The sequence below is a fragment of the Arvicola amphibius genome, chromosome 14, assembly GCF_903992535.2.
Source record: "Arvicola amphibius chromosome 14, mArvAmp1.2, whole genome shotgun sequence".
Taxonomy (NCBI): domain Eukaryota; kingdom Metazoa; phylum Chordata; class Mammalia; order Rodentia; family Cricetidae; genus Arvicola; species Arvicola amphibius.
In genome coordinates, this window is record NC_052060.1 from 6,577,154 (window position 1) to 6,720,843 (window position 143,690).

At 42.4% G+C, this 143,690-nt stretch overlaps 3 protein-coding genes across 8 annotated transcripts; all 3 read left to right on the forward strand.

The window, feature by feature from the left end:
• Positions 1-35,383: 35,383 nt before the first annotated feature.
• On the forward strand, positions 35,384-42,973 carry LOC121676997 (histone-lysine N-methyltransferase SETDB1-like). Of its 2 annotated transcripts, none has more exons than XM_042054185.1 (4): positions 35,384-35,532; positions 38,919-39,013; positions 39,711-39,836; positions 39,977-42,973. In XM_042054185.1, exons 2-4 carry the CDS (start codon positions 38,959-38,961, stop codon positions 40,396-40,398), a joined length of 603 nt encoding a protein of 200 aa, XP_041910119.1. In that variant the 5' UTR covers positions 35,384-35,532; positions 38,919-38,958; the 3' UTR covers positions 40,399-42,973. The 2 variants fall into 2 exon arrangements, with proteins under 2 accessions (XP_041910119.1, XP_041910120.1); XM_042054186.1 differs by lacking the exon at positions 35,384-35,532 and adding an exon at positions 35,775-35,816.
• A 536-nt stretch (positions 42,974-43,509) lies between these two features.
• Positions 43,510-108,714, forward strand: Arnt (aryl hydrocarbon receptor nuclear translocator). Of its 5 annotated transcripts, none has more exons than XM_038311864.1 (22): positions 43,510-43,654; positions 59,618-59,729; positions 65,042-65,086; positions 69,266-69,310; positions 75,200-75,244; positions 79,146-79,359; positions 81,249-81,462; positions 83,246-83,348; positions 85,004-85,069; positions 86,013-86,098; positions 89,666-89,742; positions 93,999-94,133; positions 96,117-96,191; positions 97,248-97,399; positions 100,803-100,913; positions 101,089-101,170; positions 101,768-101,891; positions 102,080-102,182; positions 102,549-102,696; positions 105,013-105,172; positions 105,828-105,994; positions 106,854-108,714. In XM_038311864.1, the coding sequence occupies exons 1-22, from the start codon at positions 43,630-43,632 to the stop codon at positions 106,941-106,943; spliced, it is 2,379 nt and encodes a 792-aa protein (XP_038167792.1). In that variant the 5' UTR covers positions 43,510-43,629; the 3' UTR covers positions 106,944-108,714. The 5 variants fall into 5 exon arrangements, with proteins under 5 accessions (XP_038167792.1, XP_038167793.1, XP_038167796.1 ...); XM_038311865.1 differs by having other exon boundaries at positions 101,092-101,170; XM_038311867.1 differs by lacking the exon at positions 43,510-43,654 and adding an exon at positions 43,755-44,001.
• Positions 108,715-108,863: 149 nt separating this feature from the next.
• Positions 108,864-119,800, forward strand: Ctsk (cathepsin K). The gene is made up of 8 exons (XM_038311870.1): positions 108,864-110,473; positions 111,972-112,092; positions 112,522-112,644; positions 112,739-112,897; positions 113,803-114,021; positions 117,483-117,648; positions 117,820-117,925; positions 119,327-119,800. The coding sequence occupies exons 2-8, from the start codon at positions 111,973-111,975 to the stop codon at positions 119,424-119,426; spliced, it is 993 nt and encodes a 330-aa protein (XP_038167798.1). The 5' UTR covers positions 108,864-110,473; position 111,972; the 3' UTR covers positions 119,427-119,800.
• Positions 119,801-143,690: the final 23,890 nt, after the last annotated feature.

The following is a 143,690-nucleotide window of genomic DNA, read 5'->3' on the forward strand; positions in this document are numbered from 1 at the left end:
GGGAAAATTAATACAAAGCAAAATGTTTAACTACTTGTGGGTTTCTAAGAAAAAATGTAACTTGTGATCATAATGTGATTTTTCTCTTGCGTAAAGGTTTTAAATTGCTTTTAGAAAATATGTAACTGTTAGTAGCGAAGTAATCTCTTCTTGTGTAGACATTTTTGTCTTAGATGGTATAAAAGGGATAAGAGAAAAATACAGAAGAAAGAAAAATAAAAAATTCAGTTTTGTCCCTCAGAGAAGCCTCCTGTGTGTTTAGTAGTGTCTGCTTGGTTGGAAGTGGCACCCCAGCCCCTGGCATCCATATACCCAAAGAGTATGGAATGTCTGGGTGGAAAGTTCCATCCCAAGCCCCCTCACCTTGGAGTTGCCTCAGTCCAGACTCTACCTCTGAGAAAGCCTGCCAAACCATGACCCCTCCCCAGAGATGCTCAAGACCACTCCCACAGGGCATTTAAACTGCCCCCAGAGAACAAACATGTGGTTTCCCAGTCTTCTTCCCCATCTCCTCTCTCTAGGAGACTGGAAGACGACCTGGGAACTCTAGAATTCATTAAACCTGGGCTTTTTAAAATTTGGTTTGACTTGGTCTGATTTGGATTATTGTATCAGCAGAGAGGTTTATCGGGCTGTTTTGGATATATGAGTGCCAAGGGCATTCCAACCAAACATCCCAGACTCTTTGGTTATATGAATGCCAGGGGCTGAGATGTCAGCTCCTCATGTCCTCCCAGGTTCTCTCAGCTGAAGCTGGACTTCAGCATGGGTGGCCATGTTCATTTTTTAAACATTTATTTATTTACTTACATGTATTTGTATCACTGTTTTGACTGTGTGTCTGCTTGAGGGTGTGGGGTCTCCTGGAACTGGAGTTACAGATAGCTGTGAGCTGCTGTGTGGGTACTGGGAACTGAATCCAGGCTCTCTAGAAGAGCACCCAGTGCTTTTAACTGCTGAGCCATCTCTTCAACCCAAGGTGGCCATATTTTTAATCAATCAAACATTCCAGCATTCCAAAGGCAGAGACAGGAGGACATCAGTGAGTTCTATAATGGGAGTCCCAGGACAGTGTGGGCTACAGTGTGACAGTTATTTATCTCAAGATAAAACATATAAACAAAGAAAAATCTTTTTTTTTTTTAAATACAGGATTTCCTCGTGTAGTCCTGGCTGTCCTGGAACTCACTATGTAAACTAGACTTGCCTTGTTGCCTTGACCTCACAGAAATCCACTTGCCTCTGCCTCCTGAGTACTGGGATTAAAGGAAAAAGAGAAAAGAGAGAGACTAGCAAGAGAGAGAGAGAGAGAGAGAGAGAGAGAGAGAGAGAGAGAGAGAGAGAGAGAGAGATTGCAAGAGTAGCTATGATAGAAGGGTGAGTAGCTGGGAGCGGGAGGGAGTTTAGAGCAGAGAAGAGCTAGGACACCATCATAGACTTTGAAATGTGTAACTGGTACTTGTGATACTGAAGGAGCCAGGAGGCCAGCATGGGCTTTGATATGCTGAGAGATGCCCCAGGTAGCCACGTGTCCCTTTTGCCAAAGATAAGGCAAATGTCTTCTTTTGGCAGATGGGAACCAGTTTACCATTTCCTGAGGAATGCTAGTTTGTATCTAACCCCCCAGAAATAGGTCTATAATCCAGGTTGAGCTCATTTCTGGATATTTGGACCACTTGAGGCCTAGCAAAAACAACTTTTTTTTTTCTTTTTAAAGTCAGGGTTTTGCTGTATCTTATGCTGGCTTTGAACCCACTCTATAGTCCAGGTTGGCCTCATATTTCCAGCCATCCTGTTCCAGCCTCCGGAAGGCTTGGGTTACAAGTGTGGGTTCCAACCCCAGGCAAAGGGAATTCTTCTGGGAGTGTATGCTAGCCCACACCTGTGGACCAGCCCTCGGGAAGCAGAGGCAGCAGGTTCACCTAGACTTTGGGACCGGCCTGGTCTGTATAGTCAGCCCTAGGCCAGTGGGGCTTACAGAGTGAAGCCCTGTCTCAAGAAAAAAAAGTGGGTTTTTTTTGACAGATACAGATCAAAAATGTCACAATAAAAGTTTGTTTTCTAAAGAGATCCTATTGTAGATTTCCCCCCTTTCTGTAGTTTATTGTTTCATTTGACCCAGATAGTCCTGCTCAGGACTACAGTGGGGAAAAGAAGATGAGATGTGAATCTATTGATTAATGTTAAATTTGGTCCTTTAAAATAAGAAACAGAATGGCAGCGTTTATAATCTTATACAAAGTCAGCCCCACTTCGACTTCCAGAAAGATCAGTCAGTTCTTTATCATGTGTTTTCTTCCCAAATCCCTTCAACCTTCCCATCTTCTGTTATCCTACCACTTCTGGGGAGGGAGAACCCAAACTAGAAATCCTGATGTTCTCTCCCAGGTGTAATGCAAATCTGAAGGAAGAGGCAATGGTAGAAACTGTAGCTAAGACTCTGGGTTTGTATTTTGAGATAGGGTTATACAATGTAACCCTGGCCTAGTCTAGCATCTCTGTGAAGTCCAGGCTGGCCCAAAACCTGAAACAACCCTGCTGCCTCAGCCCTTTGAGTGTGGGAATATAGGCATATAACATATTGTTCAGATAATAAAAGTTTGTTACAGCATTTCCTAAACAAAGAAGAAGCCATGCCCAAAATGATCACCCACTTCAAATGAATGTTTCAGTTGCTAAAACAAAGTTCTTTACTTCTTCTGGTGGTTTCTCCCATAGTTTTATGCTCCTAAAGTCAAAATTGAATTTTCCCCAGTAAAAAAAAATACCACCAAGAAAGTAACATGGGCAGTCACTTACTTTTGAGAGACCCATCCGAGGCCAGGCTTGTCTGTTGCTGGGGTGAGGCTGGGGCGGTCTCCTCCTGTTCACACACATCTTTTGGCAGCCTTTGCTCTTTTTTATCACCCCTCTAAGGAGAGCAGAGAGTTTGGTTAGCTCTGTCCCCTCTGACTTGCACCCTGAACGCAGAAGGTTCATGAATACTTCAACTAAAACAGAATCAAGTTTCAGACACGCTGCGAGTAGGAAATTGATCTGCTATGTTGAATCTGAGCCCTGAGAAGCAAAGAGATATTTCCAAAAACTTTGCTGGGGATGGGCACCTATGGGGGGTTGAATACGAATAGCCCCCATAGGCTCACAATTTTTCAGGATTGGTCCTCAGTTGATGAGCTCTCAGAGGAGAAAAAGGAGGTGTAATCTTGCTGGAGGTGTGTCACTGGGAGAGGGCTTTGAGGTTTTAAAAGCCCAGGCTAGGACCAGTGTCCATATCCTGTCCTGTTAAACCAGCTTTAAAGAAGAAGAAATCTAAGGGAGGTTGGCTGCTGGGATTTTCTTTTCTTTTAAACCGTATCTTTCTTATTTATTTATCATAAATTATTATGTGACTCTGGCTGACCTGGAACTCCCTGTGTAGACCAGGGTGGCCTGGAACTCACAACAATCCACCTGCCTCTGCCTCCCAAGTACAAGGGTTAAAGTTACATGCCACCACTCTTAGCCTAAAATTTATTTATTTTTTATTTATTCATTTACTTTTTTTTTGAGGCAGAGGCTCATGTAGCACAGGCTAGATTCAATGGCCTTGAACATCTGACCTTCCTACACCTCCCAAGGACAGAAGTTATAAGTGTGCACCATGACACTTGGCATCTGGGATTTTGTTTTGTTTTTGAGACAGGGTTTCTTCTCTGTGTAACAGCCCTGGCTGTTCTAAAACTCACCCTGTAGACCAGGTTGGCCTCCAACTCATAGAGATCCACCTGCTCTGCCTCTTAGGTGCTGGCTGGGATTAAAGACCACCACACCTAGCTGTCTCTCTCTCTCTCTCTCTCTCTCTCTCTCTCTCTCTCTCTCTCTCTCTCTCTCTCTCCTTCCTTCCTTCCTTTCTTCCTTCCTTCCTTCCTTTCTTCCTTCCCTCTTTCTTTCTTTGTTTAAATTTTTTAGAGACAGGGTTTCTCTGCTTAATACTGGCTGTCCTAAAACTCACTCCATAGATAAGGTTGGCCTCAAACTTATAGTGACTCACTACATGTCTCTGGCTGGCTAAAAAAAAAATTATAAGAAAGATGTCAGAGATAGACAGTGGTGGCACATGCTTTTAATCCCAGCACTTGGGAGGCAGAGGCAGGTGGATCTCTGTGAGTTGGAGGTCATCTGGTCTACAGTGTGAGTTCCAGGATAGCCAGCACTCTTATATAAGGAAACCTTGTCTTGGAAAACAAAGCAAAACAAAAATAATTTTAAATTTATTCTTTGGGCTGGAGAGATAGCTCTGTGGTTAAAAGAACTGGCTGTTCTTCCAGAGGTCCTGAGTTCAATTCCCAGCAACCACATGGTGGCTCACAACCATCTGATCTCTGGTGCCTTCTTCTGGCCTGCAGGCAGAACACTGTGTACATAATAAATAAATAGATTTAAAAAAAAACAGAAAAAGAAAACGTCTACCCACTATAAAATACAAACACATCTTTTTTTAAAAAATTTATTCGTTGACAATCATATATTTTGATAATATTCATGAACCATTTGTTATTATTTACAGCATGAGAGGGACCTTGGTGGATTCCCATAGTGGTTTGGGTACCATGCAGGAAACAGAATATGCCTTGCAGAGAGAGTTTGGGTATGGGGAGTTTATTTGGTGGGTATTGGGAGGGTATGGAAGGGCAGGGCATATGGGGGAAGAGAGAAAAAGAAAAAGAGGGAGAAATAGAGGGACAGAGAGAGGGAGGGAAAAGGCTAGAGAAGAGGAGAGAGAAGGGAAGGGGTAGAGAAACAGAAAGATGCTTCTTCAGAAGGATGGCAGGGAGAACGAGAAAGAGAAAGGGGGCTGCAGCAAGCTTGCCTCAGGAGGCCTAGAGAGACTGGGAGTGGGCAGAGCTTGTCTCTTAAAGGACAGGCTACTGACAGGGCAGCCAGCAAAACCAAAGCAGCCCATCTTCCCTCTATCACAGAAGGCGAGGAGCTGACATGGCAGGTTACGGGATGAGAGCATCAAGTTCATAAAGCTGCTTCCTGCAGATTTGTGGGTGTCAAAATCTTGGGGGACCTGAGGAAGCTGTGGTGCTGGCCACTTCCTAGGGTATCCTGTTTCTTCACTGTTCTTCAGACTCTAGAACTGTCTGGTGTCTCTTGAGCCTGGTGAAGTGCTGGCAGAGCAGAGGACAAGGTTAGGTTTAGGAAGGAAAAAAATTTCTTTAGGTCCTGGTGATTGAGGAGGAGGGTGTCAGAACCAGGGAAAGGGGGGGAAGACTTGGGATCTTAGGGTCTGGTAATTGAGGGAGGGGTGCATCTGATCTGTTTAAGGTGAACCCTCCAAGTCTGCTCCCTGGAACTTAGAAGAGTTTTTGAGTTTGTGAAAACAGAAGTTTTAGACACATACATTGTATAAACAGCAGCATATTTGTGTCAGAAATGACTATGACAGATGTTTTTGCACAATAAAATTATTTTTTAGGTAGAAAACAACCAAAGAGAATTTAAAATCTTGACCTTGCGGTGCGGTCGCGGTAGCAATCTGCCAGAGCCAGATTAAGAGTTTATCAGAATTTTATTGATTAATGTTAAGACTATGAACGAGAGAGAAATCGGATAGCTTGCGTTTGTACACTTAAAACATTTTCTTGAACCCTAAAACATTGTTAGATCCTCACATCTTGAGCTTTGCATCTGAAAACACCTTTTATTTAAACATAGTAAGAAGTTATGCTGAAATCTATTTTGTGAGGTTGTCCTTTGTAAACTGGCAAACCTCTGAGCTATCAAACTGCAAGGCGGCAGGCAGTCACATGGTCGCCCTTAGCTAAGATGGTGGTGGTCACATGATGCAAAGCATTGAGAATAACAAGAGAGAGAAAAAGGCAGAGGGGGTATTACACCCCAGACAGGCTTAGCTGCGGTGGGCGGCCCAGCTGGTCAGAGTTTAGCATAGCTGGATATATAAAAACTCAATCTGCAAGTTCACTGACAGAAATTAGAAAGCTCCCGTGTTGGGGTCTGCTGTTAGGTGGCCACTTTAGATTAAGTCCTATTTCCCATAGTAGAGGAAAAAAAAATAATAAATGAGACCCGATGGCTAACTTATCTCAAGCATCCTTGAGACAGAGCGAGGGTCGAGTGAAATGGTACAGACCCGCTGAAGGCCCGTCGGCACAGCGAGTGGGGTCCAGGGCTGAGGAGTCCGAGGGACAACAGTCCGAGACAAGAAATGAGATCTAGTCCTCCCTGGTGGGGAACTGATGGAGGTGAATGTCAACAGAACTGGCATCTTGGAGGAGGGGATCTACCAATTGTAGCCAGTGTTGCGTGTGGCGATGACGCAGTGGACAGGGAGCTGGAAAGTGGGCTGGTCCTGGTCTGAGTCCAGGAACCCCATGTGCCTCAGCCTGTCTGCCCAAATGCAGGAGGGAACACGAGAGAGCCTGGTGAGTCACACACCAGTGCTACGATTTATGGCATGAGAGAGACCTTGGTGGATCCCATAGAGGGTGGGGGGCTGTGTGGGAAACAGAGCACGCCATGCAGAGAGAGCTTGGATATGGGGAGTTTATTTAGTGGGTATTGGGAGGGTTAAGAGGGTAGGGAGTATTGGGGGAAGAGAGAAAGAAAAAAGAGAGAGAAATGAGAGAGAGAGAGAGAGAGAGAGAGAGAGAGAGAGGGGAAAGAGGAGAGAGAAGAAGGGGGGGAGGAGAGACAAAAAGCTGCCTCTTCAGAAGAAGGGGGGAGAGAAAGAAAGGGCTGAGGCAAGCTTGTCTCAGTGGGCAGAGAAGTTGGGAGTGGGCAGAGCTTGTCACTTCAAGGGACGGGATACTAACAAGGAAGGCCAGCAAAATCATAACACCATTCTACTCTCTTGTTCCTCTCCCCAACTCCCTCTGGAACCCTTCTTTCTAACATATCCCTTCCTGGTTTTGTTTTTTGAGATATGATCTTCTGTAGCCCTCGATGGGTTTGAACTCCTTCTGTAGCAAAAAGGAGCCCAAAACTCCTGAACCTCCTAATTCCACCTCCCAATGCTGAGTTTATATGATGTACTGTATTGCTCTGTTTACAGCCAACTAGTTTCTTAATTTTTAAATTATTTTTATTGTATGTGTATGTTTTGCCTGCATGTATGTTTACCTTTTGACTGTGCTCATGGAGGCCAGAAGAGGGTACTGGATCCCCTGGAACTGGAGTTGCAGAGGGTTATGAGCCGACATGTCAATTCTGAGAACTGAACCTGGGTCCTCTTGAATGGCAGCTATTAATCGGTAAGGTCTCTCTCTAGCCCTAATTTCTTAAATTTTCTCTCTGCTTGTTATATAGTAATTTCTTCAGCATAACACATCCTGAAATCTTGAAAGAAAGCTCCTTAATACATATGACGTTAGAAAGCCAAGTGTAACATTTCATCCTGTGGTGATCCTTTGCTTGTGCTCTAACAAATAAAGCTTGCCTGAAGATCAGAGGGCAGAGCTAGCAGCTAGTTAACCGTAGAGGCCAGGCAGTGGTGGCATACATCTTTAATCCCAGAACTAGGGAGGTGGAGACAGGAAGTGATCTGGCTGGGCCGAGAGAGGAATGTAAGGAAGGAGGGGACAGGAGCTCAGCCAATATCAAGCTGAGGAGTTGGCTGGGTAAATTGGCTGTGGCTTGCTCCTCTGTTTCTCTCATCTTTCAAGCTTTTAGCCTAATATCTGACTCTGGGTTTTTATTAATAAGACCAATCAGATTCATATTACACCATTCTGTAGGAAACTTCCTTAAAACTCAATGACTGAGAAGCTTCAGGAAGTCCTTGAAACTGAGCAGACGCACTTGGCCCCTCCTCCCTCACACCTAAGCAGTAAGGACTACTGTGAGCAGGTTGCAAACAAGCTGAGCTGCCTTGGACAGGTTCCCACTACTGTTCAGCTTCCCGGAAAAGGCAGAAACCAGCTGAGGGGCCTGGAGGAACCCACTCCAGCTCGTCCAGTCGACTGCAGGTTTCCAGCTTAGGTGAGCTGTCCCTGATGCCGAGGTGTCTTTGAATCATTTCTCTTCCTGTAAGTACCCCTCATTCATGGGCCTGTTAAAGATTTCAATAAAACTTTACCAAGTTGGGTTTTAGAAGTATCCTTACTTTGGTCAGTCATTGGTTCCCTATCTGGGGTGAGAAGACATTTCTTCACATCTTCCCAGAAATAGTGTTACACAATACAACAAAACTGGAAACCCTGAGCTTGTAGCGTTTTTTTGGCTACCAGGTGACTGTAAATAGTTAGAGTTGACATAAATGCACCAACATAGGCAGGCTGCTATTATCATTGCTGCTGTCATCTTGTGGAGGTAGGTGCTCACTGTCTAGCCCTTGGCTGATCTAGAACTCTGTTGGGTAAAGCTGGCCATGAGCTCACCTTCCTCTGCCTCTCCAGGGTTAGGACTAAAGGCATGAGTCTTTAAATCCCAGACAGTCTGTAGCTGAAGAGAGCTTTCTGGAGTTTGCCATATTCTAAGTGAAAGCACAGAGAGTAACTGCAAAAATGGAGTGCTTTAGCTTTTGAGAGGAAGCAGAAGTTGGGCTAAATTGCCTTAAGCGCTGCAAAATGTTTCCTCACTGTGTTGCAACACTTGGAGGTTTAATGGGTTAGTCTGGTTTTTCTTTTGATGACTAGTGAAAAAATCATGTGTTAGAAAATAAACTCTTGATGGTCAAGGCATTTATATCAATTTGGTCTTCTACAAAATCTTTTAAAAAACTATCTATAATCTATCTATCTATCTATCTATCATCTATCTACCTACCTACCTACCTATGTATTATATATATGTGGCTGAGTATATGTGTGTGCACCCCATGTGTTCAGTGTCCTATCTATCTATCTATCTATCTATCTATCTATCTATCTATCTATCTATCTATCTATCATCTACCTACCTACCTATGTATTGTATATATGTGGCTGAGTATATGTATGTGCACCACACGTGTTCAGTGTCCTTGGGGATCAGAAGACTTCAGATCTCCCGGAACTGAAGTTACAGGCAGTTGTGAGGCATCATGTGGGGGTTGGGAACAGGTCCTGGATGCTCTTAACCTCTGAATCATCTCTCTATCTCCCTCAGAGAAAATATTAATGCTCTTCTTGACAACAGAAAGCGTGGCTCTGGAACTGAAGAGATGGCTCGGAGGTTAAGGTTGCAGACTTCTGCTCTCCGGAGCTCTGAGAGGGCTTTTCTGTCCCTTTATATAACCCACCAAGGGAATTGTTGTAACCATCACAGGAAACTTATTGATAATGCTGACTACCATCATATGGACACATACATAAATATATACCTACAAAAAAACAGAACATACACACAAGAGGTTGTATACAGGTGTATGAAAACACCATGCTATTTTACATAAGAGTCTTGAGTATACATGGATTTTGTTACCCATATTTACTGAGGATAACTGTTGTCTGTAGTTGTTAGTTGGATTTATTTTCTTTTTGGGGGCCTGCCATCCAGTTCTCAGATAAATACCCAGAGACTTATTCTTACTTATGAATGCCTTGCCTTAGCTTGACTTGTTTCTAGCCAGCTTTTCTAACTTAATTTATCCTGTTTCTCTTTAACTATGTTTTACCTCTGTGCTTTTTACCTTTCTTTATTCTGTATATCTTCCATTCCTTCTTACTCTGTGGATGGCTGGTCCCTGATATCCTCCTCTCTTCTCCCTTTCTTGCTCCTCATCATCTTCCCTAGATTTCTCCTCCTATTTATTCTTTCTGCATGCCAGCCCTGCCTATCCTTTCTCCTGTCTAGCTATTGGCTGTTCAGCTCTTTATCAGACCAATCAGGTGTTTTAGGCAGGCAAAAAAAAAACCCACAGTGTTACAGAGTTAAACAAATGCAACATGAAAGAATGCAACAGGGGGCTGGAGAGATGGCTCAGTGGTTAAGAGCACTGCCTGCTCTTCCAAAGGTCCTGAGTTCAATTCCCAGCAACCACATGGTGGCTCACAACCATCTGTAATGGGGTCTGGTGCCCTCTTCGGGCCTGCAGGCACACATGCAGACAGAATACTGACAATACTATATACATAATAAATAAATAAATAAATCTTTTTTTAAAAAAGAATGCAACATATCTTTGCATCATTAAGCAAACATTCCACAGCACAAACAAATGTAATGTGACTTAATGTAATATTCCACAATAATTGTCCTTTTGTAATGATTTCACTATAGACCTGGGGACCAAACTCAGAAGTGTCCTTATCCACTAAGTCATTGCAATTGACTTTAAAGACTCATTACATTTATGTATTTAGTGTATGTGCATATGTTCCTTTACTCACTGAGCCTTCTTATTAGCTGTGGTTTCGCTTTCTGGGGTTTTTAGTTCTTTGAGGTTTCAGTAAATCATGACCCAAAACTTTTAAACGTGAAATATCAGAAATAAACAACCCATTCATCTTCAGTTGCCTGCCGCCTCCCCAGCATGTCCACTGCATGCAGACATGTTTGCAGCAGCTGTCTCACTCGCTCCGCTCACACCGTCCTTACTTTGCGCAACCCTGGCCTCAAAGCTCAAGGTTAACCAGGCTGGCAATTTGGATGTGCTAAACAAAACCACAAAGTGACTTCCTGCTCTCTTTTATTTCCTTTCTCTCAGCAAAGTTTGAGATTTTATTATAGTATTTTAATATAGACTCAAGCAGGAGGGTTAGGAGAGACACTCACTTGGAAGAAAATAAGACATGAAGAAAACTTGTCAAAGATGAGTTGTGATATTTTTTTCAGGAGGGGAGGTGTCAGGTCTTGCCTGGCTTTCAACTTAGACTCAGTTATCTTCCTGTCTTGGCTTCCCAAGTCCCGGGTCCACAGGTATGTGCCACCACACTCTGAAAGATTCAAAAGGATTTGACTGCCATGGTGTTGGTCATACTGGGAGTCAAAGACCTTCCTATCTTGAGGATAGGGAACTGTTCTATAATAGTAGTTTAAGAAGTGACAGGGCCTTTAAATGCCCTTTTGCCTTATAGTTTTGAGCTCAAACTTGTTGACAAACAAAAGAGTTCCACGATAACCCAGAATGGAATATAACAAAGGTTTATTTAGCCGGGCGGTGGTGGCGCACGCCTTTAATCCCAGCACTCGGGAGGCAAAGGCAGGCGGATCTCTGAGTTCGAGGCCAGCCTGGTCTACAAGAGCTAGTTCCAGGACAGGCTCTAGAAACTACAGGGAAACCCTGTCTTGAAAAACCAAAAAAACAAAAAAACAAAAACAAAAAAAAAACCAAAACAAAACAAAGGTTTTTTTATTTGGGAATAAACTGATAGAAAGGGTAGCGATCCGCAGTCCTCTATATGTACTGGGGCCTGGAACAGAATCCATCAGCCAAGAAGCACGTGCACACTTTGCATCTGCATTTATAGTACAAGAGACCACACCCAAAGTGGGCTGGTATCTTAAAGGTTATTGGCTGAAAGAGTTCCCATAGCCCCTCCCCCTTTTGTCTAATTAAGAGAGTTCTAAGTCTAATACAAAACTATATATAATAAGAACAAATATCAAAGCCGGGCGGTGGTGGTGCACGCCTTTAATCCCAGCACTCGGGAGGCAGAGGCAGGTGGATCTCTGTGAGTTCAAGGCCAACCTGGGCTACAAGAGCTAGTTCCGGGACAGTCTCCAAAAGCTACAGAAGAAACCTTGTCTCGAAAAAAAACCAAAAAGAAAAGAACAAATATCAAGTATTGTCCAGGGAAAATAAAAGGCAAGAACATACATAAAATTAGAATTACAGCCAGCATGAACAACATCAAACAAAAAGCATATGCTAAATGTTTCAATAGTTTTTGTAGGAGGCCATTTGTTTGTTCCCAGCTGCTCAGCCCTGAAATAACCACACAGAAACTGTATTAATTAAATCACTGCTTGGCCTATTAGCTCTAGCTTCTTATTGGCTAGCTCTTACATCTTAATTTAACCGATTTCTATTCATCTGTGTATCACCACATGCCGGTGGCTTACTGGCAAGGTTCTGTCTGGCATCTGTCTCTGGTGGAGCTACATGGCTTCTCACTGACTCTGCCTTCTTTCTCCCGGAATTCAGTTTAGTTTTCCCTGCCTAGCTCTGTTCTACCTGCTATAGGCCCAAAGTAGTTTCTTTATTGATCAATGGTAATAACAGCATACAGAAGGGAATCACACATCAAATAGTTATCCTATCCTAAGGAGTCTAAGTCTTATATTAAAAATGGCTTGCTAAGTCATGAGAGGAAAATAACTATGACTATCTAGTCTTCAATCCCATCAAAGATCTGAGAAGGAAAATAATATTACTTGAGTAAACAGGAAGTGCAATCAAGCAACTTCCAAAAGGTGAAAGAAATGACAGAGACAACTGACTACCTGGGCAATCACCCAAAGTCTCATTTGCAACATTGGTGAAGCCAACTTTGGCTAAGGCCTAAAGTATCTGACAGACCATTTTCAGAGGCAGGGAATTTTTCAAAAATATCTTACCCTGTCTTGGCAAGGTTTGGCAGTCTTTTTCCTTGTGTCCTGCTTATCTTTAGGGCCCAGGTCTACCCTTGTTCCTGGGGTTCATCTTGAGGACAGTTTCTGGTCAGCTAACTAAGCATGCTGTTTGTTCCTGTGCTCCCTCTGCTCCATCTGGTGATTAGCTGTAGGGCATTGTTTACTCCATCTTTGGTGTGGTAATTTCCCACCTGCCTCAGCAGATATCCTTATGCAGCAGCGAGGTACATAAGGATTTCCCCAACGTTGAATAAATGGCATTTGGCTGATCTCCTTTTGAATGACCCAGGTCTCTTTGTGTGTTCTTTCAGTCTCCAGGCCCTTGCCCAACTCGTGTTGGTACAGTGGCATGCGAACTGTACTGAGGGGGTAACACAGAATCGGGTGTTACACTTATCCAGTCTGGACACCATGTACTTTGTCAGTGGCTGAGGCATGGGAAGTTCCTTGCCCAAAGGCCAGTTTTGCCAAGAAGAAAACAAACTCCAAGTGGAGTGTCTTCAGTGCTCAACATTCTCTCAGAAATAGATCGGTGCTTCCTGGAGCAATTATGTCCCACATCAACAGAATCTGAAGTTATTTAAATGCCATGTTCTATAGTTCTTTGAAGTGGTTGAAGAATACCTATCTATGAAGACTACAATCTGTATGCATCTAAAGAACCTGATTTGTCTAACTATAGGTATGACAAACATGGATGACTATTGATCTGTAATTCTTAATACCTATATAGCTTAAAGACTAAGGCTTCATATTAAAAAAATTAAGCAATCTTTAAACTAATGTTCAGCAAATGAAGACAATGACCTCAAAATGTAAACAATATATAAGCATCTTGATCAGAGATAAAAATGTATAGTGCAATATAATAAATATATCCTCAAATTACATCAATATACAAAATATATTAAGCAGAGCTAGAAACATTCATGTCATACAAATATGACAAAATAACTTTGCATAGGTGCACAAATAGTAAACAGAAATAGAAGCATATAACAATAGCAATATAACAAATATAATTCAAATTTGTATCAATATACAAGAACTTATACCAATGTAAATTGTCTATAAATAATCGTTCACAAGTAAGCTCACTATTACTCACTATTATTATTAGTGTGAGATTAGTGTGAGATTACTCACACTAATCTACCTATTATCCAATCCCATCCATTCCCATTCTTTTTTCAAGAGAGATTCCTGAGCCTACTTCATTTCTACTCCCAACCCTATACCAGTTAAAACCAACCCCTAATAATGCTCCTGGCCCTGAAGACAAATTTTGTTGGGAGAGGAGATGTTTTCTAGAATTACTTCTAGCTGTCATTGTCACGGGGGTAATGTTATTTCTTTTCTTTCTTTCTGTTATTTTTGTTTTGTTTTTTGTTTGTTTGTTTTGTTTTGTTTTTTTGAGACAGTGTTTCTCTGTAGTTTTGGAACCTGCCCTGGAACTTACTCTTATAGACCAGGTTAGCCTTTAACTCACAGAGATCCACCTGCCTCTGCCTCTCGAGTGGGGGTTGTTGTTATTTCTATGGGATCCTAAAAAAACTAAAATGATGGTTAAGTTTCAAGATTACTGTCTGGTATAATTGGAGATAGTATTTCGTACATCACATTTCCAATCAATAATCTATCAATTTCTGCATTGCCTTGTGCTAGAAGACCTGGGAGACCCATATGGGATTGGATATGTGTTATGTATATGGGACAAAGCCTATTCACGATTATATCTGGAACCTGAATTCTGTATCACCTGGTATAAATTTAGTGGTTTCAATATGCAAGACAACTCTTTCTGCATATTGTGAATCAGTAACTTTATTGAGAGTTTCTTTAAACTCCCCTAGTACAGTGAGAATAGCATATAATTCTGACTTTTTGACAGAATCATAAGGGCATTGCTCCACTTTACTTAACTCTTCTTCCTTTCCTGATTTCTTTGCATCAGTATAAAATGTACAGGTTCCAGGTATTGGTGTGTCATGTACAATGCAAGGAAGGCTCCAGTCCTGGAACTAGCTCTTGTAGACCAGGCTGATCTTGAACTCACAGAGACAATTAGCTCTCTTTATAAGGTTAATTCTATTGCATTTGGGATAGTTGTTATTATTCTCTCCCAAAAAATTAGTATAAGCTCTTTGCAAGAGTTCATTGTCTTCTCATAATTTTCTAATTTTATCATTATTAAAAGGTATTATTGTAATGGGTTTGCCGTGAGTCCCCGTCAGTGGGCAGTGGGAGCAGCCAGTCCTAGGCAGGGACTGCACACGAGACCACATGGCAGGAAGGTGGCTGGCTGATCAGTGAGCGGGATCCTGGTGGTGGCACACAGTGGGTCCTGGGATGGTGCAAGTCCCCTGCAGTGGGCAGTTCTAGGCAAGGACGGCACACGAGACCACACGGTAGGTCTCCAGGTCTCCATGTGACAGCGGTGGGCGAGAGAGATGGATAGGCACACCATACAGAGTGGAGTTGGACATTTATTTAGTGGTTATGGAAGGGAAGAAAAAAGGGGAGAATGGGGGGGGGAGAGATAGAGAAGGAGGGAGGAAGGGGAGAAGTGGAGAGAGAGGCAGAAGCTGCCTCTCCAAGAGGAAGACAGAAAAGAGAGCTCAGGGCAGAAGCTGAAGATCAGCCTTCCACAGCGGATGGGGGAGGGAGTGGGTGTGGCTTATCTCTTAAAGAGACAGAACAATCATTACATTTATAATTTCTGCTGGTCTATTCCTGCTAATTGATGAAGTCTCACTTTTTCTTTTTAAATTAATTCGGAGACCTTTTCCACATAAAATTTGAAATTTTTACTTTGTTTATATAGTTAAAAAGATCCATTTGAAGATAATATCTCCTCTCTGTATTAAAATTATGATAGAGGAATATTTGGAGGGTTATATGACCAGAATGTAGTTAAGATTAAGATCTACACGATCCACATGTTACTCTGTAATTTCCCTTCAATTAAAGTCAATTCTTTCTCAACTTTAGCTGTTAATTCCCTGGGACTATTTAAGTCTTTGTCATCATCTAAGGATTTGTTTAAATGAGTTATTTTATCAGGTTTTATTTCAGAAGTGGGCCATATATTGGAAATGTCTCCTAGAAATCTTTGGAAGTCATTAAGAGTCTGCAATCAATCTCTCCTAATTTGCCCTTTTTGTGCTCTATTTCTGTAAACCTATTTTATAATCTAGATAATCAATAATATCTCCTCTTTGTGTTTCTTCAGGATCAATTTGTAATTCTCAACTATGTAAAACTTTCTTTACATCTTCAAACATTCTTTCTAAAGTATCTATATTTGAATCAGATAGCAAAATGTCATCCATGAAATGGCAAACTATAGATTCTGGAAATTGCTTACGTATTATTTCCATTGGCTGACTTACAAAATATTGGCACTGAGTGGGGCTATTTAACTTTATCTACGGGAGGAGCCTCCATTGTTATTTTTTAATAGCTTGAGAATTATTGTAAATAGGCACTGTGAAGGCAATTTCTTGTCTGTATTTTTCTTGCAAAGGTATAGTGAAGAAACAATCTTTTAAATCAATAACTTTAAGAGGTCATCCTTTAGGCAATAGGGAAGGCAAAGGAATTCCAGACTGTAGAGAACCTGTTGGTTGAATCACCTTATTAATAGCTCTTTGATCTGTCACCATTCTCCATTTTCCAGATTTCTTTTTAACATCAATTACAAGAGATTCTCAATTTGGTTGACTCTTCAATATGCTGAGCACCTAGTTGCTCCTATACCAGCTGTTCTAAAGCCTGCAGTTTGTTTCTCTGTTGTTAAAGGCCATTGTTTAAACCATATAGGTTTCTTAGTTAACAATTTTAAAGGTAGGGCCATTGGTACCTCTGAAGTTTTGTTAGTTGTTTTGTGTTTTGTACAGCATGAATGGTTGGTGACAGTTTTTTATAGTCCTTTATAATATCCTTCCCAGAAATATGAGCTGGTTTATGCTCTGTTTCTGAGACTGCAGGAATGTTAATCTGGGTATTCCATTGCTGCAAACAGACCATGGTCCCATAGATTCACTGCTATATTAACCACATGTAGCCTCAGCCTTCTTCTCTGTCCTTCTGGTCCTTTTTATTTAACACATCTTGTGCTTTGTTTTACTCGAGATAGGGTTCCATTCCAAAGAGGCCAGTTTGTATGCCATGATTCTGGGGTAATAATAGTCACATCTGTACCTGTGTTTAATAATCATAATCCTTCAATTACAATGTTTTTATTTGTACTCTGAGCTTTGGTCTTTGATCATTTATAGAAGTATGGCAAAATATACTTTTCCCATTTCCTGCTGGAATTTTTGATTCATCCTCCATGTTTATTCCATCATCCAGAGCAATATGGTATTTTTACACTAGGCAATGTATTTTATAAATTTCCAGTGACTGGGAGTGGCAGGACAATGTTTGACCTGGGTGCCTGTGAGAGGCCCCCAAGGAGTTTCTCAATGGTAACAGGTTTTCTTGTCTGTCTCTTGTTGATCTACATTCATTGGTTGAATGTTGGCCTTTGCTCTATCTTCTACATAGTCCAGAAGCTTGAGACCTTCTATTTTTGTCATTCCCAGAGGAGACATTATTTCTAGGAATGTCTTATCTACAATCCCTTCTCAGATGTCCTATTCTACCACAATTAAAACAATTAGTATGTTGATGTCTCGTCATACTTTTGGAAAATGCTTCTCCAACCCAAGTCTCAGTGTTACAGTCAAATGAATCAACATTGGCTGTGTGCAGAATCCATTCATCCATTGATGCTGATTTGACCTTTAAAGGCCCATGTATCTTTTTGCATTCTAAGATGGCTTTTGTTTGTTTGTTTGGTTGGTTGGTTTTGGTTTTTTGAGACAGGTTTCTCAATAGTCTTGGAGCCTGGCCTGGAACTAGCTCTTGTAGGCCAGGCTGGCCTCAAACTCACAGAGATCCGCCTGCCTCTGCCTCCTGAGAGCTGGGATAAAAATTGTGTACCACCACTGCCCAGTCTAAGCTGGCATTTTCAATAAGCCAGCAATTCAATAAGTACTTGTCTAGCTTCTGGATCTGATACCCCTATTTCTACAGCTTTAGTTAATCTTTGTAAAAAGTCACTAAAGGATTCCCTTGGTTTCTTGTATGACCTTAGTATATGATTCAATTCTACTTCCTAGTTCTGGAATCCTGTTCCAAGCATTAAAGGCTGCTGTATAGCATAGGGACAAGATTTTAAATAACTTGACTCTATGGATCAGCATAACGGCCCTCACCCGGAATTTGATATTGGGAAGCCTCAAATCTTTTGACTCTATCTTGATATTCCGGGGCTTTAGCTTTCTCTCTCTAGTAGCATTTTCTCTGTAACTGTGGTCCATCCTCTAGCACCACAGAGACTAATTGAAGCCAATCATGTGGAGTGACTCTATTGCTTGAAACCCATGTCTTTAACAACTCCCTAACAAATGGTGAATGTATGCCATATGATACCACTTCTTACTTAATTTCTTTTAGATCTTTCATACCTATAGGTTTCCATTTACATTCTGTATATCCGTTTGGGTTTTGAGCATTTGCTGGAAACTCTTGTTAAGTCTTCTCTGACTGTGAGAGGTACTGGCAATGCTAAATCCTTTGCCTGTACCTTCTCTCCTTGCTTATCAGTTCTGACAAGTTCCTCAACCGATTCACATGTTTTTAATCACTCTCTTTTGTAAATCCCAAATCTCTTGACCTGTGAATATTTCTAATGATTTCATCAAATAAATTAACTTCAGGGTCTCATTCTGTACATGTGATTACAAGGTTTTAAAATTTTTCATGAATGATATCTTTTCATCCTTAGATATTATTTGGGTGGCATGTAGATTGCCTTCCTGGAGAGATGTTCTGTCCGCTAACTTATAACTTTTTAATAGATTTTGATTGTCCATTTCAACAGTATGAATCCTTTCAGATAATATCTCAGTAGCCTTTTGTAAGGCATCATAACCCATTGACATGAATTAAATTTTGCTTGTCAAATTAATGTTATCATTTTCTGTAGTCTCAATTTTTTCAGCTGAAGACTGTATCATTCCTAAAAGTTTCTCATTCTTGACTCTGTTATCAAACCATTTCTTCAAGGATATAATATGAAGAACAAAGTTAATAGCTGCCAAGGCCACAAATATATATGTACCAGGTAAGTCACATAACTCTTATAGAATTTCATCCAAAGAAACAAAAAAGGTTGTTAAATTCCTGGATTGTGATATTGTCTGAAATTATCTTTGGGTTGGTTTACAATTTTCAAATTTATTTATTAATCAAATTAACTTACCTCCATTATAATTTTCAGTAAATTGTCGTAGGGGTAATAATCTTGATTGGCCAGCAGGTGTCGCAGTTGCAGCAGTAAGGCAGGTCCTAGATCAGTACCTGAAATACCTGAACTTAGAATTAATAACAAATTTAGATAATTACTTAAGAGCAGCACACCCACATACAGACAAGGTTTGAGTTGGGCAGGATATCAAGGAACCCAGAGGTTGCAGGCAGTTGCAAGCCGCAAGGTTCCTGGACAGATCTCGGGCCAGGCATTCACAGATCTGAACTGGGAACGCAGGCTTGTGTTCCAGGTGCGTGGTTAGAGCCCCTGCTCCAGGAGGCAGAGCTCGGCCTGATGAGAGTAGACCTGGGGAAGCCAGATAAAACGTGGAGGAGTTCTGGTAGAAATCCACAGGCGGTGGTGACTGCCGCTTAGTAGGTGGGACCAAGTCACGCTGACACGGCTGGCAAGTATTGCCATGTTGCTGTGGTGGGCCAGTCGAACCAAACCGTGCACAGCAGCACAGGGGTGTTTCAGCTGCTTGGGGTGTGAGAAGGTCACAGGCGGGGCTCTGGGCAGGACTCGGCAATGCTGTGGACTCAGGCCGCATGTGCGACAACTTGTCGGCATACTAAAGAGTCTACAATAGCCCAGAATGGAGTATAACAGAGTCAGAAAAGGTAACGATCCATAGTTCTCTGCATGCGCTGGGAACTGGAACTGAATCCAGCAGTCAAGAGGCTTGTGCACGCTTTTTATCTGCATGTATAGCGCACGAGACCACGCCCAAAGTGGTCTGTGGTCTTCAAGGCTGTGGGCTGAAGGAGTTCCCACAGTACAAACTCAGGAATTTTCACACATGCAAGTCAAATGTTTACCATTGAGCTACATCCCCAGCAGTAAGAAGTGCTTTCTGTAAGCGCAGAGGCAAAAATTCTCCACTAATAAGGAAAGGGGTTGGAGAGATGGCTCTGTTGTAAGGAGTGTTTGCTTAGAGGACCGGGGTTCAGTTCCCAACATCAACATGGCAGCTCACCTCCTAGTCCTCCCAAACTGTGATAACTAGGGACCAAGCATCCCAATGTATGAGTTAATGGGGGCCATTCTGAATCAAACTGCTACACGTGGCTTCAGGGATGCAAGCTCCGGTCTTCATTGAGGAACAGTGCTTTCACCCACTGACCCATTTCCCTAGCCTATGACATTTTAAAAAAAATTATTTAATTTTTAAGTGAAAGTATCCCTGCCTCTGCACCCCCTGCCTCCCCTTCCCATGTGTTATGTTTTCCTGCAGGCACCACCATACTGTTTGAATATGAAGCATAGGAACGGAACAAAGTATTCCTATGTACTGGGCAAGCACTTTGCCAGCTGAGTTAGATCTCCAGTTGTTCATGTCGGTAGGAAATGTATCCTTGGGGGATTTTTTTATGTGTACATGTACGTATTTGTGTGAATGTACATTCAGGCACACAGGTGTGTGTGTGTGTGTGTGTGTGTGTGTGTGTGTGTGTGTGCAGTACAGTGTAGGCCAGAAGACAACCTCTGGTGTTATTCTCAGAACACTGCCTACCTCCTTTAAGGGAGAGCTTCTCACCGCCTGAGCTCATTAACTAGGGTCAGATGGCTGGGCTGGCCAGCAAGCTTCAGGGATCCCCCCTGTCCCACCTTCCCCCCTGTGATTACAAAGACAAACCTGGCATTTTTTTTTTTACCTTGGGTTCTGGTACCTGAACTCAGGTTCTCACACTTGTGGGGAGATTGAGCCAGGGGCCTCTTTTTTACCCAGCAAGCACCTCCCCAACTAAATCTTAACTCCATCGCCTTTTGTTCTTTTTCTAAAAACAGATGAAAAGTATGCCATAGTTTGAGTAAGCCATGACATTACGAATTTCTGGAAACAAACCTACGTTGTTTCCAAATCTTCCCCCTTCTCTTTTTCTGTTCCTTCTCTTTGATCCTTCCCTCCCTCCCTCCCTCCCTCCCTTCCTCCCTCCCTCCCTCCCTCCCTCCCTCCCTCCCTCCCTCTCTCCCGTTCCTTGAGAGGGTCTCATGTAACTGGTCTTAAGCTTCTAATCCCTTTTCTCTCTCATCTCCAGACTGGCCTGAGTAGGGAACCAAGGCTAACACTGAACCATTTATCTTCCTGCCTCCATCTCTAAAATGCTGAAATTATATACATTGGTTATTGTGCCCTGCTTTGCTTCCTACTCATAAGTCCCACTGTCCTTTGAAGAAAGACACAACTTTGGAGCTATAAAGGTAAAGAGCACTTGCTGCTCTTGCATAGAACTTGGGTTTGGTTCCCAGAACAAACACAGCAGCTCACCACCCTCTGTAACTCCAGACACCCACCCTGGCCTCCACAACCACTGCACATGTGGTGCACAGACACGGGGTTTCCATCTGGGCGCCGGTGTCTGTCATCTCTGCATGTGGCCTGTGTGAGGCCAGGATAAGGAGGGGAGAGCTTGTTTGAATTTCGCCATCGGCAAGACTGTTGTTTTGCAATACCCAATGTTAAAACAGGAGAAAGAAACTGACCAATTCTGTACTGGAAGTGTTTGCCTTCAAAGATGAGTAGGCAGAGAAGGAAGAAGAAGGAAGCGAGAGAAACACACACAGGTGAGATCTCTGAACCAAACCTTGAGGAAAAGCCAAAGCCTGAGCAAAACCAGAGAAGGAAAAACTACAAGAGGGGAAAAAAAATCAAAAGAAACTTTTAAAAAAATATTTATTTATTTATTTATTATGTGTACAGCATTCCTTCCATGTGTGCTGCAAGCCAGAAGGGGGCACCAGGTCTCATTATAGATTGCTGTGAGCCACCATGTGGTTGCTGGGAATTGAACTCAGGACCTCTGGAAGAGCAGTCAGTGCTCTTAACCTCTGAGCCATCTCTCCAGCCCAAAAGAAACTTTTTTTTTCTTATGGTTTATTTTTTTTTATATTTAAAAATTTCCATCTCCTTCCCTCCTCCTCCCCCCTCCCCAAAAGAAACTTTTAAGGAAATGCTGATTCGAGATCTTCAGGGTCTCAAAGACAACACACAAAACGTGCATTAAACAATGAGGCTATGGCGAGGGAAGAGTATGAAAAATGACATAGGGAGCATGAGAAACACACAGTGATTCCTTGTAAGGCTAAATAATGGAGTTTGCCTTGATTTGTGTTTTATCTAAGATTACCATGGCACTATAGCTGTCTAAATTAATATTTTCTTCACATACTTTAACCTCTCTTCCTACTTTGAAACTGTTGCTCTAAATGGTTTTACATGTATTTCTTCTTATCTTGTTGCTTTTTTAAAATTATATTTGGAATCAATCTCCAGGTCTCTGGCTTTTCATAAGACAGCATTACATCACTGATTTACAAAGCATGTGCTTCTGATGGGATATTTTTTGAAAGGTTTCCTGATGCAATAAATCAGATTAGGACTAATTAAAAGTCCAGGTTTAATGAGCAAAGCAACTCCCGGGTGATCTTGGGTGGGGGAAGAGAAATCATGTGGCAGGTGAGGGGGACTACATCCTAAACAGCCTGTAGGAGTGGTCTTGAGGATCTCGAGGGAGGAGGATCTTGGTGAATTTTCTCAGGTCCAGAAAGGGAAGAGTGAGACCAGGTGGTGTTTCCATCTAAACATCCCAGACTCCTTGGCTATATGGATGTAGGTTCAAGTCTGGCTACTTCCTGCAGGCATGGGATGATGTGGGATGGGAGATCTTGGAGTCGGTGGGCCCACACTTAGTTTAGAGGTATGGATGAAGAAGCATTTGGTTAGCTGCTATCCTGGAGACCTCAGGCATCTGCTCCATGAGGAGGCTAAGAAGGCAGGTTGCTAGGAGAAAAAATAGGTTAATATTACCAGCCCTATGAATGGGGTTAGCCATAGGAAGAGGAGAGACTGCCAGAGGGAATGGAATGGAGGAACGCCCTGTACAAGAGAGACAAGGGCGAATGAGTGAGACACAAGAGCAGATATGCCCTTCACTAGGATAGCTTGGAAAACCAGGTCCTAGTTGCTGGATAGGTGCCCTCTTGAGCCAGGAGAGGTGGTACCAGCACTGAGGTACAAGGAATGTCAGAGTCCCAGACCATAAATTATTTCTCTGAACCAGACTCCAACATAAACTATCTCTCTGGACCGGCATGGAGACACAGGAATAAAGACACAACTCACATGGCTTTATTGGGAGGCAGATTCTCAGTGGTCCCTCATGAAGTCCTGAGTTCACATCCTGAAAAATTCCTCTTGCTTTATTCTCCAAACAGCTTTTACACCAAAACGTAAATGAGGGGTAAATACATTAGCATTCTGTCTCCGAGGTAACTGTAGTGAGGAGCTGCAGGCAGGCCTGCTTTTCATCCCGCCCGGCTCCCGGCCACCAGCCAGCTTATACCCCAAAATAACAACAAACAAACTGTATTCATTTAAACTCTGCCTGGCCCATTAGTTTCAGCCTCTTACATCTTGATTAATCCATATCTAATAATCTGTGTAGCACCACGAATTGGTGCCTTACGGGGAATATTCTAGCATACGTCCATCTTGGGCCGGAGCTTCATCGCGTCTGGCTCAGAGAGGAGAGGTATGGCATCTGTCTGAGCCATCTACCTCACTTCCTTCTTCCTGTTCTGTCTACTCCACCCACCTAAGGGCTGGCCTATTAAATGGGCCAAGGCAGTTTCTTTATTAACAAATGAAATCAACACAAACAGAAGACTCTCCCACATCATTTCCCCTTTTTCTGTTTAAACAAAAAAAGAAGGCTTTAACTTTAACATAGCAAAATTACATATAACAAAACAGTTATGAAGCAAGAATTACAGTTACACTATATCTATCTATTTTACCTTTTATCATAACAATGGAAAACTATAACTATCTATCCATTCTTCAACTCCATCAAAGACTCCAGAAAGATATAATATTATCTAAGTAAACAAGAAATAAACAACTTCCAAACTCTAGAAATGACAGAGACATCTCGCTGTCTGGACAGCCATCCAAAGTTCCTCTGTACCATTGGGCATCCATCTTCGGCTATAGGCCCATAGTATCCAGCAGACATTTCCATGAAGCAGGAAATTTCAAAGGCAGTTCAGTCAGTATTTGCTGTGTCCTACAGAATGTCTCGCAGACTCTTTCATGAATCAGGAACCCTGAAAGATCATCTCACCTTTAGGCAAGTTCAGCAGTCCTCTCTCTGCGGGTTCTTCATATCCAGTTTATGCAATAGTCCAGGCAAGAGCAGTTTCTTGCCCAAATGGCTATCAAACTCCATAAGGAGCCTCTTCGATGCCCATCTTCCTCTTGAAGTAGATTGGTGCTGCCAGGAGCAGACGTGTCTCATTGTCATGAAAAGCCTATAGTTATTAAAAACATTAAATGCCATATTCTGTAGTCTTTGACAGATATGAAGAATGCCTATCTGAAATATATCTATGTACATCTAGAAAATCTAACATGATTACAAATTTGACTATTATAGATGATTATCTATTAACCTATATTTCCTAATTATACATTACATTTTAAAAATGAACCATACAATCACAATACCTTAATCAAGATCAGAAATACATACACATATAACAAAATTGACCTTAAATATCTATCAATAAAGCAAAATCTATACCAATGCAAATTATTCATATCTATATCCTATCCCCCTTTAAATGTAAAAGAACATTTATAAACAATATTTGGGAACATGGGCGCAGTTACTTCTCTCCAAACTGCTTCCTGCTGAATGGGGGCGCTGTTATTTAGCTCTTTCATGGTAAAACCTGTGTGCCAGGTTCATCTCAGTCAGCAGTTGAGCGAAGTACTTTTTTGAGGGTATTCATAGCAACCTTTCAGGAGGGCATGGTCTAGCATACCATATTGGGATAGAAGCAAACCATAGGGTCTCATTTTCTGTAAAAACAAAAGAAGGACTTTTCCAAATCATCATAACCTTGGATCCAAATTTTGAAGTCAAGGTATTTTCAAAATATCTATGTTAAATTAGTTCAGCAGCATTTATAAACAAATATCTTTTAGCATCTGTTGCTCCTTCCTCAGCATTCAAACAATTCAAAGAGAGCATTCATAATAGCATACAGTATCAAGATTCTCTGTGTATTTTCCATCTTTGTGCAGCTTTGTTTTAACCTCTATTTCTTTTATTTTTACTTTTACTTTTTGAGACAGATTCTCTGTATATCTTTGTCCTGGAATAACTCTGTAGACCAGGCTGTCCTTGAACTCAGAGACCCTCCTGTCTTTGCCTCCCAGGCATTGGGATTAAAGGTGTGTGCTACCACACCTTCAAGTCACAGGGGTCAATCTACCTCTACCTCCCAAATGTTGGGATTAAAGGTGTGTACTACCACACCCAACTACTTCCTTTTTTCTTTTTTACTTTTAAGAACTTTAAACTTTAGCCTGCATATATTTTTAACACACTGTAAACCATTTAGACTTTTTCTTCGACTTTGAATCTTTCTTTTACTGTATATCTCTCTTTTTGTGACCACATGAGTCTTTAATTTACCAAACAATATCGGTAGGACTAAAGCCGTGACTTTGACAGCTAGATCCAGCCCGTTCCTTAGCTTTCAGCCTGATGTCAGAGGTACCGGCTGTAGCCATGTTTATCACCACAACTCTGTAGCGGTTCAAGGTCCCTGCCAGCAAGCAAGCTGCAACAGTGTCAAACAACAATCAAAAGCTCCATAGTCAGGACCACCCGCTCCCAGCCCACCACTCCCAATCACTACAGGTAACCAGGTGAATGGCTTTTAGTCACGTCCACAACTACCTGTGTGTTCTGTATGCTAGCTGTCACATAGGTTTGAATTGGCATTTCTTTTCAGGCATCCTCCAGATTACAAAGAAAGGAGCAAAACAACATCCTGACCTTTTGTTAGGTTAGTGACAGCCTGTCTGGAAGGTTATGTGACTTCTCTGGATGCTAGCCATGGCCCGAGAACTTGGCTATCATACCATGTAGAAATATGGGCCTACAATCCATTCTCTCTTATTAATTTTAATAAAGCCTATGATTCTGCAACAGGACAGACAGATCATGCCTGGCTTGGGCAAAGACCTCTTCATTTACCCAAATTTCCCCTTCTTTGGAACAGGCATTCGTATATGTGAGCTCCTGTCTTAGGCATCTGAAGAAGCTTCAAACCTGTCATTGACTGCTTATGTCTGAGAAGAAAAGAGATTAGTGGAGAGAGATACTTTTGGGCCCTGTGTCTTGGAGCCATCCTTTCTTGTCAGGATAAATTATAATGCTTTATGGATAATCATGCTCCCAAAGGCTATAGTCTCCTATTTAAAGGAGAAGAGAATCACCTGAGTTGAGAATGCTTCTTCAGCTAGTTTCGTGCAGCTCTTAAATCTTTTACATTGTATCAAAATCTAAAATTCTTAACTTATGCATTAAGCCCAAACATTTGCAGGGTGTTGGTGTGGGACCAGGGTCTGTATTCTATCAAGTATATTTTAAATAAATGCTGATTGGCCAATAGCCAGGCAGGAAGTATGGGGGGGGGGAGACAACCAGACAGGAAGTAGAGAAAGTAGGAAGAGAGTAGAGGAAGTAGGGTCAAGGAGAACAGGAGAATTCTGGGAAGGAGAAAGCCTTTTTCTCTGCAGTCCTGCACAGGCACAGAAGAAGGAAGATGTGACTGTCTCACTGAAAAAGGTACCGAGCCATGTGGCTAACATAGATAAGAATAATGGGTTAATATAAGTTATTAATAAGCTAATAAGAAGCCTGAGCTAATGGGCCAATCAGTTTATGATTAATATAGACCTCTGTGTGATTTCTTTGGGACTTAATGATTACAGGAACTGGGCAGGACAGAAAACCCCGACAACAGGGTGTGTCAAACTTTTCTCAGCAGTTGACAGGGCAATATCATAATTCTTAGTATTGTTGGTCAATACCAACTTTTCCAAGTCTCTTTAGGTCAGTACCTTGATCCTCAGCATTATTGGTCAATACCAACTTTTCCCAGCATCTTTTATGCAGTTATAAATATCATCATTATTAGGTCAATACCATAACAGTGAATCCACAATTAAACATATCATAATTTTCTAAATTCACATTAACCAAAAGACAAGAAAAGCTTTTCTGATGGGCAAGAATACAATTATATTGCTGTTATCAAATACTAGTTCCAGTCTCTGAACAGCAGTTATACCGTTAGCGTGCCCCCTTCTTAAGTGAAGAGGGGTCAGTCATTTATTATTTTGAGTCTTTCTTTCCCTAAGGGGAAAGCTTAGTTCTTAGTCCTCAGGTTTAATATTTAATCAAAATGAGTTCTGTCTCAAAGATTAAAACAGTCAAATGTTCAGTCTGTATCTCAGCTCCAAAGCAAACAAGATTTAAACTGCAGAAAATTGTAGTCACCGTGGTTAGGTTATCTCAGAAGGGCCTCTGGGTCTGTGTGTGTCCCAAGTGTGGAAGCAGCTCAGCATCTGTCCCTCGGTGCAGCATGGCACCCTGCAGTGTAGAGTGGTGGTATTAGGTATGTGGTGGCCTCTATCTATTCTGCAAATGTGCCAACAAGAGTTAGGAGATAATGGAGTATTTTATGAGTGGACATGTGGGTGAAGTTAACCTGCCAGGTGAGGTTGGTGTCATCAAAGCTGGTACAGGGGCTGGTGTATCTGGAGGGTCCCCTGTGGGTTAGGCTTTGCACTCTTTTCCCAGGGACATTCAGGTACCTGTAAAACAGCTAGAGTAGATTTTTCACCTTGGTGTCATAGCAAAAGGCTTTGACTCTGGATTAAAAGGCATGAACATTTTTTTCTAAGGCCTGGTTTCATCCTGATGAAACACACCTTTAAGTCTAAATTTGCTGAATAGAAGAAATTAAGCAAGTGGAGCAGGAGTGAGTTGGACATGCCTTCTGTGTTCCATGCCCTTTCTAAAGTTAACCTGATCTGGGATGCCCCTCGGTATTCTATGAATATGTTTTATTACCATTGGTTAATAAAGAAGCTGCTTTGATTTATGGCAGGGCAGAATAGAGCAGGATGAAAAAGCCAGGCAAAGATAGGGTGAGAAAGAAGTCAGAGTTAGGAGAGATGCCAGCAGTCACCAAAGAAATAAGATACCAGAGCATTACCTGTAAATCCTGGTGATAGGAAGATTACTAAAAAGGGGTAAATTTATATATAGAATTAGCAAGTAAGCATCCTGAGCCATGTGCCAATCAGTTTGTAATTAATATTAAGCCTCAGAGTGATGCGGGCAGGAGAGTGATGGAGGAGGGTCATCTGTCTATGTGTTACTTTCATTGGTTAATAAAGAAACTGCCTTGGCCCTTTAATAGGGCAGAAAATTAGGTAGGCAGAGAAGACAGAACAGAATTGTGGGAGAAAGAAAGGGAGTCAGGCAGACGCCTCAGGCAGATGCCATAGCTCTCCTCTCCAAGATGGACGCAGGCTAAGATCCTTCCTGGTAAGACACTACCTCATGGTGCTACACGGATTACTAAATATGGGTTAAAACAAGATATGAGAATTAGCCAATAAGAGGCTAAAACTAATGGGCCAGGCAGTGTTTAAAAGAATACAGTTTCCATGTAATTATTTCAGGACATAAGCTAGCCAGGCAGCTGGGAATGTGGCGGCGGGAACACAGCCCACTGCTCCTTCTACAGGAAAGAAACTTCCAGTGACATTAACCTGTCTCTAAAAGCTGGGACCAGTAAAATTCACAGAAATTTAAGGACTCCTGAAAATGTTTGTAGTAGGTGCTCTATTAGTTTATCAAAATTGCATCTATCAATGCTAAAACTCTGAGCCTCTGCAGTTACATCTGACACTTGTTTATCCTGGGCCATGAAGCCTGGGAAGGAGAGAGGCACACCTGTCTGTACTTTTCACAGGAAACTTAACCAGTGATCCAATGAGCAGCAAGATGCTTGTTGCCCTGGGAGATCCGTGGAGAGCTGTTAAACTGATTAATCTATCAGTACCCTAGTCATCAAAGTCATATCTGAGGTGGATAAGAGAATGAGCAGAAGACAGATTTCCAGTTACCTAGGCAATCCCAGGTTTCTCTGTGGTCATTGGGGGTCAAAGTCCTAGAAGCAGTAACTGTCTTCAGCTGCCAAACCCAAAAGATTTGGCAGACTTCAGACGACCCGTTTAAAAATCTTGTAATAAGAGCTTATTGTGTAAAGAATGAGCTGCAGGACTGAAGGTGGGGACGGAGACAAGGCAAGGTGAGAGACAGTCAGGACAGAGGAGAAGACAAGGGAGGCATCCAACCGGCTAGAGCCCAAGTCGTGGGTCTCCCAGGCTGCAGGGAGAGGAGAGTGATTAGGAGAAACCTTGTGGGTGCAGTGCAGTAGGCTGCAGGGGCCAGAGGAGCACACAGGTGAGCCATTGAGGGAGAACAGAAACACAAGCATGAAACACCTGTGCAGCTCAGTGTGGGAGAGCAGGTGGAACAAATTCGTTGCAGGGAGAATCCCAGCATGACCAGGTCACATGCCATGAATAAGAGAGGCACACAGACAAAAATAACTGGAAAGGTGTGTGGGGGGGTGCAGAGCCCAGGAATGCTGGGTAAAGGGGCTCAGATGATCTAGCCCCAATTTGGATAACTTATAAATTTCGCAGTGACTGGTTACTGAATTTAGAGTTGGTATTTCCCCAATTCCCAACCTGTGCAAGACCAAAAACTAAGGCACAGAGCGTCCTCTGTGATAGAGTGGTGTGTGTCTGGGGTGTCTCTGGATACTGTTGGAGCCCACGGTGTTGAATTCATTCATCTTAACTCAAAGTCAGAGAGTTCAAACCTATTCTTACTCCTCAAGGACAAATAACAGGATGTTTGGCCAAAGGCGTGGCTGCTGGACATAGCGAGCAGGATGCTCGACTTGGGGTACTGTAGGCGGAGACAGCTCGTACGTTCCCAGTTGCCCAGGCCCAAATCATCACACAGAAACTGTGTTAATTACAACAGTGTTTGGCTGATGTCTCGGGCGTATTTCTAGCTATCTCTTACATCTTAAATTAACCCATTTATATTATTTTGTAATTTACCATGAGGCTCGTGGTTTGTTACCTCTCGCTTCTTGGGCAGCTACATGGCGTCTCCCTGACTCTGCCTACTCTCTCTATCTCTTCCAGCCTGGCTATATTCTGCCCTGCCACAGGCCAAAGAAGCTCTATTCATCAGCCAATAAAAGACATATACAGAAGGACATCCCACATCAGGGCATGGTTACTGGGTGTTTCGAGATATAAGGAGGCAATTACACTTGTTTTTTCCTTGTATTATTGGGAGGGAAGTCTTTTGCCTTCCCCTTTTGGGGTATCTAAAGACTATGAGTAATAAACTTGAGGTTGTTACAATATTCACTGGAAGCCCTCCCAACTCTATCTTCTGTCTCTTCTCTATTTTTTTCTCAATCCTTACTCTCCTTTTCAGGAACTGGGTTGCCTTGGTGCAGTTGCATCCTAATGACAGAAGACTGGGGGGTGTCTTAGACCTGGGAAGAGGCAGCTGGTACATCTATTTATTTATTTATTTATTTATTCATCTATTTTTCTATTTATATTTTATGTGTACATTGGTCTGTGTGAGGATGTCGGATTCCTTGGAACTGGGATTATAGACAGTGTGAGCTGTCATGAGGGTGTTGGGGGATTGAATCTGGGTCCTCTGGAAGAGCAACCAGTGCTCTTAACCACTGAGTCATCTCTCTAGCCCTTAGCTAGTACTTCTTTAAGGCAGTGGCTGGGAATGGGTCTCACCAAAATCAGTATCTTCTGGCAGAGAGGTGGGGCAGGGAGGAGAGAGAGAAAGAGAGAGAATGGCTTCCCACAAACACACCATGTGGTTATGGAAAGACTCAACTTACTTCTGCCAAACACACCAGATGAAAGGTTTTTGTACCCAATGTTAAGTCTCTCTACTAATGCAATAAATCAGATCAGGCCAAACTGAAAGTCTAGATTTAATGGGCAAAGCAACTCCCAGGTGTCCCGGGGAGGGAGAGGAGAAAACCATGTGGCAGGTGTGTGTGCAGGGGTGGGGAACCTGCATCTTAAACAGCCTATAGGCATGGTCTTAAGCATCTCAGGGGGAGGAGCTGACTCTTGCTGGGCTTTCTCAGGGACAGGGGCTGGAATGGGAGAAATGAGGCTGGGTGGCCTTCCACCTAAACACTTAATGAAATAGGTAACAAAGTAGGATAAAATATTTGCATAAACCGGGTGTTGGTGGCACACACCTTTAATCCCAGCACTTGGAAGGAAGAGGCAGGTGAATCTGAGGTCAGCCTGGTTTACAGAGTGAGTTCTAGGACAGTTAGGGCTGTTACACAGAGAAACCCCCCCAAAACCCCCAAGCCCCAAAAACAAAAAGTATATTTGTGGAAGACAAGGGTCCATTTCTATATTACATAGATGTCTAGATAAACTAGTTAAAGACTGCACAATCTCAGCAGTAGAATTATGAATTATTTTGTTTTATAATTAGGGTTGGAGAGATGACTCTGTGGCCATAAGTCCTTGCTGCTCTTGCAGAGGGCCTGAGTTCAGGTCCCATACCCATTTGATGGCTCACAACATCTATGAATCTAGTTTCTGGTAATCCAATGCCCCTTCTGACTTCTGTGGGCATGAGGGTAGCATGTAGTGTGCCGACACATATGTAGGGGCTTGATCCCACCGACAGAGAATAAAGACGATTACCCAAATTCTTAGGTTAAATTAAACAACCTTTATTTTCTGTCTGACAAGGCTATCTTCCTAATTCTGGGGTTTGAGAAAATAGCATTAAACACAGGAGAAGTTGGGATTTTATAGCCCCTAAAAGATTAGGGATTTTTCAAGGGTTGTGGGATTTCCATAGGAATTTTGGTTATGTGGGACCTCATTGAACATCTTTAAAGTATTTGGAAGATCATCTTGTCTTATCAGGGAAGAGGTTAGGATCAAATTCCAGAAAATGGGTCAAGACCTGGTCAAATCCAAGTTTTACAGAAAACAGGAATGAATGTATTTTGACCTTGTAACAAGATGATGTTATGCCCACATGATGGTTTAGATATGGAAGGAATAGGAAGGGGGAGAGAGAGACAGACAGACAGACATAGAGACACAGAGAGAAATGGGGGAGGGGAGAAGAGGCCGCAGCCACCTCTTCCAAAGAGAGATGGGGCAGAGAGAGCACAGGCTGGAAACTGAAGGAAGATCTGCTTGCCTCAGCAGAAGGGGAAGAGTGGGTGGGGCTTGTCTCTTAAAGGGACAGGACAGACCATTACATTCCCACCTTTTTTTTTTTTTATAATAAAAATGTGGGAGGTTAGGCACAACAGGTTAAAGAAATTGGGACAGTGGATTCTCAAGACTGCTTCCTGATTATTTGTGGGTTTCATCTTTGGGAGGGGGAACCTGAGAAAACTGGGTGCTGGTCACATCCTGGGGTAGCTGGTCTCTTTGCTCCTGTCCAGGGTTTGTGGTAAGGAAATATCTGGTGTCTTTTACACCTGTTTAAGTTATTGGCAGAACAGAGGACAAAGTTAAGCTTAAGAAGAAAAAAACTTTTAGGACCAGGGAATTGAGAGGGGGTATATTTGACCTGTTTAAGGTGGATCCTTTAATTCGGCTCCCTGGAACTCACAAGAATTTTTTTAGGTTTATGAAAACATAAGAATGACTGTGACAGATATTTTTGCATGATGAAAAGTGTCTTTAAGACCATGAAAGGCAGCGTGAGAGAGAATTTTGTTAACTTGTTTGGTGAGGTTGTCCTTTTAAATGACAAACCTCTCAGCTGTCAAACTGCATCAGAGATCTTTGAGAAGGATAAAATTTTACTTGAGTTATTGATTAAAATATGACAGAGAACTTCACCTTGGTTGGCACCACAGCTACTCCTCAGGGTCCTCCATGGTTGCTGAGGGTTGTATTTGCCTTTTCCTGTTTAGTGCAGGGCCTGCCAGGCTCCAGAAGATCCTGTGGGCTAAGAAATCTGTAGGAAGACAAGCTACCTTGACCTGAGCAGGTAGGCTGTCGATTCCAGTGAGTCTGTCCACTGACTGGTGATTTTTAGTTGAGATGAAAGGCAGTTTTTCCCAATGGTCAGTGCTTGCAGTTGAAGCGAATTGCAGATGGATGTTGTTCTGTGCCCATTTGTCTTCTGTCGTCTTTGGAGGAAATAGAGTGCTGCTGCTAGGAGCCAACCTGTCCCTTTTTGTTATGAAAAGTCTTTTAATAACTAAGCATTTAAATGCCATATCCCCTAGATCTCTGAGCAGTTGAGGGCTATTTATCAGGTATCGATGAGTTATAACTACAGTATAGAATCTGCCTGGAGAGCTGAGTCCAAGCTTGACTGTACTGACTCTCAATTTAACAGGTGATATTTGTACTTGTGAAAGACAAAGTTTAACAGTGAGGTGCAGATCCCCGAGGGTGGGCAGCAGTGGGCCACCAGGGTACCACCTGAGGCCTCTGTGGGTCCCAGGCGGGTGGGAGACAGTGGGTGAGAGACCTTGGCAGGTTGGTGGGTCAGCCGGTCCCACAAGGAGCCACGGCAGGTGAGAGACAGAGACAGATAGGAATGGCGTGGAGAGAGAGAGGGTGTGGATTTAGTTTATTCAATGGGTTATAGAAGGAAAGGGAAGGGGGTGGGAGGGAGGGAAGGAGAGAGAGAGAGAGAGAGAGAGAGAGAGAGAGAGAGAGAGAGAGAGAGAGAGAGAGAGAGAGCAGGCTGGAAGCAGAAGGAAGGTCCCCTTGCCTTGGGGGAGAGGATGGGGCTTGCCTCTTAAATGAACAGGACAGACCATTACAGGCCAGAGCACAGAGTCTCCCCAAAACCAACTAGGAGACTGAGTCCTGTATATAAAAGCAAAGAGCCTTTGTTCTTACTCAAGTTTGCAAACTTTGACTCTCTGTGTGTCTAACATATTGGAGTGATGGGAGAGCCCTGAGCTCCGTTGGGGTTGGGTTTTTACAGTAGTAAAGGTGGGAGTGAGGGATTTCTAAGGTTCAGGATCCCTGATTGACCCACATTTGTCTAGGGGTGTCCTGGTGAAAAGTGGTGGGTGTGTGCTGGCAGGTGATCCCATCTACAATGGTGGGAACATTAGGAATTTCCTTTGGATGTGTTCCTGGGTGGCCTGGGTAGTCTCAGTTTGTGGTCTTTCTCAGAACCAGGTATTGCCTTAGGGTAAACTCCTGAGACTCAGTGCTGGGGCAAAGTCCTATATTTGGTTACAGTCATCTTAGCTCACAAAGTTAAGTAAGCTATTTACCTCTGTAGGGCAAGCTCCAGGCCCAGGAAATAACCCAGTATCTTCCTGTCTCTCCCTGTGAGTTAAGAGTGACTACAGCCTTGCAGGCCCAGGACCCAGAAGTAATTAGCATTTCCCCCATTAGTAAACATTTGTAGACCCCCAGCATCCCCTTATCTCTTCCTATCAGCTAGGGATGTCTCCAGACCTGACATTCCAGCATCCTACCCTCCCCTGTCTTTCTGCTATGTAATGCTCCTGAGGAAAAAAAATAAAACTGACAGCTTGATCAGAATGCAGACTTGCTGTCTGTTTCTCGTGTCTCTTGTCCCTCCCATTCCTCTCCTTCAGGGTTTGTGCTCCAGATTCGTATCCTGCTGGTTGGGACAACTCAGGTCTCTATTGAGCTTGTCATAGCTGGGTCCTACAATGGTTTTCAATCTTAAAATGGAGTCAGGTTGGTCCGTCATAGGTAAAACACACATAGATATAAAATTAAAAAATAATATATATAAATAAAATTTATAAAACATATATATACCGTTGTGTATATATACATACACACACACACACACACACACAAAACAGACAGTCTCACTGCATAGATGTGGCTGTTCTAGAACTCACTATGTACCAGGCTGGCCTTGAGCTAACAGATATCTACTTGTCCCTCCTTCCCAATGGCTAGCTTTAAAAAATATATATACATACATATATTTACATATTTATATGTGCATAGATATATGTAAACATGTATGCATATGTGTACACGCACATGTGCAGCAATACATGTATAGGGCATACATGTGCGGGCATGCATACTTGTATGCACATACATACATGCACACTTGTATGCATATGCATGCATGTACATATTTACATATGTCTAATATATGTAAACATATATTTACATGTTTTTTTCAGTGACACACACACATACAGAGAAAGGGAAAGGGAGAGAGACATAGGGGCGCCAATAGTGGTGCCAAGTGCCTTTAATCCCAGCACTTGGGAATCAGAGGCAGGTGGGCTACAGGTGGACAGCCAGGACTACACAGAGAAACCCTGTCTCTAAAAACCAAAACCAACTAAACAAAAACATTAAAAAAATCTGAACAATAATAAATGGACCACTAGGGCGGAGAGCCTTCATAAAATAGACCTGTCAAAGCCCACTTTGTCCAACCAGCTCCTCCTCTGGCAGTGCCCTGCTTGACGCCTGTATAATCTCTTTATTCCCACCGTCCCATGACGGCAGACTGTGAAATTTGACCCCTTCGGCATACCGTAGCCGGAAGTGCGCTCGACATTGCTTCCTGGCCTTCCCTTTGCTTTTCTCTCCCTCGTCTCCCTCACGCTGTCTCCCCACCCCCGCTGTCGCTCGCAGCGGTTTTTGTGTTCGTCGGCGAAGCCGAGCCCTGGCGTCGAAATCTGGGGTCCGTGTGGAGAGACGCAGCCCTGTGGTGAGGAGCGGCGTTGTGGGGAGGACGGACTGAGGGAGGCTGAGGCGGGCCCGGGCTGCGTGAGGAGACTCGGCGGAGGGCGGAGAAGGCCGGGGGCGGGGCCGAGCGGGCGGCGGGTGTGAGGCCGGGGCTGCGGGCGCTGCACCCGGGCCGCCGCCGCTGCACCGGAGCCGCCGCCGCTGCTGCTGCCGCTGCACCGGGGCCGCCGCCGCTGCTGCTGCCGCTAGGATCCCGTCGCCGCCCCGGCCGCCGAGCCCCGTGCGCGCGGTTCCTGGAGCGTGGGTGTGAGTGGTCGCCTTCGCTGCAGGCTTTGCTCTGTTCGCGCAGGGAGACCTTGTCTGTCTTCCTTTGCTTTCTGCTGGGCATGGAATTCGGGGCCTGGTGCCGCTGAGAACCCCTTCCCCAACGCAGCCATCCCCCTGCCTGGTCGTAGGAGCTACTTTCCACAGGGAAGCCAAGTAACGTGAGAGAGAGGAGTAAAAGAACCCAAGATGGAATTAGTTAATTACGACCCGCTGTCTGCAGGTGGCCGAGGCACTTAGGTTAGACGCAGTGTAGAGACAGATAGATTCGTCCTATTACTTTTAATAAACACGTGATGAATACCCTAAGTGTTGTAGACTACCACCCGTCTCAGTACTTCATCTAGAGGTGAGCATTGGCAGGCGCTTACTTTTTTTTTTTAAACTCCAGATTTCTTTCAATACTTTCTGTCCCCTATACTGGGACTTGAACCTAGGGACTCATATATGTTACCAATAAATGTTATTGCACCGACCTTATACTTGTTTGTTTGTCTTGTTTTGGAGTTTAAGAGTTGGCTTTGCTCTTTTAAAGATTTATATCATTTAAAAAAAATTTTAATTGTTTCTTTTCGTTTGTTTGTTTGTTTGTTTGTTCATGAGATAGGGTTTCTCTTTTAGTCCTGAAACTCTCTCCGTAGAGCAGACTGGCCTTGAACTCAGAGATCACTTGCTTCTGCCTCCTGAGTGCTGGTATTAAAGGCATGAGCCACTACTACCCATCTTGGTTTGAAGCCTTTAGTCAGTGGTTATTAGCAGGTACTGCTTTTCCAGAAGACTTGAGATCAGTTTCAAGTCTCCAGGTGTGGCAGATTTCAGCTCTCTGTAGCTTCAACGCCAGGTCACCAGAATCTCTCTTCTGGGCTCTGCAGGCACCTGGATAGAGAGTCCTGTCTTGTACACAGATATAAATATATCATAAAGTAGTCTTTAAAAAGCATTACAGTATTATATATATATATATACCTACACATAAATATTCATCTACATATGAATTTGAGGGACTGCAGAAGTTTCTCATTAGATAGAGTCCTTGCCTAGTGTGCAGGAAACCCTGGGTTCAATTCCAGCAATGTGCCAGCAACCTGGGTGATGCATGCTTACAGTCTCAGCACTCAGATGAATGGTCATCTGCAGGCCAATATTAAGTTCGAAGCCAACCTGCATTATGTATGACCTTTTCTTTAAGAAATTAACATGAATTTGAAAATGGCAGTATGTTTTGACCTGGTCCTACCTTCAGTTTAACCATCTATGTATTCCTCATACAGTAAGCTCTGTGAGTCACAGTCTTCTCATAGGCATTGCCAGAATGCAGAAAAAGTAGGAAGGAGCTGAGGAGATGATGGCTCATGCCTGGTTTTGAAGAGTGAGGGACCCGAGTTTGAATCCCTTGGACTCACATAAAAAATTAGCTGAACAAGGCAGTGTATGTAATCCTAGCACTTGTGGGATAGGAGTGGATTCCCCAGGATCTCAGGGTCAACTAGTGCAATGCAAACTTCTGGCTCAGTGATAGACCCTGTCTGAAGGTCTGGGCGAGCAATGCAGGATGATACCTGGTGTCGCTTTTAGCCTCTGCGTGCTTGGGGTTCTCATGCCTACTGCTTGCTGCACTACATACATAGTACATATCAGAAACACAAAGAATGCAAAAGAAAAGTTACCAAGGGCTGTATACACTGTTTCATGATAATAAGATCAGCTGAGTTCATGCCAGGGAGATAAGAAATGCCACCTCAGAATGACTTCTGTGTCAGGTTAGTAAGAAACAGTATCTTGACAAAGTAACTACAAGCTCCCAAAACCTTTTTGTTTGGTTTTTGTTTTTGAGTCAGGGTCTTGTAGGCAGAGTTTTTCATTGGAACTGCTAGCTCCCAAATAACCACAGAGAGACTTATTAATTATAAATGCTCAGCAGATAGCCTAGGCTTGTCTCCAGCCAGCTCCTACAACTTAAACTAACCCATTCTGTTCATCTGTGTGCTCCACTGAGGCTCTTCTACCTCATCTCTGAACTTCCAGTGTTTCTTCTACACCGGACTTGCCCTTCCTCTGACTCCGCCCTCCTCCCCAGCTTTCTCTTTACCCTGAAATTCCTGCTTTACATTGGCCAGTCAGCCTTCTGTTAACAACGAGAGCAACACATCTGCACGGTGTATAAAAGGCCTGGAATTCCCGGGTGGATACCTGCCTCCGCCACCACTGCCCGGTTCTGAAATACTTTATTTGTTTTTTAAGTGTGTGATTTGTGTGTGATCTGTGTCTGTGTATAAATGTGCCTGTGCACTTTCCTCTACCTTATTCTCTTGACACAGTATCCTCTAGAATCTGAAGCCTATTGTTTCAGCTGTGTTGCTAGTTCTGGGGAATACCCAATAGCACTGGTCTTCTAGGCACTTAAGTCTTTGGCTGACTGTCATAGTCACTGTTCTGTTGCTGTGTCGAGACACCGTGACCAAGGCAACACATAAAATAAAGCATTTAATTGTTGTCTTGCTTCCAGTTTTAGAGGCTTAATTTATTACCATCATGCTGGAGAGCATGTTGTTGCTCATGACACTGTAACAGTAGCTCAGAGCTACATCCCGATCCCCAGACTGAGTGAGAGATAGACACAGGACCTGGCATGGACCTTTGGAACCTCAAAGCCCACCCCTCCCCCTCAGTGACATGCTTCCTTCAACAATCCATTCCAACAGTTCCCCTCCCAGGTAACTAAGCCTTCAAATATATGAGCCTGTGGGGGTTGTTCTCGTGTAAACCACACTGGTTTTTTTTAACATGTATGCTGGAGATTTGAAGTAGGATAATCTTGCTTGCACAGCAAGCTCTCCTACCCACTGAGCTCTCTCCCAGCCCTTCAGATATAGTTGAATCTCTTTTGGTTGTTGAAGATAGTTCTTAACAGGTAGTATCCCTTTTCCTGCTTGATTTATTTATTTGTTTATTTTGCAGCACTAGGGATGTGAAGCAGGGGTCCCTGTACATGTTAGGCATGTTCTGTCTCACTAAGTCCCTGGCTTTCTCATTGTGTCTTAACTCCTGATAACTGCATCCGTGAACCCTTTTCTTTTCCTACAGCTCCGTGAAGCTATGGCTGCCTTAAGAAAATCAGCTCAAGATGTCCAAAAGTTCATGGATGCTGTCAACAAGAAAAGCAGTTCCCAGGAACAAAGGTTAGTGTTGAGGAGTAGCTACAGAGATCAGAGATAAGGTCTTTCTAAAATGTTACTGACAGCTTTGCATCTCAAAATCCTGTTCTACTTGTCAGTTTCTCTTAATATTATTTTTATGTCCACAGTCGGTCTGAGCTTGTTTGATGTGGTGGCTCAGGCTGGTAACTGTTGTTACTGTTGCTGTTAGTAAGGAGTTAGGAGTAACCGGCTGTGGTGTCACGTGCTGGTCGGGTATACTGAAGGATACCTTTAGGTATGAACGTGGGCGTGTTCTGTATTCAATGTTCTGTTTCTCCTGTTAGCGTAAACAATTGAGTTGTCTTGTGTTTCTGCCTTTGTCCAAGGGTTCAGCAAAAGTGTCTAATGGTCGCAGAATACCTTAGTTTCCTTTATTTCCTTTACTACGTTCTTTGTGATAATGTCTTCTGTATCCTAGGCTAGACTTGAGCTTCATATTTTGCTGAGGATGACCTTAAACTTCTAATTCTCCTACCTTCCCTACCTGAATACTTGGGATTTTAGGCATGAAATACTATGTTGGGTATATGTCATAGTTAGATTGAAATTCAGGGCTTTGTGCATGCCAGGTAAGCACTCCACCAGCTGAGCTGCATCCCCACCCCACATACTGCACTCTTGACCTTCCCTTTCTCTAACCTATGACGTCACTCTTTATAACTACTCCGTGTGTCCGTAGGAACCTTGGGTCAGATGTCTGGAGAACTGAGCAAAGATGGGGACCTGATAGTCAACATGCGAATTCTGGGCAAGAAGAGGACCAAGACATGGCACAAAGGCACCCTTATTGCCATCCAGACTGTTGGTATGCTCAGGCTAGAGGAAGGACTAAGGGAAGGTCTCCTGTAGGTCTCCATTGCTGATTCTCCCCCAAGCCTTTCCTTTCCTCTCCTGCATTGCACCCAGGACTTAGAGTTGTGTTGTTGTCGTTTGTCTTCCACCCAGGGCTAGGAAAGAAATACAAAGTGAAGTTTGACAACAAAGGAAAGAGTCTGCTGTCTGGCAACCACATCGCCTACGATTACCACCCTCCTGCCGACAAGCTGTTCGTGGGCAGTCGAGTGGTGGCCAAATACAAAGATGGAAATCAGGTCTGGCTTTATGCTGGCATTGTAGCTGAGACCCCCAACGTCAAGAACAAGCTCAGGTACCTGGGCGGGTTTGTAGATTGTAGGGGACCTGGGAGCACAGCACCCCACTGTTCATACAATGGGCAAGATTTCACTGCCAGCTTTTGTGTTCTCATCCTTTGTAATCAGAAACCCTTTCTCTCTCTTCCCATGTCATTTCTTTTCTTCTTACAGACAGCATCTCTATGTGTAGTTCAGGCTACTGTCATATTTTTGTTTGTTTGTTTTTTGAGATAGGGTTTCTCTGTGTAGTCCTGGCCATCCTGGAACTTGGTCTGTAGGCCATGATGGCTCAGAACTCAGAGAGCTACCTGCCTTTGCCTCTGGAGTGCTGGGATTAAAGATGTGTACCACCATGCCCGGCTTTCTGCCTGCTCATTTTAATATAGTGTAGGATTACCTGCTTAAGGTTGCACCCTCTGCAGTGTGCTGCACTATCCCACAAGAAAATGTCCTACAGATTTGTCTACTAGCCAGTGTAATAGAAGGATTTTCTCCTTCCTTTTCAATTTTTTTTAATTTTTATCTATCTATCTATCTATCTATCTATCTATCTACCTACTTACCTACCTACCTACCTATCTATTTATTTATTTTGGTGACAGAATCTTGTAACTTTGGGTAGCCTAGAAGTCAATATATAGTTCGTCCTCTCCTAAAGCTCACAGGCCACCTGCCTTGGTCTCCCAAGCATTGGCAGTAAAGGTTGCGTCATGCTGCCAGATTAGAGGTATCGTCTTAATTGACATTTCCTCTTCCCAAATGATCTTAGACTTGTGTTATATTTGCAAAATAAATAGCACACTTGAATTTATAAAATTGTAGTTTAGCCATGTATGGAGGCGAATGCCTTTAAGGAGGCAGAGGCAGAGGGCTCTCTGAGTTGGAGATCAGCGTGGTCTACAAAGGCAGTTCCAGGACAGTCTGGGCTGTTGTACAGACAAACCTTGTGTCAAAAAACCAAAATAAAATACATAATTTGCAATTTAAAAAATTTGCTGTGTGACTTGCAGGGTGACTCAAACCTATAATCTTGTCAGAAAGCTGTGACACAAGGATCACTTCAAATTTGAGGATAGCCTGGGCTACATGGTGTGGTCCAGTGTAGCCTAAGTGACACTGTGAGATCTTGTCTCATGAAACTATCAGTTGTTAGCTGGGTGTGGTTCCAGTTGCTTATAATCCAGCACTTGGGAACTGGGAGAAGAGGTTCTCAGTAGTTCAAGGTCAGCAGCCTTGCCGTACTGAGACCCTATTTCAACAAAGGGGCTAAAGACTTGTGTATGGGAGTACTTGCTGCTCCTCTAAATGACCTGAGTTAAGTTTCCAGCAGCCATATCTGATGTTCACAACTATCTGTAATTCTCACTCCATGGGATCTGACATCTCTGCCTATTCAAGTGCCTGCACTTAGGTACACAAACTTAAATGACGGCACAGATACATATAATTAAGAATAATAAAATTCACCCAGAGTTATACAGAGAAACCTTGTGTTGAAAAACCAAACCAAAACAAAGCAAAATCAAAACAAAACAAAAAGCAAAGAAAAATTTAAAACTATTCAAAGCCTCTAAAACAAACCACCCATTCAACCAAAACCAAAGGCAACCAACAAACCAATTAAGAAGCCAACATGATATGTATTCTCTCACTATATGTTCTTTTAGTGGATGATTTATTAAACTTTTGTTTGTTTATAGTTATTTTTGTGTGTGTGAGTGTATGTATTTTGTATATATGGAGGCCAGAGAACAATAGTGAAGTTAGTTCTCTCCTTCCATCTCTGTGTGCCTTTGGAGGATCCAGCTTCAAGTACCTTTAGCTCTTGATCCATTTTGCCTGCTCTACTTACTTAATTTTTAAATGTTTTTTAACATAGTGTGTGTGTGTGTGTGTGTGTGTGTACACATGTGTGAAAAAGTGCAGACAATTTGTAGGAGTTGGTTCTCTTTCATTCTGTACGTGCAGAGTATTGGAACTTGGGTTGCTAGGCTTGTCTGTGTGTGCCTTTACCAGTGGAGTCATCTTGATGGCAAATTCTTAAATATTTGGTGAATTAGACTGTAAGACAACAAGACAAGGGTAGTGCCATATGCTGGTCTTCCCAACATTGGAAGAAGAGCCAGTAGAAGCAGGAATTCAAGGCTATTCTTATCTACATTGTAAATTTGAAGCCAGTATTGGCTACATGAGACCTTTCAAATGGCAAAATTAAACAAAACAACCCTCCCTCCACGTTTACATGGGAATGAATGTAATAGGGTTTGAGTGTTAGTTTCAGTTTGCTTCTCACTCCTGGATTAATTAACAAGGTGTCATTTGCGTTATGTCTGTATTTTATTTATTTATTTATTTATTTATTTATTTATTTATTTATTTATTTATTTGAGACAGGGTCTCTCTACATAGTCCTGGCTATTTTGGAACTCACTCTGTAGACCAGGCTGGCCTTGAACTCACAGAGATCCACCTGCCTCTGGCTCTGAGTGCTGGGTTAAAGGTGTTCACTACTATGCACTGCTTCGATTGTATATCTTGATCTGTAAAATTGTAGAATTTCTCTCATGGTGTTGTGCATATACAGTGTCTGTCCTGAATGGCCCTTGTAATTAGATAATATTTTATAATTAGACAATATCCTTATAACTAGACAATAATTCTGTGTGGTTATCGCCTTACCATTTGTTAAAAACTTGTCACTTTCTACTTATTGACGTAGGAGAACTAGTTTCATTTTGTAGTACAGGCTGGACTCTGCCTTCTGAGTGCTGGTATACATGTTTTAATAAAAATATATTCATTGCTCCCAGTTTTGCGTGTTGACATCTTTGGCACCACATGTTGATTTTTAATCACCCAGCTTCTTTTATCCTACCAGGTTCAAAACAGGCTTTAAAAAATTAGTTTTTTACCGGGACAAAGGTCCTTAAAGGAAAACAGTCTAGAAAGGATTAGAGATCACTACGTGAAGTTGACATATTAGAACACATAAAGAAGATTACATAACAAACCACCTGTAGGGAGCATATGCGGACGAGTCGAATAGGAAAGTAAACTTTTTAGTAAAATACTCGCTTTTATTGCCTTTCACTGACGTCAGCTTGGTCCTGAATCTCTGACGCAAAGAAGGCAGGATTAGGGAAACAGCTGGTCGGCTTCCTAGCTCTCGGGTCACTGGGGCTCACAGGCTTAGTCCTCAGCCCGGCCCTCTGTGGACTTAGTGTTCCTATTGGTCAGTTTTCCCCAGGAGGCCGGCCGCCGCCTGGCCGCGCCCACCGCGCGGGGCGTGTCCCGGGGCGTGTCTTCTCCCGCAGGATGGGGGGGGTGGGCGTCCGCCATCTTGGATTCCGTGGTAGCGGTGGCGGCGGTAAGGTGTCGCTTGTGTGGAGTGGCTCTCCCCTCCCCCAGCTCGGTGGCGGCGGCCCCTCCCACTGAGGGTGGCGCAGGGACCGTGCCATCTGGACCATGGCGGCGACTACGGCTAACCCAGGTGAGGAGACGGGAGGGACTGACAAGTGCGGAGAAGTCGGCTGAGCACCCGGGCCGTGGCGGACGGGCGGTGGGGGAGGGGTGTGGGAGGCGCCTTGCCCGGAGGAGCTGGGGAGCGGGTGAGGGCGTTTGGGGGCTCCGGCCCAGGCTCGGAGTAGCGGAGGTGCCGGGTCGGGCCGCTTCCACTCTGCGGGCGGCGTTCGGGAGTGGCGTGGTCTCAGCCCTCTGCCCGCTGACGTCCCGACGCAGAGTGGCGTGGTTTACTGAGAGTAGTCTGGGCTGTAAACATGGGACCACACTGATGCTTCCCAGGTCTGGATCTCACAGTTGGAAAGTTTACATTTACAGGTATAACTTCGTTCTTTAAGTATCTGCTCAGATTCTTGTCGTTTGTAACTCCCACCCGCCACCCTCCCCCTCGGGCTAGACTTTGAAAGTTGGGGTTTCTGTTTTTCAGTGTAGTTATTGCCTGCTGCTGAAGGCGGAGATTTGGGCAATAGTTAAATTTCATGACAGGTCTTTATCCAGAATTCAGGTTTAATCTTGTTAGGTCGAGATAGAACAATTCCTGTTCTTTCAGAAAAATGTCCTTGCATTTGTCTGTGGACGCCCTTTTTCCCCTTTCTATTTTATTTTGAGACACAGGCTCACTTTATTCCCAGGTTGGTCTCGAACTGCTGCAGTTTTGCATCTCAGCTTTCCCGCTGCTGGAATTACCAGGCATGACCCATCTCACCCGATTGCCCAGTTCTCTTTCTACTACATTACAGTTATTTCTTATGAACTATTCCATTTTAGTGGGCCTCGTTTATCTTGACATTGTCCGACAAAGTAAATCCCCAATTTCCCAGAAATTTGTATCTTAACAACCTTTTAGAAAGTAAGGGTTTGGAGAGAGGAGTGTGTGAAATGTTGGTTTCTGCTGTCTAACATTAAAATTTAAAACAGTATCGTATTGCAATAGCAGGTTTGTATACGATAGTGAATCAAATCACTGCTTTTCCATTACATCAGGAAACAATTTTTTTTTTTTTTGAGGGACTCTCTACATAGCCCAGGCTGCCCTAGAACTCACTGTGTAGGAGGCCAGGTTGGCCTCAAACTCATGGAAATCATATGTCAATGTCAGTTTTTAAAAAGTGATTTTTTTTAAGTTTTAAAAATTATGTAAGTGGGAATGTTTACACCTAAGTGCAGGTGTGGAGGAATCCAGAATGAGGTGTTACAAATAAGAGTTGTAAAGCCACATGATGTGGATGCTGCAGACCCACCTAAGGTCCTACAAGAACACATACTGCTGACCACTGAACCTTCTCTTCAACGCCTAAATTATCAGTTTCTTAATCATAAATTATTTTTTACATGAAAAAAGATGAAATAAATCTTCAAGATTCTATTGGAGTAATTGTGGAATCATAGAATGGAAGTACACAACTGGAAAATGTTAGGGGAAGCCAACCTGTAGTAAGTAGCTCAGGTCTGATTTAGAGAGTAAACAAGATTTCAAACTGATCACACATTGCAAAACCCTTATATAACTCTTCCAAGTGCAGCGTGATACTCTTGTTGAGAAGTACACAGATTTTGGTGTGTAAGTCAGGCGCTTTTCCAGTTGTGGGGGTGGAGCTGCTGTCTGCGTTCTGTTTTTAAACAAGCCACCAGAATGACAGTTTCTGGATCAGACTTTACTTTCCTGATCAATGGTAGGCTAAGTCTCTAAGCAGTTGGGATAGTTGGGAGGCTGTCCTGGAGCTTTCTGTGTAGATGAGGCTCGCCTTAAACTTGCCATGGTCCTCTTCTGTCTTCAGGTGCTGGCATTACAGCATATACAGTATATAAACTTGCAGAACCTTTGCTATGGTGAAGAAACTCTTTTAATGAAACAGTATATTTTTTGTTTTGTTTTGGAGTTTTGAGGCAGGGGTTTCTCTGTAGTCCTGGCTGTTCCGGAGTTGCTCAGCTGATGAGGTGGACCTTGTACACAGAGATCCTCCTGCCTCTGCTCCCTAGGGCTGGGATTAAAAGGTTTGTGCCACCAACACTTGATTTTGTTTATTTTCATTTGGTTGCTTTCTTCTTCAATTTTGAGATTGCATTTTATTTTAATTAATTTATATTTTGGAGACAGCATCTCTCTAATGCAGGATAGGAAGATAGATAATTCTGGGGCCATGGGAAGGGAAAGAAGTCTTTTCACAGTCTGACTGAAGACATTACTACATTTGCTACAGCCTTTCTCCTCTTCCTGCTGGAAAACTTCAGTTTTGTAGAAGTCTCACCAAAATTTGCCTTTGTAATCCAAGGGCACGTTCTGAACCCCTAATGGAACCTCCTGGCTCCTGGTGTTGAGTCATCCTGTAATTGTACTCACTAAAGGAAGAAGGAGGACTTATGAACTCCTTTAATCTTTGCAAAGGCACAAGCATATCTGAGTTCAAGGCCATCTTGGTCTAAATAGTGATTTCCGGGCTACACAGTGAGACCTTGTCAAAAAAAAAAAAAAAAAAAAAAAAAAAAAAGCAAATCAATACAAAGGGGAGGAGTGGGTTCTTAGCAACCCTTTGAGGTGGAACCTGTGAATCACGAGTCCTGTAAGTCGTTTAAGTGCTAGGCTCGCTTAGTCAGCCCATACTCTTCTCTTTCCTGAGAGCCTTTTCTTTTTATTTTTAAACCCGTGTGCTTGAAATCTGTATTGTAATTGCTTTTAATAAACTTTAATTTTACATCATACTTGCTTATCTTGAAATTCTTCTCTGAGTAAACTCAGGACTCCTAGGTTTGCCTGAGTGCAGCTCCCTAAAGGGAAAGGAAGCTCTCCAGACTGCTGTCAGTGAAAGCCTAGAGCTCAGGCTCTGTTCCTGCTGTAGCTGACATCCCTACGTAACCGAGGCTAGCTCAGCTCTGGAGTGCTGGGTCATAGGCATGAGCATAGGAAGGACCACACGCCCGGTGAGATTGACCCTCCGCTGTTTTTGTGTATCATCTGTCCGTCCTTCCTTTCTCTGGGGCTACGTTCCCAGCCTAGGGTTTCCATCTCTTCTAACTTACTGATTCCTGTTTCGGTAACATGTAGTAACGAAGTTAGAACATAATGCCCTTTTGCTATTGTTTCCCCCTGTCATTTGTGTGTCAAATAGAGGATGTGTTGTGGACTTTTTAGTCACCGGTTGAACTTTGGAAAATGAGATCCATGACTGAAGGGGCATACTATGGGAAATGTACTGTGTTCAATGAAAAGAAAGGAAATGGTTCTTATGCTAAATTTTCTGCCTTCTTGAAACCAGGCTAGCCTGGAACACACTATGTTGTCCAGGCTGTCCTCAAACTTACCTTGATCCTTCTGCCTTTGCCTCCTTAATGCTAAGATTATAGATTTGACACTCAGCCATTAGGGAATTATCATGCTTATTTCCTTAGATCAGTTTTAGAGACCAGGGACATCATTTCTTTGATTTTTTTTTTTTCCTTTTTCTCTTTTTTTTTTCTCCAGGACAGGGTTTCCCTGTGTAGCCCTTGCTGTCCTGGATCTCACTCTGTAGAACAAGCTGGCCTCTAATTAATTAGAATCCCACCTGCCCCTGCCTCCCAAGTGCTGGGAATAAAGGTGTGCACCATCACTGCCTGGCTCTTTGAAATTTTTCAATTTTATTTTTGCTTAAGTGAGTTCTGAATATATTTCTTTGCAATTGTTAGTTTTTAAATGCCTGAAAAAAATTTCTTTTAAGTACTGTTGTAGGGCTGGAGAGATGGCTCAGCGGTTAAGAGTACTGGCTGCTTCTTCCAGAGGACCTGGGTTCAATTCTCAATACCCATATGGCAGCTCTGTCTGTAACTCCAGTTCCAGAGGATCCAAGACTCTCACACAGACATACATTCAGGCAAAATACCAATGCACATTAAATAAATAATTTTAAAAAGTTATGTGTGTATCTGTTTGTGTATGTTGCTCATGGTTTGCAGTGTGTAATTCAGATATAAACTCTCCAGAATTGATTTCCTCCTGCTCATGGCTGTAATTCTAGTCCTTGGGAGACTGAGTTATGAAGATTATCACAGGTTAAGGCCAAAGAAACAGACTTTTCATGGGCTGGAGAGATGGCTCAGAGGTTAAGAGCATTGGCTGTTCTAGGTCCTGAGTTCAATTCCCAGTCACATGGTGGCTCACAGCCATCTATAATGAGAACTCGTGACCTCTTCTGGCCTGCAGGCATACATGCAGACAGAACTCTGTATACATAATAAATAAATATACCTTTAAAAAAACCTTTCTCTCTGAGCTTCATTTAAGTTAATATTAGGGTTGGAAACATTCTTGAGCATGTTAATTTGTGTGCAAGGTGGTGCTTGAGAGATAGCTTAGTGGTTAAGAGCACTGGCTACCCTTGTAAAGGATCCAGGTTCAACTCCCAGCACCTACATGACTTCACACAACCATCTCTAACTTCAGTTCCAGGAGATCTAATGTCCTTTTCTGGCCTCTGTGGACACCAGATGTGCATGTTGTATACAGATGCACATGTGGCCAAAACATCCATATATATAAGGTCTCTGAGATGGATGGGGTTAATTATCTTCTGACAAGCCTGATGACCTGAGTTCCAATGATGGACCCGCATGGTAGCAGGAGAGAGCTGACTTCTGTAGGTCCTCTGACCTTACATGTGTGCTCTTGTGCATATACATGTAATGTAGTTTTTCCAAAGTCTACTAATGGTACTTTTCTTTTGGTGTTAGGAATTGAACTTGGGGGCCCCTCGCATGCTATGCAAGTCTCTAACACTGAGTTAATATTCCTAGTCTGTGTGTATGCGCGTGCACGAATGAGCAAACAGGCCTGTGCTTGCCACAGTGTGTGCTTAGAGGTCAAAGGACAGTCTCCAGTTTCCTCACCTTCCGCCTTGTTTGAGACAGGGTCTCTTTATTGTTTACTGTTGTGTAGAGCAGACTAACTGTAGCTTTCAGGGATGCTCTTGTCTGTTTCCACCTTACAGTAGGGACACTGGTTACAGATATACACTACTGTAACAGATTATACATGGATTCTGGAGATTTGAACTAGGTCTTCATACTTGGCCACAAATGCTTTATCCCTCAGCACCTCCACTCCAACCCATTGTATTTTTTTTTTTTTTTGATCCAAAGTCTTATGTAGCTCAGGCTGATCTGGAGCTTTGCTTTGTAGATGAGAGTGACCAGGAGTTCAATCCTGTTTCTATGTCCCAGGTGCTGGAACTGCAGGTATACAGCACCGCACCAGCCTAGGAAAAAATGTAAAAGCACGCATTTATTTATATTTGTGACCATTAGGGATGTATATAACTAGCAGATATACAAGAGGATAACTTGTAAGAGTCAGTTCTCTCCTTCCAGCCTGTGGGTCCCTGAGGTTGAACTTGGATTCTCAGGCTTTTGTAGCAAATGCTGCTTCCCCCCAAGAGTTATTTATTTATTTAAAAATTTTATGTGTATGAGTGTTTTGCTTGCATGTAAGTACAATACATACATGCAGTGTCCACAGAGATGGATGAGGGCACCAGATGGAGTTATAGGTGGTTGTGAGCCACCATGACAGTGCTGGAATCAAACCTAGGTCCTCTGCAGTAACTGCCAGTGCTTTTAATTGTTGAGCCACCTTGCAAGGCCAAGATAAAAAAGGATAAGTATAACATTTATCTATATAAATTAGAGCTTTAAAAGCATCAGAAGTTTTACTTGGTACCTTTATTTACTTTTTTTTCAGATATATGGGAAAAAATCAGGCAGTGTGAAATTTAGATGTCAAGATTTTTTCCCCCTCCTTTTGGGTCCCACTGGGGTTTGAACCCATGTTCTTGTGACAGACCTTAAACTGCATCCTTATACCATTGTTTTTTGTTGATTTTTTGTGTTTGTTTTTCAGAACAGGGTTTCTCTGTATTACAGCCCTGGCTATCCTGGAACTTGATTTGTAGACCAGTCTGGTCTCGAGCTCACAGACAGCTGGGATTAAAGGAGCATGTCAGCACACCCAGCTTACAGACATTTTCTTTTTAAAAACCTTTATTGTATCTGTATGTGCTTGAGTATCTGTATACACACACCACATGCACGCAGGAGCCCAAGTCAGTCAAAGAGGGAGTCAGATAGTATGGACCTAGAGTTACAGGTAGCTGTGAGCTGCCATGTGGGTGGCTGGGAACTAAACCTGGGTCCTCTACAAGAACAATAAGCACTCTTAGCTGAACCATCTCTTCGGCTACCCAATCTTAGCTCCCAGCCTTTTATTAGTTAAGTTAAATGAATGAATTTTTTTCTTTTAATATTTAAACATGTTCTCACGCTATAGCTCAGGCTAGTTTGGAACTTGCAGTGAGCTTTCTGCCTCGACTTTTAAATGTTAGCATTACAGGTGTGAGCAATCACATCTGGTTCCCTTATGTGTGTGCTTGAATATATGTGTGCACAAATACATGTGCAGGCCAGAGGTGAGTTCCTTCCTTGGGCACTGTCGACTTTCTTTTTTGGTGTGTATGTGGTCGAGGAGGTATCTGTATAGTGTATGCACAGGTATAAGTGCTCACACATGGACAGGAAGCATTGGTGTTCACCTCTGTGACTGTCTTATTCCTTTGAGGCAGAATTTCTTCCTGAACCTGGGCATTTCTTTAATGATTTATTTATTTTTATTCTATGTGTGTTGGTGTTTTTCCTGCATGTATATATGTCTGTGTGATGGTGTCAGATCCCCTAGAACTGGAGTTACAAACAGCTGTGAGCTGCCATGTAGGTGCTGGAAATTGAACCCAGGTCCTCTGGAAGAGCAGCCAGTGCTCCTAACTGCTGAGCCATCTCTCCAACCCCTCTATTTTTAAAAACATTATTTGAATTAAATTATGTACGTTGGTATCTTAGTTACTTTTCTCTGGCCGTGAAGAGACACTATGACCAGGGCAACTTACAAAACAGTCAATTTATTGGAATTTTGCAATTACATTTTCAGAGGATGAGTCCATGACCATTGTGGTGGGAAGCATGGCAGTTCCACTGGAAGACCAGGCATTCAAATATATGAGCCTATGGGGACCATTCTCATTCAAAAGAACACAGTTACTGTGTGCCTGTGTTAGGTTGTGCATGTCAATGCTGGTGCCCCTGGACACTGGACCTGCAGTTTGCAATTACAGGCAGTTGTGAGCCATTTAATGTGGGTTCTGGGAACTGGACTTAGGTCCTCTGTAAGAGCAAGTTGTGGTCTTAACTACTGAGCCATCTCTCCAGCTCCCAAAATCTCTTTTCTTCTTTTTCTTTTTCTTTTTTTAAGTAATGAATCATTTTAGTAACTCATCAGTTAAAATATAAAAACTTTTTTTTTTTTTGAGGCAGGTCTCCCATTTAGTTCAGGATAGCCTGAATCTCCCTGTGTTACTGAAGATGACCTTGATTTTCTCATCCTGCTGCTGTCATCTGTAAAGGCACAACCATGCTTGGTTTCTGCTGTGCTAGGGATGGAGCCTATGGCTTGGTGCATGCTTAACAAGCACTCTGCCAATTGAACTACATACTCAGTGGATAGCAGTTCTGAAAAAGAACCTCAGCTGGTATATTTTATGCACTAGACTTGTACCAGTTTTGTTTTGTTTGTTTGTTTGTTTTTTTAATCTTCTCATTTTCTTAGAAATTAAGATGTAGAGACATAATGTCTGGGCATGATGGACACATCTTTAAACCCAGCACTTGGGAGGCAGAAGCAGGTGGATCTCTGTGAGTTCATGGTCTGTCTAGTCTACTTCAGGACAGCTAGGACATCATAGAGAGAACCAGTCTCAAAAGCCAGAACAACAAAAATAGTAGAGACTCTTCTGTTCTGTTCTATTTTTTTTTTTATTTGTGGCAGCATCTCTTTAGTTGAGCTAGCTGTCCTGGAACTCACTTGTAGATCAGGTTGGCCTATAACTGGGAGTGATCTGCTTGCCTCTCCCTCCTAAGTTCTGGTGTTAAAAGCATGCACTACCATGCCTAGCTGTGAGAATTTATGCATTCTTGTCATTTTGAAGTAGGAATCTCTTTGTTTAGGTTTTTTGTTTGTTTGCTATGCAGTCCTGGCTTGTTTGGAACTGGATATATGAATCAGATTCATTTCAGTACAGAGGTTTGCCTGTGTCTGCTTCCTGAGTGATGGCATTAAAAGCATGTGCCACTAGGTCTGCTACCGGGCCCAGTTTCAGCTCAGCTCTTTAGCATTAGAGTCTGTCTTAGTTAGGGTTTCTGTTGAGACACCATGACCACAGCAGCTCTGATAAAGGAAAATTTAATTATGACTGGCTTACAGTTCAGAGGTTCAGTCCATCACTGTCATGGCAGAAAACAGGGCAGCAGGCAGACATGGTGCTAGAGCTGAGAATCCTTATTACATCTTGATCCAAAGGCAACAGGAAGTGAACTGAAACACTCGGTTTGGCTTGAGCACATATGAGACCTCAAAGTCCACCTATATAGTGACACTTCCTCCAATAAGACCACCCTACTCCAACAAGGCCACATTTCCCTACTGCCTATGGGGGCCATTTTCTTTCAAACCACTACTGAGTCTTTCTCCTCACTCAAATAGTTTATCAAGGGATAAGAATAATATGCTCAACTGGTCACAGTGGTACATACCTGTGATCTCATCTCTGGGGAAGCTGGGGCAAGGGAGATTAGGATTTCAAGGCCAGCCTCAGCACTTAGTGATTTTCAGACCAGACTGAGCTACATGAGACCTTGCATCAGCAAAAAACAGGGAGCTGGAGAGTGGCTTTGCCATTAAGAGCACTGATTGGTTTTTCAGAGGACTCAGGTTTGGTTCCCAGCACCCACATGGTACCATCCACAACTGTAATCCCAGTGGATCTGTTGCCCCCTTGGCCTCCTGGGCACCAGGTATGCATGTATTGCATACATACATGCAGGCAGAACACTTTAAATACACATTTAAAAAAAAAGTCTTTTAAACACAAAACAGAAAAGTTCTCTGATGTTACAATATTATAAAAAAAACACTTGAAAAACATTCACGTTAGTGCTAAGTAGTGTTTTCCAGCTGTTGAACTATTTCATTCAGATGTCGTAATGGTAAAAGAATGTCTTTCACGCCCCTCTGAAAGTGCAGGGAGACCTCACCAGTCCCTCACCCTTAGGTGGTAAACCATGCTTGTATAATCTTCTGGTTGACTTCCTCGATTTGCTCTTTTGACAGGGTCTAGCTGTGTGCCTTAGTCTCCCCAGTGCTGAGGAGATGAACAAGGGAGAATCAGGGAGGAGGACATGGCCAGTCTCAGCTAATCTGGGCTACATGAGGCTGCCTCAACTTCCTCAGTATTAGGTTTTATATAGGCCTGACTGGATCCATCTATTTTTAGGAATGCTGTCTTATTTTCCACGATAGCTTCAGTAAGTAGCCATCAGTGACTAAAGCACATTGTGAATAAGACATCCCTATCTCTGAGAGGGCTTCAGTGCCTCCAAAGATCTGTGAGTCCTAGGCCAGATGAAACTATACAGTGAAACCCTGTCTCAAAACAGAAACAAGCTGGGCAGTGGTGGTACACGCCTTTAACCTCAGTACTAGGGAGGCAGAGGCAGGTGTATATCTGTGAGTTTGAAGCCATCCTGGTCTAAACAGCTTGTCCAAGGGTACGCAAAGAAATCCTGTTTAAAAAACAAAAGAAAAAAATAAAAACAAAGGTAACCCTTTTTATTTTACAATAAGGAAACAAACCTAAGGAAAGAAATGAACATATTAAGCATTTATTAATTTTCTCTGTGTGCCAGGCTCTACTTTACTATTTTGTCATTTGCTCACTGTATTATTTTTAAAATATTTATTTGTTTGGTGTATATCTATGTGCCTAAGTATATACCACATGGGTTTAGAAGCCTTCATAGGTAAAAAGAGGAGGGCATTAGGTTTCTTGGAACTGGAGATACAAATGCTTGTGAGCTGCCATGTGGGTTCTGGGAATTGAACCTGGGTCCTTTGGAAGAACAGCCAGTAGTTCTCTTAACCCATGGGCCATCTCTGCAGTTCTTACTGTCTATATCATGAAGTCTCTTTTACTTCCCAAATAAGTTACATATTTAAAAAATTTACATTTTTACGTCATCTTTTAACTTTTCTATTTTTCCTTCTCATTTTCACTATAGTCACATGACCAAAGTAAGTTTTCCTTGAGACAGATTTTCAAATACCAGGTTGACCTTCATCTTATTATGAAGCTAATAATGTAATGTTGACATCTGGATGGCCTTGCCTGTACCTCCATAGTGGTGCAGTAGAGTTATGTGTCATCACTCCAGGTTTATTGGGCTCAAGCCCGGAGCGTCATGCATCCCAGGCAAGCACCTAGCTGAGCTACATGAATTCCAAGTCAGCCATGGCTAGGGTGAGGTCCTGTCTTAAAATAATAATAATAATAACAACAACAACAATAATAATAATAGGCCAAGGATACAGCTCAGTTAGTGGAGCCCTTGCTTGTCTGGCACAGGATCCTGAGTTTAATCCCCAGAATGTGAAAACCCCACTCTCCCTCAAACCACCAGGTGGTTTCTAGGCTGGGTATATTGGTGGCTTATATCTGTTTTTTGTTTGTTTGTTTGTTTTCTTCTCTGAAATTGCATTTGTCACCAGGGCCCAACTTTAATTATTTACTATGATTATACTTTTTCTCTGTCTCTGTCTCTGTCTCTCTCTGTATTGGCATATACAGAGTACAGCTTTCGGGAGTCATTTCTCTCTTATTGTGGGTTCTAGAGGTGGAACTTCTGTCAGATTTGCATAACTGCTACTTTTACTCTCCGAGCCACCTTGTCAGCTCCATACTATATTTCTGTTTTGTGTGTTTGTGTATATCAGTGTATGAGCTTTTGAGTGCAGTGTCCCTGGAGACCAGGCAAGGATGTGGGGTCCTCTGGAGCTGGAGGTAATTGTGGTTGTGAGCCAGCAGCATGATGCTAGAGGAGAATGGCTGAGAGAGCAGTGCTTCTCTGAGCAGCCAATGACAATGGCACTGGGATTTGTCTCTACTGCATGGACTGGATTTTGGGGATCCTAGTCTGTTTGGATGCACACCTTATTAGGCCTGGATGGAGTGGGGAGGGCCTTGGACTTCCCATGGGGCAGGGTACCCTGCCCTCTCTTAGGACTGGAGGGGGAGGGTAGAGGGTGAGTGGGGGAACGGGAGGGAAATGGGAGGAGGGGAGGAAGTGGAAATTTTGAATGGTATTATTTATAAAGCAATAAAAAAAAAAAGAGCAGTGCTTGCTTTACTAGCATTTGGTTGAGCTTCTAGTTAGTGATGTTGCCTTCCATTTCTTTGCGGATTTTCCAGTTACTCTTTCAGTTGTTAAGAGAGGAATGTACAAAGCTCCAGATAAAATTTTTTTCCCTTTTATTTGTGTCAGATTTTACAACACATTTTGCCCAGTCTTATTTAGTTTATGTGCATTTCTGTGTTATTGCTGGTGGATTTTCACTGTGTAATATCCTGAGGTGTAGATGTATATAAATTTTTATTTGCTGTTATATCAGATTTATTTGTAATATAGCCTTTCCTGTAACCAAAACTTTTAGGACAGAAGCTTGGGCTCTCTTAGTGTTAGCTGGCCAGGCTCAGTCACCTTTCACAGTACACCAATCAGTTGACAAACAATGATGAAGATGCAGATATACTTATTTGGCCACTTTGGGAGAGAGAACAGATAAAAAGGTCCACTGACCCCCTAAGTCTTTTTCACTACACTGATAAGAGCTTTAGGTTTAAATAGAACAGTTAGAACAGTAAGCAAGAGGTTGAGCAGTTCTGGTCACATTGCCAGGTGGTCAAATTAAAATTTTCTGGGCAGGATCAATGTGGCTCCTACAAGATAGTTGATTCTGGCTGTAGCCTCTTCATCACAGGTAATTGCTCTCATTTATGGGTAGTCTACCCTGTGTCAGCTTAGGGATAGTTCCAGTTCTTTATCATAAAGAAATTTATCTTGTTTTTGCTGGAATCCAAGATGACTCAAGAGGACAGATTAAAGACTGTGACCTAGCTCTGTGTCCATAGCAAAAGTGAAGGAGACAGAGAAACATGAAGGCAGAGATGCCAGACGTTCTAACTGATAGTTTTGTTTTGTTTTGGGGTACCCAGAAAGTAGGTTTCTCTGCCAATACAGTAAAGCCTAATTTAAAAAACAAACAAACCAGGTTTATTGGGCCAAGTGCTCTTGGGTGATTAAAGACCCTGTACGTGTGGTCTTGAACTTTGAGGGAAGAGCCTGGACTTTTGGCGTTCTTTCTCCCTGAGAGGGGAGGATTTGGAATGGGGAGGAGTGAGGCTGAGGTGGAGTTTCTAGCTGGACATTTTCTACTTTTAGTTAAAGCAAGAGCCCATCATCAGCCATTGCAATAATAACTGTGTGTTAATTAGGGTTTCTGGTGCTTTGATAAAAACACCATCTGTGACCAGAATGACTTGGGGAGGAAAGTATTTCAACTTAGACTTCTGCTACGTCCACATCACAGTCCATTACTGCAGGGAGTCAAGGCAGGAACTCAAGCATAAACCAGTAAGTTCTGCTCTCCCATGGCTTGCTCAGCCTGCTTTCTTATAGCATCCAGGGCCACCTGCCCATCATTGCCTGCAGTGGGCTGGACCCTTCCATATCAATCACTAGTTAAGAAAATGCGTAGGCTTGCCCACATGCCCACCTAGTGGATGCATTTTTTTTCAGTTGAGGTTCCCTCTTCCCAGTGACTCTGGTTTGTGTCAGTTTGACATGAAGTCATCCGGCATAGCCTCTGAGTCTATTGAGGTCTTACTTTCCTTTGATTAATGTGTGCATGATGTTTCTTTTTTTGAGCAGGGACTCATGTAACTGAGGATGACTTTGACCTTCCAGCCTCTTGAGTGCTGGAATTATAGGAATACATCAGTACTACACCCAAGGCCGCCAGTATGCTAGACTAGCACTCTACTGGCTGAGCCACACACCCAGCCCCATGTGACAAAGTGTGGATCCCTTTTGTGAGGACTCCTGCCTAAAAGACTCAAGAGGCTAGAGATGTCTCCGTGGTTAAGAGCATGTATTGCTCTTGCATAAGAGCAGAGCTTGGTTTCAGGTGCTCATATCCAGTGACTCACAACTGTGAGTCTTCAACTGCAGCGCATCCAGCACCCTCTTTTGGCATCAGCAGGCAACTGCACTCACATGTGCACATATTTCCCCTCCAATTTAGAGTAAATCTTTAGAAAACATGCATTTAGAAGGGGTAGTTAATTAGAGTCAGAAGGGAAGAACAGGGCAGGCAAGCTAGAGATCTCAGCATACCAGGAGGAAGAAGACAAAGAGGAAAACGTCATATCCTTAAGTAGAGCAAGAGGAAAAAGGACACCTTGGAGGACAGGGGGACACACCAGAGAAATGGGACATTCAGAGCCTGGCACGTCCTCCTCTCTGGGCCAGGAGGGCTTTGGGTACAAATTTATTTATTTATTTATATATTTGTGACAGTCTCACACTGTAGCTCAAACTGGCCTAGAACTCACTATGTAGTCCAAGGTAGTCTGGTATTTGTGATCATCCTGAGTGCTGCAATTACAGACAAGAAGCTCTACATTTGGATGGAAATATTAGTATTATTTGGGTTAGTTTTGTGCTCAGTCAAGAGTTGCTCTAGGTGGCCTAGGACTCAGAATTTGCCTTAGACTAGAAAGAATAATAACTAGCTGCATTTAGTGTTGTTAGTTTACTGTCTAGTATTGTTGCTTTGGACCAGGAAGGAATAAAATAACAACTTTGAATGATGTCAATTTACCTTTAAAAATGATTTTAAAATTTGAGTTCTTACGTGTTTGTGTACACATAAATCAGTGGGCAACCTCAAGTGTTATTCCTTAGGAGTCCACTTTGTTGTTTGAGACAGGCTCTCATTGGCCTGGAGCTTACCAAGTAAACTGCACTGGGTGACTAGCTTGTCTACGTGTCTTTACCTCTCAGCTTTTACGTCAGTGTTGGGTATCTGAACTCAGGTCCATATGCTTCTGTGGTTGTATTAGGATTTTTATTGCTGTGAAGAGACACCATGGCCATTGCAACTCTTATAAGGAAAACATTTGATTTGTGTGGCTTGCTTACAGTTTCAGAGGTTAAGTCCATTATCATCATGGTGGCGGCATGGCAACATGTAGGCAGATGTGGTCCTGGAGAGGTAGCTGAGAATCATACATCTTGTAGGCAACAGGAAGTTGATTGAGACACTGGGCAATATCCTGAGTATAAGAAACCTCAAAATCCGCCCTCACAGTGATACACTTTCTCCAACAAGTCCATACCCACTCCAACAAAGCCACACCTCCAAATAGTGCCACTCCCTGTGGGTTTATGGGGGCCAGTTACATTCAAATTACCAGTGATAAATACTTTCCCGAGTTATATTTCTCTCTAAATCCCAAGGCTAGTTTTGGACTAATTTTGAAGCTCCTACCATTGGGTCATTTAAAAATTTTGTTTGTTTTTCACAGAGCATGCGTGTGTGTGCACGCAGGCAAGTATATAGAGACCAAGGACAACTTGCCTGAGTCAGTGTCGTCCTTCCACGTGTGTATCCAGCTCAGGTGATCAGGTCGCTCCTGGTCAGGCTCTTTGCAGGCTGCTGCCTTGCCCATCGAGCCATCTTTCTAGACTCAAGTCTGTTCTGACGTTTCACAAGTTTAATTATGATGTGTGATAGAATGGGTTTCTTTGAATCTTTTATTTTTAGAGTTTTTGCAACTTCTTTATTATGAAGGTTTATACTTGTTGTCAAAATTAAGAATTTTCCACAAATTTCTTAGCCTTGTTTTCTTTTTCATCTCTTTTTCATGACTCCTATGACAAAACGTTAACTCTTTCTGCTGTAGCGCCTGATATCTGAAGTTCTGGTAGTTTCTCTTCTGTTTGTTTTTGCCCTCAACCTGTTTTCTCTCAGTTCAGATAGTTGTTTTGCTTTGTTTTCTATAGCTCTGACTCATTTTCACTGATGTCCACTATCTATTGCTAAGACCATAGGACATTTTTATTTGAATTGTGCATGTATCTATACACATAATACACTTCCTACTTCCTCCCCTCTCGTCCACACTTGAGACAGTCTTACTGTGAAGTTAGTCCATGCTGCCTCAAACGATGTATCAGCACAGGTTGACCTTCAGCATTCAGTCTTTGCCTCTGCCTCTCAAGTGCAAGCATTATAGGATGAACCACCATACCTAGCCCACTTAGAGCTTTTATTCCAAAGTTTCCAGCTTTTGTTTTTTCGTATCCTGTGGCTTTATTTTCTAATGGCTGTTTTTTTTTTAAACATTTGTTTCAAATGTTTTTTTTAGTTGCCTACCAAAGAATTTTACCATGTATGCTTGCAAAACTTAGACCCAAATTTACTTTGTATGGGAAGATGACTTTGAACTCTTTTTGGTTTTTCGAGACAGGGTTGGTTCTCTTTGTAACAGTTCTGGCTGTGCTGGAGCTCACTCTGTAGACCAGGCTGGCCTCAAACTCAGAGATCTGCCTGTCTTTTCAGTGCTGGGATAAAAGACGTGAGCCACCACTGTCCGGCTGACTTGGAACTCTTGATTTTCCTTTCTCTAGCCTTCCAAGTACTTGGGATCACAGATGTTTCCCACCAGGCCTGGCCTGAGCATTTCTTCTTTTTTTTTTTTAACTTTTAAGTTATATTTATTTATTTGTGTGTATGACTGTGGGATATCACAGTGCATGTGTTGAGGTCAGAGGCCACTTTATGAGTCAGTTGTCTTTTTCTACCACTATGTGGGTGCTAAGTATTGAATTAAAGTCATCGGAATTAGCAGTACGTACCTTTACCTGTTTAACTGTGTGATGACCCCTGGTGAAAGTATTGTTTTTAGCCGGCGTCATGACATTGATTGTTGAGGATACTGATGATGATTTTCTTTCCTAACAGAAATGACATCAGATGTACCATCGCTGGGTCCCACCATTGCTTCTGGAAACCCTGGGCCTGGGATTCAGGGTGGAGGAGCTGTTGTACAGAGGGCTATTAAGCGACGATCAGGGTGAGTTTGAATATATATCCTCAGTGTCTCTCTTGTGAAATCAACTTGATTGAATTAGTCTCTGCTTTTACTTGTCTGTTCCTGAGCTTACTTTAATTGGTTCCTCATTACATTGCTGTCACATAACTAATTCTTAGTCCCGGATTTTTCCTTATATAGGCTTGCTATCTTATGTAAATTTCTTTTTTAAAAGTCTATATATAATTTGAGTAGAAATACAGCATAGCTGCGGAGAAAAAGATGAATGTGTTGTGCCTGTTGCCCGTCACTTTGCTCTCATCTTACCTCGTTCAGAGAACCAAGTGTTTCACATGTAGTATTGACTCCAGTTACTACACTACTTACCTATATCTCACAAGAAAATTTCTTTCTTTCTTCTTTTTTATTTTTTATTTTTATTTTTCAAGACAGGGTTTCTCTTTGTAATAGTCCTAACTGTCCTGGAACTTGCTTTGTAGACCAGGCTGGACTCAAACTCACGAAGATCCACCTGACTGTGCCTCCCAAGTGCTGGGATTAAAGCATATGCCACCACCACCTGGCCCACATGAAAATTTCTAATCAGGTTAAAAGAATTTTTCCGTTGATGTATCTTTTTGTTTCGTTTTGTTTTTCTAGACAAGGTTTCTCTGTGTAGCCCTGGCTGTCCTGGAACTCACTCTGTAGACCAGGCTGGCCTTGAACTCAGATCCACCTGCTTCTGCATCTAGAATACTGGGATCAAAAATGTGTACCACCACTGCCCTATGGTTTCTGAACTTTGAAAGCTTCTCTTTCAATGTGTCTTTATTGATAAGCAGGCTAAAAGAAGCAAAGCAGAAAACAAGCAAACAAAATATCAAAAAAAAAAAAACAACAAAAACCCACACATACACCAAAAACAAAACCCCAAGCCAAACAAAAAACCCTCTGAAGGCTAGGTGGTGGTGCCTTTACTCCCCGCACTTGGGAGGCAGAGACAGGCAGATCTTTGTGAGTTCCAGGACAGCTTGAACTACAGAAAGAGTTCCAGAACAGCTAAGGTTACACAAAGAAACCTTGTCTTAAACAATCCCACACCTCTCCAAAAAAGAAAACTGTTGGCTTTCTTTAAGTTCTTGTGTTTGCATTTTTAAATCATTTTCTAAGTTATTGATACTTTTTTCTTTTGGCTTGAAAAGCACAGTCCATTTAAGGTCCCAAAGTATTTATTTATTTGTTTATTTTAAAGACTATCTACCTTTCTACCTACCTATTATGTGTACAGTGTTCTGTCTGTATGTGTACCTGCAGGCCAGAAAAGGGCACCAGATCTCATTACAGATGGTTGTGAGCCACCAAGTGATTGCTGGGAATTGAACTCAGAACCTCTGGAAAAGCAGGCAATGCTCTTAACCTCTGAGCCATCTCTCTAGCCCCCAAAAGTATTTATTAAGTACTAGATTCAAATGTTTAAGCGTGCATGGACAACCTGTTTATGGTGGTTCTCCAGTTGTTCCTATCCTGGACAGTCCTAGATGCGTGTGTTCTTGTCATATCCAAGCTTCCACAGTCTTCCTTTATGCTGTCTATCCAGCATTTTGGAGGTTTTCCTCTTCGCCTTATCCTGTGCACGTCTCTAAACAGGACTATCTTTGGATATCTGCCATCATTCATTCTCATAACATAGTTATTTCAAGCACGGTTGCTGTATCTTGTAGTTTACTTTCTTCTGTAGATGGAGATGTTTCTTAATGTCATCCACGTGCAGCCTATCTCTTTGTGTGACAACTAGAATCCTCCTGAGACATGCCATCTCGAACATATTCAGCCACTGTTCTAAGGAGCAAAAATTTACAAGTATATGAGATACTTGTCTTGAGCTGCCTTCATTACAACTCTGAACCGCAGATAGGTAGGTAGGTAGGTAGGTAGGTAGATAGATAGATAGATAGATAGATAGATAGATAGATAGATAGATAGATAGATAGATAGATATCATGCAAGATAGATTATGGCAAAAATAAGTGAGGTATGGTGTCTCATACCTGAAATTCTAGTACTCTACTCAGGAGGATTGAGAATATGAGGCCACCCTGGATTACATAGTGATACTCTGTCTCAAAACAAAACTGAAAACAAAGAAAATTAACTAAAAATACACAACAGGAAAAAGTTCGTTTTGGTTTTTTTCAAGAGAGGGTTTTCTATAGTTTTGGAGTCTCTTCCTAGAATTAGCTCTTATAAACCAGGCTGGCCTTGAACCCACTGCCTCTGCCTCCCGCTGGGATTAAAGCATATGCTACCACCATCTGGCTTTTTTTTTTTTTAAGCATATAAAAACTAATTTTGGATGGAAAAGATTCAGAACAGTTTTTGAAAGAAGGTTGCTTTGGGGCAGTAATTCTCACCCTCCCTAATGTTTTGACCCTTTAATACAGTTCCTCATATGGTGGTGACTCCCAACCATAAAATTATTTCGTTGCTACTTCATAATTCTAATTTTGCTACTGTTTTAAATTGTAATGGGAATATCTGATATGTAGGATAGAACTACCCAAGGTCCACAGTGAACCTTGGGTGTGACAATAACACAAGCATCTAGGACTGCCCAGGATAGGAACAACTGGAGAACCACCATGCACAGGCTGCCCATGCACGCTTACGCATTGCCCAGGCATAAAGATGGTGAGCACAGACCTGCTGCTATTGGGCCAATGAGGTCGCTCAGTGGTTGAAGACGCTTGCCTTTGAGGCCAGTTACCTTTGCTTGGTCCCCAGAACCCATGTAAAGGTAGAAAGAGAAAACCACCTCCACCAAGTTGTCCCCTGACTTCTATGTGAGTGTGGTTCCCACATATACATCATACTCTCAAACACAAAAATACTAAATGTTTAAATAAGTAAATGAAACAAAGTTCTTTTAGAAGCACCTGGGACAGTGAGTACTGTTTTACCCACTTATTGCTACAAAATTTGTGTGTGTGGTGGGGAGTGGTGTTGGGGCTCAAACACAAAGCCTTGTGAATTATTGGACCAGTACTCTACTAACGAGGTAGTTTCCACAGCTGCTAACCTGCTTTTGTTTTTGTTTTTGAAATAAGATCTTGTATACCCCAGGTATGGAACTCATGATCATCCCCTGAATGCTAGGACTACAGTTTTGTATCACCATTCCTTGCAGAAAAGTACATGAAATCTTTCGTTTCAGTGAGATGGCCAGTGGTTAAGAGTACATAGTGCTCTTACAGAACACCTGAATTCAGTTGCTAGTACTTCCTTTTGGTGGGTCACAACCATCTATGACTCCAGTTCCAGGGAATCTGATGCCCTTTTCTAGACTCTGGGCACATGCCTTCACATGTGCACATGTCCCCGAAAGACACATAATAAAATAAAATCTTTTTAGAAATCATAAGAGATGGTCTCTTCAATATTAAACACACATTTTAAAAAGTGTTTACTTTTTTTATTTTGTAGCACAGTCTGTTTTTGTTATTTGATACAGCTTTCTTGTGGCCCCAGTTGGGCTCCTGTTCCTCTTGGTTCCACTTCCCAAGTGCTTGGAAACAAAAACCTGTGACCACCACACCTAGTGTGCAACAATCCTGCTGTGTAGCTGTGTTGGCCTGGAGTTCATCGTGTTGCCCAAGCTGACCTCCCACTCATGCTCCTCTTGCCTCTGCTAGATGTTCCAAAAGTACAACCAATTGCCACTACATGTCTTTGATCCCAGCACTTGAGAGAGGCCAGCCTGGTGTACATAGTGATTTCTAGGTCAGCCAGAGCAATGTAGAAAGATTCCGTTTCAGCACACCTTTAATTCCAGCCCTTGGGAGGCAGAGGCAGGCGGATCTCTGTGAATTTGAGGCCAGCCTGGTGTACAGAGTGAGTTTCAGAACAGGCACCAAAACTATATTAACATACATTTATTTATTTATTTATTTATTTACTTACTTACTTACTTACTTACTTACTTACTTGCTCAGTATGTGTTTAGGTCAGAAAAGAACTTGTGGTTGTTATTTCTTCACTATTCAGGGATCCAGTTCAGGCTTGGTGACAAGCGCCTTAACCTGCTGAGCTGTCTCTCTAGCCCTTTCTTTTACATTAGTAGTTGTCTGGGCTGAAAGGGCCTCCAAGGCTAGTTTATCTTTGTTGCATGTCCTCAATAGCTTGTGTGCATGTGATCTTGCTTGCCCAGTTATAACACTATGAAAAACATGTATTTTAGATTTGTTTTGCTTCTTCTCTCTCTGACAGTGTCTGTCAGTGTAGCTTAAGGTGGCCTTGAACTTACCATCCTTTTGCTTCTACTTGCTGAGTACTTTGAGTTAAAGGTATATGCCACCAAGACTGGCCACTTAGCACAGTGCCTTGAATATAGTGTATATTTCGCTTTTAGACTAACAATGTGTTGTGTCTTCTTTCCTTTATGTAATATCATTGCTTTGAAAGATGTTTCAGAAAACTGATGACAGAGCTTAGATTAGACCATAAAAATGAGAAATAGACCTTAGGACTTTTTTCCCCTAGGCAGGGTCTCATGTAGCCCAGGCTAACCTTGAACTCAACAATATAACCAGGGTTGAGCTTGAACTCCTAATCATACTGTTGCCACCTCCCATGTGACAGGATTACATGTGTGTGCCACCATGCCTAGTTTTATGCTATAAAGGAAACTTCATACATGTTCTTAGATCGTGGGAACTATTTATATTTATACTTCTCTTGGGTCTCTTGCTGGTTACAGTACTTGCCTCGTGTATACATAACCCTGCTGGAGGTATCAATTGTGCAATTGTGCTGCTGCTGCTGCTGCTTTTCCCCTCTTCCTTCTGTTGGCTTTTTTTGGGGTTTTTTTTTTTTTTTTTTTTTTTTGGTTTTTCGAGACAGGGTTTCCCTGTAGTTTCTAGAGTCTGTCCTGGAACTAGCTCTTGTAGACCAGGCTGGCCTCGAACTCAGAGATCTGCCTGCCTCTGCCTCCCGAGTGCTGGGATTAAAGGCGTGCGCCACCACCACCCAGCCTTTTCCGTTGGCTTTTTGAAACAGTTTCTAATTGTGTAGCCAGGGCTAGCCTAGAACTCCCTATGTATCTGAGGGTGGCCTTTCAGTCTTCCTCTCGGGTTCTGGTTGACGGGTTGTAGGCATGTGCCACCATGGCTGTTTTGTTTTCTCTTTCTTGCCCAGTTATGACACTGTGAAAAACATGTATTTTAGATTTGTTTTGCTTCTTCCCACTTCTTTTCCTTCTATTTAAGTGAACACATAGACACACTGTATTAATATATTGTACTTTCTTAAGATTCTATATTATCAATAGACTCAGAATACTTTTTATTGTCTTTCCCCAGGTTGGATTTTGATGATGACGGAGAAGGGAACAGTAAATTTTTGAGGTAAGAGTTTTGATTTTTTTTTTTAAATGCTTCTGATAAAGTGACCTCTGATAAATGGGCTGGAGGGCTAGTTGGCTGGATCAGTGAGTAATGGTATTTCTACCAAGCCTGATGCTCTAAGTTTGATTTCCCAGAACTCACATTACCAAAAGGAAAAACTGACTGTTGCATATTGTCCTCTGATCTCCACATACTGTGTGTGGGACAAGTACCTTTCACCCTGACAATAAATAAATAAATAAATAAATAAATAAATAAATAAATAAATAAATAAATAAATAAAATTATTTAAAATCAGTGGGCTGGGAATGTAGCTCATAAGAGTGCTTGCCTCGCATCAAGGCTTTTGGTTCAGTCCTTAGTACCAAAAAAGTTATTTAAGTATCTTTATACTTTTGGCTTATAATATTTTTGTTTATTGGCCTAGAGAATATGCTTTATAGCCGGGCGGTGGTGGTGCACGCCTTTCATCCCAGCACTCGGGAGGCAGAGGCAGAGGCAGGCAGATCTCTGTGAGTTCGAGGCCAGCCTGGTCTTAAAGCGTTAGTTCCGGACAGGCTCCAAAGCTACAGAGAAACCTTGTCTTGAAAAACAAACAAAACAAAAAGAATCTGCTTTATCCTAAAACTGTATGTTTTCTTATATCATAGGACAATTTTAGGGATTCTATTATTTTTAGAGATAGCACATCAGAGACGAGGGCACAGAAAATTTAGAAGACCATCCATAAACCAAGTCATGTGTTGATTCATGACTTAAAAAGAATAGCAGGCTTGGAAGATAGCTCAGTGGTTAAAGGTTTGACTTTGCAAATCTAAGGGTAATAGTTCAGATCCCCAGAACCCACATAAATGTCAGGTGGGCATGGCACCATGCTTGTAATTCTAGCCTTGGAAGGTGGAGACAGGAGACCCCTAGAGCAAGCTAGCATGGAGAGTAGTTATCTGCAAGCTATGAATTTGAGAAATCCTGTCTCACTGAATAAGGTGGGAGAGGGATAGAGAAGGATTCCTGACATTGATCTTGGGCTTCTATATACATATATGCACCTACACATATGAGTGCTGAATTTATTATTTTATTTCCTTCACTTCCATGAGCCTTGCTTGTGAGGAAATGATTCTGCCTCATCTAGTAAGATAGAAGAGAGATGAAGGATCATTCCCCATATTAACTTTGGGCCTCTTCATGTACGCCCACTTAGACCTTTGCCCATGCACACGCATACGTGCATATACACACAAATGGAAAATGAAAAGAACCCAAGTCAGTGGGTTGACTGACTCTTGCTTGGATTCATGGTAAGACTGTGCTCAGCCATCTGGTCTGTTGAAAGTTATATTCAACCAGCATAGTTGCACCTGTCTCTCTTTCTCCATTCTCCCCACAACTCCCTGTTCCTACCTCCTCCCACCCTCATTTCCTCATCTTGAAACAGGGCAGTGTGTGGCAATGACTGTAATACAAAGGACAAGTCTTTGTGTGCTTGATAAACCTCTGCTTCTGTGACTTTTACTAATGTTGGCCAGAGCAGCTTGTTTTGCTTTTTCAAGACAGGGTTTCTCTGTAGCTTTGGAGCCTGTCTTGGAACTAGCTCTTGTAGACCAGGAAGGCCTCGAACTCACAGAGATCCACCTGCCTCTGCCTCCCAAGTGCTAGGATTAAAGGCATGCGCCACCACCGTCCGGCCAGAGCAGCTTGTATATGCATGTCCCTACATCACTGTTGGAGAGGGCTACAAAAGGATGTGGATGTTGGAAAGTATAATTTGATAATGTTCTACTTTGTCACACTCCAGTACCTGTTGACTCCCCTTTTAGGTAACAGAAATTGAAAGTTTTGTGTGTGTATATGTGTGTTGGGATTGGGGTGGCAGGATCCAGGCCAGCCTCAAATTTGGAGCCTAAGAGTGTATGGTGGTTTGAATGAGAAAGTTCCCCATAGGCTTGTATGTTTGAATACATGGGTCCCCAATTGGTGGACCTATTTGGGAAGTGTCAGGTGTGGCCTTGTTAGATGAGGTGTGTGTCAATGGGGCATTCTCTAAGGTTTCGAAAGACTTAGACCATCCCTAGTGTACTCTCTCTGTGAGATCTCAACTCTTTGTGCCACCGTCTCTTTACCTCCCCATCAGATGTTTCCAGGACTACCTACCTGGAGGAGGCACTGCCGACAGTGAGATGGACCTCATCAATTTACTAAGAAAAAAATACCCTACAGGCTTGCTCACAGGCCGTTTGATGGAGGCATTGTCTCATCTGAGATTCCCTTTCTCAGATATGTCTAAGTTTGTGTCAAGTTGACAAAACTCAATCAACACAGCAATCGAAAATAGTTCTTCTTGACACTTAGTGGCTCTTAATAAGTGTGAAGAAGGAAAAAGATTTCACTTTCTGGCAGTAGACAGACTTCTTTATTGTTCTTTCTAGATTTTTGTATTTTTAGGTGTCTGGATATTTTACCTGCAAGTATTGTTGGGGCACCAAATGCACATGGTGCTGGCAGAGGCCAGAAGAAAGCATTAGATCCTCTGGAACTAAAGTTACAGATGATTGTGAGCCACTGTGTTGGTATTGGGGTATTCACCAGAGAAGATTGCTAAGACATGGATTTAGTCCAATAGAAAGTCTTTTTTTTTTTTTTCTGACTAACAGCTACACTGGGTGTTTGGAATCCAAGTGTATCATTGAGCCTTTCTCAGGGTGAGATTTTTTAGCACAAAAACCTTGTTTTGAGTTGGCATACTTAAATTAACAAGAACAGTTAGCCAGAAACAGCACTACAGAAGCTAAAAGGCAAAGTAGTCCATTTAGAGATTTTCCCAGAACTGTGGACTTGGATAGATTAGGCGTTTGTTTTCGTTTTGGCAGGTGATACTGTCTTGTAGGTGGAGTTTTTCCATCCCACAGCTGCTCTCAAATAATCACTCAGAGGCTTAATATAAAGTATAAATGCTCGGCCAATAGCTGGGGCTTATTACTAGCTAGCTCTTATATTTTAAGTTAACCCATATTCCCTTATTACTAACTAGCTCTTACATCTGAATCTGTCTTTATTGCATATCAGTAATCATTTTCTGTCCAAGAGCACCTTTTTTTTTAAATGCTAAATGGAAGTGGCTAGGACTAAGACTGCTTTGCCTTTTGGCTCTGCCTAGTCCAGCATGGCAAAGGTATGTTTACTGCTAGCTCTGTGAGCCGTGCTCTCCACCCCAGCTCCAGGGACACAGCAGCACTCACCTGTAGCACTCTGCTCACAAACCCCATTCAAATGCTCTGTAGCTGGACCTCCTCAAAGAGCCAGAGCCAACCAGGAAGCCCTCCCCTAAAAAAAGCTGCGCAGCCTTTGCTGCCAATGCTGAATCAGGAAGACCTTTCTTAAAGGTCACTGTCAACAAAAAGAGCCCATGGGGGGCTGTGGCTCCCAAGAATCTGTACTTATCTCTGTTCTTTTGTGTCTAGAATTTTTTCCCAAGCTCTCTCAGGTTTTATGTGGATGTAGTTGCCCCACATTGGGCACCATTTTGTAGGTGGAGATTGCTTGTTCATTTCCCAGCCGCCCAGACCCACATCATAACACAGAAACAATATTAATTACAACACTGTCAACAAAGTCTGGTACATTACTTTGATACAGGACCAAGACCCTACCCTCCCCCCCCATCCAGACTGAGCGCAGGATCCCTCCAAAGAGAACAGTTAAAGCCACATTCAAAAAAACAAACAAACAAACAAAAAACCTAGTAATTCACACTTTTCATCCCAGGACTTGGAAGACAGAGGCAACAGGGTCTCTGTAAGTTCACAGTGAGTACCAGGCTAGCCAGTACTGGATACCTGAGACCCCGTCTCAAACAAGACAAAACAGCAACAACAGCAGACTATCAGAAACAAACAAATAAACAACAAACCCACATATATTCCCTACGTCAGGGCAGTTGTGAGACATCTCATGTTCTTGTCACATCTTTTTGTGTGTCTTATAACTGAGAACCATGGCAGGTGATAGTCGTTGGGTTTAAAATTCTGTCAGTTGCTGCTGGTATCCGTGTTTTGTGATGCTTGTTCATTGGCTCTTTCCCTGTTGAATATTTTTACTACTTTCTAGTTTTTATTTCAGAGTAGAATCGATAAGTGCAATGGTTTGAATTAATCTTTTCCCTGCCCCATCTCTTTTCAGATGTGATGATGAACAGATGTGTAATGACAAAGAGCGTTTTGCCAGGTAATGTACTAGAATTTTTGGTCCTGGTTATGGGAGCAAGCCATCTAAATATTGGATTTAAACTTTATCTAGGTGAGAGTGGATTTCTCTGTTTAGTGTCTTTCCTTTTCTGAATAGTTTTGAAACAGCCTATAATTTATGTGTGTTCAGATGACCTGACTTGAAACTAGTGGTGTTTTATTACATAGTGCTTTTCTCATGTATACAAGTTACAATATTATGTTTACTGTATCTATGGGAACACAAATTATGAACTTCTTGTGTTGGTTGGTTTGTTTATTTTTGAGACAGTGTTTCTCTGTGTAGCTCTGCTGTCCTAGAACTCACTCTGTAGATCAGGCTGGCCTCGAGCTCAGAGATCCATCCTGCCTCTGCCTCCCAAGTGCTGGGATTAAAAGTGTGTACCACCACCGCATGGCTGGATATACTTATTATTATATTGGTACAAATAATGGAATAATTTTTATAGAAAATGATTTTTACTCATTTAAATGATTTTTTCCAGCTAATAAACTTAAAATGGTTTAAATGTTAGAAGATTATGAAATATACTTATTTTACTTTTTATTAAAGAGTAATATTTCTCAACCCAGATACTGGTTTTACTTTTAGAAAATTCTTACTATGAGTTACTCTTGAGAAGGAGGGTATGGGGCTGGAGATATGGGTCTGTGGGTGAGAATGCCTGCTGGCATTTGCAGAGGACCTGAATTCTGTTCCAGCATGAACATGGTGGCTCTTAACCACCTGTAACTCTAGCTCCAGGGAACATGACATCCTCTTGGCTTCTGGGGACTTCCAAATGCACACGATCATACAAACATGCAGATGTGCACATATACACATAAATAAATACGTGGGTAGCCACGGTGTCAGGTTCCAAGTATAAGCCTGTGCCCCTGGCCACTCTCCCCAGTTCCCTTGACCCAGCAGTGTGACATGTCCCAGGAGATGAGAAAGGTACAGGTCCAGCACGAAGCACCCCAGCCTAAACAGGAGCATCTTCTTCAGTACAATGACTCCAAATGCCGAATGCACATCAAAAATCATCTTGACTCACTGGACCTAAGCAAGTTCAGCAAATGTCATCATAATTTGGTAACACTCCTAGGAGCTAACTTTGAGGAGCTGTGACAGCTACAGGGACAGAAAGGAAAGACTTAGCCAGGAAGGAAAATTGGACGAACGTTTAACTTCTCATATTAAGTTTGGGAAGGATGACTTTTATTCTTGCATAAATAGGTCTTCTACTAATCACTGAAAATTAATAAATACTTTAAGCTCAATCCCTAAGTCCAACTGTGAAAGGAAGGACTTATTTCCGAAAGTTACCCCCTTCCACACACACTGTGTCACTCAGGTGCCTGTACTTACACACATGTACACCATATAGATGCACATAATGATAATAAATAAAAATTTAGAAAATACTAAATTTATGGCTGAGGAGATGGCTCAGGGTCTAAAGTACTTATCCCCAGAACTCACATAAAATCTTGATACAATATCCCAAGAGTCTGTAATCCTAGTGCATCCTTTGTAGAGACAGAACAAGACGGGAGAATAGCCAGAAGCCCCATGAATCAGCTAACTTGATGTGTGCAGAGTGAACAAGAGTCATCCTATTTCAGACCAGGTGGAAGGCATAAAACAGCACCTGAGGCTGTCCTTTAACTTTCCCATGCACCACATACATCCCAGTTGTAACTACCTCAAAAATAAGTAATTTTATTTTTAAATGCTATATTTACTTGAGTACTTTAAAATGATTTATTTTAAATTATGGTTATATGTGTCTGTGTATGGGAATACACATGTGAGTGTTGGATGTCAAGAGAGGCTGGAAGAGCAGCAAGCACACTTCACCACTGAACTGTTTGTCTAGCCCAGTGAATATTGATTTAAGATTTTATTACATTCATTGATTGATTAATTGAGAGAGAGAGAGAGAGAGAGAGAGAGAGAGAGAGAGAGAGAGAGAGCGCTGCATTCTTCGTGAGGAACTTAGAGCACAGCTTCTGGGGTGGATTTTTGCCTTTAACCCACTGAGCCACCCTGCCAGCCCTTCTGTGAGTACTTATTAATACTACTTATTCATTGTTGACCCTGCCTGTCTGGGGTCCACTTTGAGGCTACTGATCTAGAGAACCGAGGAGCATCAGGCAGAGTAGTTTAAAACTCTTAGAAACAGTGTTGGCAGTGTATAGGGCTGGTTGAAGAGAACAGGTAGGTAAGTAGTAGTAAATAGTAGGCAGAAAGAAGGAGGGAGGTAGACAAAAGCTGCTGAACTATTAGGACAGCTATGAAATCATGAGTCCTTGGGTACAGAAAAGTGGCCTTGGCACTAGGTAAAGAGTTTATTAAAAATGTCTTGAAATAAATGAAATCTTAAGGATGCAAATGATCTCCAAAGTGAAAAATTAGTTATTGATTTTTTGTGGTAATGATCTTTCAGATTCCACTAAAAAGTCAAGCCATAAAACTGGATGTGGTGACCGGGCAGTGGTGGCGCATGCCTTTAATCCCAGTACCCGGAGGCAGAGGCAGGTGGACCTCTGATTTCAAGGCCATCCTGGTCTACGGAGCTAGTTCCAGGACAGCTAGGGCTGTTATACGTAGAAAGCCTGACTCAAAAAACAAACAAACAAACCAAAACAAAACTGGATGTGTTTGGACACTTGTAGTAATCTCTGTGTTGTAAAGGCGGAGGCAAACTGTGTTAGGGTCTGGAGAGCTGGCTCAACAGCTAAGAGAACTGGCTCCTCCTGCAGAGGACAGGGATTCGATCCCCAGCACCCACATGTGGTTCACAACCATCTCTGAGTCCAGTTCCAGGGGATCCAACACCCTTCTCTGGACTTGCATGTCCAGGCCCTCTTTTGGGCCTTGAATGCATGTGGTGCACATTCATACATAACAAGCAAAACATACAGAAAAATAAAAATAGATACTAACTTTTTTAAAAAAAAGTTATTTGGCAGCCAGGCAGTGGTAGCACATGCCTTTAGTACCAGCACACAGGTGGATCTTCATATATTTAAGGCTATCCTAGACTAATGAGCAAGTTCCAGATCATTAAGACATGTAGTATAGGTTCATAATCTCTTGATTAGAAGTCTAGAAGCCCATAAAAACACAACCTGGAGTATTTTAATCTACCTATTTCTTATTCTGTTCAGAAATACTGGAGTAGACAAAATATGGCTACTAAAAGGATTTTTTAAACAAAAATTCATTTTTTGGGGGGCTGGAGAGATGGCTCAGAGGTTAAGAGCATTGTCTGCTCTTCCAGAGGTCCTGAATTCAATTCCCAGCAACCACATGGTGGCTCACAACCATCTGTAATAGGGTCTGGTGCCCTCTTCTGGCCTGCAGGCATACACACAGACAGAATATTGTATACATAATAAATACATATTTTTAAAAATTCATTTCTTTCTTTCTTTTTTAAATTGGTTTTTCAAGACAGGGTTTCTCTGTGTAGCCCTGGAATTCTCTCTGTAGACGAGGCTGCTCTCAAACTCAGAACTCAGAGATCCGCCACCTTCTGCCTCCTGAGTGCTGGGATTAAAGGCCTGTGCCACCACCGTCAGGCTAAGGAGGCTCTTCTAAATCATTTTAAAACATGGCCTATTAATATTCTGTCTTTACACATTAGTTGGTTGTGCATATGAGGGTGTGTGCCCTTGGAAGCCATCGGGTTCCCCAGAGTTTGACTTACAGGTAGTTGTGAGCTGTTCAACATGGGTGCTAGGAACCAAACCCAAATCCTCTTCCAGAACAGTGTGTGCTCTTAATCTCTGAGCAGTATCTCTAGTCCCTTTTTTTGAGCTAAGATTTCACCATCCCTGACTTTTTTTTGGAACCTTCAGGCATTATTTTGCCTCTGTTTTCCAAGTACTGGCATCAAAGTCAGCTCTTCTTTTTCTACTGACCATTTTCTGAGTAAGTATATGTGCATAGAGTCCAGAGGGACAGCTTTAGGTGTCACCCATCAGGGCACCACCTTTCTCTCCATCTGCTCCCTGCCCTCACACGGGGTCTCATTTCTCTGTCTCGGGATGCACCAAGTTGGCTAGGCTGCTGTTAGTAAGCTCCTGGGATCCTCCTATCTCTGCCTTCCCAGTGCCAAGGTTCCAAGGATTTTACCTTCCTATTTTATTAGAATTTTTCCATATATTCTTAAAACATCATCATCATCATCATAATAATAATAATAAAGCTCATTGTTATTAATATTAAACTCAAGTTTGCTCTTTTACAAATCCCTAGGCACAAGCAGTTCTCCTGTTTCATCATCCCTAGTAGCTGAGACTATAAGGCCCCTGCCTCCTGCTGTGTCCATTCTAAGGCAGAGTCTTAACTTATTTTATTTGCATGACTGGTTTTATTGTCTTTGTTTATATAAGATAATCTCTGGCCTGTTACTCAGTTCTCATGTTCATAAGTGTTCTAACATTGAGATACATACTCCTTGTCATCTTAAAGTTTTTTCTTTAAATTCACTTATTTTGTCTGTATTTCTCTTGCCTGCATGCATGTCTCTGCGGCCAGCCTGTGCATGCCTGGTGTCCATAGAGGACAGAAGATAGCGTCAGCTCTTCTAGAACTGGAGCAAGAGACTCTTATGAACTGCCTTGTGTTTGCTGGGACTTGAACCCAGTTCCTCTGTAGGAGCAGCCAGTGTTCTTAACTACTGACTATCTCTCCAGCCCCATTGTTGTCATTTTTAATAGCTAAACTTTTTTGATCTGTTAATATATTTTACTTAGAAAATTTGTTTGAGGCTTATCTCTCTTAAAGTAAGTACTGATTGAGTAAATTAGCTAATACCTTGTTTTTTCAGTTGCTACCCCACACCTCTTTTTGGGGGGTGAGGATTTTGAGATGATCTTTGTACATAGCCCTGGTTATCCTGGAACTCACCATGTAGACCAGGCTGGCCTGGAGCTCCTCAAGTGCTGACATTAAAGACATGTCCCACCACACCTAGTCTCTGCTACCTGCCACCCGTTCTTAACAGTATCTTGGTTTTCTGGAAGAATTTAGTAATAACTTCTGTCTTTCTTCAAGGGAGAAGGAATTGATATTGATTAAACTACAGAAAAAGTGCTAAGGTGACCAAACCAGATAGGTTAGGAGTATGTCAATGATAGAGAAGATGATGCAAGAAGATACACTCTTTAGGTTTAAGGATATAAATGCATGAGTAACATCTGGTCATCGTTCAGCTAGATGGCTCAGCATATAACTCATACCACCAAGCCTGAGGACCCAAGTTCTAGCCCCCAAATCTCATTATGAGAGAACAGACCCACAAATTGCCCTCTAACATCTACGTATACTCTTGACATGCATATGCACGCACACAGATATACTAAACATTACACTGGGAAAAACAAATCTGGTCATCATTTTTTGTGTGTGTATGTGTGCATGTTTATGTTAGGGAATTATATTTCTGGTCAGTTGTTTGAAACTGCTTAATTTCGTCACTATAGAATATTGTGTGAGTATGATTTTTCTTCCCAGGTTGGCAGCAGCTTATCAGGATGATCATCCTGAGCTCCCTGACTGGCTCCTCTTCAAACTCTGTCTTTGCTCTCTAGAGAGATGGTCTGACAAAATGTTTTTCTGACTTGAGATATTGTTAGTTCCTGATTGGCCTTGCCTTTTGTTTTATAAGTTACTTTAACAAAAAAAGGTTCTATAGATTATAAGCAAGGTTCCTGCTTTTATCTCCTTTTCCTTCCTTTTCTCTGTATCCATTTGATTTCTTTTTTCCCATTTACATCTCATTTTTCTCCTCCTTTCATCCACCCTTTCTCTCTTCTCTCCTTTCTTCCTTTTTATTTTAATTTTCGCTTAGTTCACCAATTCTGTTTTTAGGTCGGATGATGAGCAGAGCTCTGCGGATAAGGAGAGACTGGCCAGGTAGGAACTGTGTGTTAGCATGAAGCAGATGCTGCTGTTCTTCTTACCTTTGTCTCACCCATCATTTCTTCCCCTTTCTGTATTTTCTCTTATCTGTGGCAAAAAAGGGGGACACAATTTTTAACAAGTTTGGGTGTAACAGGAACTTCAGCTACCCCTTCCGAAAGTTGTTAAGCCAGGCAGTGGTGGCAGACTCTTTTAATCCCAGGTGGTAAAGCAGAGGCAGGTGGATCTCTGTGAGTTTGAGACCAGCCTGGTCTACAGAGTGAGTTCTAAGACACACAGAGTAACCTTGTCTTGAAAAACTTAAAAACAAATAAACTAAAAAGAACAAAGATTAGAAATTGCTGTATTCATTATTTTAAATTTTTTATTTTCTCTATTACTAAATTCACAGAATGAAAAGGATTTAGAAATAATGTAGTGGGGGCTGGAGAGATGGCTCAAAATTTAAGAGCAAGCACTGGCTGCTCTTCCAGAGGTCCTGAGTTCAGTTCCCAGCCACCACATGGTGGCTCACAACCAGCTATCATGAGATCTGGTGACCTCTTCTGGCATTCAGGTATACATGCAGGCAAAACATTGTACAATTATGTATATTGTATACATAATAAATAAATCTTTAAAAAATAAAAAAATAATGTATGTTCATTGGTGCTTTAACAGAAAAATACTCTATTAGAATACCTCTAATTGCCATAATTCCCAATATTTAGGACATAGCACTTATTCTGCACTTCCCTATGTAGACTTACAGACTAGATTACTCTGTCAGTAGAACTGATTGAATTCTTGTTATTTCTGAGGAAAGTTTTATTTACCTTAGTATGACTGTTTAAAAAATGGGTTTTTCTAGGCTGGAGAGATAGCTTGGTCTGTAAAGCATGCTGTGCAGGCATGATTACCAGAGTTTTGTCCTCAGAACCCACTAAAAAGGAGGGTGTGGGTTTATAACTCTGCATATGTGTGTGATTCTGGCACAATAGGGAAGCAGTGGCAAGCAAATCCCTTAAGTCACCAGGCAGCTATGCTAGCTTAGTAGTCAAACCCAAGTCCCACTGAGAGATGCTGTCTCAGAAAACAAGGTGGGAGGCGGGTGTCTTAAGAACTAACACCTGTGTGGTGACACACACCTTTATTCCCAGCACTCAGGAGGCAGAGGTAGGCAAATCTCTGTGAGTTCGAGGCCAGCCTGTTCTACAAAGCGAGTTCCAGGATATCCAAGATACACAGAGAAACCCTGTTTTTGAAAACCAAAAATAAAAAAAAAAGTTCCTGAGATTTCCCTTTTTTCACATCCATGCACACAAGCGCTCACATGCTCCTGCAGTGTGCACATGTGCACACATTACTTTTCTATGTCCCAGGCAAGGCAACTAAATATGAACCTATGTGGTGGGACCTTTCAGTGTTTTGGAAAGAGACTTTACAATCAGCCCATCTTTCCTTTTTGAAGACAGGGTCTCGTGTACCTGTGCTGGCCTTAAACTCATGGTTCTCCTGCTTCTGCCTTCCAATTACTAGGATTCTGGGTATGTGCCATCATGTCCAGATAAATAATCTCTACAGTCAGATTTTTTTTTTTTTTTTGAGGGAGTACTAGCGGTTGGAGTTAGCTTTGGGTGCTGTGGATGAACACTGTGCCCCTTCCTCTGTTAGTTCTCTTTAGGCTACTGACCATGATAAAGAAATACTGCTTTACACCCAAACCTTTCTGGTCTGCTCTTTGAGTTGGCATGCCTTACTAGTAACTGGATTATTAATACAAATATTTTTACTATTTTCCCTCTTTATTACTTCTTCAAGCTGGGTCACAAATTCATTCTGGGGCTATCTCAATCCTTGCCTACTACTGCTAATGCTCTACCCTTCAGAGACCTGACTCAGCACGACAGTTGTGAAGGAAGCATTGCACACAGGAGGAGGGAGCTCTGGGGAAGCCTTTAATCCTTTGACTTCATCTGTCTCACTTTATAAGAAGTACATTTGTGTTAGATTAGTGCGGGGTTTTTTGTTGTTTGGTTTGTTTGGTCTCTCTCTCGCCCCCCACACCCCTCTACAGAATAGATCCATAAGTGGTAGAAGAAGTACATAAAGATGGTAAAACCAAGTTGTTCAGCCAGGAGCTGAAATGCAGCCTGTTCAGTTTTCTCTTTGAGGTTTCTCTTCCATCATCATGGAAGCCCCTGAGCAACCTTTTAACTTTCTGGAATTCCTGATTGTCAACTGACTCTTAGCTTATTCCTCTTAACAGTCACATCGTAATTCTGCCTCAGTTTGAAGATCTTTGTTATCTCGGTTGAAATCTTTGTTACCCTGGTGAAATCCAAGTTAATTTTCCATGCTTTCGAGTCTGCGTCTCCCTACTCTACTCCTAGTCCCTGCATACATTTGCCCTGTCTGCCGACCCACATGATAACTTTGTACTCTTCAGTGCAGTGCACTGCCAAACCCAGATACGAAGGTAGGACTTTTGTGCATTAGCGTAACAAATAAAATTCCAGAATCTTTCAGTTCTGCATTTTAATATCATAAGAAACTTAACTAAGAGAACTTATGCTATCATGTTTTCTTTTTTCTTTCTTTTTTTCTTTTTGGGACAGGTCTCACTTTGTAGCCCTAGCTGTCGTGGAGCTCATAGAGATCCTTCTGCCTCTACCTCTTGAGTACTGGGATTAAAGACGGATACCACCATATGTGGCTTCTCTTTCCCCTTTCTCTCTTCCTCTTCCTTTCTGTCTTTTCTTTTTCTTTCTTTCTTTTTTTTTAAGGACAGTTTTATGTATTCCAGGCTGGCCATGGACTTGATATGTAGCCAAGAATGAACTTAAACTTTTGATCCACTCAAATGTTGGGATTATAGGTTTATACAGTTACACCTGTTTTATGGGCTGCTGGAGATCAAGCCCAGAGCTTTGTGCATGCTAAACAAGCACTCGACTAGTTGAAGTAAATTCCCAATCTGAGGTGTTGGTTGCTGTTGCTTTTTCTTCTCGTCCTTTAAAAGGGGCGGGGAGCAGGGGTAGTTTTGAGACCAATATTGCTATGTAGCCCAGGCTGGTCTTAAACTCACTTTGAAGTTCATGATGATTCTCTTGTCTTAGCCTCCCAGTTGCTGGGATTATAGACAGGCATGTGCCACCATGCCTGGCCTCATTTGGTATTTTAGAACAGGCTATCACTATGTAGTTTAAGTTCCCCCTGGATCTTACCATATAGCTCAAACTGGCCTCAGACTTAAAATTCTTGTGCTGGAATTATAAGTATATGCTATTTGTGTCTGGCCTCTGTACTATTACTTCTTTCATCAGCTATTGGTCTACTTCAATTAGCAAAAGTCGGTCATTTTCTAGCCTTCAGGTGTTTTAATTAGTAACCATGCAGTCAGTGAAGCTGAGACTTGCTCCCTTAGGCTTAAGTAAATGAAATCAACATTTTAAAAAACTATTATTTCTATTGTTCGTTTGTTTGTTGTTTGAGACAGCGTTTCTCTGTGTAACTCTGGCTGTCCTGGAACTCACTCTGCAAACCATTCTGGCCTTGAACTCAAGAGATTTCCCTGTCTCTGCCTCCTGAGTTCTGGAATTAAAGGCATGTGCCACCATGCCCATCTTTAACTATTATTTTTAAGCCATTTCTTTACTCTGAAGAAAGAGTAATCTAGAGGAAGTGGTTTCCTGGAGAGGCATTATATCCTTGTTCTTTGTCTAGACTTCCTTGGTTTGTTTCATGCTTACTCTGCATGAGGTTGACCTGCTTGACTTCTGAGACTTGAACTTCATTAAAACCTAAGTACTACATCTTTGAGCAGCTGACCCGGTACCTGTATCGCTTTCCTGACACCAGAGGGCCAGACGCGACCACCTAGATGGAGCTTCTCTCTCTCTCTCTCTCCGTGCAGGGAGAATCACAGTGAGATAGAGCGGCGGCGACGCAACAAGATGACGGCCTACATCACAGAGCTGTCGGACATGGTGCCTACCTGTAGCGCCCTGGCTCGCAAACCAGACAAGCTAACCATCTTACGAATGGCTGTTTCTCACATGAAGTCCTTGAGGGGAACTGGCAACACATCCACTGATGGCTCCTATAAGCCATCTTTCCTTACTGATCAGGTCTCTGGAGCTTAAAGTCACTCTGAGTATATATGTATATATAACTATATATAAGATTTAGACTAATTTTGTGGGGTTTTTGTTGTTTTGGTTTATTGTTGAGGTAAGGTCTCTGTGGCCTCCAACTTACTATACTGTCAGCATTGACATTGGCCTGATCTCTTGCCTCAACCTCCCACGTGCCACCATGACCAGCTTCAGAAGTTTGCTCAGGAAACAGCAGACCACATGGAAAAATGAATTTCAGAGCCAGACAGTGGTGGCGCATGCCTTTAATTCTAGCTGGATGGATCCCTATGAGTTCGAGGCCAGCCTGGTCTGCAGCACTAGTTCCAGGACAACAGACTTGAAACTCCACTCCTCCCCCCCCCCCAAAAAAAAAGAAAGAAAAAGAATTTCGGTCTTTGAGTACAACTAAGTGTTGGGGTAGTGAGAACCAGACAAGAGTTGTGAGCTCGGGCTAGAGAAATGGCTCAGAGGTTAAGAGCATTGCCTGCTCTTCCAAAGATCCTGAGTTCAATTCCCAGCAACCACATGGTGGCTCACAACCATCTGTAATGAGGTCTGGTGCCCTCTTCTGGCCTGCAGGCATACACACAGATGGAATATTGTATACAAAATAAATAAATAAATAAATAAATAAATAAATAGTTGTGAGCACTATTTAGCAGTAGGTTTTAGGTGTTTTAGAACTTGACTCATACATATAGCCCGTGAAGTGGAAGGAGGCCGACTGCCAGAGAGGACCATGTTCACGGAACCAGGATTCCTTAGGTTTGGGATTCTAGACGATGGAAGAGTTCTGCCCACCCCTGAAGCAGCTTCTAGTCTAATAGGCAGTCCCTGTTGCTCCATGATACGTTTTGCTAACTTTGGTACACACATGAAAACAGATGGCAGCAATACTTGCCGTCATTTAGAACTCCGTGTAAGAGCTATGGCTGTAGCTCGTTGGTAGAGAGCACTCACCTCCTGTGCTACTGCCAGAAGACAGACCTAAATTTGAACATAATACATATGTGAGCGTTAAAGTTATAAATGAAAAATGGTGGAAAGAGGCATATGGAGAGCTGGATGGCTTTTTGTTAATATTTTATTTGTGGTAAATATAAAGGTGAGATGTCTAATATTTATTTAGTCTCTCTAACCTTGAATGAAAGTGACTATGGAGACAAGTTACATTTTAATTAGAAATCCAGGACATGCCTTTAATCCCCGCACTAAGGACGCCAAGGCCAGCCTGGTTTACATAGGGAATTCTAGGTCAGCCTGAGCTATGTACCAAGACCCTTTTTCAAAAACTAAAAAGGATATATGATCGTTCATAACAAGAAAGCAAGAAACACTGAGTTTGATCTTTAACACCATCTACAGCTAGACGTGGTAGCTCATAACCTGTGATTTCAGCACTAGGGTAGGAGTAAGAAGTTGGAATTCATCCTCCCAAGGGCCAGCCTTGTGTAAATATGTGTACACATGCAGTGTGTGATTACTGTGGCCATGCCTTTTTTTAAAAAAAAAACAGTTATTAGCCGTAGGTGATAGTTCTAATTCCGGTACCTGAGAGGCTGAAGCTAGAGGATTTCCATGAGTCCAAGGCCAGAAGACTCCTGTCCCCCTCCAAAAATTTTATCTTTGTAAACCTTTTAATTCTCCCTTGAGTCTTAAGAAAAAGAGGTAGTCTTAAGAAAAAGAGGCATCTTAGAGAAATGGAATAAATATTTATTGTAAAAACTTTGCCAGTGGATATTTAGGATGGCTTGGCTGAGGTAGAGCCTGAAATTCCTAATGGAGCAGTGTGTGTATACAAAGGGTCTTCCTGTTTCTCATGACTAGAAATATATGGTTTTTCAGAGTTCACTATTGACTTGACTTATTTTCTTGACCAGGAACTGAAACATTTGATCTTGGAGGCAGCAGACGGCTTTCTGTTTATTGTCTCCTGTGAGACTGGCCGGGTGGTTTATGTCTCTGATTCAGTGACTCCTGTTTTGAACCAGCCTCAGTCTGAATGGTTCGGGAGCACACTCTATGATCAGGTGCACCCAGATGATGTGGATAAACTCCGAGAGCAGCTGTCTACTTCAGAAAACGCCCTGACAGGTGAGAACCGGGTGGGTAGCAGATGAGTGGAGAAAGTCTTTGTTTTGCTGAGACATTACAGATATTTAAGCCCCTATATTGGTTTGTTGAATCTGGCAGAGCTTATAAAAATTTTCCCTTAATGAATATAATTTTTAAATTTTATTCACATGAAGAATATCTACTCTGTGGCTTATTCTTAGAAAATGTTTCATAAGTGGTTGTGTTCTTAAGTTGTTTTGTGTGCTAATTATACTGTTAAAAAAACAGGGAAATTAAAATGTTGCAATAGTTTCCTTCCCGTCTCTACATAATAAAAGAACTATCTGTGCTTGTATTTCATTTATTATCTGCCTTTTTTTTCATACCAACTTGTGCTTGACTTAGTGCTAGGTTCTATGACAATAGATTCTAATATTATAGGAGAGTGATTATCCACCAGTGTATATGGTGCTTGACTTAGTGCTAGGTTCTGTGACAATAGATTCTAATATTATAGGAGAGTGGTTATCCACCAGTGTATATGGTGCTTGACTTAGTGCTAGGTTCTATGACAATAGATTCTAATATTATAGGAGAGTGGTTATCCACCAGTGTATATGGTGCTTGACTTAGTGCTAGGTTCTGTGACAATAGATTCTAATATTATAGGAGAGTGGTTATCCGCCAGTGTATATGGTGCTTGACTTAATGCTAGGTTCTATGACAATAGATTCTAATATTATAGGAGAGTGGTTATCCGCCAGTGTGTACGGTGCTTGGTTGCTACCCTTGTGTTTCTCCTTTGTCATTCTTCCTCCACCCATTTAAATGAGATTCAGTCCTCTGCCAGCACTTGGGTAGAGGAATAAGTGTTTTTTGTTCTGGGCAACTGTATAGGAAGTTATAAAATGGAAACAAATAACTGGTAATTAAAAATGCATGAAATTTTAATATCTCTGCAGTGGACGTTTGTATTGATTTTGTTGTTTAGATTTTTTCTTCTTTTGTGATTTTTGTACATTTTACTTCTCTAGTTTTCTGTTTCCCCAAAAGTTACTGTTGTTTTCTTTTTAATAAATAAAGGAGAGAAACAGTTTTGTTTTCACACAGATATGTTTCTTAGCATGTAAAATGACTAGTTTTTAAACAAGGCACACCCCCCCCCCAAGATTGAAGATAATTAGTAAACTGGCAAGACAGCTTAGTAGGTAAAGGAGCTTGTCGTGTGAGCTCAGCAACCTCAGCTTAGTCTGCAGAGCCTGGGTGAAGTGGAAGGTAACTCCACGGAGCTGTCCTCTGACCTCATGTATATGAATAGACTCATGCACGCAACAACAAAAATACTGAAGTTTTGTGAAAAAAAAAATCAAGCATAAGAATACACCTTGCTTGGCCAAAGCAGTGGTGTCAAACACACTTCAGTGCCAGTACTAGGGAAGCAGAGGCAGGCGGATCTCTGGGTTGAAGGCCAGCCTGGTCTACAATAATGAATTCCAGGACAGCCAGGGCTACACAGAGAGCCCTGTTTCCTAAAACCAAAAGAGAGAGCGAGATAGCCAGAAAGACACACGCATTGCCTCGTGCTTCCTCCAGTATTGGAATGGAAATTCCTGCCTTGCTCAGAGACATTTCCAGTGCTGTCTTAGAACTGACAGAGTCCTAGATGAAGATTGGAGTAGTTATGGCTTTAAAAAAGGAAAGAATCTCTATCATAAACAAGAAGATGGGAGGGCAGGGAAGGGCACTTCCTTTTGCCTCCTGTAGCTCCTCCTTTTCCCATCACAAGAATTAACTTCAGATTGCTCTCCACATCTTTCTCCAGGGCGAATCCTGGATCTGAAGACTGGAACAGTGAAAAAGGAAGGTCAGCAGTCTTCCATGAGGATGTGTATGGGCTCCAGGAGATCGTTTATTTGTCGAATGAGGTGAGTGTGAAGTTTGGGATTGTGTTGCAGTGGGAATAATGAGCAGCTGAGGCTTCCATCTCTGTCGAACGCATTAACATTGATTTCTAGAGCTACGTTCCTTGAAGGTAGGTATCCTTGGGCTCCTGACCTGCTCATCTCTGTCTCCCAAGTGCTGGCATTACATATGTGTCACCATGCTTGGCTTCTCTAAAGAAGTGAAAAGCTAGGCATGGTGGCATAGCCTTTGATGCCAGCCCTTAGAAGGCTGAGGCAGGAGTATTGCTATAAGTCCAGCATAGCCTATAGTGAGATCTTGTCTTAAAGGAAACAGTCAAGATCTAGTAGTGCATGCTTGTAATCCTAGAACCTTGGAGGCCAAGGGAGGAAGATCATGAGTTCTAGGCTAGCATAAACTACATAATAAGACTCTATCTCTAAAAAAAATAAAAAATAAAATGAAATAGACAAAGGGACTTACTGCTCAGTGGTATTATGCTTGCCTGGGATACACAAAAGCTTTTTTGTTTTTTGTTTTTATTGTTATTCTGTTTGTTTGATTTTTCAGGCCAGAATTTCTCTGTGTAGCCCTAGCTGTCCTGGAACTCGCTCTGTAGACCAGGCTGACCTCGAACTCACGGAGATCTACATGCCTCTGCCTCCCAAATGCTGGGATTAAAGGTATGTGCTACTACCACCTGGCTACACAAAGTTTTAATACTCTTTAAAATAAAAAAACAAACAAAAAACAACAGCAACTTTTTTTTTTTTAGGCCAGGCAGTGGTTGTGGCACATGCCTTTAATCCCAGCACTTGGGAGACAGAGGCGGGTGGATCTCTGTGAGTTCGAGGCCAGCCTGATCTACAGAGCAAAGTTCCAGGACAGGCTCCAAAGCTACAGAGAAACCCTGTCTCAAAACGCCCCCTCCCAAAAACTAAAATTTTTTGTCTTAATATTATTAAAAACATTTTTTAAGTAGTCCACTAAATTATTGTTGGCATGGTGGTGCTTCCCTGTAATCTCATCACTTGGCAGTTAAAGGCAGGCAGATAGGGAGTTTGAGGTCATGCTGTGCTGCACCAGAGCCTGTCTCAAAGGTTAGTCTGGGTTGGCAACCACAGAGATAGTGTAGTGGGTAAGGAAATTTGGCAGAAAGCCATAGTGGGGAGAGAGAACCAGCTCCCTGCATTTTCTTCTGCCCTTTACACGTGCACAGTGACACGCACACCAAAAAAATAAGTTATATATACATACATACATGTATATGTATGGTTTTAAATGGTCTGGGAATATGACATTTTTGGTAGAGTGCTTGTCTAAAATGCATGGAGCTATAGGTTAAATATCCAACACCATATAAAATTGGTGTGTTGGTACATGCTTGAAATACCATCATCACTCAGGTACTGGTGGCAGAAGGAAGGGTCAGTTGAAGGCACTCTCTGGGCCTTAGCTATTTCCAGGCCAGCCTAGGTGTAAAGGTGCTGTCTCAAATTAAACAAAACAACAAAAATATTAGTTTGACAAGTCATCTTGACTTCCTTGTTATTGCCAGTTTTATATATATATATATATATATATATATATATATATATATATATAAAGTTGGATCTCTTTTCCTCCTGTTGTTATTTATCATAGCCCTGTAACTTTGATTTTTTTTTTTTTTAAACAGGTGTGGCAATAGCTCCGTGGACCCAGTTTCCATGAATAGACTGAGCTTTTTGAGGAATAGATGCAGGTAAAATCCGTAGCAGTGAAAACGGGGTTTACTTTAGCTGACCGCTCTCTCTCATTTACCTCACCGTTACTTACTTTCTAGCAGTGTTTCTCAGCTTATTTACTTATTTTTGGTTTTTCGAGACAGGGTTTCTCTGTGTAGCCCTAGCTTTCCTAGAACTCATTCTGTAGACCAGGCTGACCTTGAACTCAGAGATCCACCTGCCTCTGCCTCCCGAGTTCTGCTATTATTTAAAGGTGTGTGTCCAGTTTCTGAACTTTAAAAGCTTCTCTTTCTCGTTCTGTTTGAGAAAGTTGCTTCTACTTTACCTATTTTTCTTGGTGTGTGTGTGTTTGTTTTGTTTTATTATATGGTGTGGTTTACTTCAACAGGGGTTAAAAACTTGGCTATTTTTGGGGTGGGAAAGAGCAGGCAACTGAGTAGATAGTTTTCTGACTGTCCAGGAAGCTGAAGTTAAAGGTGCTTAGACTTTGTTTCCCTAAAAATTTGATTATTGGGGGTTTCTGGGGTGGTTCATCTGATAAAGGTAATTGCTGCCAACCCTGACACCTGACAGTCTCTGGAGCTCACATGGTAGAAGGAGAGAACTGACTTTCTTAGGTTGTCCTCTGACTTCCATGTACCCCCCCCCCACACACACACATACATATATAAACAAGCAAATGGGGCCAGCAAGATGGCTTAGCAGATAAAGTCACTTGCTTCAAAATGAGTTCAGTCCCCACAATCCACAAAAGGGAAGATGGAGAGACTCAATTCCACAGAGTTGTTCTCTCCTCTGACTGCCGACCTCTACAGGTTTTAGGTGGTATATAAAACCCCACACTTACCATACATATATGTAGTACTAATAAATGGATAAATAAATAAGTGGATCAATGAATGCTTTTAGAGGACAAGTTTACTTCATAGAACATGCCCCTGTTTCCTGTAACTCTTCCAGGAATGGCCTTGGCTCTGTGAAGGACGGAGAACCTCACTTTGTGGTGGTCCACTGCACAGGCTACATCAAGGCCTGGCCTCCAGCAGGTAAGAAAGTGATGTCACAATTTCTCTCTTGATACACTTGCTTACTTAGAAATTTGTCAATTAAAAAGAAAACTTTGGTGAGGGTTTTTCTAGGCAGGGTTTCTCTGTGTAACAGCTCTGGCTATCCTGGAACTCTCTTTGTAGACCAGGCTTACCTGAAACTCACAGAGATCCTCCTGCCTCTGCCTCCTTAGTGCTTGGATTAAAGGTATGTGCCACTACCTCCTGGCTTTTCTTTTCCTCCTTAATGTATCATTGGAAACATTAAAAGAGGCTGGAAAGAGCTCTCAGCAGTTAAGAGCACTTACTACTGTAGAAGGAGCAGCTGGCCGCTTCCTGCCGCCGGGCTCCCGGCCGTGGCTAGCTTTACCCAAAATAATTACACGGAAAATTGTATTCATTTAAATACTGCCTGGCCCATTAGCTCTAGTCTCTTACTGACTAACTCTCACATCTTGCTTAACCCATTTCTATTAATGTGTATCACCACTTGACTGTGGCTTACCGGCATGAGTCTAACCACCGTCTGTCTTGGGTAGTAGAAGCATGGCGTGTGCCTGACTCTGCTTCTTTCTCCCAGCATTCTGTTCTGTCTACTCCACCTACCTAAGGGCTGGCCTATCAAAAGGCCAAGGCAGTTTCTTTATTAACCAGTGAAAGTAACACATTGACAGATGACCCTCCCACATCATTTCCCCTTTTTCTGTTTAAGCAAAAAAGAAAGGCTTTCACTTTAACATACTAAAATTACATATAACAAAACAGTTATCAAGCAAGAATTACAATTACAATATTTAGATCTATTTTATCTTTTACCATAACAAAGGAAAACTATAACCATTCTTCAACTCTATCAAAGACTCCAGAAGAATATATTACCTAAGCAAACAAGAAATAAACAACTTCCAAACTCTAGAAATGACAGAGACATCTTGCTACCTGGACAATCACCCAAAGTTTTTCTGTACCGTTGGGGCATCCATCTTCAGCCTACAGGCCCATAGTATGCAGCAGACATTTCCATGAAGCAGGAAATTTCAAAGGCAGTTCAGTCACTATCTGCTGTGTCCTGCAGAATGTCTTGCAGACTCTTTCATGAATCAGAAACCCCAAAAGACCATCTCACCTTTAGGCAAGTTCAGCAGTCCTCTCTCTGCGGGTTCTCTGTGTCCAGTTTATGCAACAGTCCAGGCAAGAGCAGTTTCTTGACCAAATGGCTAACAAACTCCTTAAGTAGCCTCTTCGATGCCCATCTTCCTCTTGAAGTAGATTGGTGCTGCCAGGAGCAGACATGTCTCATTGTCATGAAAAGTCCTAAGTTATTAAAACATTAAATGCCATATTGGGATCTGATACCCTCTTCTGGCCTCTGCAGGTTCCTGTACACGTGTGGTGCCCTGAACTCGCACAGGCAAATACACAAAAATAAATAAATCTTTTAAAGTATATTGCTGATACTTATATTTTTTAGTATGTAATATCATATATAAAATAGATATTTATTGCTGCCCTGGAACTCCTGAGTTCAAGCAGTTTCCCCACTTCAACCTCTTCCTGGAATTGCCAAACACGAATAAACAAATAACCAAGTAACTATTATTAACTATTATTATAGTTTTAAATATTCACAATATTTTACACTAAATACTATGTCTTTAAGCAGTTGTGGCAAAGAAACACTGGAATTTTATTTTACTTTAGACAGGGTCTCACTATGTAACCCTGGATGTCCTGGAACTCTCTATATAGACCAAGCTAGCCTCAGTTCCACCTGCCTTTGCCTGTTAAATGCTAGGATTAAAGGTATGCCATCTCTATGCCCAGCTGGAAACATTAGAATGTCATGCAATTAATTTGGGCAAACTGAAATGGTAGTGAGGCTTTGAGGGGTAAATGGAAAATATATTGATTGCAGTAATTTAAAAGGGGACTTTGTAAATTAAATGGAAAGTGTAGATGTGAGTAGAATACTTTTATTAGAATTTGAGATTAAATCAGAGATGCAGCAAAGGTGGTACTGTGTTCAGATCAGATTTTTGTTTTGTTTTAAGACCTTGAAGGTGCTCTCCTACCTCAGCCTCACAAGTGTCAGGATTACAGACTTGATTTTCCATGCCTAGCAAAATCAGCTTTTTACGTTGGCTATCAAGAGTTTCCAAATCTTACCTTCTCTAGTACTTCCCCACTGGAAGAGTATTATTGGGAAATGGGCATTTACAGAAGCTGGAAATGCAGAGAAAAGAGAGACAAGTTTTAATTATTATTTATTTTATGTGTATGGGTGTTTTGTCTGCATGTATGTCTGGGCACCACCTGTTTGCCTGGTGCCCACAGAGTCCAGAAGACAGTATAAGATCCCCTGGGATTGGAGTTACCGATGGTTTTGAGCTGCTGTGTGGGTGCTGGGAATTAAACCTGGGTCCTCTGGAAGAGCCAGTGATCTTAACCACTAGCCTTTTCTCAACTCCTGTTTTTAAGAAAATTTTAAGAAAAAATTAACATTGATTTGGAAAAACCTGCATTTTCTTTCTGGCATTATGTCAGCAGTTTAACCTATGGTAAGTTACTTGATCTTTACATCAGTTTTCTCATCTATGATTCGACATAATATATCCTATATATCATTATTGTAAGAGTTAGATTTAGTGTAAGAAAAGCACACAGCACAGTTCCTGGCACATGCCATGTAGCCAATAAATGGGAATTAATATAATTGAGAAAAGTTAAATTTGAACTGTTTATTATATATAATGACACATGAACTTTTTAGTCATCTTATATATATAAATCATACAGTAAATGTATGTATGATCTTTCTACTTTTGTATAACTATCAAGAAAATGTCTTTTCCTGGATAAAAATGAGAGATAAAGAAATTGAGAGGAATGTACTTTTCTTCCCTTTTTCTATGACTATGAATATCTTTTGGTGTTTGGGATAATTTAATTTTTGTTTAGTTTTAAAGTCACTGGTTTAGCCAGGTGGTGGTGGCGCACGCTTTTAATCCCAGCCCTCAGGAAGCAGAGGCAGGCAGATCTCTGTGAGTTCGAGGCCAGCCTGGTCTACAAGAGCTAGTTCCAGGACAGGCTCCAAAGCTACAGAGAAACCCTGTCTCCCCTTCCCTCCCCCCAAAAAGGTCACAGGTTTGGCAGGAATGTTTACTAATCTGCGTATGCTATAATCACATAGCATATGTAAAGTTTATGTTTTTAGATGACTTTGGCTGGGACTTGTATTTTCATTTTGTTAATTCAATTCAAATATTGAAGCCAAGTGTGCTGGTACATGCCTATAATCCCAGCATTGGGAGGCAGAATGAAGAGTCAAGGTTACAGCTACAAAAGTTCTATTTAAGACAGTTATATTCTGACTTAAAAATAATAAACAATACACAAACATGAAATAATGACTGACATTTATAATAAATTCTGCATAGTTGATTTTTTAAAACACCATTTTATACTTAGCATCATCATACTGATATGTATTGGTGAACCTTTAGTCACTTGCCTTTAAAGGGATTTGAGTTTGAGATCTCTGAGTCATTCTTCTTTTCCTTCACGAAGGTGTCTCCCTCCCAGACGATGACCCAGAGGCTGGCCAGGGGAGCAAATTCTGCCTAGTGGCCATTGGCAGGTTGCAGGCGAGTATGAATCTTCACATCTATGTTCCTTTCAGATTAGGAAATAAATCTTTTCAGGACTTATTTGCGTTAATTTTTTTTACTCTGTGAATACATAGAAAAAAAATCCATAAATCTAAAAATCTGAAAAAATATGTTATTTATAGTAAACCTTGCTTATTCTCAGATTTGCGAAAAATCAAGAGTGTGAAAGAGGGTGGTAATCTTTTTGTTGTTGATATTGCTGATGACACTTCCCTGTGTTGTCTAGACATCCAGGTTATAGATTCAAGGGATCCTTCCACGTTAGCCTTTGAGAGCTGGGAGTTTAGGAAGACAACACCTTGCCAGGCTGTGCTTGACTCTGTTATAGTTTTGCAGTACTTACTTTTCCATTTCCAGTTAATTTCTTTTGTCCCTGTGCAAAACAAGAACAATTGTTTTTCTTTTGTTATTACATGCCTTATGATAGATTTTTAAAAAATATTTTTAAAGTTTATTTTATTTTGTTTATGGGTATTTTGCTTGCATGTATGTGCACCACTTGACCTGCCATATGGGTGCTAGGACTTGTATAGGGTGGACTTTTCTGTCCCACCATCCAGTTCCCAAATAGCCACACAGATACTTAATATTAATTATAAATGCTTGGCATATATATATATATATATATTTGTGTGTATGTGTGTAAATATATATATATAATAACTTTTATGTTATCTTTATTATTATGTATACAGTATTCTGCCTGCAAGCATGCCTTCAGGCCAGAAGAGGGCACCAGATCTCATTACGGATGGTTGTGAGGCTTAGGCTCATTTTTAACTAGTTCTTAACATAACCCATTTCTGTTAATCTGTGTGCTGCCCCCAGGCTCGTTTACCTCATGTGTATACTTTCCATTCTTCTTACTCCACAGTTCAATGGTGTCTCCTCTGACTCCACCCCTCTTATTTGTTTGTTTGTTTATTTATTTGCCTGCATATATGTCTGAGGTTGTCAGCTACCTGGAACTAGAGTTACAGTCAATTGTGAGGTGCCAAGTGGGTGCTGGGAACCTGGACCTCTGGAAGATCAGTGAGTGCTCTTCTAAGCCATCTCTCCAGCTCTTGACTCTGCTCATCTCCCCAGTTTCATCCCAGATTGGCTCTCCTGCCCAATCTCTTACTGCCCAGCTATAGGCCAGTCAGCTTTTTATTAACCAGTAAGAGTAATACATATTTACAGTATACAAAAATTGTTCCACAGCATTTCTCCCACTTTGTCTAATTACAAAGGAAAGTTGTTAACTTTTAACATAGTAAAATTATATACAACAAAGCAGTTATCAAGTAAGAATTTCAGTTACATCATCCAATCCATTTGTATTTGGCAAAATTAGAGAAAATGCTCTATTATTTATCTTATCTTTGTGAGTCTAAAGTTTTTTTTACCTCATTTGCCTTTTGTCATAACTTAGGAAAACTTTAGGTCTTATTAGTTAATCTTTAACTTCATCAAACCTCAGAAGGGTGTAATGTTACCTAGCGACAGGGACATCTAACTGTCTAGACAGTTACCCAAAGTTCTTCTGTAATGTTGGGGCATCTACCTCTGGCCTACAGGCCTAGTATGTGGTAATAGACATTTCTGGGAAGCAGGGAGTTTTGAAGTACTGTCCTACTTGTCTTAGCAAGGTTTGACAGTCCCCTTTTTTTGCACCTGCTTTTCTAGTTTGGACAGTATACTGTCAGCAAGGGCAGTTTCTTGCCCAAATTTTTACTAGCTTTTTACCATAAGGGAAGCAAATTTCATATGGAGTTTCTTTGATGCTTATCTTCTTTTGAAGTAAATTGGTGCTGCCAGGAGCATATGTGTCTCACTGTCAGAAAAAGTCTTATGTTATTAAAACATTTTAAATGCCATGTTCATTTACACATCTTTGAAGTGTTTGAAGACCTTCTGTCTATCTAAATATATCTGTTTTAATCTTGAAAACACACCTAATAAGACTACAAGTTTTATTATTATAGATGACTAACTACTAATGTGTCTTTCGAATCTTAAATAACTTTTAAGGACTAAAACTTTAAATTATGTTTTTAAATGTGCCACATAGGTACGATACCTTAAACAAGATTAGAAGCATATATTAAATTTTTATCAATATACAAAAATCCATACCAATGTAAAATATTTGAGACTAGTGATTGTTCAAAAGTAGACTCACTAATCCACCCTTTTAATCATTTCTATACTATATCCCCCCCTTTGTCCCTTCAGAAAGAGATCCTTTGTTCAGCTTAGTTCCTGACCATGACCAATAACTACTTGTAACCAACTCCACTGAAGAGTAACAAACATCCATAACCCAGTGAATGACCAAAAACCACCCACCCCACCTCTTAGGAATGTGGGGATTATATTCTCTAGATTGCTTCTTGTTGTCTGGGGCAATGGCATCTTTAAGAGACCCTGAGAAAATTAGTATAATCGTCAAGTCCTGGGAGAGCTAGCTGTATTGGTTTTTTTTTTGTCTAGTGTGTCTATGTGATGGGAAAATGTAGAGCTTACCTGAAGTCTTGGCTGAAGTAGTCTGTGAGGCTGGACCATCTTAGCTAGCAGCTTTGCAGTTGCTCTGATGCAGAATTTTGAGGAAACTGCAGCAGAGGCATTCCGAGAGGCTGGATCACCTGGCCTAGTTGTCTTCATTGGGGTCTGGTCCTGTTGTTTCTTTCTGAAAAAATGCATAAACTTTTAAAGGTAACATATATCTGCATTAATACAAGTTTGGAATGTGTGGTGCGCACAAGTCATTTAAAGATAATTTTTTTCTACGTTTGAGCAGGTAGAAGGCATCTATCAACTTTATAAGTCCATTTGGACTATATAACCAAACTGTAATATAATCTCTATCCATGCCATATGAAAGGATGGCATGTAATTATAAGTCACGAGGACTCAGTAGCCAACAAGATCTGTCATGTCTCACCCAGTCTCAGAGCTGTTCCCACAGCAGAGGGATCAGCAGATACATCACCTGTCCTGTAGGCTTCCTTGGTTTCTTCTTTATGTCTATAGCCAAGATTTTCATGATGTCTCCCCAATCAAATCTGATCTTTATTAATTTTGAAGAGAACCACAACTTTTTATTTTCTGTGGAAACAAAGGCATAGCCCCTTCCCCAATGCAACACATTCCTCAACTTCCATTCAAATTCCGGTACATCTCTAACACACACACACACACACACACACACACACACACACACATTTTAAGTCAGCAGCCCCTTCCATAATCCATTGTCTCAGCAGCTGCCGTTCACTCATCAGCATTCATGAAATCAAATGAGCAAAGCACCACATAGGATCCGGTTGCTCTGTGTTTCCCATCCTTATGTAGCATTTTTTCCTTTATATTACTTTACTCTTTCTTTAATGACTTTATTATTTTTTAACTATTTTTTCCTATGATTGTCTATACCCAGTTTTTGCTGTATCTGTTTAAAGGTTTTCTTACCTGGACTGCTTCATTGCATACCCGCAGCCTTCTCTGACCATGTGAGCCATCCTGAGACCTACCACATGGCTCTGCTCATGGAGCTGGCTGGCTCAGGCCTGCAGGCAGCAGTCAGGAACTGTATCTCTGTACGATGTGGTCCACCTAAGAGACTGCAGACTAGGAAACTCTCTGGCTTCGTGTTTGTGTGTTTGGGACTTTTCTTTTTAAGCTTTCTCAGGTCCTTTGTGGAAATATGTGCCCCGGGTTAGACACCAGATGTGACAAGTCTTTCTCTGTCCCACCAGCTCCCAGACAATGACAGAGACTAGGCTCGTTTTTAGCTAGCTCATGACTTAAACTAACTCATTTCTATTCAGATGACCTGCCATATAGGTTCTAGAGCTGAACTCAGGGTCTCAGGAAGAGCAGCCAGTGTCCTTAGCCATTCAAGCAACTCTAGCACCTTGATTTTGATTCTTTTCCTGAACACAGTTAAGTTTCTCAGAAACAGGAACCATTCTGAATAATGAACACAGGCTAACCAAATAACAGGTAGATAGTTTAGAGTTGCATTCATTGTTTTTTACTTTACTAATGTAGTAAAGAAAACATGTATAGGAGTAGAGCTAGACTTCATGCGTCTCATTGGGACTGCCATTTTTGCATTTCTGGGGGAAACACTTAAAAGTTCCTAAATTTGATAGTCTCATACCTACGCAGATACTCGTAAGAGGATTGAAAATGTTTTTTGTAAGTAATGGTATTATTTTGGCTCATTTTTATCTCTCCACTCTTAGGTAACTAGTTCTCCCAACTGTACAGACATGAGTAACATTTGCCAACCAACAGAGTTCATCTCCCGACACAACATCGAGGGGATATTTACTTTTGTAGATCATCGTTGTGTGGCTACTGTTGGCTACCAGCCACAGGTGAGAATGGAGTTACTACATTGTTGATACTTAGGCCTTTGCTTTCTGTTGCTAGTGTTGAGGTTACATGGCTATATAATTCCAGGGAGGATCAAAATATAGCAGTCCAGTTCAGAAAAAGAGATGCTCCTATTTTACTAATAGCAAAATCTAGTCTCAACTTCCTACCAAGACTGTCACCCCATATAGAGAAATATAGTTTATGAAACCACATGGAAATAGTGGGTATAAATGTATGCTTACTTTTTATTTCTGACATTAATACAGATAATTCAAAACTATTTTAATTATTCTAGTATAGCTACTCTCATTTAGGTAATTTATGTAATTACTAATGAAATAATAACCTATAATAAATATAAGTGTAGCACTGGTTATTAGAATGTTCTCATGCAGTAGATCCATTAACTCTCCCTGACTTACATGACCTCTGTGATCTGTATGAGCCTGGTTATACATATAAGAAATGGTCAGTGAAGAAGAAATCTTGAAAATGAAGAACTAAGTTGGAGGATTTACTTACATCCTGATCCAACCCTTCCTGTCAAGATTTTATCAAGGCAGTGTGGCGTTATTATAGGGAGGTGTTAACTTACTGATCTGATCTGATGACGAGGCCAGGAGAGAGCCTTTTTTACATTCGTGGTCATTGGATTTTCAGCAAAAGTGCTAAGACATTTCAAGGGGAAAAGATGTAACAAGTAGAGTATATCAGATCCATATGCACCACTACCCCTAAAAATCATCACACCATAGACAAAAATCAGCTCAGAGCCCTAAATGCTAAGAACTAAAGTTGGAAATAAGCTTTTAGAAGAAAGTCTTTGTGTGTGCACATAGGTAAGAAGGCCAGGGCACAGCCTTGGGAGTCACTGGGTACCATTTGTCTTTTTCATTTTGAGGCATGGTCACTCATTGGCCTGGAACTTGAAAAGCTGTCTAAGCTTTCTAGCCTCTGAACTCCCATAATTCACCTGTCTGTGGTTCCTCTGGAATTGTGAGAATGTACCACACTTGACTTGATTTTATTTTTTATTTTTATTTTTGAAACAGTGTTTTAGTATGTAGCCTTGACTCTCTATATTTGGACCAGGCTGGCCTCAGGCTCAGAGATGTGCCTGCCTTGGCCACCTAGGTGCTTAAAGGCATATACACTACTATGCCCAGCTATTTTTTATTTTATGTGTAGGTGTGAGTACCTGAATATGTATGTGTACCATGTGTTTATCTGGTATCACAGAGATCAGAAGAATGCCTTGGATTCCCTGGAACTGGGTTTATATGGTTAGAACACTTGTCTTGATAACAACTACTTTATAGGAACTGTTGGTTCAGAGATTGTAAGTCCTCCAACTTGGCTCTTCATTTTTAACTGCCTGGTATATGATCTTTTCAAGAGCAAGAAGTGCTCTTAAGGGATGAGCCATTTCTTCTGTCTCACCTGAACTCCCCCACCTTTTTGAAAACACATATTCTAATGACAAAACTCAGGTCTTCATATTTACAAGGTATGAATGTTATCTGTGTGTGGTTTTCTTTCCCTGTCTTTTTTTCCCCCCTGAGATAGGTTCTCTCCCTACCTCAAACTGGAAATCTTTATGTCCTCGCCTCCTGAGATGCTGAGATTATAGGGTTTGCCTGACAAAAGTTTCTTCTCTAAACTGATATCATTAAGAGAGCCAGTAAGATGACTTTGTAAGAAAGGTGCCTTGTTTTCAGTGGCCTACAAATATGTGCATACATGCATGTCCCTTAGAGCGCAGTAGAGCTAAGAGGACAGTTTGAGGAGCCAGTTCTCCACCATGTGGTCATCAGGCTGAGTGGCCAGTGCGCACTGCACTGTCTCACTGGCTCTGCTCTGTCTTCTGTTTGTTTCCTTTCCCCTCCACACACCTGTTTATAGTAGGATAAAGACAGGAAGTAACACTGACATCTCTAGCTGGGAAGGTTAAGTGTACATTTTACTTTTCTCTCTCCTCCCAGGAGCTCTTAGGGAAGAATATTGTAGAGTTCTGTCATCCTGAAGATCAACAGCTTCTAAGAGACAGCTTTCAACAGGTAACATTTTTCCTGGTTTGGGTCTGAATACATCTTTTGCTCAATTGCTTATGTTTGTTCTAGATACTTATTGGTCAGTGTTCATTTGAACACTGTGGTGGATACTATACTTTATACTGAGCTTATATTCTAAGAAATAGAAAATGATAATACTTTGAAACTAGATAAAAATCCAAGGTGTTTCTGCTGGGCTTTAGCTACTTACTGTCTTCTACTCAACTATCTGTATCCAAGAAATTATCTTCAAAGCACTTAAAGTATTACCTGTTTCACTGACCTTAGATCATAGCAGGAAAGTTTACTCAGAATTCTTTTATAGATAACGGAAGGTTAACTCACTTGTAACTAATTGTAATTTTCAGGCCTGAGCTCCTGAAAATACTTCGTGAAAATAATGGACTTGGCTTTGGATAACTATTCTTTATATTTTACAAGTTAATTAAGTCTCTGTAGTGATCTTACTGAAACAGTGGTTATACTAATATTTAGAGGTAGAAGCTTGTAGGAAGGTTAAATAAGGTAATGCCATAAGGCACATATAGCCCAGCATTTGATACATAAAAAATAAACATTAATTGCTAATATTTGCTATTACTAGAAATGGAGGACTAAAAGATTGTCTTCTGTTCTATAAGAGCAGGAACTAAAACTCTAGCAAAACTAAGGCTTCCTGTGTGTAGGGTTTTATGGAAACCAAAATTCTAAGGTTTTGAGTAGAATAGCTGGGATTGGTAAATAATGTGTAAAATGTGTTTGGTGTCACCAAACTGAACTTCCTGGTATAGACTTACAAAGCCAGTTCATCTAGTGTGTCTGCAGAAAGGGAAACACGGAGACAGTCTCTTCCGTGCTCCTCCTGACTGTACAGTCATGCGTCTGCAGCACTGAGAAGACACTTGGTAGATCTGTATCCCCTTCATCCCCTCTTCCCCTTGTGTGACCATTGAAAAAGACTGGTGCTTCAAGGACAACAACACAAGAGTCCTGAGGTTGTAAAAGCGGGACAATTATTACTTAATTTTCTTTAAGTCCACTGATGGATGAAAACCCTTTCAGGTGGTGAAATTAAAAGGCCAGGTGCTATCTGTCATGTTCCGATTCCGATCTAAGAACCGAGAATGGCTCTGGATGAGAACCAGCTCATTTACGTTCCAAAACCCTTATTCAGATGAAATTGAGTATATTATCTGTACCAACACCAATGTGAAGTATGTACTCTTCTATCTTTTTCTCATGTTGGGTTATTTCTCCTGTGGCCATCCCTGGGGTGGGGTGGGGTGGGGGGTGGGAGAGGGCAAGTCTTAACCTTATCGCAAATCCATTAGTTTGAGAGTCCTCATTTAACAGCTTTCTATAGAATTTAATATAGTTGAGGCAGAGAGTAAGGTAGATTTTGTTTGCTGTTGACAGCCATTTAGTAATTGGTGTGTATCACTCTGGCATGGAATAGGACACGTATGAACATTAGAAGGCAGCTTGTGGGAGTAGTCCTCTCCTTTGACCAGGTGGAGCCCAAGCATGAACTTAGGTTGTCAGCCTGGGGGCAAGCACCTTTTCCCACCAAACGTCTCACTGGCTCACAGTAGAGTAAGTTTTAAGAAGCAGCAGTAGTTCATGCTGTGAACAGTGCCCACACCTGCTGCCTGACGCAGTCTACTCAGTGAACTTCTTTTCTTTCTGTAAGAGAGTGCAAATAAAACAGTAATTTAAAGATTAGTTCTTGAGATGGAAAGATTCTCATTTCAATTTTCTAGGTTTTATTTGCTTAGTAATAATTTTACTTTTCTTTATTAGTTAATTTACTTATTGCACTGCTAATGGTCAAACCAAGGGATTTGCAGAAAGTAGGCAAACTCCTGTACCACTGAACTGCTTCCCTACCTCAGGATTTTTTGGAAGGGTTTTGTATTTGTTTATTTTTAAGTCAGGGTCTTGGTGTATAGTTCCGGCTGGTCTGGAACTCGACTTGCAGGCCAGGCGTGTCTCGCATTCATTCACAGGTAGCTCCCTCCCTCCCTGAATGCGGAGTTAAAGGTGTGCTCCACTTGCCTCCACGATTTTGTTTTAGCCACCAGTGCTCTAGTCTAGGAAGATTTTCATCTAGAACAAAGTTGGGCAGACTTTTCTGTGAAGGACAGGACGATAAATGCTTCAGCCTTGTCTGGACCATATGGTCTTTACTGCAGCTGCTCAACTCTGCTGCTGTGCATGGAAACGGGCACAGAAATAACATGCTGTCTTCCTGGAATTTTCATATATAAAACAGGCAATGGGTTAAAATTGATCCATGAATCAGGTCTTATTGCAGAGCATGGTCGCATCACACAATTTTATTAATTTTTGTTCCTTTCTCTGAACTTGGTTTTTGTTGTTGTTGGTCTTGTCTGGTTTGGTTTGGTTTTTTGAGACAAGGCTTCTTCTCTATGTAGTCCTGAATGATCTGAAGCTCATTAAATAGACCAGGCTGGACTTGAACTCACAGCAGTCACTATTCTCCTGCCCCATGAGTTCTAGGATTTCAGGTATGCAACACCATGCTAAGCCGTCAGCTTTATTATGAGCGTTTTCCTCCATGTATCTCTCTGCACTACGTATGTGTCTCGTGTCCTCAGAGGTCAGAAGGGGATCAAATCCCTTGGAACTAGAGTTGGAGACAGTTGTGAGAAGCCACATGAGTCCTGGGAACTGAACCTGGGTCCTTTGCAAGAACAGGAAGTGCTCTCCACCAGCTGAGCCATCTCTCCAGCCCCTAGCTCTCAGGGTTTTAAAACATTTTCTTTAACTACATTGCACAGGCCATATATCCCACCCATTACACAAGAAGTTGTGTAACTCGTAGAGCCATCTATTTTCAGAACATTTTCATCCCTATTCAAACCCTGAACCCACTAAAATCGTCCATTCTCCCCTTTCCTCTAAACTCTAAATTCGCTATCTCTATAAACCTGCTTAGAGATATGTAAATCACAGGATGGTTCCTTTGTGAGTGGTCTCATTGTTTCCTGGGTCAACCATGTGATACTATGTATTAGTACCTCATTTTATTGTTGGTGCTGTGAATTAATGCTCCATTTTATGAACATAGCATTTTTCTTGTTTTAAAGTTGCATACACTATATTCTGATCACACTTCCCCCTCTCCTAGTACCTCTCCACCTACCCAACTCCATACCCTTTCTTTCCTTTCTCTTAATGCATGTGTGTGCACACACGCACACACACCTACCCACACACAAGCAGAAATAAAATATATATCAAAAAACAAGGCAAAAAAAAATGCCCAAACAGAGCAATATGAGACAAAAAGTCTACAAAAATACCACTGAGTACACGTGATGTTGTCTAGCCGCTCATAGACAAGGATCCTACTTTGAAGAGAAGTGTGGTTAATACACCTAATGAGATTCCATTGGGGAAAATTAATTTTTCTTTTGCAAGTGAGTATCAGTTCCAGATAGCTTTTTGTCAGGTGTGATGTACTAAATAAATATGGAGAGCCCATTCTGTTTATCAGTTGATGGACACTGGGTTATTTCTACTATTCGGCTATTCAGGATGAAGTGTAAATATTCCTATGCAAGTTTTGTGTAGCATAGGAATGCTACAGAGGCCTCAAACTTATAGAAATCCCCCTGCCTCTGCAGACCTCCAAGTGCTAGGATTAAAGTTGAGCACCACCATGCCTGGCTTGAACTTATTTTTTAAAGATCAGATTGTTAACAAGGTGTAGTGGTATTCAGGCGGATCTCTGTGAGTTTGAGGCCAGCCTAGTCTACCTAGAACAGTGCTTTTCAACCTGTGGGTCATGACCCCTGGGGTCAAATGACCCATTCATAGGGGTTACATATTGGATATTTACATTACAGTTTATAACTGTAGCAAAATTACAATTATGAAGTAGCAACAAAAATAATTTTATGGTTGAGGCCACCACAACATGAGGAACTGTAATAAAGGGTCTTAACATTAGGAAGATTGGGAACCACTGACCTAGAGAGTTCCAGTACAGTCAGGGTTACATAGAGGTATTCTGTCAAAAAAAAAAAAAGATCAAATTGCTTTAATGTATACATTCATTTTAGTTCTTACTTACAATTTTAAAAACTCGGGCTATGGGCACACACAATACCCAGGTATCAAATAGTTTGAAGGAGTTAGAAAACAAACATGCTGGGCTGGGGCTGTAGCTTAGTTGGTAGAGTACCTGTCTAGCATGCGTGTGACCCTGAGTTTGATCCCCAGCACCTCATAAACTGAATGTGATGGTGCATGTTTGTAATCTCCGTCCTTGGCGTTCGAGGCAAGTGATCAGAAACTAAGTCACCATACTTGTGAGTTTACGCTAGCCTGGGCTGTCTAAAGCCCTGTTTCAGAACAACAACAAATAAAAACAGGATAAACCCTTGTTTCTTAGACATGTTTCAGTTAGTACCATGTAGTCCATAACATACATCTTTTTGCTGAAACCAAGGTCATAGGCTACCTATGGGACTGCACTTTGTAAAGATCTGTTAGTGATTGCCTCCCATTACAGGTCAATATACGGAATTTATTGTATTGAGTCATTCCTTGTTTCCCCTTTCTGTGTTCTTGTCTACTTTATTTTCTTAGGAACTCTAGCCAGGAACCACGGCCTACACTTTCTAACACAATTCAGAGGTCACAGCTAGGTCCGACAACCAGTTTATCCCTAGAGATGGGTACAGGGCAGCTGGCATCCAGGTAAGAAATGGTGAAGTAATTATGTTTTGAGCAATCACTAGCCAGAAAATAGTGATGTGCAATCATATTTTTGCTGTTCCTTATGTGTTTTATGTTTTTAAAGGCCTTTTCTCCAAATTCTTTGTTAAAAATCTTTTTTCCCTATTGCTTTCCACACTGACATTTGACATAACAGGCAGCAGCAGCAGCAGCAGCAGCAAGCAGAATTGGATATGGTGCCAGGAAGAGATGGGCTAGCCAGCTATAACCATTCCCAGGTGTGTGCATGTGTGTGTGTCTTCTTCTTTTAAGAGGAAAGTGAACATTTTTTAAAAATGTATCTCGAGGCTGGCGGGATGGCTTAGTAGTTAAGGGAATTAGCCACTTTTGCAGAAGACCCAAATTCAGTTCCTAGGCCCTACAGTAGGTGAGGTGGCTCACAACCACCCATAACTTTAGCTCCAGGTCTGATGCCTCTGACCTCAGGAGGCACTGTATTCGTTTGTGTATGTGTATACAAACATGCATAATTAAAAAAAAAAAAAAAAGCTACAGAGAAACCCTGTCTCGAAAAACCAAAAAAAGAAAAAAGAAAAAAAAAAAAAAAGAAAAGAAAGAAAAAAATCACCAGGCAGTGGTGGTGCACACCTTTAATCCCAACACTCAGGAGGCAGAGGCAGACCGATCTCTGTGAGTTCAAGGCCAGCCTGGTCTACAGAGCAAGTTCCAGACTCCAAAGCTACAGAGAAACCCTGTCTCAAAAAAAAATAAAATAAATCCTAAAAACTCCCAGTATCAGTGAGAATATGAAATTGAATGCTATTGAATTGCTACATTAACCATTTATTGATTGTTTTCATTATTTTATTCCCTAGGTTTCTGTCCAGCCTGTGGCAAATACAGGAGCAGAACACAGCAAGCCCCTTGAAAAGTCAGATGGTCTCTTTGCCCAGGACAGAGATCCAAGGTTTTCAGAAATCTATCCCAACATCAGTGCAGGTACAGCTTTCTTCTGCAGATTCCTTTTACAGTCTGATTTTGTCATCACTGATGGGACTGCTACTGCCCAATCAGTAGTCTTCCAGCATACTTCCACCTAAATTACGTACTTCTTAGTAAATAGGAATTTATTAAACTATATACTACAGCCCCTTGATGGCCCTCCCCCGACTCCTTTTGGTCCACAGATCAGAGTAAAGGCATCTCCTCCAGCACTGCCCCTGCCACCCAACAGCTATTCTCCCAGGGCAGCTCATTCCCTCCTACCCCCCGGCCGGCAGAGAACTTCAGGTGAGCCCCGTATGTGTGTGCTGCTTGACAGGGCTCTCTGCAGGATTCAGTTGGTGAATCCACATGCCATTCTTCCCTTGCTTTCTCTGGTCGTTTCAGACAAAGCAGTAGAACTTACTGGACCTAGGGTGAGACAAAGGAGCTGCTTTTTCCGCCTATTCCTTGCACCTGTCCTATTGCCCTGTAGGCTCTCTCTGTGTGGTCAGTGTGTGCTGTCAGTCTTTCTTAATGGTTTTCAGATTTAGCAGGTTTTCCTTAACTCCAAGGGAATCAGAGGGATCTAGGGATAGAATTTGGTTGTCCTTTGTTTCATAGCTTCCTTGATAGGGTCACCTTTTAATCTTTCACCTGTCTGTTTGTTCCTAGGAATAGTGGTCTGAGCCCTCCTGTGACCATTGTCCAGCCGTCATCTTCTGCAGGGCAGATGTTGGCCCAGATTTCTCGTCACTCCAACCCTACCCAGGGAGCAGCTCCAGCTTGGACCTCTAGTACCCGGCCAGGCTTCTCTGCCCAGGCATGTTGTTTTTGTTTGTTGGGGTCTTTTTCCCCTATAAGTGAATTTATTATTGTCGTCTTAGACACCTCCTCTCCGATCCCTCTCTTGATCTTATAATTTTCATGTTTGTTGAGAGCAACCACATGATTACAATACCAGAGATTTAAAAAAAAAAATCTTCTTAGTACCTATGGTTTTCACATTTTCACCTTAAATCAGAACAGTTTAAACAACTTTGATTTCAGGCTTGTTTAGAGCAAATTCAAAGAGTTTGTCTTCATTTAGGACTATGTAATACAGTACCAAAATAGAAAATTAGTATTATATTCATTGACTATTAATTTGTGAAAATAGTGAAAATCTTGGCATAGTATCCATGCATATAATATATAGTGAATATATTAGGCTTATTTCTCTTGTATAAATAATATTTAGAAAAATAAAAAATAAAAACAAACCAGGCTTCAGAATTGTGTAAAAATACACAGAAGGTGATCCATTTCTCTGTTGCCCAGGATGAGCAGTGAGGTTGAAGACAGTTACCACCATAGTTCTCAGGGCTTTGATAGAATCAAGCATACATATATTGTCTCCCTAGGAGTTATTTTTTAAATTGTGGTATTTACAAATGTTTGCAGAAATTATGATTCCACTCTGGTGGTGGCACACACCTTTAACCATAGCATATGGGAGGCAGAGTCAGGAGGATCTCCGTGAGTTCAAAGCCAGCCTGTTCTATGGAGTGAGTTACGGGATAGCCAGGGCTGCACAGAGAAACCCTGAAAAACAACAAAAGAAGAAGAAATTATGATTCCATAAAACATGCTGAGACAATGACTTGCTTCTCAGTCAGGAAACAGTACAATGGGTATGACCGTACACAGCTTCCGTCCCTCACACAAGACCTGCCTGGGCCACATAGCGAGGTAAACTGTTTCAAAAAAGGAAGAGCAAAAACAAATGCAAGGGAAAATAAAAGCAGGAAGTTGTCCAAAAAAAGTATCAGCCACGAGTCTCCTGGTGAGCTTAGTAACGAGGCTTCATCTTTTTCCAGTTTTTTTTTCCTTTCTTTTTGAAGCAGATCTAGAGTTTTTATTAAAAGACTCTTTACATACAGATTTAAGATGAAATTCAAGAGCAAAAGAAAGGCACTCGGAAAGAACTGAGCGTGGGTGTGAACTCCCTAAGAGAGCCATCACCACAGTGTCCTGTAATACACATACATTCCCATAAGAAGGGAAGGTCACTCTTTTAGGAACAGAATCTAGATGGATGGAATGCAGACTGAGGACAATGATGTCCTGGTTTTTGTTTCTAAAATTCCACTTTGGGGACTGGGGAGATGACTCTGGTACAGTGCTTGTCACTCAAGCCTGATGGTAATCCCCAAGACCCACACGGTGGGAAAAGAGAACCAACTCCTGCATGCTATCATGCATGCATGTGTTCACATGTATGTGCGTACTCATGCACTCAAAATGTTTAAAAAGAAAAAAGTAAATCAGGTGTAATAGAACACACCTGTATTCCCAGCTCTGGGGAAGTGGTGACGGATCCCTAGAACTTCCTAGCCAGATGGATAAGATCCAGGGTCAGTGAGAGGCCCATCTCATAAAATAAGGTGGAACCTGGTGGTGGTGGTGGTGGTGGTGCACATCTTTAATCCCAGCACCTGAGAGGCAGAGGCAGGTGGATCTCTGTGAGTTGCAGGCCAGCCTGGTCTACACAGAGGAACCTTGCCTCAAAAAACAACACAAAATGTAAGATAGAAAGGAAAGTAAAAGGAAGACACGCAACATCGGCATCGGGCTTCTATACATGTGTGTACATGCTCCCACCCACCCACAGATGTACACGTGAACCCACACATAAGGTGGAGAACAACTGAAGAAGACACATTGGTCTCTAGCTACTGTGTTTGTGCACATGCACTTGCACATATATGTTAAACACACATGCTTTCTGTTAATTCTTAAAATTTTATGAGCTCATTATATATAAGATCGGGTTTGCTAAAATGCCTTCGTGAGTATGCGTTAACATGACCATGACCTCTTGTTCTACTCGAGACCACACCCCTTCCTCTCATCAGCCAGTCCCTTTCTATTCTAATGTCTTTCCCCTATTTCTTGACCCAGTGAGCTTAGCTAATTATTACGATTTTTATTAAACCTGTAAGTCTTTGCTTTTTGTACTTTTAGTTGCCTAAAGAGAATAGTTTTAGGAGGAGCTGGGAGTAAAGCAGAAGTGCACAGTGGAGCCGGGTGACGGTGATGGGCAGTGGCGCAGAAATGAGCACAGTCTCCCTCGTTCTGACCTCCTTTTCTTTACCAGGTGCCCACCCAGGCTACAGCCAAGACTCGTTCTTCCCAATTTGGTGTGAGCAACTTTCAGACTTCCTCCTCCTTCAGTGCTATGTCTCTCCCGGGTGCTCCCACAGCCTCCCAGGGTACTGCAGCCTACCCTGCTCTCACCAACCGTGCATCCAACTTCCGTAAGTTCAGATGAGAAGGAAGATAACAAGAAAACCAAACTACTAAAGAAGGAGGATTTGGTGGTTAGAATTGTTTCCCTGTGTCCTTGATGTGCTGACCTAGTTATAAAAGGAAATGTAAAGTCCAAGTCTGTTTGAAATTAAAAACCTTGCACAGAGGCTGTTGAAATGGCCCATTGGGCAAAGTGCTTGACTCACAAGCCTGAATACCTGAGTTAGTCCCCAGAGCTGTGTGCAGGAGCGAGCTGACTCCACCATGCTGTCTTCTGACCGTCGGGAGCCACAGCACATATGCTCACATGCACCAAACACAAAACAGTAGTAAACTTAAAACCTTTATAAAAAGTTGCTGTAGGGAAACTATCTTAACACTTGCAATAAAAACCACATGAGTTATTGTAATATTTACAACACTAGTACTACAAAACCCACAAATACTTAACAGAATGCATATTTAAATTAACAGAATTCTTTAGAAATGCTATCTTGAGAATGAAATTTGAGACTGGGCTTTGAAGTAGAGGCATTGGTTAGCAGCTAGACAGGCAGAAGGTATCATATGTGAAATTACTGAGTTTTATGTAGCTGTGTGCTGGTTTCTCTCCTCCATTGAAATTAATAGATTCAAGCTGTTTATCCTTAACTACATTTCTAGCCCCTGAGAGTGGACAGACTTCAGGACAGTTCCAGACCCGGACAGCAGAGGGTGTGGGTGTCTGGCCACAGTGGCAGAGCCAGCAGCCCCATCATCGGTCCAGTTCCAACGAGCAACATGTTCAGCCAGCGTCAGCACAACCATCTAGCCAGCCTGAGGTCTTTCAGGTGAGTAGATAAATACTTCAGAGAGAGTGAGTCGGGGAAGAGGGATAGAAGGGAGCACACATGGTATTGATTGGGGTCGTACGAGGAGATGAGCAGAAGGGAAGACAGAAGACCAGGGATGAATGTCAGTAATTGACATGATTATTATGAACACACTCGCTCAGACCAAAATTCTGATATGAAGCACCGTGTAAAGATAATGAAGGAAGTTATTTTATTTCATGTACAGAGATCTACATCTCAAAGTAGCTTTGGATTTAAATAGGATAATTTAAAAGTACATTACATAGAACATACTGATTATAGCTATAAATATCTGTTTTCCCCTGAGGGTGCTACAAGATTGCATGGGATAATCTTAGGCAGAGAATAAACTAGTCAAAAATCACACTAAAAAGAAGACAAAATAGGGTTTGGTCAGAAACAAATGTGATGAGATACATTTCAGACATGACTGTAGGGGTTAAGTGAAATGTTGGCATGCATATTTTCTTCCTTTGAAAATATCAAATGGGGCTGGAGACATGACTTAGCTGTAAAGGGCACTGGCTGCTCTTCCAGGAGGCCTGGGTTCGATTCCCAGCACCCACATGGCAGCTCACCACTGTCTGTACCTCCAGCACCTTCACACAGACACACCTGCAGACAAACACCAGTGCACAGAAAATTTAGAAAAGAAAGAAAATATCAAGGCCTAGAAAGAAGGAAAATAAAGGAACAATAGGAGGAAGATGGAGACAGGACCAGGAAAGAGGCTGTGAGGCGAGGCGTCTGCAGGTCAAGAATGGTGGGCAGGGAATGTTGGGGGACACAATAAAAGTAAGGGTATGTGACCCAAATCTAATCTTTTCTTCATTAGGAAATGTTGTCCATGCTGGGAGAACAGAGCAACAGCTACAACAATGAAGAATTTCCCGATCTGACTATGTTTCCCCCCTTTTCAGAATAGAACTATTGGGGTGAGGATAGGGCGGGGGAAATCACTGTTTGTTTTTAAAAGCAAATCTTTTGTAAACAGAATAAAAGTTCCTCTCCCTTCCCTTCCCTCACCCCTGATATGTACCCCCTTCACCCCTTGACTCTGAAGTAACATTTATAGAAGAAATGAGATGAATTCCCAGGCTTTTAGGGTCCTCTGAAAATCTGAAGACGGGTGAGGTTGGAAGTCCTGCCCTATGCCTTCTTACCAGAAGTGGCACAGAAGTGATGTTTGCCTGAGTCAAGGGGCAGAACAGAAGAACCTGACAGCACTAATTGCCTTGGAGACTGTGGCTTGTTTTGGATAGAAACTCTGACTAGAATGGAGGAGAGGAGAAAGAAACATCCTCATAACCAAGGATCATGAAAATTCATAGGTATATGTGGAGCTTTAGGAGGTGAACAATCCCCTGGAAAGGAACATGAAAGAACGCGCGTGTGTGTGCATGCGTGCGTGTGTGTGTGTGTCTGTGTGTCTGTGTGTGTGTGTCTGAGCCCCTCTGTCGTGCCCTTCCTCCCTGTTAGGGAGTATATGCAAAGTTTGTCCCAGGTGTTCTTTGTCTTTCTGCTTGGTCTTCAAAGAGTCCTAAAAAGGTAATTTTTTCCAGGTATTTTTGTGTTTAGTATTGCAGCCAAAGAGTATTTAAATTAAGTCTTTGCTGCACTTAAACCGATGCCCAGCCAAAATGGAACTTTAGGCCAATGTACAGTCTTCTGTTTATACAGAACACATTAATGATCAAGCTGGATTACTCCTGCTCTTTGGTGCTCTCAGTTTATGTGGAAGATCTGCAGATCAAAATAGGCTGGCCAGATAAAACACTGTCAGAAATCTCAGACTTGCCCATAAGTTAATGCTGCATTTTTCTGTCAGAGTCACACGTGTTCTGGAGAGGTTATTTCCACATGGAAGCTCAACTTCTTGGATCAGCTATCGGAGTGACAAGGGTATAAGCCAAATAGAAAGCCCTGCTACACAGTAGCCTCTCCTTCCTGTTGTCAGAAGCACGTGTAGGTCTTCCTGAAGTCTGCCCTTTGCTCCTCTCCACACTTGGATTTGGGCTTTGCTTTGGAACATAAATGTGAGTCAGTGTGTTTGCTGAGTCCGGACTCAAATCCGCACAGGGTCACTTGATAATCCCAGCCATAGAAATGCAGATACAAGCTACTGCCTTCCCTTTCCTGTCCTCAGGTGCGTCTCACGTATCAGTAGCCTTTTTCTTCTTTTTACTGACTCCTGTCAGTATATAAGTGAAAGATTAAACTAATACAGAAAAGATCTATTAAGTGTATTCACAGGGGTAAGGAGCCCGGATGGCGAGGCTCATGGCGAGGCTGAGGAATTGCTGTGTACTAAGTTTCCCTCCATTTCTCTTCAGTCTGGTGCCGGGCAATAGAGTGGAAAAGGAGGCTATTTTTTTATTCTATATGCACACATACAGTATCATATATATTTATATCACAATTTACAGAACCAAAAAGTTGAGTTTCCAATGAAATATTTGTTTTTTTAATAATCAGCTTGTTTTTAAATGTGATCGGAACTATAATGTACAGTTATTACAGGGCTTTTGAAGAAGGGGTGGGAGGGAGAAGCTATACTCTGAGGGTTTTGTTCTGCTTTTCCTTCAGGGTTTTATTTTTGATTGTTTTTCTTGTTAGCCATCTGTGCTAAGCCTTACAGTGGCAAAAATAATGACATGTAGCAAAGATTTTAAAACAAAGTATTTTTCTTTTATAAAGCTTATTGTGTTGTGTGATCTTGTTTGCGGCCTCGTTATCCCCTTCCAGCTCATAAATAACAGACATGCACAACTAAAAGAATCCCTAATTGGGCTCCAAACACATAAGCATAAAGCACAGTTGAGTTGATTTCGGGAATTAGAGATCATAGGGCTCTGACCACTCAGCCCCCTGTTCCTCACTTACCTCCTGATCCTGACACATCGTGAGTAATGTCAGTAGTCACACTCTGGGAGTGAGGGCTGTCGTCTCTTAGAAGTTGCTGGGAAGAGCTCTTGGAACTTGAAGCCACTGGGGGACATCTGGATGTCTTTTCCCCTGTATGTCCTCCCAATTAGAAGGTGGTAAGAGAAATGAGGGAATTGTCAATGATAAACTGTTCGAATATGGATCTAGGCTCCCTCTACATTCATGGTTTGCTTTGAAATCCAAAGGCAAACCTGGGCTCTGGAATTGGGGTCTACGTGAGGAATCCAGCTTGAAATGGAATCTAGATTTGTGGTAATATCTTTTCTATTCCAGGATCCCTCGTTTTCCAATTTCTCACATGTGTTTATGGAAAGAAATGGAGTTTAGGGTTATGGTTGGCTGAGCTAGAGTCTTATGATCTGTCACATGCATGGGTTTTAGGGAAGCATTTGGAGAAGATCTTGTGACTGGTCTAGTTGGGGGTTTTAGTAATTGAGATGCAGTGCTCATCAGATCCCTCCCATCTGAGAGTTTGACGGTAGAGTCACATGTGTGTCCATCAGCCCATTGATGTTGATTCTGGCATTGTAAATAATCAGGTGCTACATTGGGTTGCTTTCTGTCTTAGTGCTGTGTTGGCCATTGGCAAGCGCACCACCACCAAGTTATGTTCCTCAATCCTCTTTTTTAACTTCAGTTTTCGACAGGATCTAGGGTGGGCTTGTACTTGTGAGTCTGCTCTTATGTAGAGACAGCATCTCACTATATAACCCTGGCTGGCTTCAGAGTCACTCTGTAGACTGGTCTGGCCTGACCTCACAGAGAACCTGTGCCAGGCAGGGAAAGGTGTGCCCACAGCCAGCTTTGATTTTTACTTCAGCTTCTTGAGTGTGTGCACCACCACACACACTCAACTTTCTGACCGCTTTTACCCCATTTCACCCCGACTTCCTGCGCAGCCATGTGGGTTAGAGCAGCTGCTCCCTCCCAGAGGCAGTAACACCAGCCAAGAGTCACATTTTTTAAAATGTTTAAATTGGAGCCTTATATGCCATATATTACTCTTGTCTAGCCTTCGGTGTCCCCCTTCCCCTCTGTGTGTGCTCGTACAGTGCTCTGTGCCTGCTGTCATCTCAGAAGATCTGACGCAAAGTTAAAAATGGTTCAGGGTAAGGGGGTTGGTCCATGACTAGAAGGGTAGAAAAAGATGGAATTCTCCAAGAAGACATTTGAGGAAGGATGGAGACAGCTAGGGCTGTGTCCTTTCATTTCCTCCCTGAAGCCTCGGTTTGAATAATATGCTGTCTTATTCCCCCCACCTCAAGACAGTCAGATGAAACTGAACATTTAGCAGCTCTCAGGAACATTGTGCAAATGCATGTCCATCCTTCCACCCTAACCCCCCTTTCTCATCCTATCCCTGCCTCCCTCCCTTATCCAAATTTTCCAGCCACCGCTGGAGTTGACTTCCGCAATCCTGATGGATAAATCTAGCACCCTTAGTCTTCTGCTCACAGCAGCCACACTTTCTGTGTGAAAGGAGCCTAGACAACAGATTCTCAACCACAGGTAATGTTTTTAACGTTTTTAACTTCTGCATCGTTTAGCATCTTATTCCTACCAGTTAGGTTCTTTTAAGAAGAGAAAGGATATAGTGCGTTGGGGATCAAATAACTGAAGTTCCCTGAATAAAAAACATAATCCTTCTTAGTTCATTTTCTGGCTAAATAAAATCTGGAAATCTTTAGGATTCTGTGTATGATTGTGTATGTGAATGAATATGTGGTTGTTGGTAAAAGTAAAGGAGGATTGTGAGCTTGCCTCAAAAGTGGATTTTTTTTTTTCTGGAGTTCTGCTTAACTAAAGGGTTAACTGACTCCCGAGGAAGAGGAATAGTTAACAGCCATGTCCAAGCCTGTAACATTCCAGTCATTAAATGTTCTGCTGAATATTGTGTTGCTTTGCAAGAGTACATAAAAGTGTAGTCAGTATTGCACAACTTGTGTATTGTACTGGAGACAGGAAATGGTTTTTAAATTAAGTATGTGCAGTTAAGCCAACGCAAGAAGTTAATGAAGCCAGAGCAAATTCCTAAAAAGCTGTGAACTGTGAACTTGGTTATTACAGAATATTGTCCGTCTGTCCTGCATTTTCCTCTTACGCATCTGAGGCTTTTGTCCTGTGAAGCAGCCACGTCTCTGGAAAAAAAGAAAAAAGAAAACCCATGGCATCTGGTTAAGATTAGGGCCATTTCCTGCCAAAAGAGGGAGAGAGAGTGAGGAAAGAAGAAATGAATACGGCAAATGAAGGCACAGTGAACATGCCATAGATAAATGCTGTCACGTTAGTCCTGTTCTCTCCTGGCAGGATAGAAAGGATGCCATCAACAAAGCATGAAGCATACTGAGCTAGGACTCTATCTCTAACCACATCCCCTATGCCTATTCTCTCCATGTGCATGGGGATACTGGAGAAGAGCCATGCTGAGCCTTTCCCTTTACCCATTCTAGTTGCTGTGTGTGCAGTGTTGGTGGGACATCTTGAATTGCAATAATTGAAATCAGATGTTTTGGTACACTCCCCCAACTTTGCCCATTAGTGCTTATCATGAAAATTACCTGCAATTCCTTGTCTATTTTCCACATACAGCCAAGTTTGCAGCAATTCTTGGGTTGGGCATAGTAGCTCAGGCCTTTAATCCCAGCACAGGGTGGAAGGGGGGCAGATCTTTGAATTCAAAACCATCTTGGCCAACATAATGAGCTCAAGGATAGCCAAGACTTACAAAGCAAGACATGTCTCTAAAATCAAGAAAGTGTGTGTGTGTGTGTGTGTGTGTGTGTGTGTGTGTGTGTGTGTGTGTGGTTTCTTTTGGGTTTATGAATCCCTTAGGATTAGTACATGTGTGTGTAATTTTCTGTAATTTTAAGAACTTATTTCTAAAGCTCCCGAAAGGTTAAAAGCCACCTTCCTGGTAATGTGTTTGCCGTCATTTCCACATGCACAGGCTGGCTAGACCTGTGAACCTCCTTCCAATGGAAGTCTGCCCTAATTATTTCTTTGACAGGATGTGGGTGCTCAAGTTTCTACTGCTACCCGTGTTGAGCTTTGCTCTTTACCCTGAGGAAATGCTGGATACCCAGTGGGAGCTATGGAAGAAGACCCACAGGAAGCAGTATAACAGCAAGGTGCCTGGGCCCGCAAGGAGAGCATGTAGGAGGGCTGGGACCTGAGGCCTCTGCTCAATCAAATAGAGGGCTTCACCCCAGCAAGCAGTCCCTATTTCCTAACTCCAGCTGACTTTGACTTGTGTGCTCAGCCCCTCTATCTGCTGCACAGATATATTAGCTGGAGGGGTGGCTCGGGACTAGTGCGAGTCCAGTATTCTGCACCATAGACGTGGCTCTGTGGTGTGTATGTGGGAATGCTTCTCATAGTAGTGTTAGTATTCTATTGTCTCTCGAGAACTTTGCATACATTTTCATGTGTGTACTCTTAAGAGCCCATTGTTCCCTAGCTAGACCAGACTTTCTGGTTATGGTGTATCTTTTCTCCTAAAGACTACTCAGATAACCGCACACAGACTATGACTATAGTCTATTGACTATTCTATTTAGGTAGATGAAATCTCTCGGCGTTTAATTTGGGAAAAAAACCTGAAGCATATTTCCATCCATAATCTTGAGGCCTCTCTTGGTGTCCATACATATGAACTGGCCATGAATCATTTGGGAGACATGGTGAGTTGCCCTCAGATCCAGGCCCACCCACTGTCTCCCCACTACCCCCACCACCCCCGTCTCTGCTAATGCTTGACCTCCTCCCTTGTCTCAGACCAGTGAGGAAGTGGTTCGGAAGATGACAGGACTCAGGTTACCACCACCCTCTCAGTCCCACAGTAATGACACTCTCTACATCCCAGAGTGGGAGGGCAGAGCCCCAGACGCCATCGACTATCGAAAGAAAGGATATGTTACTCCGGTCAAAAATCAGGTGCTTGCTTGTGTGTGAGTCTGGCCTGAAGTGTGGTTTATCTCATGCTACAAGAATATAGCGTGTTCTGATTTAATTTATCACCTACTTTGTATGTTTAGAATTTTTCTACTTTAAAGAACTTGCTGTGTTACAAGCATGTTGCACATATATTTTCCTGCTCAAGTAGAAATATTTGTGCAAAATAAATTCTGAAATTGTAATTACTAGGACATAGAAAGTCTTTCCCCAAAAAAGGTTTTTATAGTGTTAGGTTCTTATCTTCAGGAGAATCTCAGTTTTCCTAGGACCTGAACAGTACAGGGCTATGGCATCAGTAAGGGGAATAATTGATGTAACACTCATTCAGCAAACACCACCCCTCTCCTAGAGCCAAACAAGTCCAGCTGGTAAAGATTCAAGACTTCCTCAGGAAATTCTCATTCTTAAAGAGTAGAAAATTCTACAACCCAGGAGAGCAAACACTAATAATAGCTGACGGTTTCTGGCATTACTGTGCACAAGGAGCTCCTACGATTTCCATGTAAAGGAAGTCTCATTGCTCACAAGAGTCAGTTCATTAGCTATAGTATCACTCCCTTTTTCTCTTTTGAGACAAGATCTCACGTTTCCCAGGCTGGCCTTCACTCCACTCAGGCTGAGACTGACCTTGAACTCCTGATCTTCTTGCCTCTGCCTCTCAAGGTCACTTAACTAGTGTGGAGTCAGGGTTAGAATCCAGGAGAAGGTCCACAGCCACAAAGGAAGCAGTGATCACAGTTGTTATCAGTGGGAGCTAACAAGGCCTCACAACGAAGGCGGAGCTTGTGCTTGAATTCTTACCGCACACATATGTTTTTAGGCTGCTAGGAAGATGCCCCCCGTGTGAGAAGTGATGGCTGACAGTTTTTCTGTGTGTCTCTCAGGGTGACTGTGGCTCCTGTTGGGCTTTTAGCTCTGCGGGTGCCCTGGAGGGCCAACTCAAGAAGAAGACTGGCAAACTCTTAAATCTGAGTCCTCAGAACCTTGTGGATTGTGTGTCTGAGAATTATGGCTGTGGGGGCGGCTATATGACCACTGCCTTCCGCTACGTGCAGACGAATGGGGGCATTGACTCTGAAGATGCTTATCCCTACGTGGGGCAGGTGAGACTCCGCCCACCGCAGGGTGGAGCCCTGTGCTGACTCTTCCCCCAGCATGACCTTGTTTCCTGTTACTTTACTGCTGCCTTTTTCTTTCCTTCCTTTTCTTCTCTCCTCTCCTTTCTTTCTTTCCTTTCCTTCCTTCCTTTCTTTCTTCCTCTCCCTCCCCCTCTCTTTTTCTCCTTTTTATCTTTTAATCTTGAGACAATATTTTACTGTGTATCCCAAGCTATTCACAACTAGGTATCCTAGGGTGCCCCCTTTTTGGAGACAAGATCTCACATAGTCCATGTTGGCCTTGAACTTACTTTGTAGCTGAGGATGACCCTGAACTCCTCTTGCCTCGAGCTTTCAGGTGCTGGGGTCACAGGCCTGGTCCCACACATGGGTATCCTGCTTTCTATAAAATGGCCATAGAAAGCCAAAATTTCCATACTGTAGAAAAACCTTGAGCATCTCACCAATCCCATGGAGTTTTTAATGTAGATAAGCTGGTAGGCAATAGAATTCTTTGTGATACGGACCTCTGAGAGAGGGGCAGCAAGGTTCAGCGATACAAATGTTGGCGACTATCTGCTAAAGTGTGTGCTCGGCGTATTTCCTTAAAAGGTTGGCTTATCCTTGATTTTTAAGGAGATATTACAACATACTCAAATTCATACTGCAGTCTGTAGCAAAAACCAAGATTTTATAAGACGTATTACTGTGTGTATTTGTGCAGACGTGCATGTCAGTATGTGCAGGTGGGCTCGTGTTTTCTTGTGCATGTGAAGCCCAGAGAAAAACTTCCTGGATTCTCTCCTTCCACCATGGGCCCTGGGCATCAAACTCTAGTTATCAGGCTTATTCAGCAAGAGTCTTACCTACTAAGCCATCTCACCAAACAAGATGTTCCACCAAGCCTGCTTTTCTGGCACAGCCTTTCCTCCCATGTGTTCATGTAAGACTTTTATAATACGCTGTTACCTTGGAACAGAAGGTGTCTGTGTCTTAAAATTTACTATATAATGTCCAGTTTTTACATGCAGTATGTACCAAGTCCCACTGATTCACTTCCACGTCCCCGGCCATCTGTGTTTCTTCTTTTGGACTGAGGATGAGAGCCCAGGGGGCATGCCTGTAATCCAGCACCTTGGGGTGGGACACGAGGGTTAGGAGTTCAAGATCATCCTAAACTACATGGTTAATCTGAATGTAGCCAGCCTGAGCTACATGAGCTCCTCTATGGGGGGAGGATGGAACAAAACACCAAAACCCCAAAAAAAAAAATAGTAAAGGAGAGACACTCTTATAGAGTCTAGTCTATTGCCTGTTAATGTACTGACATTATCTAACATATTTCCCACTCACCAATTAAAGGATAGATTTGTGAAAAGTATAAAGAACTAGGAATTAGTCACTTAACAATTGACAACTTTTATCTTTTTAGAAGATTATTTTCTATTTTATGTGTATGAGTGAATGCATGTACATCATGTGTATGCCTGGTGCCCCAGAGGTCAGAAGGACATTGGAGCTAGAGTTACAGATGTTGTGAGCCTCCCTGTGGGTGCTGGGAGCCACAGCTGGGTCCTCTGCAAAAGCAGGTGTCTTAACTGCTGAACGGTCCTCCAGTCTGGCTAGCACGGTTTAGCCAGCACTACACTCATCAAATTGGTGAGAATTTTTTTTTTTTTTTGGCCTGGAGTTTTGTTTGTTTGCTTTGAGATTGTAGTCCAGACCAGCCTGAGTACACACATACCCAGTCGCTCTGCCTCCTGAATGGGTCAAAGTCTGTGCCAGGCCAGGCCCTGATACTTACTAAGTCCATTCACAAGATACTTCATTTCATTTGTAGATATACTATTTCATTTACACGAGATCTTTTCTTCTCTCTCTCTCTCTCTTTCTCTCTCTCTCTCTCTCTCTCTCTCTTTCTCTTTCTCTTTGAGATCATGCAACGCCAAGGTTTAGTTTGAATTTGAGATCCTCTGTATCATGCTGAGCTCACAGGAATGTTGCCACACAACTATGTCTTGTTGATCTGAGAAGTTTAACACCAGAATCATGGGGCAGAGAACAAACAGGTTTTGAGAAATTGAGGCAGTAAGTCACTGTCACCTTAGACATCAAATGCTGGCAGTACTGTTGGTGTTAGGTATGTGTTCTTACAGATCCTACCTTAGTGCGTTCAAGGTCTCGTATGTAGAAGAGCTGCCAAAAAGAGCATCACCTTGACAGACCTCGTGTTGTTAGTGAGGCCTGCAACGCTTGCATGGTCTTGAAAGATCAGAAGTTAAATTACTTAGCTATTAATTTATTTTCATGTCATGTTATGTACTTATTTCTGCCTCTGATAAAAACATAAGATTTAGCTTAAACTCTTTTGCTCATACTAGCATTGTTGAGTTGTACACAGTGATCAAGGGCATCTCTCGAGCTGGGCTTGGTGTTGGCAAACTCCCCAAGGAGCAGCTAATGCCTTCCCGCACCCTGAGCCTTACATATGCTGTCCAGGTGGAACATAATTTGCATTTAAAAAAAACTTTTATTTGAAAAATGTTTCCATATCCTGCATTAGTAAAAACCGTCTCTCAGGATGGGAGAGGTGGGGCATGCTTGTAATCCCAGCACATGGAGACAAAAAAAAAAAGAGGGTCAGGAGTTTAGGGACATCACTATATAACTATGTAGTGAGTTCAAGGCTAGCCTGCTACATGGTACACAGTCTCAATAAGAAAAAGAAGATGCTGATGGCAAGGGCTGTAGAGACAGCGCAGTGGCCAGGAGAAACAGTCTCTTCTCTTGTAGAGACAGCACAGTGGCCAGGAGAAACAGTCTCTTCTCTTGTAGAGACAGCACAGTGGCCAGGAGAAACAATGTCTTCTCTTGTAGAGACAGCACAGTGGCCAGGAGAAACAGTCTCTTGTGGAGACAGGCCACAGTGGCCAGGAGAAACAGTCTCTTCTCTTGTGGAGAGACAGCACAGCGGCCAGGAGAAACAGTCTCTTCTCTTGTAGAGACAGCACAGTGGCCAGGAGAAACAATGTCTTCTCTTGTAGAGACAGCACAGTGGCCAGGAGAAACAGTCTCTTGTGGAGACAGGCCACAGTGGCCAGGAGAAACAGTCTCTTCTCTTGTGGAGAGACAGCGCAGTGGCCAGGAGAAACAGTCTCTTCTCTTGTGGAGTTGATTTTTGTGAGAAAGCAGGAAACCACTTGACCTTTTTTCCTCACATTTTTTTGTTTTTGAGACAGGATCCTACTGTAGCCCAGGCTGGCTTTTAACTCATGGCAATCCTCCTGCCTCTGCCTCTTGATTGCTGGGTTTACCAGTGTGCATCACCAAACCTGGCTTCTTTTCATAGTTTTCTAAAATGGTAAGACCCAAAAGCTGGTCCATTGCCACTAACATTGGTTCGCTTTCTTACCAGCTTATTGCCAGTCAATTGACTACAGTCCTCTTCACCTGTGCTTTCTTTCCAGGATCAAAGTTGTATGTACAACCCAACAGCAAAGGCAGCTAAATGCAGAGGGTACCGAGAGATTCCTGTGGGGAACGAGAAGGCCCTGAAGAGAGCAGTGGCTCGGGTGGGGCCTATCTCTGTGTCAGTTGACGCAAGCTTGACATCTTTCCAGTTTTACAGCAGAGGTGAGAGCCCCTTCCTGTGGAGCCCCCTCTTCTAGGATGTGGGCGTGGTCCCGATGCCAATTGCTAGGTCTGGCAACTGCTGCAGCGCAGGGTTCTCAGTGTAAACCCTGACAGGGACCACACAGGGCCCCCTCAGACCACACAGGGCCTCATCCCCGGTTTGTTTCCTAGGTGTGTACTATGATGAAAATTGCGACCGTGAGAATGTGAACCATGCAGTGTTGGTGGTGGGCTATGGCGTGCAAAAGGGAAACAAGCACTGGATAATTAAAAACAGGTACAGTCAGCACTGCTGTCCCTCTGTCCCCTCCGTAACACCGAGCCTCTCCTCCAGCTTCCCAGTATTTCCTTCAGGTTCATAACTACAAAACGTACCATGCGATGGGTGGACAAGAATGTCCAAAGTATATGCTGCTCAGCTGCTCCTGTGCGCACAGACAAAGGGGCAGACGCCGTGTCAGTGCTGCTGCAGCCCAGTCAGGAAGACTTTGCTGGCGATTCTTTCCCAGCGCTCTCTCCGTCTCACCGGGTTCTACGCCAAATGTCCCCGCCCAGAGTAAAGCTAAGCACCCTCGATGACAGTAAAGGCCGCTCAGCCTAATGTTGTGTTTGTTTGGCCGACGGATTTTGATTTCTTGAGACAGGGTCTCCTATGTCTCAGGTTAGCTTTGAGCTCAATATGGCCCGGAACTCTTCAACGTTATCTTAATTCACCTCCTCAGATGTGTCTCCCACTTGAATTTGCTTTATCCCCTGGTTTTGGCCACGTTGTCATAACAAACACATCTCCTTCCCATCTGCCATCAGTTTTACAGCCTTTACCTCCTCCCGTCCCCGCAGACGCCACCTCTTCCTCATCTCTCCTCCTCCCCTGGAGACAGGCTTCCTGAACTTGCTGTGTAGACCACGCTAGGATAGAACTCACTGAGATCTCCCGGGTGCTGGGATTAAAGCCGTGCGCCTTAACTCACACTCAGCCATCTCAAGTATCTGTAAGACCTTGGTTTAGTTTCTTTGGTCGCTGTGGTAGAGGATTCTACGTTAGATAAGGAAGGCAAGGCTTTACCTCTCCATCTCAGGGCACCGGAGTCATGGCAGCGGCGTCTTGGTGGCAGGAGCCGAGGCTGCCGTCACATCCCAGCACAGTCGGGAACAGAGAGCGGAATCTGATGATTGCATGCTAGTGTTAACATAATGGAGACAATGCCCTTACAAATAAAACCCAGCCAGCGCTGGTGGCTTGTGCCTTAATCCCAGCACTCGGGAGGCAGAAACAGGCCGATCTCTGTGAGTTCAAGATCAGCCTGGTCTACACAGTGAGTTCCAGGACAGCCAGGGCTACACAGAGAGACTCTGTCTCAAAATAACCAAAAACAAACAAACAAACAAAAAAACCACATTGGCATTCTAGCTGGGCAGTGGTGGCGCAAACCTTTAATCTCAGCACTCAGGAGGCAGAAGCAGGCGGATCTCTGAGTTTGAGGCCAGCCTGGTCTTACAAGAGCTAGTTCCAGGACAGGTTCCAAAGCTACATAGGAACCCTGTCTCAAAAAAAACTTAAAAAAAAAAACTCAACTTGCTCATTTTTTTGTATATTATCAGTGCCTAGTAAAATGCAGTACGTGTTTGAAGGACTGTATAGATAAGATGCTAAGTATTTTTCTAATTGGTTCTACAGCTGGGGAGAAAGCTGGGGAAACAAAGGATATATTCTCTTGGCTCGAAATAAAAACAACGCCTGTGGCATTACCAACCTGGCCAGTTTCCCCAAGATGTGACCCAGCCAGCCAAGATGTCCTGTTCTCCCGTGCCTTCTTCAATGGTGCCATGTAGCTGTGTGTTTGGAAGGGAGTTGAGGAAGCGCTGCTGAAGTGGGCGTGCTCCTGGTGACACCTCTGTAACTTCCCCTCTCTCTACCAGTTCTCGCTCGGTAGCTATCTGGTCCCGACTCACTGGGTCTGGGGGCTGATACTGTGTAGATAAACAGTGGAGGTCCCCAGCAGGCTGGAGTGACCTCCCCAAGTCCCTGTCTCCAGTGCCGAGATTCACAAACCTGTTCATAATTCTCTGACATATTTGCATCATATAAGAAATGTGTGTTCTTTTCCTTCTTTGCATTTGAAATAAAGTATCTCATTTACAATTTAATAAATGACATTGTATCCACACTCACATGGGATATGGTAGGAGGCAGCGTTTATTAGGTACTTACTGTATCATGAAAACTATACATTTCTGGGATTAAGTGTATCTTCTATCTCTCAATATTTAAAACTGCCATGAAGCTGGACACAGTGGTGTGTTCCCGAGGTCCCAGCACTTGAGAGGCAGAGGCAGGAGGATCACAGCAGTGACGTGCGTACCTAAGCCTTCAAAAATCAGGTTTCCTTACATTGTTTTAATTTTATTTTATTTTTGAGATAGAGTCTCAACTAGATAAGGCTGTTCTCAAACTCACTATGAACCTGAGATAGACCATGAACTAAACTCCTGGTCAAAGTTTTGTTTTCTTTTTAAGAAAAACAAACCAGTCTCATGTAGTATATGCTGGCCTCAGATTCAAGATCCTGCTGTCTCTGGCTCCCAGAGACAGCGATATGGCCTCGTGCAGCACTGTGACAGGCTGGAGATGCCTTAGTAAAAGATTTTAGGATGTGTCTCTGCTAGACCAGTGGTTCTCAACCTCCCTAGTACTGCAGCCCTTTCACACAGTTCCTCATGTTGTGGTGACCCCAACCATAAGGTTATTTTCATTGCTACTTCGTAACTGCAATCTTGCTACTGTTGTGAATTGTAATGTAAACACCTGTGTTTCCCAGACCCCGTGGGAGGGTATTTCAGCTTCAAAGGGGTTGGGACCCACAGGTTGAGAACCAAGGTGCCGGAGGAGTAAATTGGCACAACCTGTTTTTCCATTTTCCACAAAGTACTATTATCCCATGACAGAGAGTTCACAGCTACTGAATATTCATTGTCATGCACTCTTGTTTAAAATATTTTTTAAATTTAGTCAGTTGGTGGTGGTGCATGCTTTTAATCCCAGCACTCAGGAGGTAGAGGCAGGTAGATCTCTGAGTTCAAGGACAGCCTGGTCTACAGATCGCGTCCAGGATAGACAGGGCTACACAGAGAACTCTGTCTTGAAAAGAAACAAAACAAAACAAAAATTAAATATTATACACTTGAATTATTTGATATATATATGTATATATATGGTGTTTTATCTACATGTATGTCTGTGTGCCATGTGCATGCCTAGTGCCCACACAGGCCAGAAGAGGGTATCAGATCTCCTGGAGCCGGAGTGTGGATGCTGAGAGTCAAACTTATGTCCTTTGCAAGAGCAGGTGGTGCTCTCAACCTCTGAGCCCTCTCCCATGTCATAACTCTTATTTCACTCTTGGGGAACCCCTCCCCATGCCAGGTACTTTGGGGGTAGCATATGCCTTTAATCTGTGGACCTCCGTGAGTCTGAGCCCAGCCCCTTCTATATATTGAGTCCCAAGACAGCCAGGCTACATAGTGAGATCCTATCTTAAACCTATCCACCCAAAAATATGTGGACATGTAGCAAGCTATACTTACTTAAGCCTAGAAGGATGGAAAAAAAATTAGTTCTGACTTGGAGAATGTCATAGACTGCCACGTATGGTCATGCCAGGTCCTGCTGTTTTAACTCTTTGAAAGGCAGAAGCAAAAGGATTACTTACGCCCAGGGGTTCCAAGCCTGACTATGTACCATAGCAAGACTGTCTCCAAAAACACACAGTTTTAGAGAGTATAAGATTCTGGCATGCTCAAGTAGTTTGTGGAGATGCATAGCATTAATCCCAGCTCTCAGGAGGCAGCGGCATGTGGTGTCTATGAGTTCAAGGCCAGCCTGAGTTCTGTAGTAAGTTCCAGGACAGCCAGGTCAGTGTAGAGAGAGGCAGTCTTAAGAACAAGAAAGGAAGTTTGAAAACAGGAAGACAGTAAAACATTAATAACTACAGATAGTATAATAAATACAACCAGGGATGGTGAGAATGAGATATTGCTTATGCCACCAGAAGTAAGTCATCAACGTATTGCATTTTAGATGGATGCTTTAATGACGGCACAAAGAATGTGTGGCGGGGTGAAAGATCACATGAAGCTGCGGGTTCTGCGGGGACTACTGAGGCTGGCGCGACTCACAAGTACATGTGAAGCTAGGCTGAGAGTAGAAGAGGGGACTCCTGCGAGCCTCGCGTGTTCAGTGTCTACCCAGGGCTCACTGGCAGTTAGTATGTATCGATCATTTGTGAGCAAAAGAAAAAAAAATCCTGATGAGATCTGTACTTTAGTAATATTCTTGTGTAAACAAGAGATGAACAAATAAAGAAGCAAGAGACTAGAGGAAGGTCTTGGTGTGGGACAGTATTCCTGGGGACATATAAACAGCTACTCGCACTAGATGGGACGCCTACACGTACTGACAGCCTGGTGGACCAGCGATTTTTATTGGGGTTACTTACAGGAACATAAATGACTCAAAGACGGCTGGGTCACCAGATCCCACCCCAGCATGGGTGACAGCTCATGGAAGCTGAAAACCCAGAGCTCACTGCACAGCAAGCTGGAGAGCTTTCCAGGTGGCTCGGCTTCTCTGAGCGTCTCCCATCATTCCTTACTGCATATGTGTGCTTTAAAAGTAAGGGCCGGGTGAATCTGGTCAGCCTCAGGGACTTCCTGAAAATGTTACTCACTTTTTGAACCGGCAGGATTGGATGTTTCACCTCCCTTAGACCATCCTGAGTCTTACATAATGAATTTTCCTCAAAAAAAAAAAAAAAAAAAAGGTTTTAATCTCAGAAAGAAACAATAAACCTGCCACAGGAGCCTACACTACATTGGTCTCTGTTTGCTCTGCTGTTCCTCAAAGGTGGGGGGCGGGGGAATCCTTCACAGAGGAACAGATCCTGACCTTCCCCAAATTCAAGTTTAGCAAACAGAAAATACAAAACTGCATCCAGACGAAGCCATTAACATCCCCAAGAATAGGTGTGACAGCATGTACATTTAACAATCTGCATGGTTTTCATGTGTTGGGGATCAAACCTAGGGCCTCACCATGTGAGAGAAGCATTCTTCTGGTAGTGAGTTATATCCTCAGGGCAGCAAATGTGAAAATACACACACACACACACACACACACACACACACACATGTATGTATATGTGTGTATGTTTATGTATACATACGTACATATATTATTGCCCAGATCACGGAATGCCCCCAAAACCAACTAGGAGACTGAGTCCTGTATGAAAAAGCAAAGAGCCTTTATTCTTACTCAAGTTTGCAAACTTGGACTCTCCCTGTGTCCAATGTATTGGAGTGATCGCAGAGCCCTGAGCTCAGTTGGATTGGGTTTTTATAGTAGTAGGGTGGGGGGGGGATTTCTAAGGTTCAGGACCCCTGATTGACCCACATTTGTCTAGGGGTGTCCTGGTGAAAAGCGATGGATGTGTGCTGGCAGGTGATCCCATCTACAATGGTTGGAATGTTAGGAATTTCCTTTGGATGGTCTGTTCCTGGGTGGTCTCAGTTTGTGGTCTTTCTTGGAACCAGGTATTGCCTTAGGGTGAACTACTGAGACTCAGGCTTCTATTGAGTTTGTCATGGCTGGGTCCCTACACATACATACATACAGACAGACAGACAGACAGACATATAACAATATATAATATGCATATATATATATGTAACTGAATGCTCTTATTAAATGTTAAAAGCACCAGAGACAAGCTAATTGTCTGATTCTCTATTGATAAATGTGTGCAGAATTCTCCTGCTTTGTTGTAGGATTTACTTCCCTACTTCTGCCTAAAGAATATCATTTAGGTTTCTGTTTTTTAAATAATGTGTTCATCTATGTGTGGCTATGTTGCGGGAATCAAACTCGGGTCTTTTGACTCAGTAGCTGGGCCATTTTACAGGCTTCTTTCTAGTTTCTTGGTAAGTGTTTTTCAGGGAAGTTTGCCTTTTATTACAGTTTGGTTGGTTAAAATGGATTTTTTTCCAATACATCTTATAATTGGGTATATTTGTACATCAGAAAAATACTGATTTCTGTCTCATTCGGCTACCTTATCTTGAATTTTTTTCTTTGAATTTTTCAATTAATTTTCTTTAAATTTTTTGAGTATGAAAGTGTATAACACACAGATGTAAATCTCATCTTTTTTATTTTCAATTTGCCTGTAGTTTCTCTCTGGTATATTTGTGTTCCTCCAAAATGGTAGTATGTTGCATAGGAGGACCCACTGTTTGTCCCAGCTGCCCGGCTAGCTTACACTCAAAATAACCACACAGAAACTGTATTACTTAAATTACTGCTTGGCTCATTAGCTCTAGCCTCTTATTGGCTAACTCTTACATCTTGATTTAACCCATTTCTATTAATCTGTATATCACCACGAGGTCGTGGCTTACCGGAAAAGATTCAGCAAGTCTGACCTGGCAGCTCCATAGCGGCTCTCTGACTCTGCTTGCTTTCTTCCTCCCAGAATTCAGTTCTATCTTCTCCGCCTACCTAAGTTCCACCCTATCAACTAGGCCAAGGCAGTTTCTTTATTCATTATCCTATGAAACCCACACACAAACAGAAGGAACTCCTATACCAGTAGTAAGTAATGGGAGTAAAAAAATCTTGATCCAGAAACATACTTTTTTGTAGGTGCAATGAATTCCACTGTGGAATGTGCAGTGCCGGTGAGTTGAGTTGGGATAAGAGCTCTTGCCACCAAGCCTGATGATTCAGATGCAAGCTTTGAGACCCCCATGATGGAATAAGAGAGCTGATGCCTACCAGTTGTCTGACTCACACATATACACAATGAATAAGTAAATGTAAAGAAAAGTGAAGATGTACTTATTTATTTAGCTCCTATTTATCAAATGTGACTTTTGGTGTTCTAAGTTATGAATAATGTTGCAACCAATAGTTGATATTTTGACACAGACAGTTTAAAATGATGAATTTGTCAGTCATTTTAGTGCCTTGCGGGAGCATATACATACATATGTTCTTGTGTGTGTGGAAGTCATAGGGCCACCTTGCGTGTTATTTCTCAGATGCTGTCCTTCCTTTTACACGGTCACTCACTGAACTCTCCAAGTAGGCGAGGCTGGCGGCCAGTGGGCACAGGGAATTGCCTATCCTGCTTCCATAGCCCTGGGGTGACAGCCAATCGTCAGTCATGGCCCTAGCTAATTTTTTGTTAACATTATTTTTTCCATATATGTGTGAAATCTACTTGCATGCTTGGTATGCAGGGAGGCCAGAAGAAGGCAGTGGATCCTCCACAACTGATGTTAGACAGTTGGGATCTTCCATATGGGTGCTGGAACAGAATCCGGGTTCTCTCCCAGAAGCTGCCAATGCTAAGCCACTGAGCTGTCTCTCCCACCCTGCCCATGGTTTAAAAAGGAAAACATCAAAACTTTACTTGTGATTATGTATATTTGTGTGTGTGAGAGCGTGTTCCAGAGTTCAGAAGATGTCTGAGTGGAGTATGTATATTTGTGAGTGTGTTCCAGAGTTCAGAAGATGTCTGAGTGGAGTATGTATATGTGTGTGTGTGAGCGTGTTCCAGAGTTCAGAAGATGTCTGAGTGGAGTATGTATATGTGTGTGTGTGAGCGTGTTCCAGAGTTCAGAAGATGTCTGAGTGGAGTATGTATATGTGTGTGTGTGAGCGTGTTCCAGAGTTCAGAAGATGTCTGAGTGGTGCCGCTGAGGTACAGCAGCTGTGGGCCTCCTGGTGCAGGACCTGGGAACTGAACTTGGATCCTCTACACAACAGCAAGCATCTCTGCTGCTGAGCCATCTCCCCGGGCCTCACAATTGTTGAAATCATTTACTATTTAGTCCATGTCTAAGTTTTTCTTCGGTTGCTTAAAGTACCTTTTCACTCAGTCATTTCACGCCCGGACCGAAGCAGCTTTCCACACGACGTTAAGTCTGCTGCGGGGCTGGCAAGGCGGTTCAGCAAGTAAAGGAACTTGCCATCAAGCCTGAGTTCCTGAGCTCAGTCCTCAGGACCTACACGGTGGAAGGAGGGCGCAGACTCCTCCAAGGTGTCCTCTGTCCTCCACACACACACATTGTGGTAGACGCATGCGGGTCCCTGCCCATACACACAATGAACACACGTGCTGTTTGAAAAGTCCTCTGTGTTCTTTATCAGCTGCCCTTCCCACTCCCATCTTCCTCATACAAATGCTTTTTCTCATCTTCATTTCTTGGGAGCACAAAAGCCCTCATCCTCACAGATAAGCACTCAGGAAAGCGGGAAAGTTAAACGTGCAGGCAGGATTGTCTTTGCAATGAAGAGATGTATAACCTGCTTTTCCACCCAGAAGACCGGGAATGGAGGTGATTAATGACCAGGTGATCTGTGCTCTCTGTAGAGCCGGGTCATGCCAAGTTCCCCCAAGCAGGACTGGAGATGCTTAATAGACTAGGTGACATTTACATTGTCTGTCTGGCCAGGTTCCTATAACTAGGACCAGAGGTGGCTGATAGCCCAGATGACCTATCTGTGTGACCAAGACCACAGCAGATCTACCCAGGCCTTTAGCACACAGAGCCTATCTCTAGAACCCATCTTCAAGGAAGAAGGGGGATGTACTTTGAGAAGTATGCCGCCACGTGCACAGGGAATGTGTACACCAGGAAACTTTCTCCTGGCTGTACTCTGCTTAAATCTGCTTACCATAAACCGCTCGGGGTCAGCCTCTGGAAGTTCGTACCAACACCAGCTAATTAAGTCCCGTGGAACTGGATCTCCTTCTTGCCCCCTGTGGATCATTACTCTGCTGGCCCTGGTGTCTGCAGTGACCCCGCATTCGTAGATGTAATGACTCCACAATACTATTGATCCGGTAAAATGGTTGGATTCATCATGCTTCCTCTCTGTGTCCAGTGCTCTCGTTTCTACAGTCTGTACTGTTTCTCACAACCTTTCGCAGACGGGATGAGAAGGAAATGGAGACATTCAAGTGATAGCCTGTTCTAATCTTTTTTGTTTTGTTTTGTCTTTTTTTTTTGTTTTGTTTTTTTCCTCATGGTTTATTTTTTTTATATTTAAAAATTTCCATCTCCTCCCCTCCTCCTCCCCCTTCCCTCCCCTCCTCCTCCCCCTTCCCTCCCCTCCTTCTCCCCCTTCCCTCCCCTCCCCTCCACCCATACCTCCCCTCCCTCCCTCTCAAGGCCAAGGAGCCATCAGGGTTCCCCACTCTATGCTAAGACCAAGGTCCTCCCAACTCCCCCCAGGTCCAGGAAGGTGATCGGCCAAGCTGAGAAGGCTCCCACAGAGCCCGTCCATGCAGAAGAATCAGAGCCCAGAGCCATTGTCCTTTGCTTCTCAGTCAGCCCCCGCTGTTGGCCACATTCAGAGAGACGGGTTTGGTCGCATGATCCATCAGTCCCATTCCAACTGGAGTTGGTGATCTCCCATTAGTTCTGTCCCACCGTCTCCATGAGTGAACGCACCCCTCACGGTCCTGACTTTCTTTCTCATGTTCTCTCTCCTTCTGCTCCTCATCAGGACCTTGGGAGCTCAGTTCAGTGCTCCAGTGTGGGGCTCTGTCATTTTCTTCATCTATCGTCAGGTGGAGGTTCTTCAAATACGTGGCACAATCAGTAGGAACTCTGTCAACAAATGATGCTGATGCTGAGATTCACCAATAGCCTGGTGCCTTCACAATGAACACGACTGGGGTGAACCTGACAATTCCAGTAGTTAAGACACTGGCAACTTGGTCGTGTGCACAGACTCCTGGGAAATTCAGCAACATTCTCAACCTTCCAATAGCCAAGTGAAATCTCGTTGGCTTCATTGCTTCTTCTTCTTTCCCCTCTCGTTCCTGACTTTCTCCCTCATGTTCTCGCTCCTTCTGCTCCTCATCAGGACCTTGGGAGCTCAGTCCAGTGCGCCAATGTGGGGCTCAGTCACCTTCCCCATCTGTCGCCAGATGGAGGTTCTATGGTGATATGCAAGAAATTCATCAGTATGGCTATAGGAACTGGCCTTTTCAGGCTCCCTCTCCTCAGCTGCCCAAGGAACTAACTGGGGGCGTCTCCCTGGAAACCTGGGAACCCCTCTAGGGTCAAGTCTCTTGACAACCCTCAGGTAGCTCCTTAAATTAAGATATATGCTTCCCTGCTCCCATATCCACCCTTCCTATATCCCAAGCACCCCATTCCTCCGAGCTCCCCCCGTTCTCCCCTTCACACTTTTCTCTCCCCATCTTCCCTTGGCCCAGTCTTGCCCAACCCTCAAGTTCCCAATTTTGCCGGGCGATCGTGTCTACCTCCAATATCCAGGAGGATTACTATATCTTTTTTTGGGAGTTCACCTTCTTATTATCTTCTCAAGGATCCCAAATTTATAGGCTCAATGTCCTTTAATTATGGCTAGAAACCGACTATGAGTGAGTACATCCCATGTTCATCTTTATGGGTCTGGGTTACCTCACTCAGAATAGTGTTTTCTATTTCCATCCATTTGCCTGCAAAATTCAAGATGTCATTGTTTTTTACCGCTGAGTAGTATTCTAGCATGTATATATTCCACAGTTTCTTCATCCATTCTTCCACTGAAGGGCATCTAGGTTGTTTCCAGGATCTGGCTATTACAAATAATGCTGCTATGAAGATAGATGAGCATATGCTTTTGTTGTATGATTGGGCATCTCTTGGGTAGATTCCCAAGAGTGGAATTGCTGGGTCCTGGGGTAGGTTGATCCCGAATTTCCTGAGAAACCGCCACACTGCTTTCCAAAGTGGTTGCACAAGTTTGCATTCCCACCAGCAATGGATGAGTGTACCCCTTACCCCACAACCTCTCCAGCAAAGGTTATTATTGGTGTTTTGGATGTTAGCCAATCTGACAGGTGTAAGATGATATCTCAAAGTTGTTTTGATTTGCATTTCCCTGATAGCTAGGGAGGTTGAGCATGACCTTAAGTGTCTTTTTGGCCATTCGAACTTCTTCTGTTGAGAATTCTCTGTTCAATTCAGCACCCCATTTTTTAATTGGGTTAATTGGCATTTTGCCGTCTAGTCTCTTGAGTTCCTTATATATTTTAGAGATCAGACCTTTGTCAGTTGCAGGGTTGGTGAAGATCTTTTCCCAGTCAGTAGGCTGCCTTTGTGTCTTAGTGACAATGTCCTTTGCTTTACAGAAGCTGCTCAACTTCAGGAGGTCCCATTTATTCAATGTTGCCCTTAAAGTCTGTGCAGCTGGGGTTATGCGTAGGAAACGGTTCCCTGTGCCCATTTGTTGTAGAGTACTTCCCACTTTCTCCTCTATCAAGCTCAATGTGTTCAAATTAATATTGAGGTCTTTAATCCATTTGGACTTGAGTTTTGTGCATGGTGATAGATATGGATCTACTTTCATTCTTCTACAGGTTGACATCCAGTTATGCCAGCACCATTTGTTGAAGATGCCCTCTTTCTTCCATTGTGTACTTTTGGCTCCTTTATCAAAAATCAGGTGTTCATAGGTTTGTGGTTTAAGATCCGGGTCTTCTATACGATTCCATTGGTCAACTTCTCTGTTTTTATGCCAATACCAAGCTGTTTTCAATACTGTAGCTTTGTAATAGAGTTTGAAGTCAGGGATGGTAATGCCTCCAGAAGAACCTTTATTGTATAAGATTTTTTTGGCTATCCTGGGTTTCTTGTTTTTCCATATAAAGTTGATTATTGTCCTCTCAATCTCTGTGAAGAATTTTAATGGGACCTTGATTGGGATTGCATTGAATCTATAGATTGCTTTTGGAAGAATTGCCATTTTTACTATGTTGATCCTCCCAATCCACGAGCAGGGGAGATCCTTCCATTTTCTGGTATCCTCTTCAATTTCTTTCTTCAAAGACTTAAAGTTCTTGTCAAATAAATCCTTCACTTCCTTGGTTAGAGATACTCCCAGATATCTTATGCTATTTGTGGCTATTGTGAAAGGTGATACTTCTCTGATTTCCCTCTCTGCTTCCTTATCCTTTGTGTATAAAAGGGCGACTGATTTTTTGGAGTTGATCTTGTAACCTGCCACGTTACTGAAGGAGTTTATCAGCTGTAGGAGTTCTTTGGTGGAGTTTTTGGGGTCGCTTATGTATACTATCATATCATCTGCAAATAATGAAAGTTTAACTTCTTCCTTTCCAAATTGAATCCCCTTGATTCCCTTATGTTGTCTTATTGCTATTGCTAGAACTTCAAGCACTATATTGAAGAGATAAGGAGAGAGTGGACAGCCTTGTCGTGTTCCTGAATTTAGTGGGATAGCCTTGAGTTTCTCTCCATTTAATTTGATGTTAGCTGTCGGCTTGCTGTAAATAGCTTTTATTATATTTAGGAATGACCCTTGTATCCCTAATCTCTCCAAGACCTTTATCATAAAAGGGTGCTGAATTTTGTCAAATGCTTTTTCAGCATCTAATGAGATGACCATATGGTTTTTTTCCTTCAGATTATTTATATGATGGATTACATTGATAGATTTTCGTATGTTGAACCAGCCCTGCATCTCTGGGATGAAGCCTACTTGATCGTAATGGATAATTTTTCTAATGTGTTCTTGGATTCGGTTTGCCAGTATTTTATTGAGAATTTTTGCATCAATGTTCATGAGTGAGATTGGCCTGTAATTCTCTTTCTTGGTTGAGTCTTTGTGTGGTTTAGGTATCAGGGTAACTGTAGCTTCATAGAAGGAATTTGGCAGTGACTCTTGCGTTTCTATATTATGAAATACCTTAAGGAGTATAGGTATTAGGTCTTCTTGGAAGTTCTGGTAGAATTCCGCATTGAAACCATCTGGTCCTGGGCTCTTTTTGGTAGGGAGGTTTCTGATAACAGTTTCTAATTCTTCGCGACTTACAGGACGATTTAGAGCATTTACCTGGTCCTGGTTTAACTTTGGTATATGGTATTTATCTAAAAAACTGTCCATTTCTTTTACATTTTCCAATTTTGTGGCATACAGGCTTTTGTAGTAAGATCTAATGATTCTCTGAATTTCCTCTGTGTCTGTGGTTATGTCCCCCTTTTCATTTCTGATCTTATTAATTTGCGTGTTCTCCCTCTGCTGTTTGATTAGTTTGGCTAAGGGTTTGTCAATCTTGTTGATTTTCTCCAAGAACCAGCTTCTTGTTTCATTGATTCTTTGGATTGTTTTCTGTGTTTCTATTTTGTTGATTTCTGCCCTCAATTTGATTATTTCCAGTCTTCTACTTCTCCTAGGTGAGTCTGCTTCTTTTTTTTCCAGAGCTTTCAGGTGTGCTGTTAAGTCACCAATGAGCGCTTTCTCCGTTTTCTTTAAGTGGGCACTTAGTGCTATGAACTTTCCTCTTAGCACTGCTTTCATTGTGTCCCATAGGTTTGAGTATGTTGTGTCTTTGTTTTCATTAAATTCAAGAAAGACTTTAATTTCTTTCTTTATTTCTTCCTTGACCCAGGTGTGGGTCAGTAGTTGACTGTTCAGTTTCCATGAGTTTGTGGGCTTTCTGGGGGTAGCATTGTTGTTGAATTCTAATTTTAATCCATGGTGATCCGATAAGACACAGGTGGTTACTAATATTTTTTTGTAACTGTGGAAGTTTGCTTTGTTACCAAGTATATGGTCAATTTTCGAAAAGGTTCCATGAGCCGCAGAGAAGAAGGTATATTCTTTCCTATTTGGGTGGAATGTTCTATAGATGTCTGTTAAGTCCATTTGGTTCATTACCTCCATTAAGTCTTTCAATTCTCTGTTAGGTTTCTGTCTGATTGACCTGTCCATTGGTGAGAGAGGAGTGTTGAAGTCTCCAACTATTAGTGTGTGTGGTTTAATGGCTGCCTTGAGTTCTAGAAGTGTTTCTTTTACATAAGTGGGAGCTTTTATATTAGGGGCATAGATATTCAGGATTGAGACTTCATTCTGATGGATTTTTCCTGTTATGAGTATAAAGTGTCCCTTTCCATCTCTTCTGATTGATTTTAGTTTGAAGTCAACTTTGTTGGAAATTAGTATGGCCACACCCGCTTGTTTCTTAGGGCCATTTGCTTGATAAACCTTTTCCCAACCCTTTACTCTGAGTAGGTGTCTGTCTTTGTGGTTGAGGTGTGTTTCTTGTAAACAGCAAAATGTTGGATTCTGTTTTCGTATCCAGTCTCTTAGCCTGTGCCTTTTTATAGGTGAATTGAGTCCATTGATATTAAGTGATATTAATGACCAGTGGTTGTTAACTTCAGTCATTTTTAGTAGTAGAGTTTGTGTGTTTCCCTTCTTCTAGTTGTGCTGGTGAAGGGTCGCTAGATGCCTGAGTTATTGTGGGCATTGTTGGACTCCTTGGTTTGTGATTTTCCTTCTATTACTTTCTGCAAGGCTGGATTTGTGGCTGCGTATTGTTTAAATCTGTTTTTGTCCTGGAATATCTTGTTTTCTCCATCAATGGTGAATGCAAGCTTTGCTGGGTATAATAGTCTAGGCTTGCATCCATGTTCCCTTAGTGTCTGTAGCACATCTATCCAAGCTCTTCTGGCTTTCATGGTTTCCATTGAGAAATCAGGTGTAATTCTGATAGGTTTCCCTTTATATGTTACTTGACCTTTTTCCTTTGCAGCTCTTAATATCTGTTCTTTATTCTGTATGTTTTGTGTTTTGATTATTATATGGCGTGGGGATGCTTTCTTTTGATCCAGTCTATTTGGTGTTCTGTAGGCTTCTTGTACCTTCATAGGAACATCCTTCTTTAGGTTGGGGAAGTTTTCTTCTATAATTTTGTTGAATATGTTTTCTGGGCCTTTGAGTTGTAATTCTTCTCCTTCTTCTACCCCAATTATTCTTAGGTTTGGTCTTTTCATGGTGTCCCAGATTTCCTGAATGTTTTGTGTTAAGAATTTGTTAGATTTGTTTAATTCTTTAATCTGTGAGTTTATTTCCTCTATAGTATCTTCAGAGTCCGAGATTCTTTCTTCCATCTCTTGTATTCGGTTGGAAATACTTGTCTCTGAAGTTTCTGTTCGTTTACTCAGAGTTTCCATTTCCAGTCGTCCCTCAGATTGTGTTTTCTTCAGTACCTCCATTTCATTTATCAGGTCTTGTACTGTTTCCCTTACCTGTTTGATTGCTTTTTCTTGTTTTTCTTGTTTTTCTTGGGTATCTTTGAGCGATTTATTTATTTCGCTACCTTTTTGTTTGTCATCTCCATTTCTTTATGGCAGTTTTTTACCTCCTGTTTAAGGTCCTCTATTATTTTCATAAAGTACTGTTTAAGGTCGGTTTCTTCTATATCTTCTGGGGTAGGGTGTTCAATTCTTGTTGTTTCGGAATGTCTGGCTTGTGGTGATGTCATATTGCCTCTCATGTTGTTGGAGGAGCTCCTGCATTGGCGCCTGCCCATCTCTTCCTTCAAAAGGAGCCCGGAGGCGTTTGGTGTCCTAGACCAATCTTTGCTGTGACTGAAACTGGTTGGATCTCCCCAGTGCCAGAGGAGGACCTATTCCTTGCGTCACAATCTGAAGAAGCCCGCACTCCCTTAAAGGAATCCTCAGACCTGCCTGGAGGCCAGAGTCTGACCCCTTTGGGTGGATGGCCTTAGAACAGGAGCAGGACACCTGAGAACACTAAGGAAAACTTGGGAGACACGGACCGGAGAACCGACACAAGCCTGCAGAGGGAAGTGGGGGTAGGGGGGTCTGTGCTCTCTTCCAGGGCAGGTTGCCCCAGGGTCCGCATTCACTCACCAGTTCAGATGGAATGTCAGGGCACAGGATCAGGGATTCCAGGCAGCCCAGGGTTGCCGCCCAGACAAAAGGGCCAAGGTGGGGGCAGGGCGGGATGGAATACCACACAGCGAACCTGGCAGCACAATCTGAAGGAGCCCGCACCCCTCCGCAGGAATCCTCAGACCTGCCTGGAGGCCAGAGTCTGACCCCTTTGGGTGGATGGCCTTAGAACAGGAGCAGGACACCTGAGAACACTAAGGAAAACTTGGGAGACACAGGGACCGGGGAACCTACACAAGCCTGCAGAGGGAAGTGGGGTAGGGGGTCTGTGCTCTCTTCCAGGGCAGGTTGCCCCAGGGTCCGCATTCACTCACCAGTTCAGATGGAATGTCAGGGCACAGGATCAGGGATTCCAAGCAGCCCAGGGTCGCAGCCCAGACAAAAGGGCCAAGGTGGGGGTAGGGCGGGATGGAATACCACACAGCGAACCTGGCAGCACAATCTGAAGGAGCCCGCACCCCTCCGCAGGAATCCTCAGACCTGCCTGGAGGCCAGAGTCTGACCCCTTTGGGTGGATGGCCTTAGAACAGGAGCAGGACACCAGTTCAGATGGAATGTCAGGGCACAGGATCAGGGATTCCAGGCAGCCCAGGGTCGCCGCCCAGACCTGTTTTGTCTTTTTGAGAGAGAATTTCTCTGGGTAGCTTTGGAGCCTGTCCTGGAACTCACTCTGTAGACCAGGCTGGCCTGGAACTCACAGAGATCCACCTGCCTCTGCCTCCTGAGTCCTGGGATTAAAGGCATGCACCACCACTGCCTGGATGCCTGTTCTGCTGTTCGTTATACGGCACTATTGAAACCACAGTTCTGTGATACTTTAATATTGATTATTCGTTTGACGGCTGTTTCCCACTCCTCGGGCACTGGAAAGCTTTCTTGAGTCATTGGCAGGCTCCATACTCACAGCCCCTTGTCAGGAACTGCAGTAGTCCCGTCCTTCGCTGTGGTACTTGCAATCTTAAAGTGTTTATTTCCTGAAGCTCTTTAGAAAAGATTTGCTATTTTATTAGTAGGGGGAAGCGGGTAGGGAGTGCAGTGCCCTCAGAGGCCAGAAGAGGGCACCAGATCTCCTGGAACCTGTAAGACCGGCATTTGTGAGCCACCTCAGAGGGATGCAAACTGATGGAGCAATAAGCCCCTTCTGCTAAACCATCTCCCTAGGCTCCTGGAACCATTTCTATGGATATATTTTTATTAATTTTTATTATTTTAACATAGGCTCTTTCTCTACCTCAGGCTGCCCTGGAACTTACTCTACAACCCAGGCCAGCATCAAACTTGTAATCCTCCTGCCTCAGCCTCCACAGGGCTGTGATTATAGGCATGTACCACCACATTTGGTCTATGCATCTATAGAATAAAGGTGCTGAGTTTTTGTGTGTTTGTTTGTTTGTTTTGTTGTTGTTGTTTTGGTGTGTGTGTGTGTGTGTATAAAAGGCCTTATGTTTAGGAAATTTATTGAAAAAAAATCAGAATTAATGAAATGAGTATGACATAGTTGCAGAACAAAAAAAATCAAGATTTAAAAGGTGTAGTGAAAGAAATATTTAATCCTAGCACTTGGGAGGCAGAGGCAGGCAGAACAAGTTCTAGGACAGCCCAGAGAAGCCCTATCTCAAACACACACACACACACACACACACACACACACACACACACACACACGAGGTTATATAACTGAAAATAAAATTCAGAAAAGTCTAAAGTGTAACATCCAAACAAATAATGAAAAAAACAAAAAGCACAACAATTACAACCTCCAAACCACAAAGTTTTGTTCAAGAGAGCTAAGAAAGGCTGGGCAGGGAAGCGCACACGCAATCTCAGCTCTCAGGAGGCAGAGGCAGGACCAATGTAAGGTGGAGGCCTGGTCTACACAGTGAGTTCTGGGCCAGCCAGTGCTAATTAGCAAGTCTGTAAGAGTAAAATGAGAAAATAAATACAACAAAAAGAAAACCTATCTAAAAGCTAGGTATGGTGGTTCATGTGTGTAGTCCCAGCACTTGGGAGGCTGAGGCAGGAGGATTGCTGCAAGTTCAAAGCCATTCAGAACATAGTGAGTGCCTGGGATAGTAATGAGACCCTATCGCTCTCCGAGACAAGAAAGCAAACAAGTGGAAGGTGTGCAGAATGGCTCAGCTCGTGTGGAAAGCAGTCTGTGGGTCTTCAGAAAGTTAGACGCTGAGTGATCGGTGACCCGGTGATCTCGCTCCAAGAGACAGAGCCGCACGAATGCAGGGATTCAGAGAGAGCTGGGCACCTGTATCGTAGAGGCATTTTTTAAAAAAAATAATAATCAGAAGTTACAACACAAGAAGCCATCAGACAGGTGAACGACTAATAAATAATAAACCACGATTCCATACACTTTCGTCAGTGTTATTCAAGCGTGAGAAACGCTGAGCTGGGAAAGGTAGCACACACCTACCATCCCAGCACTGGAGGCTGGGGCAAGGACCACTGCCTCGATTCCAAGGCTGGCCGGGACTAAACAGTGAGTTCCGGGTCAGCCTGAGCTAAGTGGCAAGTCCTATCGCAAACAAACAAACAGAATTCTGCTCTATTCTACACATGTCTAGACCTTGAGAAAGAGTAAGTGAGCCCAGTAAACCGTCCACATGCTTCCACACGTGGGGACAGAGCACACCGGTGGGGAGGCAGCGGGCTCCCGGTTACCGCTCAAGAGGAAAGCAAGGGGTGGGAAATGACAGAGGGATGTGTTGTTGTGGGGGGAAGGAGTTTGTTGTAACTCTACTTTCTGCCCCTCCCCCTTTTTTGGGAACCTAAAACTACTATAAAAATTGTCTACTTTTTAAAATGGTCTGGTAATGGTAGCATTTTAGTTTTTTGAGACAGGGTTTTTGATGCATAGCTTCGGCTGGCCACAGAGTCAAAACTGCCCTGCTCTCATCCTGCCAAGGGCTTGGATTATAGGAGGATTATAGGAGGATTCCGCCCACCATTCATTACCGAGTCATTTAATGTAATGCTTAGCAGAGACTCTCCCTCAACTAACTGCATATTACTATTATCCTTTCTATTTACTTACTCTATTTACTCTGTGGGTTTGTGTTGCCGAATATTTGTTGACGCTGTGAAGATGTGTCTTTGCTATGGCACCTTCTGATTGGTTTAATAAAGAGCCGAATGGCTAGTAGCTAGGCAGGAGGAGTGACTTGGGGGAGAGAGGACTCTGGGAAGAGGTCACCAGCCACCATAGCCATACCAGAGGAAGCAGGAAATGAGGTAATGAGCCTCGTGGAAGAACGTAGACTTAAAAATATGTGTTAATTTAAATTATAAGACTAGTGTGGAACAAGCCTAAGCTAAGGTCAAACTTTTATAATAATAAGTCTCCATGCTATTTGTGAACTGGCAACTCAAAGAAAAATCCAACTGCATGTATGTTACACTGTAGTGATGAGCTGCGGGCAGGCCTGCTTTTCCTCCCGCCCAGCTCCTGCACAGCTAGCTTAGCCCCCGAAATAACAACACACAAACTGTATTCATTTAAACACTGCCTGGCCCATTAGTTTCAGCCTCTTATTAGCTAATTCTCACATCTTGCTTTAACTCATATTTAGTAATGTGTGTAGCACCACGAGGTAGTGTCTTACCGGGAAAGATTCCGCATGTCTGACCTGGTGGCTGGCTCCATGGCATCTGTCTCAGAGAGCAGAGGCATAGCATCTCACTAACTTCCCTTCTTCCTAGCATTCTGTTCTGTCTACTCCACCTATCTAAATCCTGCCCTATCAAAAAGCCAAGGCAGTTTCTTTATTAACCAATGAGAGTCCTCCATCATTACACACGTGTGATTGTAATATGTAGGGGCTATGTCTCCATGCACATGCAAGGATGATATCAAGTGCCTTTCTCTGTCTTTATCGGCCATGTTCCTTTAAAACAGGTTATCTCACTGGACCAGAAGCTAGGCTATCTGGTCAGCAAGCTCTTGGAATCTGCCTGTCCCCACTCTGAAATGCCAGCGTTACAAGGACCGTGCAGCTACCCCTGGCTTGATACATGGGTGCTGGGATTCAGACTCAGGACCTTGTTGTCACAGAGGAACTTTTACCCACTGTGCAGCCCCCACATTATCATTCCTAAATCCTTCACGCTAACTAAGCCCGTTACACTTCCACCTCACTTCTGTGAGCTCTGTGGAGGAAGAGAAGGTGAGTGAACGGTTTTCCTATGAAGATACTGTCTGCTGTAAATCCCCAGCTCGATCGTGTAGTGTCAGAGACAAAAAGCAACCATTGTATCATCATCCTAAAGTTCAGAGCCTTTTAAAATTAAGACAGTTCCTCAGAAGGCCTTGAAGCAGCTGTTTCAGGATCATGAAGCAGAGGGATGATGGTTTCCAAACTCAGAGAGGACAGGCCGTGTCATCTGGGTAGGGAGGACAGGCCGTGTCATCTGGGCAGGGAGGACAGGCCGTGTCATCTGGGCAGGGAGGACAGGCCGTGTCATCTGGGCAGGGAGGACAGGCCGTGTCATCTGGGAAGGGAGGACAGGCCGTGTCTGGTCAGGGAGGACGGGCCGTGTCATCTGGGTAGAGAGGACAGGCCATATTGTCTGGGTAGAGAGAACCGGCCATGGCTGGGCAGCGCTTCCCCTTTCTCCTTTCATTTCTCCCTCCCAGTCACCCGGAGAGTGTTTCCTCAGCGACAAGGCTCCAGCCTTCTAGCAGCCAGCCTCGCTCCTTTCTTCCCATGGCTCTAGCTGGATCAGCCTGAAGTGGCTGGTGCACACCATTTCTGGGGAGATCTGGTATACAAAGTCCAATTTGCTACCTTGGAATGTTCCAGAAGCAGAAGGAGTTCCCACAACACCTCCCTCTTTTGTTTAAATAAGACAGTTCCAAACCCAATACAAAACTATATACATCAGGAACAGATGTCAAGTATAAGATTAGAATTACAACAAACATCCTATCCTAAGGAGTCTAAATCTGCTTCCTGTACCATAATAATAGTGGGTAATAGAGTGAATTCTTGTGAGCTATTGTTTATGGGTAATTTACATTGGTATTCTAAGGATATGTTACTTCGGAAAAGGGGTTCTTCTTTTGTTTCTACAGAGGATGAAAACCTGTGGATTCATTCCAGGCTAATATGTTTTTGATAGATCATAGCACCATGAGAGGTCACCGTGAACACCCCCAAAAATTACTTCACCCAATAAACAGCAGAAAGAAGTTTGAACAAAACTACACTCATATTCCCAAATATTGTTTGTAAATGCTTCTTTATATTTAAAGGGGGATAGGCTATTGAGATTTGCATTGGTATAGATCTTGGTTTATTGATACAAATTTTAGGTCAATCTTGTTTTATATATATATATATATATATATATATACATACATATATATATATATGCTCTTGATTAAGGTATTGTGATTGTGTGGTTTATTTTAAAAATGTAATATATAATTAAGAAATGTAGGATAATAGATAATCATCTATAATAGTCAAGCTTTTAGTCATGTTAGTTAGATTTTTCTAGATGTATAGAGATATATTTCAGTTAGATTGATATTCTTCAAATCTTTCAGAGACCTTCAAAATATGGCATTTAAAATGTTTTAATCACTTAGGACTTTTCATAACAATGAGACTCATCTGCTCCTGGCAGCACCAATTACTTCAAGAGAAAGATGAGCATCAAAGAGGCTCCTTATGGAGTTTGCTAGTCATTTGGGCAAGAAATTGCTCTTGCCTAGACTGCTTGATGGTATGCTATGTGAACTGGACAAGCAGGACCCATAGAGAAATGACTGCTGAACTTGCCTAAAGGTGAGATGATCCTTCGGGGTTTCTGCTTCATGAAAAAGTCTGCCAGACATTCTGCAGGACACAGAAAAATGTTACAGACAAACTGCCAGTATAGGTGGAACTGTCTTTGAAATTTCCTACTTCATGGAAAAGTCTGCCAGATACTATAGGCCTGTGAGTTGAAGATGGATGCCCCAACAATACAGAAGAACTTTGGGTGCCTGTCCAGGCCGTGGGATGTCTCTGTCAATTCTAGAGTTTTAGAAGTCGCTTACAATGTACTTCCTGTTTACTTAGGTAATATTATATCCTTCTGGAGTCTTTGATGGAGTTGAAGAATTTATAGTTATAGTTTTCCTTAGTTATGATAAAAGATAAAGTAGATATAAATATTGTAACTGTAATTCTTGCTTGATATATGTTTTGTCATATGTAATTTTACTATGTTAAAATTAAAGCCTTCCTTTTTGTTTAAACAGAAAAGGGGAAGTGGTGTGGGAGGTCCTTCTGTCTATGTGTTGCTTTTATTGGTCAATTAATAAAGAACTGCTTTGAGCCTATGGCAGGGAAGAAGAGAACGAGGTGGGGAAAGCTAGGCTGTATGCTGGGAAAAAGAAAGGCGGAGTCAGGGAGAATCCATGGAGCTGCTGCCAGAGTCAGACATGCCAAAACTTTGCCAGTAAGCCACTGCCATGTGGCCATCCACAAATATATAGAAATGGGTTAAATTAATATGTAAGAGTTAGATAGTAAGAAGCTAGAGCTAATGGGCCAAGCAGTGATTTAATTAATACAGTTTCTGTGTGATTATTTTGGGTCTAACCTAGCCGGGTGGCCAGGAACCAACAAGCAGCCTCCCACTACATTTGGCATGCCAACGTGGTGGACTAAATTCATGTATAACCTAAAAAAGCTTGAAAAAAAAAACTATAGACACAGAAAAACCAAGTTTAGCCTCAGTTTTCCCTGGCTACCTTAAGGGAGGATTGCAGAAAAAAAAAAGCTGCATGGTTTTCAAAAGCGGCTTCCTGGGCCATGCTGCCAGCATGAACTCTGGCTATGGAGCATTTGAATGGCATTTTGGGCCCAGGTGTTTGTTGTGCCCATTCAGACTGGGAGGAAAGTAGCTGACACCATGCCCATGGCTCAGAGCTCCCCACCTGAGCAGGCAGCAGAATCAAGTCTACTAGGTGTGCACAAGCAGGAGAGCATGGTGGATTCCCACTGCCATACACAGAGATATTTCCAGGTTGTGCAGTGCTCTGCATGGCAGATTTAGTTATTACTCAGATTAAAAGGGTTTATGTGCTGCACGCTCATTCTCAGAGTTAAAGTGCTGAGCGTGGCTCCTACCTGGTGGGCCCAGAGCTTGCAATAATGGTGCCTCCACCATTTTGAAAGTGGAGAGAGTCAGAGCCAACATCCAGGGTCGCTGCAACCAAGCTGCTTACCATTTTAAAAGCTCTTCAAGACAGAAAAGAATTACATATATGCAATAAAGACAAATCCAGATATAAAAGACATATAAGTAGGTCATAGTGTTGGATATACACACACACACACACACACACACACATAGGCTTGGGAGGGAGAAGAAAAAGAGTATAGAGGGTTGGAAAAGAAGTAAATTGTTTTTTAAAAAGTAAGTCTTTAAAGAGACAGAGTACAGATAGTCATAGATTAAAAGGAGTAAAGAAAAATAAACCACGTAAAGATGAAATATACACAGAGAGTCTGGATTTTGTACATTATTGTGTTTTCTTTGAATTTTTTTTACTGTGAAGGAGCTAAGTACAGAGAGACATTTCATTGTATGGGATGCTAACCTAAACCAGCGTGTATATTATAAAGGTATCTTGACTTCAGAATTTGGATTATAGATGACAGTCACCAGCCATTTGGGCTGTATAAGAATACAAAGCAATTGATAACCCTTCAGAGGTACTAACAGCCCTGCCTTTAAAATGGTTAACTGAGAAACCAATATGGGTTAAACAGTGGCCTCTAGCTGAAGAAAAGCTGCAGGCTTTACAACAGCTGGTACAAGAGCAACTAGATGCTTGACATATTGAAGAATCTACCAGCCCTTGTAATTCTCCTGTATTTCTTGTTAAAAAGAAATCTGGAAAATGGAAAATGGTGACAGATCTCAGAGCTGTCAACAAGGTTATTCAACCTATGGGCCCTCTGCAATCTGGAATTCCTCTGCCTTCTCTGTTACCTCTCATAGTTATTGATTTAAAGGATTGTTTCTTTTCTATGCCTTCACAAGAAAAGGATAGATAAAAATTTGCCTTCACAGTGCCTACTTATAATAATTCTCATCCGACTAGGAGATATCAATGGACTATCCTCCCACAGGGAATGCTCAATAGCCCCACCCTGTGCCAATACTTTATAAGTCAGCCATTGGAAATGATACGTAAAAAATTTCCTAGGTCTATAATCTACCATTACATTGGTGACATTTTATTGTCTGATTCAAATACAGATACTTTAGAAAGGATGTTTGAAAAAGTAAAGTTTTGCCTAAATGGGGATTACAAATTGCTCCTGAAAAGATTCAAAGAGGAGATTCTGTTAATTACCCAGGTTACAGAATAGGTTTGCAGATTAGAACACAAAAGGCACAAATGAGGAGAGACCAGTTGCAGACTCTTAAAGCCTTTCAAAGATTATTGGGAGACATTTCCAGGCTACAACCAGGTGTTGGGATAACACCTGACCTAACAGTTCATTTGAATAAAATTTAGATGCTGATAAGGACTTAAATAGTCCCAGAGAATTAATACCTGAAGTGAAAAAGGAATTGTTGAGGATAAATTACAGGAGGCACATGTGGACAGGGGCAAGCAATCACTGAAGATGATCTGCCTCTTGCTGGCCTACAAAATCAAGTATCCAGAGAACTTTTTCCTTATCAGAGGGAACCGTGAGTGTGCCACCACCAATAGAATCTATGGATTTTACGATGAATGCAAAAGGGGATACAGCATTAAACTATGGAAAACGTCCACAGACTGTTTTAACTGCCTACCGATAGCAGCCATCGTGGATAAGAAGATACTCTGCTGCCGTGGAGGTTTGTCACCGGATCTTCAACCTGTGGAGCAGATCCAGCAATGTACCAGATCAAGGTCTTCTTTTTGATCTTTTGTGGTCTGACCCCAATAAAGGTGTCTTAGGCTGGGGTGAAAATGACAGAGGAGAGTCCTTCACATGCCACCACTGCCCAACATCCTAAAAGTTCTTGAAGTGGATCTTCCAGACAGAGATTAAGGAATAGAAAAAGCCAGGAAGGGGCGAGAATGACTGGGCAGGGCGCAAGGCCGTTGAGAGCATGGCTTCTGCACAGATGGGGCTCACGGGAAAACCTGCTTCAAACTGAGAACGATGCTCAAGAGTGGGCATTTGTTGGTGGTGGGGAGAGTCTTAAAGGCAGGAGGAGCATTGCTACACAAACGTGAGAACCTGAACTCAAACCATCAGCTCCCACGTGAAAACCCAGGTGGGGAGCGGAACCCAGAACAGCAGGGCAGAGACAGACAAATCCCTGGGGAGTGCCGGCTCCCAGCCTAGCTCTGGGCTCAGAGAAAGAACCTGTCTTCAAAGAAAAGGATGAACTTGGTGTCCTCCTCTGGCCTCCATCAGTACGATTCCTTCTCCCCCCCCCCCCCCCCCCACCCGCCCACACACACAGAGCAGATTTAAATCAGGCATAGTGTCTCCTGCTTGTAATCTCAACCCTTGAGAGACTGAGACAGGGAGCCCAGCCTGGGGTACCGAGTGAGACCCGGTCTCAAATAAGTAACAGATAACAAAGGTCCCCTGCTGTGCTGGGAAGAGAAAAGAACTTGATGGATAAGGGTGAGGGGCGGAGCTTAGAGCCCAGTACCCAAGCAACAAACCGGCTGTCAAGCCAGCACCTGAAGGGGCCCCACGTCCTCTGCCAGCTTCCACACGAGCTCAGGTGTGCTGAGCATCCATCTAAAACACACTTAAATAAAGAAAATAATTCTGATTATGGGAAAAGCATGATCAAAATATTGTATGAAAAAATTTCAAATTTTCTTTCTCTTCCTTCTCCAACAGGGTCTCGTGTGCCCAAGCTGGTCTTGAACTAACTGCTGAAGGCCAAGAATGATCTTGAGTTCCTAATCTTCCTGCCTCCACCTCCCAAGACATAAAATTATAGATTTGTGTCACTAAAGCCTATTTTACGTTTTTTATCTTGGTAGAATTTGGTTTTTTTTTTTTTTTTGGTTTTGGGGTGTGTGTGTGTGTGTGTGTGCGTGTGTGTGTGTGTGTGTTTAGACAGGGTTTCTCTGTGTAGTCCTAGCTGTCCTGGAACTTACTCTGTAGACCAGACTGGCCTTGAACTCACAGAGATCCCAAGTGCTGGGATTAAAGGCATAAGCCACCACCGCCCAATAGAAATAAATTTTTTTAGCCTTGCTT

Excerpts from the sequence above, each read along its gene's own strand:
- LOC121676997 (XM_042054185.1), top strand. The coding sequence starts at position 38,959 with ATGTCCAAAAGTTCATGGATGCTGTCAACAAGAAAAGCAGTTCCCAGG. Across the intron at positions 39,014-39,710 it reads AGCAGTTCCCAGGAACAAAG|GAACCTTGGGTCAGATGTCT; the intron begins GTTAGTGTTGAG and ends GTGTGTCCGTAG. Across the intron at positions 39,837-39,976 it reads TATTGCCATCCAGACTGTTG|GGCTAGGAAAGAAATACAAA; the intron begins GTATGCTCAGGC and ends TCTTCCACCCAG.
- Ctsk (XM_038311870.1), top strand. The coding sequence starts at position 111,973 with ATGTGGGTGCTCAAGTTTCTACTGCTACCCGTGTTGAGCTTTGCTCTT. Across the intron at positions 112,898-113,802 it reads TTACTCCGGTCAAAAATCAG|GGTGACTGTGGCTCCTGTTG; the intron begins GTGCTTGCTTGT and ends TGTGTCTCTCAG. Across the intron at positions 114,022-117,482 it reads CTTATCCCTACGTGGGGCAG|GATCAAAGTTGTATGTACAA; the intron begins GTGAGACTCCGC and ends CTTTCTTTCCAG.
- Arnt (XM_038311864.1), top strand. The coding sequence starts at position 43,630 with ATGGCGGCGACTACGGCTAACCCAG. Across the intron at positions 100,914-101,088 it reads ACAGGGCAGCTGGCATCCAG|GCAGCAGCAGCAGCAGCAGC; the intron begins GTAAGAAATGGT and ends TTGACATAACAG. Across the intron at positions 105,173-105,827 it reads CAACCGTGCATCCAACTTCC|CCCCTGAGAGTGGACAGACT; the intron begins GTAAGTTCAGAT and ends CTACATTTCTAG.